This window comes from Primulina tabacum, chromosome 9, assembly GCF_025594145.1.
Source record: "Primulina tabacum isolate GXHZ01 chromosome 9, ASM2559414v2, whole genome shotgun sequence".
NCBI classification, from domain to species: Eukaryota; Viridiplantae; Streptophyta; class Magnoliopsida; order Lamiales; family Gesneriaceae; genus Primulina; species Primulina tabacum.
The window spans coordinates 27,945,819-28,089,997 of record NC_134558.1 but is presented as its reverse complement, the minus strand read 5'-3'; the positions used below and the strand labels follow the sequence as shown (position 1 = coordinate 28,089,997).

The 144,179-nt window shown below is 36.1% G+C and overlaps 8 protein-coding genes and 1 long non-coding RNA gene across 15 annotated transcripts; 3 read left to right on the top strand and 6 right to left on the bottom strand.

Moving 5' to 3' along the window:
• Positions 1-4,111: 4,111 nt before the first annotated feature.
• Positions 4,112-11,555, bottom strand: LOC142555098 (CBS domain-containing protein CBSX3, mitochondrial-like). The gene is made up of 6 exons (XM_075665768.1): positions 11,465-11,555; positions 6,612-6,873; positions 6,382-6,463; positions 4,736-4,809; positions 4,547-4,607; positions 4,112-4,465 (listed from the first exon to the last, which is right to left on the bottom strand). The coding sequence occupies exons 2-6, from the start codon at positions 6,870-6,872 to the stop codon at positions 4,323-4,325; spliced, it is 621 nt and encodes a 206-aa protein (XP_075521883.1). The 5' UTR covers position 6,873; positions 11,465-11,555; the 3' UTR covers positions 4,112-4,322.
• Positions 11,556-26,258: 14,703 nt separating this feature from the next.
• LOC142555097 (oligoribonuclease) lies at positions 26,259-33,633 on the bottom strand. Its single transcript, XM_075665767.1, has 8 exons — positions 33,508-33,633; positions 33,145-33,273; positions 30,058-30,134; positions 29,830-29,911; positions 28,185-28,240; positions 27,706-27,792; positions 26,900-26,990; positions 26,259-26,640 (listed from the first exon to the last, which is right to left on the bottom strand). The coding sequence occupies exons 1-8, from the start codon at positions 33,590-33,592 to the stop codon at positions 26,522-26,524; spliced, it is 726 nt and encodes a 241-aa protein (XP_075521882.1). The 5' UTR covers positions 33,593-33,633; the 3' UTR covers positions 26,259-26,521.
• A 13,951-nt stretch (positions 33,634-47,584) lies between these two features.
• LOC142555096 (shewanella-like protein phosphatase 1) lies at positions 47,585-56,586 on the top strand. The gene is given in 10 exon segments (XM_075665766.1): positions 47,585-47,929; positions 48,768-48,868; positions 49,021-49,134; positions 49,386-49,595; positions 50,738-50,873; positions 54,759-54,934; positions 55,046-55,134; positions 55,803-55,872; positions 56,005-56,056; positions 56,059-56,586. Coding segments are annotated over 10 exon segments (1,194 nt in total). The 5' UTR covers positions 47,585-47,715; the 3' UTR covers positions 56,091-56,586.
• Positions 56,587-57,534: 948 nt separating this feature from the next.
• On the top strand, positions 57,535-60,911 carry LOC142555094 (cation/H(+) antiporter 24-like). The gene is made up of 3 exons (XM_075665765.1): positions 57,535-57,937; positions 58,259-59,263; positions 59,364-60,911. Exons 1-3 carry the CDS (start codon positions 57,710-57,712, stop codon positions 60,516-60,518), a joined length of 2,388 nt encoding a protein of 795 aa, XP_075521880.1. The 5' UTR covers positions 57,535-57,709; the 3' UTR covers positions 60,519-60,911.
• Positions 60,912-61,082: 171 nt separating this feature from the next.
• On the bottom strand, positions 61,083-97,674 carry LOC142555093 (pentatricopeptide repeat-containing protein At1g25360). 4 transcript variants are annotated; one of them, XM_075665763.1, is made up of 3 exons: positions 94,601-97,674; positions 94,359-94,488; positions 93,169-93,597 (listed from the first exon to the last, which is right to left on the bottom strand). In XM_075665763.1, exon 1 carries the CDS (start codon positions 97,428-97,430, stop codon positions 94,995-94,997), a length of 2,436 nt encoding a protein of 811 aa, XP_075521878.1. In that variant the 5' UTR covers positions 97,431-97,674; the 3' UTR covers positions 93,169-93,597; positions 94,359-94,488; positions 94,601-94,994. The 4 variants fall into 4 exon arrangements, with proteins under 4 accessions (XP_075521877.1, XP_075521878.1, XP_075521879.1 ...); XM_075665764.1 differs by having other exon boundaries at positions 94,359-97,156; positions 97,250-97,674; XM_075665762.1 differs by lacking the exon at positions 93,169-93,597 and adding an exon at positions 61,083-61,104 and having other exon boundaries at positions 94,359-97,674.
• LOC142504627 (uncharacterized) lies at positions 66,156-66,571 on the bottom strand. Its single transcript, XR_012804266.1, has 3 exons — positions 66,459-66,571; positions 66,288-66,375; positions 66,156-66,186 (listed from the first exon to the last, which is right to left on the bottom strand). It is a non-coding gene; the product is annotated as an uncharacterized LOC142504627 (long non-coding RNA).
• Positions 86,966-90,886, top strand: LOC142555092 (eukaryotic translation initiation factor 2 subunit beta). 2 transcript variants are annotated; one of them, XM_075665759.1, is made up of 5 exons: positions 86,966-87,120; positions 88,380-88,582; positions 88,752-88,894; positions 89,197-89,282; positions 90,533-90,886. In XM_075665759.1, the coding sequence occupies exons 2-5, from the start codon at positions 88,452-88,454 to the stop codon at positions 90,608-90,610; spliced, it is 438 nt and encodes a 145-aa protein (XP_075521874.1). In that variant the 5' UTR covers positions 86,966-87,120; positions 88,380-88,451; the 3' UTR covers positions 90,611-90,886. The 2 variants fall into 2 exon arrangements, with proteins under 2 accessions (XP_075521874.1, XP_075521875.1); XM_075665760.1 differs by having other exon boundaries at positions 87,021-87,120; positions 88,380-88,525.
• A 10,863-nt stretch (positions 97,675-108,537) lies between the features above and the next one.
• Positions 108,538-111,406, bottom strand: LOC142555091 (cation/H(+) antiporter 15-like). Its single transcript, XM_075665758.1, is given in 4 exon segments — positions 108,538-109,788; positions 109,932-110,864; positions 110,866-110,937; positions 111,037-111,406. Coding segments are annotated over 4 exon segments (2,379 nt in total). The 5' UTR covers positions 111,238-111,406; the 3' UTR covers positions 108,538-108,615.
• A 538-nt stretch (positions 111,407-111,944) lies between these two features.
• Positions 111,945-117,320, bottom strand: LOC142555090 (RNA-directed DNA methylation 4). Of its 3 annotated transcripts, none has more exons than XM_075665756.1 (10): positions 117,091-117,320; positions 116,909-116,992; positions 115,868-115,959; positions 115,563-115,634; positions 114,316-114,357; positions 113,589-113,728; positions 113,384-113,502; positions 113,053-113,128; positions 112,888-112,961; positions 111,945-112,759 (listed from the first exon to the last, which is right to left on the bottom strand). In XM_075665756.1, exons 1-10 carry the CDS (start codon positions 117,191-117,193, stop codon positions 112,479-112,481), a joined length of 1,083 nt encoding a protein of 360 aa, XP_075521871.1. In that variant the 5' UTR covers positions 117,194-117,320; the 3' UTR covers positions 111,945-112,478. The 3 variants fall into 3 exon arrangements, with proteins under 3 accessions (XP_075521871.1, XP_075521870.1, XP_075521869.1); XM_075665755.1 differs by having other exon boundaries at positions 113,053-113,137; positions 115,868-115,956; positions 117,091-117,319; XM_075665754.1 differs by having other exon boundaries at positions 113,053-113,137; positions 117,091-117,318.
• Positions 117,321-144,179: the final 26,859 nt, after the last annotated feature.

The window sequence follows — 144,179 nt, the reverse complement described above, 5'->3', positions numbered from 1 at the left end:
TCTGGCCAATTAAATAGAATATTTGTTGGTTAATCTAAAACCGGAAGGCGATAGATTAATATTTGCTTCACACATCAATCAACACATGGTTAAATTGACTAGAAATAGTATTCGATTTTAGTGTGCGACTTTAGGTTGAAAAACTGAAATTTCACAGCAATCTAATGCGGTTGAATCTAATTAAATTCAGTTAGAAATAATTGGACTGTTAGATTTAATTAGGTTTATTAATTCGAGGAATCGTTTAATAAATAATTTTGGGAATTCCGTCGTGAATTAAATAATTAATTTATTGAATATGAATTTGACACGTAGATTATAAATTGTCTCGGTACCGTTGTGCGCCTTAGTCGTTTTTAAATAATTTGAATTTTCGTCTAAATTAATAGTTTGGATTAGTTTTGCTTTAGTTAATTTATTTAAATCGTGTTATTTAGTTTTAATTAATTTATCTCCCATTATTTGAATTTTATTAGCTTGAATTAGGAAAAATAATTCATATTCTAGTAATTAAACATCGATCTCTGTGGGTACGATACCTGGACTCATCTCCAAATACTATTACTTGACCTAGTCCGCTTATTAGATTTATTCCCAACCGAAATCGTCGGTCAGTCATCTGTCTCGAATAAAGTGTGAGGAGATGAAGAAGAAGCGGCTTGAGTTAATCAGGAAGTATTAGTTGTGGCTCTGAAGAAGCAGTCTGAATTACAAGTTATCCACCAGTTAGTTTTTTAGGAGAAAAATCATCATCCACGTGTTATTTTTTCATCGGCTTGAGTGATGATTGGAAAAGTGAGAACTTCTGCTTCTGGCTATAGCCCATCCATTTTCTCCAATGGTTCGGGCTCCAGTTGAACCCGTTCAAAGTCAAACCGAGACAAAGATTTTATCACATCATTCACAGACGTGAATGGAATTTCTAGTAGATTCTAGATATGAGATGGAGTAGGGGATGCATAGGCTGATCCGCCAACTTGTATATTTTAGAGGAGTGGGTCCGCGGATGGATTGTCTGAATACCCAAACAATTGTTAAAACGTTGGGATATTGACATTTGGCTGGTTTGGTTGGGAACAACTTAAGTGGTGGCAAATGGTTCCGTAGAGGGACTATCAACAGCATGAGTTGATGAAACTCTGGCTGGAGTTTCCACTATAGTTATCTCAACCTCTTGACTTTTTGGCATTGCGTCTTGAGTGCTCACCTCTTGTATTGACGCCTCACTGTCCAGCTTACCACTAGTGAAAGTTTCTACACTGTCAAAACCTACCAAAGGATCATCATCCTCTTTCACTGGAAACTCATATTCCCGTCTTTTCATTTTTACAACCATAGAGATTGACACTGCATCCATCTCCATGTAAGTTCCAGGAAATTTAAACTGCGTAACCTGAATGCATGCAATCTAGGGTTTTATTTTAAAATACGTGTTTAATGATTTTTTATTCATTTAATGCATAATTATTCCATGGTTAGAGTTTATTTCATTATTACTTTAAAGTTTCATGCAAAGGTTTGAGCAAAAACGTATGGAACGATTTTTGAAAGTTTTTAGATCTCAAAAACCGAATCTGATGTCATTTCGAATCCTGCGAATTTTTGATCGGTTTTCTGAAAAAACTTTCAACATATAAAACGCAGTAATTTTCGATATCTTCGATCTGACAATAAATTCGTAATTTTCGAAAAAGAAATGAGTGAGTTATGATCATTTTCGTATGACTGCTCAAACTTTGTAAAAAATGTGTTTTTTTTTTGAAGATTTTCGAGCACAACCGAGTGAATATGCTAATTGTCTTGTGACCAAATATGAACGGGTTTGGAAGCCGCTGAACATGGTCGGGGACCTCTCCACCCCGGTAAAGCATGACCGTGTTTAGATCAGGATTGGAAAGCAGTAAAGTATGACCAGGGACCAATCCACCCGGTAAAGCATGACTGGGGGATCTCATGTATGTGGTAGTGGACATCCCTGCCAACCCAGTACTGTGGTTTAGTCTGATCAGACGCATTTATGTATGAGTCACTTGCTTTGAAACATATCTCTACGCAAAATGATGATGTTTATGTATGCTCAAGTATGTATGATGCAAGTATGTTTATGAAACAATGGCACGTCTAAGTTTATGTATGTACGTTCAAGTTTAAGTATGTATGATCTACTTTAAAAAAAGCATGTGGTTTTATTATGTTTGTAGATTGAAGCTATAAATAGATTAATTGAACAAGCTCTATGTTAGACAGTTACACTTTTTGATTATCAAATAAAACAGATTTTCTCAGTAAATATCTTTCCGAGAGCCAAACTGAAATAGTCACCACATACTGATAAATCATTATCTGATCATTTTGAGAGTCAAATTTGTGTCTAGAATTTCTCTGAGAAATTTGAGTAATTGAGAGTGAGAAGTCTTACTGCTCAAAATATCTAGATTGAAGTTTTTACTTACAGTTTCAGTTAGACATTATTAAGTCTACTAAATTGGGTGATTTCAAATTACTTGTAATTACTAAAATCTTTTAGTGCAAACATTCCGCAAGAAGTATGGGTGACATGGGAATTTTGGAATATCCAAACATCCAAAAACAACCTTGTGTTTATTTACTTTTCAGTCACCTTCCTTATTGGCCTTCTTGATAAATTATTTGTTCAACCAGTTTCAGTAAGCCTACTTCCACACAAGTTCACGCTGATTGACTTACTGAGAACCCAACTGACAAGAACAAATTTTTCAATGTTCCTAACCCAACCGAAAAAACTTGAGATAAATTTAATCACCCCTTTCTAAATTTATTTTTGATGCTAACAAATAGTTTTTTTATTTATTTATGTAACTCATATCTAAATGAGAGCAAAATTATTGTAGCTACATGTGCTTCAGCTAACATACTGTGCGAGTCTTAAAACACACCCACCAAGAAACCCGAGAAAAAAAATATCCAGCAGCTCCAATACATCTAAGTCAGTGAGTAGATCGGATGCGACCGCATAAGCTAGACGAATAAAGGATGAAATTTGGTAGAGAACTCGTTCAGGTGTAACCTTAATTTGTTTATGCTTGAATTCATTTACCATAAAAACCTAAGTATGATGAAAGGCGTGAATTCATGGAAGTTGAAAAGAGATGCTTATTGTGTCTCTCTTTCTCCACGCACTCAAAACACGTATATATTTTTTGTATTTGGGGAGGTTATCCTCCTAAACACTAGAACAGTTAGAGCCACGTGATTAGATCACGAAAGGTAAATCTTCTAAACATAATAGGTATAGATATACGCAATAAAGTCCGGTTTTGATTGTCAAAACTAAAAATTCTTTAAAAATTTTAAATATTTGTTGTATCTTGATTGCAAGAAAATCATACAACATTATCTCAAAAATCGGAGCAAAGAAAGACCAATAGCGACTTGCAATAAGTCCCATAAAAATATGTGATCGAATGTTTCTGAGCTCGGGCAACATTAGATAGGAGCCAATTGTGCCAAAACCTCCGTATGAAGAACGACATGGATGTAGAAATCCGGGGGACAGCCCGAGTTTGCCCCTCGTAATTTGGCGTTGTTATTCGTGGGCTTCAATTCATTGACTCATCATGCCCTTCCCAGTGAAAATTACTAGTTCCGTCCTTGAAGGATATCTAGGCATGTGTAAACATTTTCTTTATCAAAATGTTTATAAGTAGTATGACTTACAATTTTCCAAAAAATCATTTTCTTAATATAAATTGATACATGTGTTCAAATAGAGGAAATATAAAATAAAAAGAAAAATTATAGTTATATATTTTTTTAAAAAAAAAAAACATTAGCAACTAAAAACGTAACCAATCAAAGCATAGAAGCCAACACCGTAGTGGTGTTCGATCTGATGCTAAAACAAAAACCCCACCCCATTGTTATATCAAAAAACAACTATAGATACATTAAATCAAATCTACCAACTACCCGCAAGCAAGAGGTTCTCATATTACTCTCATTATAATTCTTTTCCCTGAAAAACCTTGCCCAACCCATCTAGGAACCCTCTTGAACCCAAATACGAATCGGAGTTTGAAGAAGGGGAGGGTTCTTGGATTATTTTCAATTTCGGAACGCTAGAGCATTATAATTCTTTTCCCTGAAAACCCTTCTCAAATTAAAGCATTCCAGGTCCAAAAGACCCAAGCTGGACAACAAACACACAAAGTCAAGTAGCTTTCGAGTACTTTATTCTTGCTGATCTTATTAACAGACTTCATCTCTAATCATCCTAGAGATGGGACGCATCATGATATATTTACAAGACTCGAAATTTAACATCGACCACTTATCATCATCATCTAGTAACCACCTTTTATAAATTCATTCAAGCGATTCAATTCATCACGATGCTCGCCCACCACAGCACGAACCACATCTCCAATCGACACCATACCAATCATTCCACTCTCATTAACCACTGGAATGTGCCTGATCCGATTATCTGCCAATCAAGAATACCAAAAGGTGATGAAACACTTTACATACTTAATAAATTTTCACGTGAAAAAAATCAAGTTTTTACTGGTCATGAGTTCCATTGCCTTCAGGACTTTGGTATCTGGTGTTACCGTAATAAGCTTGTTCTGAAAAAGGCACGTTAAAAGGTTATGGAATTTACAAAATTCACATTCAAATGACAATCGATCATGCCCATGAGCCCATATGATCACATGAAAATTGAATGAAAGTATGAAACTCATTACAGATATACCTCTTCAGTCATGATGTCTCCAACCTTAGTTGTTTTGGATGATCTTCCCTGTACAATCATTTTCCTCAGATAATCTGGTCCGAGGGTAACAAACATCAACAAATGGGACACGGAGATAACAGCAAATCGCAAATCACAACAATGGAAAAGGTTAGAAAAAATAGCTTATGATAACCAGATTCAAATTCTTCGTATGCAATCAACTTTTCAGTAAACTAGTTTAATCCAGTGGAAGAGGTGGTGAAATGTGGGTAAAAATTAAAAATGGCCTTAAGGTTCTGTTTGAGAGCAAAAGTGTCTATTTTTTGTCTATGTTTCTGGTTTTTTTCTTATCGCACAACTGTTTCTTTTGTTTCTTGATGAAAGAAAATAGGTGTCTACTTAAAAATAAAAAATATTTTGTTCGGAAACAAAAAAAAAGTGCTCGTTTACCTTTTAGAGTCATGCTCAAAAAACAGTTTTTATTATTGAAATTATTACAAGGACATGATCAAGCAGCGATTGTTTTTTAATTATTTTATTTTGAAATTAAAGATAATTTATAATATATTCATTAATTCATGGATTTTAGTTTACAGAATAAAGTTTATATTAGTAAAATGTACACACGAGGTTAGAAAAACAACCATTGATCTAAAAATCGGCCTAGACGACCGCCGAGGATTAGTCAGGCAGCTAACCACAGTTCTAAAAATCAGGCTACGCGGCCGCCGAGGATTAGTCAGCCAGCCTAGGCGGTTAGGGCTTTTATTTTTATTTTTATTTTTGTTTTTTCGGTTTTTTTTAAAGTGTTTTTGTCTTTTAATTTGAATTTAAAATTCAATTAAAAAAAGGAAAGGTAATTTTTTTATAGCTCCAAAACCAAAGACCAACAAAAAATGTGATTTGTTGGCTTGTCTCAACTCATCAAACTTCATCTGCGAGTGAGAAAACTTCACAAGCATGATTTTGCACGTGAAGAAGAGGAGAATCGCAATGATGATATTGAATTAATTTAAACAATGATTTAATATCCTAAAAAAATCATCTTATTTTTTTATTAGTTATATTCTCCACACATATATCAAACAATGATGTAATTTCCAAAAATAAAAATAAAATAAAATTTAAATATATTAATATATAATGTTACTAAATATTACAAAAATTAATTTAAAAAACCGTCTAGGCGACTAGGCGCTAGGGGGTATGTAGCCACCCGCATACCGCCTATCTTTTTCGAACACTGAAAATAACAAATTAAATAATATATATGAATATATAAATTGATAGTGTGTGCAAAGCAATTTATTATTTATAGATTATATGAGTACAATTAACAGATAGAAATTGCCTATTTACTGACCAATATACATCTGGCAACCTGGAAATGATAGTGCTCAATATTCGCAAGATAGGAGAAAAATCAATGACCAATCAATCTGAACCTGGTAATACATATATAAATACATACATAAAAATACACATATGTACTTGTGTGTGTCCACATATATACTCATGCTAAACGAGCATACACACTTAGGTCGAAGATATGGTTACAGATATCAAAAGCAGGTAAATTTTAAAACGACTATCATTTTTGTGTGAGTTAATTCAAGTCAAAAGTGGGAGGCATCAGAAATCAGTTTAGAAGGAAGTGCATCTACCTCTTTCTGTGACAATTCCAGCAATTGACTTATGCTCCCCAGATTTGACAACCAATAAAGCTCCTACATTGTGTTGTGTCATCTGCAATGCATGTGATTCAGGGTGTCTCACATCAAATTATGGCCACTGAGGCAAAGGAAGTACTTAAAATCAAAGTGATAAGTGTATAAAGATATATGATGTCTATTGACCATGAACAAACATAGAATTAAAGAGCAAAAATGCATACAGACTTCACGGCATCATAAACAGTGTCATCTGTCTTGCACCAAAGCCAGGACCCATTTGCGTTTTCCCCTTTAGCAGTCAGAATATCAGAAATTGTGGTGCTTTCAAAACCATGCTCTTCTATGCGGGCAGCAGATGTTGATTCATGGCGTGCAAGCATATGAGGCTGCATAGACGAAGCCACCAAACACGTGTGTCGCCGAGAAACAGCCTTGAGAATGCTTTCGTCGAAGAACATTGCTCGAAGAGCACGAAGCATCATCCTAACAAAAAAGAGATGACAAGTTCGACAAATATATTAAAGAAACAAGCTCATCAATTTAATATTACAGCAAAGGAGAGAAAATGCACAGATCACATGCCCGTCCGAGTATGTCCCAAGGGTTTTTAGTTGGTGTGATATGGAGTGACTGATATAAGTCCCAAGGTCCTCGATTACCCTCCCCCATGTATTTCCTAGATATGTTTAAAAAAAGGAAAAAACTGGAGAGATCTTGGAGGCTGTGTAAGAATGACACCATGGCGACATTGCCATAGAGCAACCAGGCAGATGCGGCAGTGTACAAAATCAGAGCTACACGAAATATGAACAAGGAGTCAAACATTTAAAAAAAGGTGTTGGTTGTGCTGCATGAGACGGTGGTGGACCCTCTAATGGCTTCGTATTTGCTCGTGGTGGGCGTGGTGGAGCAAATCCTTTGTAAGGGCTTAGGAGGATGGAGAAGCAACGATTTTTTCTCACAGCATTTATTCTTGAGGAAATTTCAGAAAAAATAATATCATTATGGAAATTGACATGGGCTCAGAACTAGTGGACCAGCAAATTAGAGATTGGGCCAACAAGGGAATTATTGAGATGGCCCAAGTCCAGGAGCAACTCACAAGAGAATCCAGCCAAAATATCGATACACGTGTGGAAGAGAAGAGGGAGGAATCATCAGCAATGTCGAACAGAAAGCACAACAAACCTACATGGATGAGCGATTACATCACTTGAAGGGAGGGGAATACTTGTTAGTCACAATACTGAGTTGTAATCATCTTTTGGTTGTTATTTTTACTGTTAATTGGGGTCTGATGAACAAGGCATAATAAGGCATAGTAGAATAAACCAAAGGGGTATTCAGAAATCTTTTATTGAGAGCAATTGTATTAGGGGTTTGGCTCAGACTCAAAGTGTGCTAATTTCTATCAATGGCGCTCTCATTGATCTCTCCTTTCCGACAACCACACAATGAGGAATGAAGGCATTGCCGAGGCTGTGCGTCTCTTGGAATCCAATGTCAAGGCGCACTTGGAAACCCAGCTCGTTACTTACACCAAGATGCTCGAGCAATGCATGGCTACCATGGATTTTCGCTTTTGGCAAATGTCGCATAAGCTTCAAGAAGTCTCAGGTGATAAGGGCGAATTTTCGACAATTGACGGGTTTTGTCAGAAGCAACTGGGTGATGGAGTAGTGGATTTCCCTTCTTCTCTCAAGGGATTTAAATTTGATGTTCCAAAATTCATTGGTGAAGATGTGCATAACCGGGCCTATAAGATCGAGAAGTTCTTTTCCCTCTATCTGTTCTCCCAAAGGTTTGTTTACAGGTGGGTGCATCTCATTTTGACGGGATGCCATTGAGTGGTATCAGTGTATGGATCGTACACTGGTTCCTTGAAGGATTGATTTCAGTTTCTGGTCTTTCTGAAGGACCGCTTTGGATCATCGATCTACGATGGTCAGTTGGGACGCATTGCCAAGTTACTGCAAACAAGCAGTGTTCCTTGCTTCTGACTTTGAAGAATTAATGAATCACATTGTAGGGGTCTCGGAACCAATGTTCCTGAATTTATTTATATGGGGACTTAAAGCTGAGATCCAAAGAGAACTATTCATTAGTCCTCCTCACTCTCTTTCAGAAGCAATGATCAAGGCTCAGCTCTTTGAGGAAAGTAATGAGGATTTACGAGTTGTGGTCTATAAGGATTTGAATCGGCCCGAGCCTTATGGCACTCCTGTCTCATAAGCCTGCAACAACACCTACCACGATCATACCAGCACCAATAGCAGTTTACCCGCCCTTCAAATCACTAGCACCACCACCGACACAACCTCAAAAGGCCCTGTTCCGCAAACTATTTCCTGCAGAATGGCAAGACAACGTGCAAAGAGTTTATGTTTTAGCTGCAATGCGAGGTACAATATCAATCACCGATGCAAGAATCTGATTATGATTTTACTGTATGATGATGCTGAGGATCTTGGTGACTCAATTGATTCTACGGTTGTGGCTCAACGAGTTACGGAACCGGAGGAAGAGCTCGAGGTTATTTTTCATACTCTTACCAACTCGTTGAATCACCGTACTTTTCGCATCACGGATACACATCATAATGTTCCTGTTGAGATTTTGATTGAAACGGGAGCAACAACAATTTTATACAAAAGGGGTTGATCAACAAATTGGATACACTTGCATAGCCAAGCAATTCCGTGCGCACATGGGCAATGGACAAAAATTATGGTGCAACAAGCTTTGTCCTCAGGTTCCATTGATACTACAAGGCCAACAATTTTGCATTGATTTGTTGGTTTTACCCATTTGGGGATTGGATGTTGTATTGAGCATGCAGTGGTTACGGATGTTGGGACCTTGTCTTCATGATCACGAGGTTCTCACTATGGAATTCTCTTGGAAAGAGCAACGTACTTGTTTACACGGTAATAAACTTGCTGCTCCCCAGTCCATCTCCTATCATCAAATGTGCATGTGGCTTGGCACTTCTCATGTTACAGACTGTTATACTTTGGTGGGTCAGTCTACAATCACTCCTTCTCAAGCTGTTGTAGACTAGTGGGCATCCCTATTGAGGGACAGCAGCTTCTGCACCAATTTCTTATGGTTTTCGAGGAAACAAAAGTCATTCCTCCTCACCGTTCGGTGGATCACCACATTCACTTATTACCTGACACTTCTCCCATCAATGCCCATCCTTATCGGTATCCGTATTTCAGAAGGATACAATGGAGAGCCTTGACAAGAAACTCCTAACACAGGGGTACGTTCACCCCAGTACAAGCCCGTACTTATCCTCAGTTTTATTGGTCAAAAAGAATGATGACACCTGGAGATTGTGTTGATTATATGGCTCTTAATGCCATTACGGTGAAGGGCAGATTTCTTATCCCAATGATTGATGAATTACATGATGTGTTGGGGGCTGTGAGGGTAGGACCAGAAGCTTATAAACTCCAACTTTTCTTTCCCCCCCGGACCCATAGCCGCATTCACCCAACATTCCATGTATAACAGCTCCGACTGTTAAAAGGTGAAGCACCTCTGCAGGCTGAACAATTACCTGAATTCAAGATAAAAAAATCAACCACTTAAAGTTCCACTTGCTATTTTGGGTACTAGAGTCGTTAGTATGGCAAGCTGTCCTGTTAAACAAGTATTAGTTCAATGGTCCCAAACTTACCCAGAAGATGCTACCTGGGAAAACTTTGATGAACTCTGTTACATACTTACATCTATTCTGAGCTTGACCTTGAGGACAAGGTCATTTTTGTAGGCGAGAGGAGTGATAACATTATGGAAATTGACATGGGCTCTGAACTAGTGGACCAGCAAATTAGAGATTGGGCCAACAAGGGAATTATTGAGATGGCCCAAGTTCAGGAGCAATTCACAAGAGAGTCCAGCCAAAATATCAATACACACGTTGAAGAGAAGAGGGAGGAAACATCAACAATGTCGCTTTTTTGTGCGATTATGTCACTTGGAGGGGAATAATTGTTAGTCGCGACACTGAGTTGTAATCATGTTTTGTTTGTTATTTTAACTGTTAATTGGGGAACAAGGCATATATAAACCATAGTAGAATGAACCAAAGGGGCATTTAGAAATCTTTTATTGAGAGCAATTGTATTAAAAGTTTGGCACAGACTGAAGTGTGCTAGTTTCTATAAAAAAAACTTCAATGACAGCTCAAATTTCCTCACAAAACCAGAAAATGAGCATCTTTTACAAGTATTGTTAAGATTGAAACTTGAACCTAACTTAACTTAAAAGCTAGCTCAAGGGAAAGTTTATCCAAGTCCATATATACAAATCTCAATTACTTAATCCAACCAATAAGGGACATATAACAGACGCCTCTCACGTTCAGAAATGAACTAAAGCGTAAAGTTTACAAAATATTATCGGGTGACACATAGCTAGTCCAACACATAACAATGAGTCGGGCCTGGATCGAAACTTTTCTCTGATACCATGTTAAAAATTGAGATTTAGATCTAACTCACCTCAAAATTCTCAAAATTAAAGGAAGATTGTTCAAGTCTATGTATATAACTCTCACTCAAAATTAACCCAAAGGTGAAGAGAATTATCCAATTCCGTATATACACTCTCATGGACTTAATCTAATTATATGATGTTAGACATCTTACAAGTACATAACAGATTTAGACCCTCAACAAATAGTGTGAGGTACAAAATCGACACAAAATCACATAATCCAAGCCAGCAGAAAGATTCACTTCCCACAAATTGTTCATAGAAAACAAAAGAAAAAGAAAGTGTCTTCCCAAAATCACGCGTCATTCTTCATTACCAGCAAAGAATCAAAACAGCACAATCTGCCAAACAACGTACAACTCATTTTTGTGGGACAAAATAAAATTGCGTTTTCGTCATCAATCAATTCTACCCAAAAACATCACATTTTTATTAATACTCAAACAAGAACAAAGAATCACAAATCTGCAGCGCCATTGTCGTACTAAAAATGACAAATTGCTATAACTTTATCGATCCCTCACACGCACGAAGCATTCATGAATTGAAGAAGGAGATCGCAGCTTACTTGATCTCAGATATTTCTGGAAGTTAGTTCTGAGCAGAAGAGGAATGATGGAAAGCACTAAAACTTAGGTTTTCTACTATGAATATATATAAACTTTTTAAAATTAATATAATATCTTATTTATTTATTAATTATAAATATATGAATTATTATTTTTATTTCATGTTGCATTCTAAGCATAAAATTATTTTATTTTTCCGAATAAAAATATTAAAATTTGTAATGTGACGATTAAATAATTTGATTTTCATTTCGTGAATACTCTAAAACTAATAATTTGGAATAGTTTTCTGGTTATAGAAAGCATCCAAGGGATAGATATAAAAATTTTAAATTTTTATAATATGATTGAAAACTAAAATGATATATTTTTTAAAAAATAAAAGATTCTTCCGTACAATACTACATTTTTAAAAATAAATTATTTATTTGTAGGACCAACTGTTTACCACATTATCAAAATATATAGCTAGTGGTAATGGTGTGATCCAAATATTTTAAATTATATAGCAGCTCAAACGTTACTGTTGTGCCTAAAAAATTGTTAAAAAAGCCCAACAAAAAAACTCAACAGATGAAGCCCAATGTAGTTGCAGTTGGCCCAGCAGAAGAACCTTGCTGCCAGTTACGGCCAATACCCAAGGTGGAAGATCGTGGAAGATCGTGGGGTGATCGTGGAGAGGAGATACCGATGTGCGGAATGTGACAAAAGGGAGGGAAGGGAATCAGAGAAAGCTCTCGAAAAATTCACAAAAAATCGATAGCAAACTCTCTGCAGAATTTCTCTCATTTGTCTGTTATTTACTTCTATTTCCAGCAATCTTTTTCTATAGATTTTAGCAATGTCCATCCAATTCTTATGTGAAAGCTTTGTTCGAATTTATAACGACATAATAAATATTGATGTTGCTTATGAATTTCTCCTTTAATTTCATTATATTCCTCATTTCACGTTCTTATTTTTGGAGCTATTTCGAGGGAATTAGAACAAACGATCGAATCGAGATTCGCAACGCCTGATTAGAAGTCAGATTATTTCACAAATTCGGCACGAACACGTGCCTGGCACGCCCGCAAATTTCGTGATAAACAAGTTGGCACGCCCAATGGGATCAAATGCCTCCAAAGCTTACTGAGAAGAATGAAGGAATTCCTCCATCACAGGGGAAAGATCATCGTTCACAGGAGGAAGAGACCGATGTTGATGGAAGATCAGTGGAACGACTGGTACACAAGTTCGAAGAAGAGGCTGTGAAGGAAAGAATTTCATTTTCTGGTGGTGAGGGACTTCCAGCAACTATTATGTTGTCCATGGAGAAAAATATCCGTGAGGATCTCAACGAATGACCAAAGTTTTTATTGTTGTTATGATGGAAGTTATGGCAGAAATAAGGAAATGGAGGAAGTCTTTGAAGGAAGAGAATAAGTCACCAAAAGATGATAAACCTAAGGAAACTGGAACTAAATTGTCTGAAGACCAACGCCAGGGATCGGGGAATCCTCAAGCAGGTGAAAATCACCGCTTGGAGGAATCACTGACTCTCGAGTTTGTTGGGGAAGGAAGGTATACTCCTCCACACAAGAGGGAATATGAGTTGGATCCTAAACGGCAAAGTTACAGTAACGGTAAACAAGTAGCAGGGAATATGTTCGATGTCACTTCTCCTAGCAAGCATCCAGAGATGTATGGTGATGGGGGAATGCATGGGTGTTCAGTTCCAGGTTCGGGGAATAACTCTCGGGGGGCAAATTATTCCCCGCACCCGTCGCAAAAAACTCCGGTCTTGGACTTCGAGACTGTACATGATGTTATTCAAGAGTTGTATGGCCCAAGAGTGAGGCCAATCAACCGACCGGAGTTTCACAAGCCATACCCCGATGTTGTTGATCGTGACAACCCTTATCCAAGAAGATACCACATTCCAGACTTCACATTATACACCGGGGAAGATGGTCAATCTAGCGTGGAACATGTGGCCAGGTTTACAATTCAGTGTGGGGAGTTAGCAAATTTGGAGAACTTTTCCAATTACAAGCTACGTTTGTTCCCTAATTCCTTGACCAGCACTGCTTTCACGTGGTATGCAACGCTACCTCAGAACTCTATTATGACTTGGCATGATATGGAACGTCAGTTCTATACACAATTCTTCAGAACAATGCCGGAGATCAGTATAGCGGAATTGCCAAGGGTGGTCCAAAAACCCGGGGAATCTGCTAATGATTTTATTTGTAAATTCAAGAAGGTGAGAAGCAGATGCCGAGTTTTCCTCCCCGAGTCAGAATATGTGAAGATGGCACAACGAGGGCTCGATTTTGAGCTTAGAAAGAAATTCCAAGAGATGGAATTCCGTGATTTTTATGAACTTGCTGCCAAAGTTTCAGAGTATGAGGAATTGTTACGCGAGGAGAGTCATAATAGAAAGTCTACAGTGGGCTCTTATTTCCAGGAAATGGAGGAAGTTGCATTGGCAGAAGTAGCAAATTCCGGATCGCGTATTGTCCCTTTCTTGAAACGCAAAAGTAAAGAACTTTCCAAGAAAAACATCCCTACAGTGCAAACGCCCTATACTTTTGATGCATCAAAGACGGAGGAAATTTTCGATCACCTAGTGAAGGAAAAATTTATAACATTCCCCTCAGATCACAAGCTACCCACTAGGGAGGAGTTGAAAGGAAGATATCACTGTAACTATCACAATTCATTCAACCAAAATACTAATGCTTGTTGGGCCTTCAAGAATGTCTTGCAGGAAAGAATCAACAAGGGGATACTGAAATTTCCTGAGAAAAAGGAATCAATGATAGTGGATGAAGATCCTTTTTCCCCGATAGCCAATGTGAACATGAGCAGTACCGATTTGCGTTTCTTAATCAATGAGAGGAGAATGAATGGAGGTGAGGACATGTCCATTAGGACAGGATTTACTATAAGGAAGTGTTGGGTGCCTCAGGAAAATGATATTTGAGGTTAAGGGGAAGAAAACAGAAATTTTTCATGAAAAAGACAGCTATTACAGTGGGAGTGGTGTGCATTATGGTGAGAAGACTATGAGGTATGATAGGGAATCTATGGCCAAAAGGCCAGAGACCCAGTACCTCAGAAGGAACTCGTCTCCTGGGTTGGTGACTAGCGAGAGAAGAAGTTACCCGCAGTTATCCAAGAAGATAATACAGAGGCCAGCACCTCAAAAATATGAAAGAAAACCCCGTTTTGTTGTTCCTCCCAGAGCAATCCCCAACGGCGTATGGAAACGACTAGAGCATCCAAAGTTCCCAAAACCGCTTTCTCGGACCAAAAAACGACGTTTGTTGAGAGAAAAAGCTGCTGATCGCAGATCTAAGATGGGGGAATCACTCAGAGAGAAGAAAAGATTTGGGAGGAAAGGCTACTGAAGGTAGTGAGGAAGAAGAGTTACAAATGGAGGATTTAATCTTAGCTCCGGCTCAGATGAAAGATCGACAACCGGAGACAGATGTTTTATAAAGATGGAATAGATGAGAAGTATTGTACAAAGTAGGCTGGATAGCCACTTTGGCTAATTTTGAGATATTGACTCGTAGAAAGTTTCTGTAATATGCGAGGAGGCTTTTAAGCCATTCCCTGCTGAACTTGTTTGCAAATAGTGATGGAGCATCTGTGAATAAATAAAAAAAAAATTGCTCATGGAATCCTTTGCAGCTGATGTGTTTTTAAGAGAATAATGTGTTGTCTTGATAGCCGAATTGATGACGTGTAGAGTACGTTTATTACATATTTCGATACTTTGATGGTGTTTGAAAAGTATGGGTGATAATGAGCAATGGTGATAACATGTTGTGATAATATTGAAGAAAACAGGCTACTTAGCCGTTGTTCTTAATTTATTTTACAGAAATCAGGGCAGAGTTTCCCCTGTAAACGTGACATTCCAGAGATACAAATACATGAAAACAAATCCCAAGCAGCATGTATAAGATAAACAACATGTTTCCAACAACAAAGTTTGGCTTTCAAGCCATTTTCCCAACTCTACACATCATAAAAAAAACACTTGCCAAACAATGGCAAACAAGTGCAAAACGTACACCTACTGTCCCTAGCCTACGTATTTTATTTCCTCTCAATGTATTTGACACTCCGTACATGTATGTTCAGCCGCTGGCAGAGATATTCATCAAAGCTTGGTAATTTTCTGTTGAATTGTCCAGCAGCACTACCATGAGGATTTTTCATCTCCATTGATCTTTAAATTACTTTCTTGCATCGGCCTATGAGATTCTCAAATATTCGATTTCTCCAACCATGTTTCCTGAAAAATAAATGAGAACCACATGAGAAATAATGGAGTGTTGATCAACAAAACTATGCTTTGTGTGCTCTATATATTGTCATATATGTGGCACTTGTCACTTCTTTATGAGATGAAATGAATGTTGCCATTTTTGAGTTTATGGGTTGTCAAGATTCCGAAAAATGGGATCTCATCCTCAGTGAATTTGGTATAGCATCACAATTCCTTATGCTGGTTCATTTCTTTTAAGCACATGGAAGATTATATAAGTTGCACAAGCTATAGACTAAGCTTTGAATATGCACACCAAGGGAGTCGCTCTGTTGAGGTGCAAGCCGTGAGTGTTACAAGGTGTTGCTCATCAAAAACTTATTCAGGTATATTCACAAACACTTTGAGTGCAGCATGAAATGTGGCAAATTCTACAATGTTTTTGTGATGGAGGATTGAAAAAATGGTGAAATATACTTACCTTGAGAAGATGTGGTTTGATGTAAAGGAGATTGATGATGACGATTATGACGATTTTCAGAAACTTGGATGACATCACAAAGTCGATGGAGCGGCAATTTCTTCGGGAAAATCATTGGGCACCGATAGAGGTTTGGGGGAAATTGAGAAATAAAAAGATAAAAAAAGGTTTAAGGAAGGTGAGAGGAATTAGGGGGTTCGGGGAATGCACAGTTGGATTTAACTTGATGGAAAAAAACATGTGTCTCGGTCAATTCTTCTTCAAGTCCGTAGAACCATGTGTCTCGGAAAAAAAACATGTGTCTCGGTCAATTTTTCTTCTTCGAGCAATCATCATAAATTCAGTAATTATTGGTATTTTCATTGAAAATGTGTTAAGATGACTTATTCATGTCATCTAATTTTTGAAAAATACAGTTTCACACTCATCACAGAATTATAAAAAAGTACTTATTTTGACAGACAAAATACCTATTTTGGGGTTCCAAATATTTGATTTGGCTATTTAAATACTTCATATGTGTAAAAAATAGTTGAGTTTCAAGTAATATTAAGTGACTTTTGACTGTATCATTTGTGAAATTAAATTTTGGTACCTAAATTGGTACAAATAGTATCTAATTAGAGTTTACAAAAACATGATTTTACTCCCTGAATACTTATATCCAATTATTTGGGGATACCAAAATATAGTTTGAATTTAATATTGAGTGGCACTGGTGATCACATTCGTGAAGTAAAAATGTGATACCTAAATTAATACAAATAAGACATAATTTGAGTTCACAAATACTTGATTTTGTCCTTTAAATACTCAAATTCGATTATTTGAGAATGTCAAAATATATATTTTGAAGTTAATATTGGGTGGCCTTTGATGATGAGATTTATGAATTAAAAATATGGAACATAAATTGGTACAAATAGTACCTAAATTTGATCTCACATATACTTGATTTTACCCTTCTAAGACTCAATTTTGATTATTTTAGTATATAGAAAAATATAGTTTCTAGTAATATTGAGTTAATTTTGATGTGTCGTTTACGAAGTTAAAATGTGATACATAAATTGATATAAAAAAATATTTAATTCGAGTCTACTAATACTTGATTTTACTCTCTAGATACTAAAATTCAATTAATTCTTTTGTCAAAATATATATTTTGAAGTAATATTGAGTGGAATTTTATTATGATATTCGTGAATTAAAAATGTGATACCTAAATTAATACAAATAATACATAATTCGAGTCCAGAAATACTTGATTTAATACATTAAAAACTCAAATTTGATTATTTGATGATGTCAAAAATATAGTTTGAAGTTAATATTTTATATGATATCATTCGTGAAGTAAAAATGTGATACCTGAACTGATACAAGGAAAATCTATTTCGAGTTACAAATAGTTGATTTTACCCCCTAAATACTCGTATCTGATTATTTTGAGATCTCATAATATATAGTTTGAAATTAATATTGAGTAACATTTGATAATGACATTCGTGAAATAAAAATGTGATACCTGATTTAATAATAATAGTACCTAATTCGACTTCATGGATATTATCGAGTGGCCTTTGGTAATGACACCAACAAAAGCTATTAACTTCAAACTATATTATTTTTACATTCGTGAAATAAAAATGTGATATCTAACAATATGACATATTATTTATTTGATAATGACATCAGTGAATTATAAATGTGATACCTAAAAATATGACATTAAAAATGTTTAATTTGACATCCCCAAATAATCGGATATGAGTATTTATGAGGTAAAATGAACTATTTGTAACTCGAATTAGGTTTTCCTTGTATCGATTTATGTATCACATTTTTACTTCACGAATGACACTATAGAAAACATCAACTTCAAACTATATTTTTTGACATCATCAAATAATCAAATTTGAATTTTTAAAGTGTTAAATCGAGTATTTTTGGACTCGAATTAGATATTATTTGTATTAATTTAGGTATCATATTTTTACTTCACGAATATCATCATATGCCACTTAATATTACCTTCAAACTATATATTTTGACAAACAAATTAATTGAATTTTAGTATCTAGGGAGTGAAATCAAGTATTTATAGACTCAAATTAGATAATATTTGTACCAATTTAGATATCACACTTTAACTTCACAAATGACACATCAAAAGTCACTTAATATTACTTGAAATTATATTTTTTTATATCTCAAAATAATCAAAATTGAGTCTTAAAAGAGTAAAATTAAGTATATGTTGGATCGAATTAGGTACTATTTGTACCAATTTAGGTACCCCATTTTTAATTCACAAATATCATCATCAAATATCACTCAATATTAACTTCAAATTATATATTTTGAAATCCTCAAATAATCGAATTTGGGTATTTAAAGGGTAAAATCAAGTATTTGTGGACTTGAATTATGTCTTATTTGTATCAATTTATGTATCACATTTTTACTGCACGAATGTCATCATCAGTGTCACTCAATATTAACTTCAATCTATATTTTGACATCCTCAAATAATTGGTTATGAGTATTAGGGAGCAAAATCATGTATTTGTAGAGTCTAATTAGTTATTCTTTCTACCAATTTAGGTATCACATTTTAACTTCACAAGTGACACCATCAAAAGTCATTTAATATTACTTGAAACCCAAGTATTTTCTTACACATTTGAAGTATTTAAATAGCTAAATAAAAGATTCGGAACCCAAAAATAGGTACTTTACCAGTCAAAATAAATACTTTTTATAATTCCATGATGAGTGAGAAACTGTGTTTTTTCTTAAATTAGATGGCATGACAAGTCATCTTAATGCATTTTCAATTAAAAGACCAAAAATTACTGAATTTATGGTGATAGCTCGAAGATTCAGTATTTTTTTACACATTTCGAGTATTCAAATAGCCAAATCAAGTATCTGGAACTTCAAAATAGGTACTTTGTAAGTTAAAATAAATACTTAATCTTATTTCATTATAAGTAATGAATTATGTTTTTTTAAATAAAATGACATGAATAAGTCATCCTAATGCATTTTTCATGAAAAGACCAACAATGACTAAATTTTGGTGAAAATATAGTATTTTTTATATATATTTTTGGAGTATTTAAAGAGCTAAATCAAGTATCTGAAACCCCATTTGGAGTATTTTCTTATATATTTTTTCATAATGATGTTTATATGTTAGAGACCTGAAAAAATGTGCTATAATTGGTCCATTATCACGTATATTATTTTTTTGTTTGTGCTTGTTCTTCAACCATCGTGCAATTTGGCTGCATCCTTGTATTATCTTATCTTCCTCTTCTGAAGGTTTTGTTTGTCATACATTGATGTTTAAACTACTTGAAGTGCATTCGACAAACTACTCCGTGTTGGTTCCACGTTCGGCAACTTAAGATAATGATATGAAAATAAAGTATAAAATTGGACACCAAGATTTACGTGGAAAACCCTTAAAAATTATTAAGGTAAAAACCACGGGCAAGATGAAAATGATTTTACTATAATATTTTATAGTGTAAAACTGCTAACTGTGTTTCCAAATAGAACACAACTCATAATACAGGAGAACAAACTTCTCACAAATATCATAGAACTAAGCACTCAAATGCTATAAAATGAGAGAGAACTCGATGAAGGGATGAAGGAAATGACCGATTGGTGCATCTATTTATAGCATAGCTCAATGGTATGAAACCGCATTTTTCTTCGTCAATTTTGCCAACCGCATTTTTTCACTGCAAAGGATGACTAGACTTTTCCCTCATAATTAATGTGACTTTTCCTACCTTTGCCGACATTTCTCTCACTTGGAGATTTGATTGAGAATCAAACACATCTTCACATATCCTTTCAATTTTGTCATTCTCTGCTGCTTACGTTTCCGTTAGACCTCTTGAGGATTTACATCACTCAAACTTTTCAATGTTCACTGGCTTGGTCAGAATATCAGCTATGTTATCATTTGTATTGATTTTCTGCATACAACACTTTTTTCTTCTAATATTCTCGAACAAAGTGAAATTGAACTCCAATGTGTTTAGTCCTGTAATGCAAAACTGGATTTCTTGCGTTTTGTAAGGCAGTTTGACTATCACAAAACAAAGGAACATTATCTTGCTTGTGCCCGATCTCCTCAATAACCTTTTAATCCATATTGCTTCCTTGCAAGCTTGAGTAGCTGCCATGTATTCTGAATCCGTTGTAAATAATGCCACAACTGTTTGCAATTTTGAAACACAGCTTATTGCTCCCTCTGCAAGTGTAAACACATAACCAGCAATAGATTTTCTCTTATCGGGATCACCTGCATAATCTGAATCGACATAGCCCCTGAGTGTAAAATCTGATCCTCCATAACATAATGCATCATTTGAGGTACCTTGAATGTATCTAAGGATCCTCTTAACAGTGCTCCAATGCTCTCGTCCAGGATTCACCATATACCGATTAACTGCTCCAACTGCTTGAGCAATGTCTGGTCTTGTACAGATCATGGCGAACATCAAACTTCCCACTGCTGATGTGTTTCACTGCTATGACACATCTCGGAGGATAACTTGAAGTTAACAGGAAGAGGATTCGATATTGGCTTACTATCTTGCATGTTGAAGCGTTGCAAGACTTTATTCAAATAATTTTTATGGGAAAGCCAAATTTTTCTATTACTTCTATCTCGGTGAACTTGCATCCCTAGAATCTTGTTTGCTGGTTCCATGTCCTTCATATCAAATTCCTTAGCAAAATGTACCTTAAATCCTTGGACCTGATCTTTGTTGGGGGCCTGCTACCAACATGTCATCCACATACAACAGCAAAATGATATAATCATCACCAGATCTCTTGAAATATGTACAAGGGTCTGCACTCAGTCTGTTGTATCCAAGACTCATGATATAGGAATCAAATCTCTTTTACCAATATCTTGCCGCCTGTTTCAGACCGTACATAGATCTTTTCAACCTGCAAACCAAATTCTCTTTGCATTTTTCTGCAAAACCTTCTGGCTGGAGCATATATTTCTTCTTCAAGGTCTCCGTGAAGAAATGCCGTTTTAACATCTAGTTGTTCTAGATGTAGGTCAAACACAGCACACAATGCCAACACTACTCTAGCTGTTGTAAGCCGAATTACAGGAGAAAATATCTCATTGAAGTCAATCCCTTCTTTCTGAGCATATCCTTTTACCACCAATCTAGCACGATACCGCTCTACTTGGTTATTATCATCACGTTGGATCTTATAGACCCATCTGTTACCAATGGCTTTCCCACTCATGGTAGTGTAACAAGATCTCAGGTTTTATTCTTGTCTAATGCCTCCAATTCTTGTTGCATTGTATCATCTACAAGGATACTTCCGAGCTTTGAGTAGCCTCATGGAAACTCGATGGCTCACCATCCTATGATAAAAGACAATATGCAATATTGCTTTCAGTGACATAATCTGCAAGCTAACCCGGTGGTCTTCTGTCTCGAGTTGACTGCCTCACGTTTGAAACCTCAGACTCAACATGTTCTTGTTCTTCTTATTCTGGTATTGCTTCCAAGAAATTTGACCTTAACCTGTCTTATTTTCCACCTGAAATATAGTAGTTTCTGAATTCAGCGTATCTTTGTCTCTCTTTACTTTATTTTCCTCAAAGATAACATATCTGCTGATGACAAGCTTGTGAACAGTAGGATCCCACAAGCGAAGCCCCTTTAATTCATCAGCATAACCCAAGAAGATACATTTTCTAGATTTTGAATCCTACTTCGATCTTTCTTGCTCACTGTACAGAACGTACACAGTACTTCCAAATGTATGCAAATGAGAATAATCTGTCGGATTCTCGGTCCACATCTCCATTGAAGTCTTCAGATCAATAGACATTGAAGGAGAACGATTGATAATATAACAAGCGGTTTTGACTGCTTCCGCCCAAAATGACTTGTCTAGACCCGTAGTCCTCAACATAGCTCTTATTATGTCCAACAAGATTCTGTTCATCCTCTCCGCCACCCCATTCTTTTGAGGTGTGCAAGCCGTCGTGAACTGTTTTTTGATGCAATCATGTTGGAAAAATGCATCAAATTCATCACTTGTATATTCTCCTCCATTGTTAGTCCTCAAACACTTGGTTTCTTTTCAAAATCAAGTTCAAACCGCGCTTTGAAATATTTGAAGATCTGGAAAACATCTGATTTCTTCTTAATTGGATACACCCAACATCTTCTAGAGAAATCATCAATGAACGAGAAAAATTATCTCACTCCTCCTAGGGATACAACCGGGGTTTACCAAACATCCGAATGAATCAGCTCAAATATGCTTTTGTTTTTGGCAGTAGAAGTGTCATTTAATCTGTGTTGTTTACTGGTAACACAATGTTCACAAAAAGGTAATGACACTTTTATAAGTCCCAGCGATTCCAAGGCATTATCATTTCCCATGAATATAGATTCTCCTGAGGCTCGTTCAAAATGATCAAACAATTCTCTCCGAGACGTTATGTGTCACGTCACTCTTGAATCCATAATCCAAGTGTCACAAAATTTGTGCATGCCTTATACAACTGTTGTCGCTTCGCTGAATAATATTTCACCACTGCCTGAAGTACTAGCCACATTTCATTGAAAACTCTTCTCGATACTCGTACACTCTTTCTTGAAGTGTCCTTTTACCGCCACATTTAAAACAGTAAATATTTTTCTTTTTACTTCTTGACTTTGATCTACCTCGTCTTTGTCTCTTACTAGAGTCATAGTCCATAAATCTTCCTCTTATAATCAGTAAAGCCTCTGCCTGCTTCGAAGTTACCAACCTATCTTTCTTATTCTTGCGCGGGCTTTCTTCTTCGAGAATCGCATTTAAGACATCGTCGAATTATAGAGAGCCCATAAGAATATTGTTGGTTAGGTTGATAATAAGATGATCATATGAATCTGGTAAACTTTGAAGTAGAAGCTCCGTACGTTCATTTTCCTATATTTTATTCCCCGTAGAAATGAGTTGGGCAAATAGAGTATTTAATGTGTTGATATGGTCGGTCATCGATGAGGATTCTGCTATCCGACGAGTATAAAGCCTTCTCTTTAGGAAATATTGTTGTGTAGTGACTTCACATCGTATATCTTTGTCAGAGTATCCTAGATAAATTTTGATGTTTTTATCTCAAAGATACTTGACAGTACTTCGTCTGCTATAACCAAGTGTAAATTGGCAACAACATTATCATTCATCTCCTTCCACTTTCCACCGCCAATCATTTCCACCGATCTATCTCCAATAGCCGCCAAAAAATTCTCTTTTCTTAGAACTGCTTGTATCTTTATTTTTCACAGCATAAAATTGTTTCCATTTAACTTTGTTATCTCATACTTGCTCACCATTATGTTTGCAACAATTTAGTAGACTAGACAAAATAATCCCACCTTAATAAAAAATCTTTAAAAAACTTTTCTAATTTGGAAGAGATCAGTCTAGGCTGCAACCACATATCATACTCATATTTTTAAGAAATTTTAAACCAAAACTTTGATATCACTTGTTGGTCTCACGTGCGACAACTTGAGACAATAATATGAAAATAAAGTATAAAACTGGACACCGATATTTATGTGGAAAATCCCCTAAAAATTATTAAGATATAAACCACGGGCAAAATGAAAAGAATTTAAATATAATATTTTATGATGTACAACTGCTCACTGTGTTTTCAAAGAAAACACACCCTCTCTTAATACAAGAGAACAAACACATCACAAATATTATAGAACTAAGCACTCAAAACTCGATGAAGGGATGAAGGGAATGATCAATTGGTGCATCTATTTATAGCACACTCAATGGTGTGAAACCGCGTTTTTCTTCGTCAATTTTGCCAACCATGTTTTCTGCTTCAAATGATGACTTGACTTTTCCTTCATAATTAATGTGACTTTTCCTACCTTTGCCGATACTCCGGATATCATCCTCTCAAGGAAGAACCATCAATTTTTTTCTCAGATGTGAAATGTTCATGATTTCCCCCTTTCGCACATTGTTATTTTGTTTGCAATACTTGAAGTGCATTCGACAACTGCTTGTTGGTAAACTATTGCATTTTGGTAAACTATTAATTCCCTTCCTCCTTTTTCTATTGGGATTAGTTCTCTCTACAATAGAAGGTATCTTTTACTCTTAAGCATGTTGTTGGAAAGTATATTTGATAAAAAAATGTTCAAGATAGTCTCGAGTTAGTATTGTTTTATATAGTCTCCTGAATGAAGAATCCTGGCCACAACTGTGAAGGACTAGAATCTGGTGGCCGTTACTCGTATCTGTTGGACACCAAAAATTTTCCTCTTTAATCTCAACTTTGGCCATATATTTCTTGGAAGGATATTGGCTGAAAGCCATTAGCTTATAGATCTTTCATTTGGCTCTGAACTACATTTGTCATTTATTACCTATTCTTCTGGAGGCTCATTTTTATATGAAGGAGCAATTCTCCACATTGACATTACATTAATCGAAGTTCTGAAACTGTTATTCCGCATTATCTTAGTATAATTATCCGAGACACCGATTCTGAAGCTCTCCTTTTCCCTTTCCCTTTTCCCCCCACATGCGAGCATGCAATAAATTATTTTATCCCTTTACTTCATCAGGTGCTTTGATAACTATCACTGCCTTTAGTTACGAGGCTTATGATGCAATAAAGAGCCACCATCATAGGCTTATGAGGCTATGCTTTTCCCTTTCTCCCACAATGACATTTCAATTGTTTTTTGCACTGGTTGGATTCATGTGGTTACATTACATCTTAAGCTAAAACACCCGTCGTAGTGCTGTTTTTTTTAGTGTGGCTCTGGGAGATCAGTTGCTCAAATTAAAGCTGGTTTTGTTGCTTGTGTTGGCCGTTGGAAATCTGGAACTTGATGACATTGGTTATTCTTTATTTCACAGCTTTAAAGTTTCTGTTTCATACCTAAGATCCCTTTACTTGTTTTGGCAGTTAAAATGAGCTTTTGGAATCTATTGCTTTTGTATTGTGGTGGTTTCTTTGCCTATGGGATTGTCACATTCTGATGATGCATAGAACTGACAGTAATAAATTTTAGTTTGTTTGTGAAGTAATGATAATAAAGATGAAATTGAGACGCCAAATGCTGAAGGAAAAAACCAATTGAAACTGATTACGAAGACCCGTTTCACAATGTAATAATAAACGTAAATTTGAAATTAAAATTTTGTACAAAATTATTTTTATATTATAATTGTAATAGTAAGATGTAAATCTTGTAAAACATAAAATATATTTCTAGAAATTATAGTAAACATGCTTCACAAACGTTCCACATTCCACCATTGATTTTTTTGGGCATCCACCAGATGAGATCGCCAAAGTTCATCATTCAGGGTTTCGCAGAGTTTATCAAAAACTAGTTGTGCACTACTATGAGCCTTTAAAATCAAGAAGGGACAAGAACAGTGTTAGGGAAGAGCTATGGGGGAGGTAACATGGGAGGACACAGCAGCTATGGCTTCTCGATTCCACGGGATCAGCCTTGAGGACAAAGCCGCTCTTGTAGGGGGGTGGTGTTGATACGAGCTTACCAAAAGTGTGACAACCCATCATAAAATGTGTGTTCTGGAAAAGGGCAGACGACATGAGTGTTCTGACCGGCGAGGTCGAGGATTAAATATTACTTAGGGGAGAATTAGTTAGGATATTCTGTTGACAAAATTTATCTCCCACATCTGTACAGAAGTAACGTTGTTTTATCTGAATTTTCTTGATTCATTCTGCTCCAGACTACGATTTATTTCCGAGAATTTAGGTGGTTGCATCAGATTTTGATAACCAGTTTCCCTCCCTAGCATTAGCTCCTCACACCTACATCACTCGATTGACAATTAAATTCGAAAATCGTCTTACTTAATTTAATCCATAAATTTATTTTTCAATCAATCGCATAACAGAACCAATTGAAATTATATGAAACAGTTTAGTCTATCAACCAATTCAACGCATTTAGGGCATGCAATCATTGGACAAGTATAAAAATGGTCAAGAGGCACAACACAAGCTAAGGCCATTTTACTAGAGAAACTGTTGCATAGTTCTTCTCATGGCTATGCTTGATGTTTCCAACACAACCAAAACAAGAGAGTATTATTCATTCTCATCAAACCTCGTCTCATCAACCATCATCACCACCATACTATATGTCGAAACCGCATCTTTTTACATGGATCCGGCAGCGGCAGCAACTTGGCTTAGTCACTAAAACAGCTCCGTGAAGCCAATTTTTTTTCACCGCATCATTTATTAGACTTGTGTTTGAATATGTGATCCTTGTAGAACTTGAGTTCTGCTATGCTTTCTTTTATGTCATCCATGGCTCGGTGTTTGTTTTCCTTTTGTGGAGCCCTTCTGTTATCTGGTAAAACCAAATATTTGATTACTAAGATATCACCAACTCGGTAACGTAAATCTTGGTAAGAAGATTACTATAATTGTAAGGACAAATGAGAAATGAACGCTCTTTTAACGAAAATTTGATCAATAATACCCAAAAGGGAAGAGAGGTTGGTTAATTATGTATGTCTTATACTGAAGATACAAAAAGAGGGTAAAATGTAGGGAGAAAAAAACAGAATTGCAGCATGAATTGAATAGCTAACTAGCAAATTTGTCACCTCGTGGGTACCAACGGACACACAGCGCCTTGACACTGCTGACATCCACAAGGATGTGAGAAAAAAGGCCAGCCAAATTTGGCATGTATTTCTGTGACAAGAAAATTTAATAACATGAACGCCAGAATTCTTCAAGCAAGGCAAACAGAGTGAGAAACCAAGTAGAAATTATCAATCGCGTATTTAATTCAATGATTCAATCCATGTCCAGATATTCTAACTCAACCAAGTCCTCTCCCTTGCAGTTCAAGAATAGAGTTTCAATTATTATAGAAACATCTGCAGCTCACTAAGGTGTTGCATTCCCCTAGAATTCCATTTTTATGGATAATATTCTCAAAATTGAATTTAGGTAATTAAAGATCTTATTTTTTTATTCTATGAATGTGACTCCGTGTTTTCTATTCTTTATAAATACGTTTTTTCTTCATCTGCTAAATAGTAGCATTCTCTCTCTCCTCTTCAAGTCCTTTCATTTTGAAATAACCAGGTAATAAAAAATTTAATGATTCACAAGCTCTAGGGGCATGCCAAAACTCATAATAGCAGCATTATCTGTCTGTCCTCTTCAAGTCCTTTCATTTTGAAATAACCAGGTAATAAAAATTTAATAATTCACAAGCTCTAGGGGCATGCCAAAACTCATATATTAAAAAATTATACACAATACTTTCATGCAAGAAATTCCTAAAATAAAATATCTTTCCACTGAGATTTCCATGCCTTTCAAATATAGAAGATCACAATGATTTTCATGCAAATAATTCCTAAAACAAATTTATGTCTTTCCAATGAGATTTCCTTACCTTCAAAAATATAAGATCCGTATAGATTGAATTTCCAGCAATAAGAGGTGTATATGTGCCCACGTGTCTCTTCACAAACTCCATAACCTACATGGATGCAAGAGAACATACAACTGAGAAATTCTCCGAATATTTAAATTAAGTCAAGCTCAGAACACTCATTGTGCACCAACGTTAACCTTTCCCAGTCTGTTAATGATCAACAAAATGTAGTTGGATAGCAATAGTCATATAACTCATTAAATTAGAGTAATAATTTATACAAATAACTCCCATCAACATCTCATGGAAACCTTCTGCATCAAACCTATTTGGGTTGTCCAGGGACATTCATTGATAAGAGACGAAAAGAAAGACTAAAATCCACATGAGAGAAATGCACCAGGGAATCATAAGGCAATGCCTTCTTAAACATTAAGCAATTAAGATATATTTTCGTAATGCCGTTGACTTGAAGCTTTTTACAGGAATAACGGTACCTGCTTTTCAGCATCTTGTTCAGTAATTGAACTCTGAAGAACCTTCTCCGTCAAGCCTAAGCACCATGAAACTTTAAATAAGTTTTTGGATGTAAAAAGAAACTCAAACCAATTTCATTTTCTGATTGTAATAAAAAGTTTTTGCTTAGAGTGTGAGATTATCTTAATCTCTTGTATATCACATCAATGCCCAAGAAAATAACCAGGTAAATTCTTCCACTCTTACAGGCAATGAGGTTATCACTCTCTAAAACAAATTTATCTCCAGCCTTTGAGAATAACCTCCAATGATACCAATTCAAGTGGACGGTTCCAATCAGTATCACAAATTCAAATGGGCAGGCGGAGGTGGTTACATCATGGTCCAGGCCCTACCACAACTAAAGATACCTATGCTGCCTAGCGTGCCAAAAATTGCAAAGCGATGGTGTGATTTATTACCGATCCAAAACTGTGAACCATCAAGGAAGTATGCGACTAAGAAAGCACATCTTACTGTTTTGAAATTCATTTGAAAATGTGTCACAAGAATGAACAAGTCAATCACATCACAATTCCAAGACTAAATTGTGGCAAGAGATGGACTCATTCTATGATAGAAGGGAAATCATCCAGATGATGCCATGAAATTCACCATATGATTAAAATGCAACAGAGCACAGAGATTTTATTCTGAATAAGCTTTATTTTAACATTGATTAATTGTAAAACTTGCTTTCGAATTAGTGCCCTTTAAAAGGCTAAACAAGCTTAATTTCCGTTCAGATTCTGATAAGTTAGCGTCCAAGCATAAGACATGTACTTATTATTTTCAGTTTTTTATAAATATATTCCTCCAAATTTTGAGTGCTTCTTGCCATAAGAAAAATTTCTCTAGCTTTTTATCCTTGGCGATAAATTTCTGAACTTATCAATGGAATGACAGTGGCACTCATAACAGGATATCTGACGGCATTCATACCGGAGACCATTTATTTTGTCTTGGACTCTTGGACATAGACGATGTGTTGAGGTACACTTCAAAACGTCTAAGATCCTGAGTCGTTAAGCCAATTGGTAGAGGTACAGTTACTAATCTTGTTTTTCATTATGTTTTGACTTTTGAGCCATATTCTTTTATTCAATTGAGGCGGCATTTATTATTATTAGTATTCATGTAGGTGAAGTCATCTCAGATTTGTGGAGTGTGTACTCTGATGAGATGCAATTCACAATACTTTGATTGTGAAATCATTAGATCCTTCAAAGTTAATAATTGTTTTTAAACTTTTCTGGGTTACGAAACCTGTTTACATGTGATCTTGTGAACTGTGGCACGACATTTCCAGATGTTCAAAGCCTAACTAGTGTTGCATCATATCTTGTATATCATCGTTCAAGCAAACTCAATAAAGAGAATTATTTTCTTCCGCTCTCTTGATTCTTTTTCTTTAAGGCTGAGTTTGGATTGATAAAGGTATTTTGAATAAATTGATTTCAAAATCAATGAATTGGAAATGACAACTCCTACACAAAATTTCAAGGGCATCGAAATATGAACTGAAAATGTATTAAACTTGAAACATCAAGTTCAAATTTTAAAATTTTAACTTGTTTCCAATCATGCATTATGAATGTGGATAATACATTTTAAATTAATACATACCACTTGCTGAATGATGTTGTTGGCACCATTCTCCCATTTTATCCAGACACTCCTTTGTTTGATGAATAACCAAATCAGGACCCTATTGGAAGAAAAGAATGAGATACTAGTTATACAAGTTGACAAAAATAGCCATATCATAAGAGAGAAAATCTGGACTATTAGTGGAACAACAAAAATGAGTTTCAAATGCAATAATATAATAGAGTAAATGGATAGCAACCTTACCTCGATCGACTTAGTTAAATTTCCATCAGTTATCACACAAGCAATTTCCAGAATTCTGTCATCTTCGATATTCAAACCTACATAAACCGAAAAGACCAGGGATTGTACAGTCATTATGGAATATATTTCTGTAACACTTCAAAAGCAGTTGTGTCACATGCCCATTCCCAGTTAGATATGAACTCATACAAGTGCATTATGAAAATGATTCCTTCACCATTTGTTATTCCTTTTCATTTTTTCAAAAGAATAAATAAGAAAAGAGACAAAGATAGAAAGTAACAGAAAATATCAAATAGTGATTTAGGCTCAACAAATTCATCTATAGCACATGACGAATAACTTTCATTGAATAATTTTCATTCAGTGCCATGAGGTCAAAAAGGTTTTTAATTGTTAACACCAAATCTAAAAACCATGCGTTAATTTCATATGTATATCACTTGTATTATTGCTATACTCAACCGCGGCTTTTTCTCTTCAATTTTTTAATTTTAACAATTGGAAATGCTCCATTATTTTAATGTTTCAATTAAAATATATCGGAGTGATTATTGCTATAGTCGACCGTGGCTTTTTCTCTTCAATTTTTAAATTTTGACAGCTGGAAATGATCTATCATTTCAATGTTTCAATTGAAATATATTTGGGTGATCCATTTTTGTCTATAAAAGAAATTATTGTCCCATGAGCCAATAATGCTTTAGCAAAGCTGCTTCATTTCTTTTTTATCAAAGACTGATTGTAATCTTAAGTTCGGTCCAAGAACCTTATTTTTCGACACATTGGCCAACATCAATTTGGAATAGGGATGTAGAATCCTACGTTGTTTTAGAATAAAATCCTATTTGATGAAATTAGATTTCACTTAAAATCTATCAAAAATCAAGGCTTTCTCTACTCTATATAATTCTTATCTAAACTGAAGTTCTTTCCCACTTGACTACGAAAGACACATTCTATAAGTCTTATGCATGCGTATGTATGTGAGTTGCTTATCAAACTGTTTTTAGCCTTAAACATTTGTCTTAATCCTTCAAACTTTGGGCTGTTTCCTGAGCTCAGACAGTCCAGTTATGATTCATTTCAATTTGGAGTCTTGACTATCCTTAAACTATATTCTCATTTTCAAACCACCTTTCTGATTTCCCAAATTCTTTCAATATGAGTTGATTGAACTCCTAACTTCTCAATACCTCAAAATTTTTTAACGTATTCTCTGATGAATCAATACTCAGTTACCTAGCTTAGGCCATATTTAGGAAATTTCCAGCACGATATGATTCATAAGCTCCAAGTGTTATAAGATCTCTCAAACAAAAATCTTGTAATTATTCACACACTAAAAGTGAGAGAGTAATAAAATCTCAAAATATCAAGACGGATAACCTTGATTTTTTTTAAAGTGCATCTTTCTATTTTAATTTTGAATTTGATCACATCTTTTCTTAGAAAGAACCAAAAACTATGATATCTCCTATAAGCTATATTGCATTTTATAAATTTTTTTAAGAGCTATAAGCTTTGCCAAACACCCAATATCCCAGAAAAGGATAGGCTTGGGCTCCTGAATAAAACTACCGTGCATAAAACCATATTTCTGCTTACGGATTAGGTTAGACTCCTCATACGGGCAGTTGTTTCAAGCATCAGGCACCGGCAAAGGCCACAAAGAAATAAATTTAGAGCTTTACATAGACATACCTGACCAAGCAAACTGGTACAGGGAACCTAGCTCCTAATTCAAATGAATGACAACACTTTGACGGGATGCCAGCCTGGGGAATGAGGCGACCGAAAATATAATCACTACCAACGAAAATACCAGGTAGCAGCTAGACCCATAGTTATTTAGGGCACAAGGCACACTAAATCACTAGGGTACTCTGGAGCCTCAGGCGCAAGGCGAAGCGCACACTTTATTCGAAATAAAGCGCATTTGGCATAAACTTCAAAATTCAATATATATAAGTGATTTATAATATAAAACTACAATATTATAAAAATTAAATATTTTTCACAAAGATAGCAAACATTATAAATAAAAATTCATTAATAGATAATGTAACGTAAATCAGAACCAGAAAAAAACTTCAAATATCTAAACCATCAAATTCCTCTGCATCCTCCTCAATTATATCATCATCATAATCATCTTCCAAAACAATGGTGAGTCATTAGTGTAGAAGAAATTAGAGTAAAAAATTGCATAAAAGATTACGGTATCATCAAATTCTTCTCCATCTTCCTCAACTATATCATCATCATTATAGGGGGAAGATGACAGTAAAAGTTTGCATAGAGGGCTTCTGAACTTTCTAATAAAAAAGTCCTGAACAAATGAGTGACCACATGGTTCTTTTATCATTAAATAGTCATGAGCTTTGCTAATTGGGCTTCAAAATTGGTTGAGCTCAAGTTAATTTTTATTTACTTACAAAGTATCAGTCTACTTCTTTCAAGCACACGTTTTTGCGTCTCTCGGATGCCTTGCGCCTAAGCAAAGGCGCACGCTTTAAGCGTGCTTGTTTCAAGTGTTGCGCCAAGATAACAACCCAAGCGCAATGGGTGCGCCTGTCTAGGCCTGTAGCCCAGGCTCAGCCAGGCGCCCACTTTTAATAACTATGGCTAGACCATGTGCAGTATATCATTACGTTGGGACCAGAAACAACCGTAGAAACTCTCACTCTGATGTACACATTTTTCTACAAGGTTTAATACAAAATACGGATGCAAGGTTATTCAAACCTTGCCTCACTATTTTGACAATACTAATATAAAATAATGACCACACAAATAATCGCTTCTCTTTCCACTAGAACACCAAGGCAGACAAAAAGGAAAAGCCAACAGAAGTACATGTTCATCTGAAATGATAAGGGTCTAGAAAATCTTGAACGTGGGGGAGGCTTGTACAAACAATGGAAGATGACAGTATTTGACAAAAATCAATTCCAATATATGGAAGAAAACACCTAACTTGATCAAGAAACTTCAGTTGAGACCCAGGACATATAATTCTGGTAACAACAAGGTTGATGTATCCATGTCACGAGTGAAAAAGTAATTCAGCAACAAGAAGCTTACCAGTCATTTCCAAGTCAATCCACACAAGAGGCATCTTATACTCCACAGGAGTGGACTCTAAGGTTTGTTGATCTCCATTTGCATTCAAGCTTTCATCTCTTAAACTACTATTTTCCACTTTACCACTGTCTGCATCAAAAGTTCTTTTGTGACAGTTCAATTGACCATGGTAATGCAGCATAAAGTAAAACTTTCAATTTTAATGACAGGAAAAACAGTTGGTGAAGAATTTCATTAGCTTCAAAACTCTTGAAACCCCAACATTCCTCTATTCGGAAACAGGAATGATCAAGAAACCTAGAGGTAGAAGAATTAAAAAGAAAAAGAAAAACGAATAGTACAAGCCTCTCCTTTTACGATTACCATCAGCAGCAGCAATTTTTAAATGGTCCCCAGGATCATCTACATCCAGCTCCAGCAATGAGAAATTATTCGCGAGCTGATTCATTTCTCCTGATAGCTGATGCTAACTAATGGCTCATCAAGTTCCTGAACTCATTAATACAGATGATCAGCAACCATTGCCCTCTTCTATGAGGTACTGAACACTAGTGATGGACAGCATGAAATCATTTTCTCCTTGTTTAACTTAATTTCGGAAGTAAGCTCTCACTAAATCCCAATGGAAAAACCATCTCATTGTCTACAAAATACATGAAATACCGACGCATGGTCCTATAATCTATATTTTGGCAAAGAACCGAACAGTTGAAAAAGTGAAGAGTGGATCCAGGTGGAATAGAAGTTGATGAAGCTTACCTGCTCGAGGATCCACTTCGGAGGCGCGGCGGAACGAGAGGGCGGAGCAGAGAAGACGGAGAATGGCGACGGCCAAACCCTCTGATTGAAAAGATCAGTCACGTTGGCAGTGGAGATGGCCCATATATGATATATATATATACCTTTTCGTCAAATATTTGTTTTGTTTTTTTAAAAAAATTATATATATTATATTAAAAATTATATATATTATATTATATAAATTAAATATATCATCTGAGACTTGGGATCAGAATGAGGAATCTGATACGTGGCTTTGTTTTACCAAACTTTTCCTTAGTGGCTTTCGCACACATGGAGGTTATTGGTTTCCAGCCTATATACCATATTCAACTCTTATTGAGCTAAGAAAATGAAAAATTTAAATCTCAGAATAATAATGAATATAAGATTCATATTTGGAACTATTACAAAACATAATAGGATTTATAAAAGATATACCAAAGAAATTAAACAACAGAGGATTTTACCGAGGTCCACCTCAGAATCATAAATTCATAAAAATCACCCATGAACGCCTTAAACGCCATCTCTCGACTAAGCAGGCTAAAGGGCTACAACATGAATTTATTTTTCCTGGTTAAACTCGAACCTTGTGTTTACCATTTCCTGGTTCATCTTTTTACCTTATGTTCTAACCAAAGACTCTTATATTACATTAAATTCCAAAAATTTAAATAGATCTTTTATTATCTCAATCTGATCTCAAGAACAAATAAATATAGATCATGTCATAGTAAGGTAATAATTTAGCACGAATGCTTTAGCCTGTCATTCAGGCTCAACTAATGAAATATAAAAATTTAAAACAGTAAATAAAAACAGAAAATAAAAATAGTAAGAACTTACAAATTTGTTACCAGAACTTCAAACTTTTATTGATATAATTCAGAAGGGTTTTTACAAGAGAGAAATGAGAGGGGAGCAAACTCAACCGTGTCCTCCTAAAGACACAGAATGAACCTATAAATAGAAGAGCCGGACATGAAACCCCGGATTCCATCTAAAATAAAAACAGTACAATACTTTATTAAAGTAAATAATACAATGCATTATTAATGCAAATAGTAGTCAAAAAGTCTACAGTGATATGATATTCCACCCGATATGCTATGATGTGATATCCCACCAACTGCACCAGCTGCAAATTCTTTTTCTGACGATTTTAATCATCTTTAATATTGTCTTTTAAAGAATTTTTCAAATTCTCAAAAATGTCATCTATCTGAGAAAATTGAGGAATATCATCCTCAGGGTCTTGAGCATCCCGCATCTTCATAAGATGAATAAATTGATTTTCACTAGATTCGGACGCCATAGATTTATCTGATTTTGAATCAGCACCTCCAATATTCTGGAAAAGATCTTTTTTCATTTTTTCAATATAGATCTCGATCATTTTTTCTTTTGAATATATTTCAGAATATTTCTGAGTAAGAATCTTGAAAGGACTCATAGAGGCTTTTTCCTTTTCTTGTTGATTATTAATTTCTTTCTGATATAAAGAAATTTTTTCTTCCATTTGATGAAGAGTTTCATAACCATATGGTTTTCCAGTTTCTGGATCATCTCTTAATAATTTGTCCCAAAATTTTGTGGAACTAACCCTCCATATGCAAGGGATGCCTTCATCAGTGTAACCGAATTCTGGCTGCCATCTCCAGATCCATGGAATTCCAAATTCCATGAAAAATAGACATAGAGTCTTTCCATCATTCCAATGTTCAGAAAATGAATTTTTAATACTTGGAGAAATATTTAACCAAGTATTCATGGGTTTTATAAAAATCTCTGGCAAAATCTTTGCGGATGGACCAAATATCTTCCACCATATTAAAAACCAATTTGGAACTGGATAATGAAAAACATTTTCACAAATTTTTAAAAACCAAGTATGTTTTCTTTTTTCATTTTCATAAAACAAGGTTTTATTAAAACTTTCAATATAATCCCAAAAATTGAATTTAAAACTCATTTTATGATTTTCAGAATAAAATTCTTTTTCAACTAATGGAGATATATCCCATTCTTCAATAGATATGATCTTCTTGATGATAAACTTTGAAAAGTTATAACTTCCTTTCTGCTGAGTATTACTGAAAAAGTGAGTTATGTCAACACTTTTTGTAGATATCAGAAGATTTTCATAAAATCCTCTTTGCTTATAAGAACCATATACATATGATGTATTGTTTAAATATCTTTCCATTATAGTCCATGGAGTTTTTTCCCATTGGGTATCTCTTTCTTCTATAAGAAGAATCAATTCTCGATGTTTTGTCTCTGTATATAGAGCTGAATCATTATCATCCTCTTTGATAATATTAGCATATGATGCTGAAGATTGAGAATCTGTATTACTTCTCTGCTTTTGTTTCAAGAATTCTTGAAATTCATTGTATAACTCATTATTTTGCTCAGTATTACTGGCTGATGAACTGGATAAGTTCTGGGCTATAAGCCTCTGTTTACCATGCTGTGCAATGATATTAGGGGGTTTTCCCCTACCACCTCGCCCTCTATAAGAGGACTCTCCTCTTCCTCCTCGGGAATACATATCTGTAGATAAAAACATTAGGATAAATATTCTCGAGTTAAGAAATCTGGTAAATGATTATCTTCACCTTTTTTATAAATTATTTCAAAATCAAAAGGAGCTAAATGAGCCTGCCATCTTGCAAACATTTGTTTAGAAACATCACGTTTAAAATCTTTATTAAACATAAATTTTGCAGATTTACAGTCAGTTTTTATAATAAACTTTTGATTATATAAATCATCTTGAAATTTCAATATACATCTGACAATAGCTAAAATTTCTTTTGCTACTGTGGAGTAATTTTTCTGGGCATTATTCCATTTCCCAGAATAAAATCTAATAAGATAATCTTGTTTATTTTGAGGATCTTTCTGTTTTAAGATTCCTCCAAAACCTATATCTGAGGCATCAGTTTCAACTATTTTATCCCATTGGGGATTAGCAAGCATAAGACAAGGAAGATTTTTAACTTTTTCCTTAATATTTTTAACAGCTATTGTATGTCTTTCAGACCAAGGTAAAGGATTTTTCTTTAACCTATCATATAAGATAGAAGAATCTGTAGTAAGATTTTTAATATAGGGAGAAATATAATTTAAACTTCCTAAAAATCTCTGTAACTGAGTTTTATTAGTTATAATATCAGGAAATTTTGAACCAAATTCTATACTTCTCTGTATAGGAATTATTTTTCCTTTCTCAATCATATGACCGATAAATCTAATATTGGTTTGAAATAAAATCATTTTAGATTTTGAGATAACAAGTCCATTTTGAATAACAATATTTTTAAACATATTTAAATGTTTAAAATGTATTTCAATATCATTAGAAAATACTAAGATATCATCAATATAAACAATTATAAAATTGCTGTAATTATAAAAAATATCATTCATAATTTGTTGAAATTCAGAAGGGGCATTTTTAAGGCCAAATGGCATTACTGTCCATTCATAATGTCCTATTGGAACATTAAAAGCAGTTTTATATCTATCAGATTCTTTTACCTGAATCTGCCGAAATCCTGATTTTAAATCAAATTTTGAAAATATGATAGCATTTACAAGTCTATCTAATAAATCTTTTTTATTAGGAATAGGATGTATAATCCATTTTAAAACCTTATTAAGAGGTTTATAATTTATGACTAATCTTGGAACACCTCTTTCCTGTTCAGAATGTTTATTAACATAAAAAGCAGTACATGACCAAGGAGATTGAGAAGGCTTTATCAAACCTTTTTCTAATAAAGAATGAATTTCATTCTTACATAATTCTAAATATTCAGAATTCATTTGACAAGGACGAGCCTTGGTAGGAATATTTTTTTCATCAAAATTCTCTTCATATGGAAGAGATATAATATGCTTCTTTCTATTCCAAAAAGCATTAGGAAGATCATTACATATTTCTAATGAAAACTTATTATAAATAAGTTTAATTTTTTCCTGTAATTTAGGATTTTGTAATTTATCATCTATAGTTAATATATTAACATCTTCTTTTAAAGAATTAATCTGAAAAGTTTTCCTATCAATATTTTCTTGTAATTCATTAAGAATTCTATGAATAGGTTTAGTTATGAACTTAAAGGAAATAGGATTACCTTGAAAAGTTCCTATAATACCTGTTTCATCAACATAAGTTAAAGGATAAATTTGATAAATAAAAGGAAGACCAAGTATAAGTTGGCTAGAAATATCTTTTGCTAATAAAAAACTGGTTTGAATACAGTTTTTATCTTTGCAAATATACAATTTTGGTAATTTATAATTTATTTCTAATGGTTCTCCTCCTGCATGAGAGAGAGAATGAGTAGTTTTATGAAAATATTTCGTAGGAATTAATCCTTCCTGTATAACATTTAAGTCTGCACCACTATCAATCATAGCAATGAAATTCTTTTTATAAGAATTTTCAATTAATAAAGTTATATTGGTATACCATTTTTGGGATATAATCATGCTTAAAACAGATAAATGTTTTTTATCTGGATCAGGAAAAGAAATATCTTGTAGATTATCAAAACTATCAGAATTATTAACTGAATTATTATTATTAGTTTCAATGATTGAAACACGATAATTTAAACTATTATTATTGTGTTGTAAAATCTTTACTTGTTCTTTAAGATTTTCTATTTCTTTAACTAAATCCTGTATAGTAACTGGATTCTGTTTACTATATTTCTGTTGAAGAAGATTTTTAACTTCTTTCATAGAGTAAGCTTGTTCTTGTTTAACAAGAATATTATTATTATTATTGCTAGTTGAAGCAGTATTTTCCATTTGATCAATAATTGTGGATTTTAAAACTGGATCCTTAATCATTTTAAGAAATTCTAAAATATTATTGTTAGTTAACACATTAATATTTAAATCATTGAATTGAGACATTAGTTTATAAAATTCATCATTTTTATCTTCTATATGATTTAAACAAGATTTTCCTTGTATACAATTATTACATTCATTTAAATCATCAGAAATATCTGATTCACTATCTATTATTTCTTCTGAAATATAAGATTCTGAAGAATTCTCAGTTTCACTGTCAGAATTATTATTTGAATCCATTATTATTTTAAATAATGTTTCTTTTAGATTATCATCTATATCTAAATTATTAATTTTATTTTTAGCCCAACATTGATTAGCATAATGTCCTGACTTTTTACATTTTCTACAAATTATTAATTTATTTTTGTATTTTTCTTCTTTCCGTAAATCACGGCTTTCTTTTCTTTTCTTCTTTTTATCTCTTTGTCTATCAGACAAATGTCTTTTCTTTCTATAAAATTTTTCATCTTTTTCTTTAATTTTCTTCTTACCTTTATTAGGTAAGTCCATACCAAATTGATCACAAAATTTACCTAATTGTTTTTTCTCAAGTAAATTCTGTCTTTTAATTTGATTATTTAATTTTAATTCATTACAGAGAGCTAAACCCTCTTTAATGCAAGTATTAATTAAATTTCCATAAGTATAATTATCATATGGAATATTAATCTCATCTTTTCTTAATACTTTTCTAATTCTTTCGGCAAATAGAAAAGGTAAACCATCTATAAATTTAGCTTTCCAGAAACTATTATTACAATCTGGTATCTCATATATACGAGATAAAAAGGTATCTTTATACCATCTAAAATCAGTAAGTGTTTTACATTTTAGATTACTTAATAAAGTACGAATCTTTTCACTATCATCAGTGAATTTACCAGTAAAATGTTCAATCATAGTCATTATTAATGAATATACAACATTTTCTGATTGAATATTATTCTCTATCTTTATAGAATTAATAATATCTTCTTTTTGGAATTGATTTAAATAATTATCCCACCAACCTTTAAGTTGACCAGTAAAACCTGATATAATCATCTTAGCGATGTTTTTATCAGTATTGCCAGAAGTTTTACACACAATACTATACATAAGCATTCTGTGAGCAGTATTATAAATTTGTTTATCACTAAAACCATCAATATTCCATTCATAAATACTTTTCCCATTATAACTATTAGCAAATATATATTCTTGTTCTTCAATAAGAACGTCCATGGGAGTAGGTCTATTATAATAATATTTATTTTGGTTAGGTCTATCTGCCCATTTAATTTTATTAATTTCTTCTTTAGAATGATTCTCATTATTATCTAACTCTTTATTAAGAGTATTTAAATTAAGATTTCTAAATTTTTCTTCTAGTAATTTTTCTATATCAGAAACAGAAGATTTAAATTTAAAATCTTTTATATCTGGAGGGGATTGAATAGAAGAAGTAGCAATAGAAACAATATTAGTTTCTTCTTCTTTTGTTTGAATATGAACATCTGGTTTACTTTGATTAATGGTCAGAATTATTTTATCAATACGATCCTTAAGGAAAACTATTCTTCTCCTATTATCGTAAGATACAAATTTGTATAATTCTGTTTTTCAATTATCTGATTAATATGTTTAACAGTTATTTGTAACATATCATTTTTAAATAATTTAGAAAAAGCAGTAAAATTTAAAATTTTATTATTCTTTTCTATAATAAAAGATTGTTGAGGAGGATAAACAGATTTTTGAATCTGTCCAGAAGAAAGTTTATAATTTCTTTCAAGAATAGAAATATAATCTATAATAAATGTTTTAAAAAACCAAGGAACAAAATGAATTAATTTATTCTGGTTTTCACAATATGTATAAAATTTCGAAACAATATACTCAAATTCTTCTTCAGAAAAACTTTTAAAATACCAATTTCTGAAAGATTCCCATTTGGGTAAATAAAATTCTGCATTGATCCTTGCTCTAGCAAGAGATCCTTTAGTAAAATCAATTTTAGATTTACTATCCATTAAATACTAAAATCCATTTCTGAAACGGTATCAGTTTCTCTAACTTTTTGAAAGTTACTTTTATGCACAATATTATTCTGATTAATAATTAATTCATCTACTGTATCTTGTACAGGAGACTCAACATCTTCTCTTCTCTGAGAAGTAGAAGCTTTAGAAGTTTGAGGAATATCCACTAAATAATCTAAAGGCGAAATAAAAGAATGACTGGATCTTGATCTAGTATAGATAGAAGATGACAATAATCTTCTTTGTTCATTATTAAACTGTATTTGAACAGATCCTTCATTATTTTGTATAACCTGTTGTAAATCTCTATTTATTATAGGATTTCTAGGAACAGCTTGTTCAATTATCCAGCTTTCTGGAAATTCAATTTCTTCCCATTTTATAGATCTACGGGTTGTAATATTAGATCTATTAAAATTAGTTTCTATAAGAATAGTTTCATTTAATTTTTTATCTATTCTTTTACACATAGGATTCAGTGTAAATAATGGTTTATAATAAATACGATAACAGATACATATAACTTCTGTACCAGGAGTATAATTATAACCATGAGTTTTCACATTTAATGTTAAAGAATCTAATATATTAATATCAGACAAAGATAAAGATAAATTTGGATAAACATCAAAATATACTGGACCATGAGCCAGACTAGATTGAATTATTCCCATAAGGGATTGTTTCCAATTCAAATTTCTACCATCTCTTAAAGCTGCTATGAAGCTTTCTGGTAGTCCTTCTAATGTTAAAGGTCTAAAAGCTATTTGAATTAAACCTATATGCATGAATCTGTAATTTTTCCTATAAGGTAAAATATCTTTATTGTTTAACAATCTAATAACCATCTCATTATCATGAAGAGGTACTGAAGATTCTGTAGTTTTAACTACTTGTTTAAAACCAATTTTTTCAAAAGTTCCTAACTTATATATCATTTTAGAATCTATCTTAGGAATAGTCCATTTATTCTATAAATCTAAATTCTCAGGTAAATCATATTCTTCATTTAAACTGTTTTGAACAGTTTCTTTAAAATCGAAAATATTCATTTGAATAAAAGTGCTAAATTATTATACAGACTATTTCCATGGCTCTGATACCATAACTCATGAAGTTGGAAATAAAATTATATATAAATCTTGGCTAAACAAAATCGAGTAATTTAAATTTTATATACTCCACGAGATGCCTGTTATATATAGTCAACGCGTGCATAAGATTATTAATAAATATTATTTTTATTCATATTTAACGTATTTTTAGTTCGACGATATTTGATTTATTTATGCTATTTTATAAATTCCACGAGCATAAGATTGTTTTTCCATTTAGTTATTAATTTTTGATTTATTTAAATGAGGAAGTTTTAAAGAGAGTTGGTTAAAGTTGTGAAATGCGTAAAGAAAGATATTTTGTACTTTTAAAAAATATCACGACTTAATAGATCTAAAATAACACAAAAATAAGACACAGAGAGAATTGTGATCTCCATAAATTCGAACCGACTGAGATCCAAGCCAATTAATCAAAATGACGGACCCATATCAAATACACTTAGGAACAAGGAAGAAGGCCTAATAACCTTTGCAAGGTCTGACTTATTTATCTCTTTGCTCGAGAATATTTTTTCTAAGTAAAGTCTAGACATATGAGAACACTGTTATTAAATAGCCGAGCATAGATGACCCGGATAGATATTTGAATGAAGATGAATAAAGTCTTATTTGTATAAAACTCTTGAACAAATCTTTCATTATAAAGAAATAATCCCAACTATTTGAATTTATGAGATAAGAAAAAGATCAACAAAATTTAATATTCAGGGTAACTTACCATACTAGAAACCTTTTCCATACTAGAGTTCTTGCCATGTTAGAATTCTTGTCGTACAATGTACCTATTTTTGATTATGTAAATATCAGGTACTCTACGAAATTTGATTCATTCACTCATTATTTACACGTAAACTATTATATCTACACTCTTAAGTTTGCTCTCAGACTGACTTAAGAATCAAATGGGCTACACCAGAAACACTTTCGGTGCTCTCTAATGTTGCTCGTCCGCGTAGGATCCAGCTCGGCTACAGTTAGCTCGGTCATATTCATGTCGGTTACCTCCCGACTCAAACGTCTCTGCTCGGATAACATTAAAACTATAAGGAGCGTTGAAGAATTGGCTCACCGAACCGATCCCAATGTACATGAAATTTTTGGTGTCATCAATTGAAGTCGTCTGTGGAAACTTGAATAAAAAAGAGACAAGATGATGAGAGGTAGAGGCAGACAAGTTGAGGTCGTTGCCCAAATCGAGAAAGTGAAAATGAAGTATTAATCAAACTTAGATTGGTGAAAATAATGTTCCACCACCTCCTCCGGTTTAGATCACTCAGTTGATTAATACCACTATAGAGTGAGAGTTGGAACAAAGACAAGCCAACAACCTTCCCCTAGGCCAGAACAATGCCACGGAGGAAATGAGAAGACCTCGGGAAAAAAGTGCAACAACTACGAGAAGCTCGGGGAGGACCCCCTCCACCTCCACCCCTAGATGTCCCTTTTTAGTGGAAGTACTAGCAATCGTGCTCCCTCCACACATTCGATTTTCTAGCATCGAGGAATACAATGGGAAAGGAGATCCCGACAACAATGGTTCAATCTAATTGAGCTCGGAAGCATTAGAACATTCCAAGACTTTAGTAGGATTTTCTCACACAGACAGATTCACTAGTAGCAAAAGGCAACCACTGACTATGTTGAATGTATTCAGCATGAAGCAAGAATAATATGAGAGTCTATGGGAATATTTCAAGGGATTCAATACAAAAGTGATGGAAATTCCCTCTGCTATGCCAGACTTACTGTTCAACACATTCATCCAATGTTTGAGGCTAGCGGACCTCTTCAATTCACTGGTGAAAAAACCTTCTGTTGACTTCCAAAGCTCACTAAACAAGTGAAAAAATACATCAATATGAACGAAGTACAAACAGATTGGGTGGAAGAGCCCAAGAAATCCCCTCGGTCATAGAGGGAGGCCCGACAAAAAATCTTCATAGCTCGGCCTACACTTGCCAAACCGACTGCCTTGCTCGAACAATTTGTTGCATATACTTCCATTAAAAATGAGCAAGTACTGGGCTCTAGAAATTTGTGAACAGAGGCACCTCATTCAAAGATCAAGAGGAAGCGATAAGGTTCCACGATCACCACCCTCCGACAAATATAGTGATTCCCACAATTATTATGGTCATAACAGTGATAAATGCAAGCATTTGGCAAAGGAAATTTAGCTATTAATTCAAAGGGATTCAGGAATGAAAGCCATATTGTCCCGCATCGTCGAAGATAATCGACAGCCCAAGAGAGCCACGGAAGAAAGAAAACGTCGTGGTTGGAGAAAGACGCCAGAATTCTCGAGGCAAAGACCGCAAGGCTTGCTCAAAACAATCCTAGGGTGCCTTCTCGTGCCCCATCTCCACCTCCACCTCCACCTCGAGGAGTTATAAACATGATTTCTGGAGGACTACTGATGAGGAATCGAACCGAGCAAGGAAGACTAGCATCCGAATGATGAATAACTTGGAGATTGAGGAGAGAAATGTTTGGACTAAGCTAGTGGCAGCATTCGAACATGAATATATGAGAAGGGTATCCGACCACCATGACGATGCTTTAGTTATCTGAGATATTGTTATGAAATAACTCGGATATTTGTGGATTTGAACACCTCTGTAAATCTGTTATTCAAAGAATCCATGAATCTAACGGACCTGGGTGATTATAAAATAGAGCTGGTGGTGGCTGCTCTGTTCGGATTCACAAGGTACGCTGTTGAACCCGTTGGAATGATATACTTTCCCCTCTCTATGGGCGAATGACATGAAAGGAAGATTCGAATAATCAATTTTATCATAGTCGAATCCCTTTCTGCATACAACGTTATATTAGGTCGCCCCGTCATGGCCACTTTTATGGTTGTAGCCTCGGCTCTAGACCAAAAAATTAAGTTTCCAATGGAAAAAATTATCGGGAAAGTTAAGGGAGATCGGAGAATAGCTTGAAAATGATATTTGGAAGAAGTTCGAGTGGAACAAAAGTTGGCAAGGAGCGAGCACTCGAGTCAACAAAAGCCATGAGGATACGATCACTAAATCTAATTGAGAAGGTTGTCCAATTCGGATAGCCAAAAACCTTAGTCGAGCCCTTGAAAGGTCGTCTACTTGAATGATTGCATAAAAACAAAGATATCTTCGCATGGTCGAACTCTGATCTCATTAGGGTCCGATCGGAAACTGTGGAACATCACTTATATGTCATGGTCAATGCTCGACCTGTAATACAAAAGAAAAGACATTTCGGGCCGGAAACAAATTATCACGCCCGAGCCTGGGCCCGCGCCTGTGTGACTGTACAATGGGCCCATATATCAATCACTTTAGATTCGTCATCGCTTTACAAAAATGATAACCCTAAGTTGCTATAGAAGTTCATTGTTGCTCATTATAAACTCATTTTAAATATTAAATTTTTACCATGTAGGATAAGAGGTATCACAATCACTCCTCCTTCAGAACGCGACGTCCTCGTCGCGGCCTGACCCCTCGATCCACCAGCGTCGAGAATCTAGAGGTGGCTCCTACTGGTTCAAGAGATGACTCCCGTCATCTAGCACTTTGCCCCTCAGGTTCAAGAAGTGGCTCTTATGCACGTAGCATTTTGCCTCGCATAACACTTATTTCCTGGTGTTCCTTGCCGATAACAGTCTCTGATAACATTCTGTCACGTCCCGAGCCCAGGCCCCCCGCCTGCATGACTGCAAAATGGGCCCCTATAGCAACTGCTTTAGATTTGTCATCGTTTTACGAAAATGATTAACCTAAGTTGCTATAGAAGTCTATTGAAGCCTATTATAAATTCATTTTAAATCTTTAATTTTTACCATATGGGACAAGAGTTATCATAAAAGATGTCTTCATACAACAGCAGGTGGAAGAAATATTAAAGGCCAACCACATAAAAGGAGGTACAATTCCCGAGTTGGCAATCAAATGTTGTACTTGTGCCTAAGTCTTCAGGAAAATGGAGAATATGCGTGGATTTCCAAGATCTTAGTCGAGCCTATTTGAAAGATTGTTACCCCTTACCTCGAATCGATCTACTGATCCATTCACTACGCATGAACTGGTGTGTTTTTGGATGCTTATCAAGGGTATAATCAAATCCATTTAGCTGAGCAGGATAGAACTAAAGTAAGTTTCATTACGTCAGATGGAATTTTTTGTTATGTTGTCACCCCTTCGGGCTAAAAAATGTTGGGGCCACATTTTAAAGGTTAACGGAAAAAGTCACCAGGATCAGATCGACTGCAATGTGGATGAAATTCTAGTCAATGCAAGATTAGCAGAGGAGCTCATCACTGATTCGAAAGAAACTTTCTCTACTCTTCGAAATTACCGACTGAAGTTGAATTCAAACGAATCCACTTTTGGTGTGCAAACAGAAAAATTATTGGACTACATGATTACTCGAAGGGGTATTGAAGCTAATTCGGTTGTGCTGGATATCCAAATACAACGAGATCAATTTCGAAGTATTCTTAAATTATCAAATAAATGTTATATGGAGAAGGTTCTCAATTTAGAATGTCCACATAATTATACTTGAACATAGTTATCGTACCACCATATTGCTTTAATATATAGTAACAGATAAAGTGGATTTGCAGGTATTTAAAAGTTTGGATAGACCTATGAAAATTTGTTGATGACTGATTTGGTGGGTTAGTCATCCCACGAACCAATTTGGTCGGTTTGGGCGTCGTGCTTATTTAAAAGACTACTAGGACTATATGCGTAAAGTGCATGTGAAAATTAATTAATTAATTAGCTAAAAATAATTTATTTACAATTAAGAATTGGATAGATGATTTTCTCAATCTTAAGTTTTATGTGAGTTAAGATATACATGAAATTAATTATAAATTACTTAAAAATGAAGTAAGAGGACACATCAGCCTACCAAAAATAGTTACTATAATAGGCACATTATAAATTAACGCGTCCCAAATTTTAAAAGATACTTTTATATAAGAAGAAATTATATCCATGTGATATACTGTACACTTTAAATGTTGCCCTATTTATTGCCCCAAGATTGATGCCCTTCAATAATAATACTTAGATATTTAATCCAAATCAATTAATCTAATCTTTACAAATAAAAAATCCATAAAATCTATAGTTACCAAAACAAATAGTTTTATAAAAGTATGAGCACACAACTCATGTATCGGGACAATGATATTAAGAAAGACAAAAACTTGTGTGAAACGGTCTCACGGGTCATATTTTGTGAGACATACCACTTATTTGGGTCATCCATGAAAAAATATTATTTTTTATGCTAAGAGTATTACTTTTTATTGTGAATATCGAAAGTTGACCCGTCTCACAGATAAAAATTCGTGAGACCGTCTCATAAGAGACTTACTCATTAAGAAAATGACAATAGTTAAATCTTATTATCGTTGTTATTAACAGTTACATAAACTTGTTGCGCGTTTAACATATATCTTGATATTATGTATTGAATTTATGTAACAAATCTTTTAAAATATGGGAGTTGATTATGATACTTTTATAATTATGAAATATCTGTATATTATTATTAATTAAAAATAATAATATTATTAATTAAAAATAATAATAAAAGCTAAAATACTAAAGTTGAGGATAAGGCCAAATATAGCATTAATTGAAGGGAAGAAAGAGCGATGCAAAATACGTGGTGGGAAACATTTCCTTGGACACTCACTCCCATGGCTACGGACATGTATACGTGATTCTTGCTTTCAAAATTTGTGTCAAATTTCATCGTTTTAATTAATGGGTTCTCTCTCCTTTTGCTACCCATCTCTACTCCAAACAATCTTGAATTCGAGGCAGCGCAAAATCTCAGCCGCCATATACTGTTGTACTTCCACAACTTCGACTCCGTACAGCGAAAACAGAGTCGAAGGGAACGATCGGTTAAAGCCCATTGTGGTGAATGGGGACCCGCCAACTTTCGTGTCTGCTCCTGGCCGCCGGATTGTAGCCGGTAATCGTTTTGGCTCGAGCAGTTTACATGGAGTAGCATTTGATATAGTTCATAATTTTTTTTTTTTTTTGTGGTTCAAGTTAAAACTTTTTTTGATCAGTTATAGTTGTACTGTGATTTTTGTATGAATTATGAGAGAAGTTGAGATAGCTTTTAAGGTGGATGAAGTTGGATGCAGGAGAGTCTGGTGCTTTAATGTATTAGATTTTTTATGCTTTGTTTATAGATAAAACAATATATTTGAAACAAATTTTCAAGGTGGTGGTTGAGTTAGAAGCACGGGAATTCAGCTCTGTAAACTTGGAGAATGTTGACATGATTATTGTCTTTTCACTGGTAAATTTAGTTGTCATTTGGATGGAAAGGGAATAATACGTTGCAAAATATGGTATTGCTGCATACAAATACTGAGGGAATTGTGAGATTTATACCTGCAGATGTGTCCTTTCGAAGAGTTACCAGCACGAAATTTGATGTTTTTGTTGATTTGAGCACTATTGTTCTTTGATACTTTCTATTTAATATCATTTATAGAATGAAAAAGAAGTCATTGAGGTTTTGTAAAGCTATCAAATCAAGAAAACTCATTCATAAGTTCTTTGGACATTTGATTTTGCTGTGACATTGTTTTTATTTTTATTTGAAAAAACAAAATTGCCATGTTTGTGGCATCATATTGTTATGGGTTGTGTTCACTCTATAAAATTTATCTTGATCATTAAAATTAGGGCAAATATATCATTTAATTGATGAGGATTAACAAAATTCAAATGCTCATCAGTTCAAAAACAGATTTTCAAGTGGTGCAACTAACTTATTGTTGTGTATTCATTGCTAGTTGGGGATTTGCATGGTGATCTTGACAAAGCTAGATATGCTCTTGAGATGGCTGGTATCTTAAGTTCTGATGGCCATGATTTGTGGGTTGGTGGGCATACGGTATTCAATTAGCTCACTATTTTGTGGATTTATATGATTCATTCGAAGGAACATCAAAGTTATAATTCTCACTTAGCAATATATATGACAAAATTAACTAGTTTTCTGAGACTTTATGTACTTTATCTCTGGACATTTGTATTCATGACCAGGTATTAGTTCAACTTGGTGATATACTTGATAGAGGTGGGGATGAAATTGCAATTTTATCCCTATTAAGGTCGTTGGATATTCAGGCAAAAGCTAATGGAGGTGCAGTATTCCAGGTTCAATGTTGTGCTCATTTGTGTCACACTTAAATCTAGTATCATAAAGTGTAACAACCATCTGTTAGATATCAATATTTGAATGTTCTAAGGTGTCAGAAATATTTCAAAATTCAACCTTGCGATATCTCCTCTTCGTGCTTTGATCTGATAATAATCTCGTCTCTCTAATCAATAAAAGCTAGATTTCTGCTTTCTTGATGTTTTAAAGATGAAGTGAATTATGGTACACTTTCATATCATGTTTGTAGGTTAAGGGAAATCATGAAACCATGAATGTAGATGGGGACTTTAGATACGTCGATTCAGAAGGCTTTGATGAGTGTGCTGACTTCCTTGAGTACTTGGAAATTTGCGATCATAAGTGGGAAGAAGCATTTGTTGGATGGGTTGGTGAATCTAAAAGATGGAAAGAACAGCGTATGATGTCTAAGAGTTGGGGTCCATGGAATTTAGTGAAGGTATGTTGACCTATAACTTTCTAGTTTTTTTCAGCATAGAGTGTTCTAGATCGATGCCAAACAATCTGACTGCTTTGTAGGATGTTTTTAGAATTGTAGGTTAAACTTTTGCTGAAGTCCACCTATATTTCTAGATTGTGGTGTTAAATAAAATTCAAGTATCTGATTAAATTGCTAAAACATGGTTCTTTGTTTTATTATACAAATGGAAACCATTGAGCTCTTAAATTCTGACCGCAGTGAACTCAATTTGCTTCTGTAGTTCATGTGATGAAATTTCCTCGTCCATATATTACCCTCACCTAACCTATTTGAAAGTGCCTTTTACATGAAGGTATGCTGAGCAACAACTTAAATTCATTTTCGGTAATGAGGTTACATTTTTTTTTTGCTTAAACTTCACTGTATATAAGATGGACAGATCTTAGCAAATAAGATGAATAAAAGCTACAGAAGAGCAGCACTGTTTAACAAATAAGATGGATGGATCTTGATGGAATCATCCATGTTTTGAATGTCATCGTCAGTTCACTTGATTGTGCAATAAAATGTAAATGTCACCTAACTAGTATGCGGGTTCAACGTTGGAGGCAGCATTAACTGTTACAATTGAAAGTTATATGTGGACAACATCTGTTATGCTTGCATTCTGTGTTTATAAAGTTTCGAGTGGATGAATTTCTCCAATTTCAAGAGTTCGATATTTGGTGCATTTGAATTCATTTTGATAAATTGTTTCAATGAGTATTAACACCGACCTGTTCTTGTTACCCTTGTTTTCACATCTTCCTAATTCATTTAACCATTAACTGGAAGAATTAAAATCTAGTTTTTACAGAGGACGATTCTTCAAACATGTGTAGCTGTAGAATAAATTTGAGCCAGAATTTAGTCAAATCATATTGCTATAGTTTCTCAAATAATCTTCTGTGTGATAAATACGTTATTTGCTTAAACTAATCAAATCAACTATTGATATCTAATTACCGTGCACAATGACATGGGATATGCCAGACTTTTGAACTGGAAAATAGTTATGCTTTTCTTGTGTCTATCAATGACAAACAAAGTTTTCTATATTGTTTTGAGCCTCCAAATCTATCTGGTTCCTTTTTAATTTATTCATCCAATTATTAGGACAGCGACAAAAGGGAGTCATTGCAAGATCAATTCTCCTGAGACCTGGGGGTCCTTTGGCATCTGAACTGGCACGCCATGCAGTTGTCATCAAAGTTGACGACTGGCTTTTTTGTCATGGTGGCCTTCTTCCTCATCATGGTATTTTTCCTTTGAACTTTTTCTATTTGAACCTTGATCATATAAAATTAATATGGTGGAATTTTCATTTACCTGCCTTGAGTTAATGCCTCGATTCACCTTTCTCTGCACATCATGAGATTGGTATGCTAAAAAAGGGATGGATATTGAAACGTCCCTTACCTCACTCTTATTTTAGTTAAATAATATTAGGATTTTTTTTTCAATATCTTCATAAAGACCGAACCTATACCAAAACATAAATCCATATTTAAAAAAAAATCAGAATTTGCGATAAAAATCCATAAATCGACAATTATAAAAAGATACCTAATCATACGAAATCCAACATCTAAACTTTTAAAAACAACATAAATCTCTCTTTAAAATAATCTTCAAAATCTTAATTAATACTTTGATTATCATAATATTGCGGAAAATGCAAGTTCTTCGAGAGTGTACTGCCATGCCCGATCCACTCAAGCGTCCGAGCCTCCCTCAACATCATCCTCACTTGCGACCATTGAAACCTAGTGTGTCTAACGACTCAGCACGTCCAAACCATACGTAACTAGTAATACATATACATGCACATGCATTTAAAACAATTTTTTTAATAAAATAAGCTGATATAAAAACTCGTAAACATATAAACATTTTCGTAAATCATTTAAGCACATAATATCGTAAGACATTTCCTCCTCATAAATCATTTTAATGAAGTTTGATCCTTGAAAGTGACTATCTTTTATCCTTTATCCTCTGTTCGATTGATCAATCTGTAAACCATGGTACCTGACGGCGGGACGTCGGCAATTCTCGTCACTGTGCCGTGGCCTAAAATCTATGTTGCATGGATACGGTTACGAGTATCGTATCGAATACGATACAGATACGGCGACACGTCAAATTTTGAAAATATTAGACACGATACGGCTAGGATACGACAATCATTAAAATATATATAAATATTATATATATTTATATTTATATAAATTTAGTATTGAAAAGTAAAAATTATAGAAATGGAATGAAAGAGACGGACAAATTTATTTATGGATTTAAAAGCCCATCCAAATTTATTTTAAATTATTTTTCTTTAGTCCCTAGAAATTTTAATTTTTTTAATTAACCCCTAAAACTTTTAAATATTGCAATTTTGTCCCAAACGTATCCGAAAAACGTATCCATGCCGTATCCATGACGTGTCCTGGCCGTGTCCAAAACGTATCCGGCTGGTCAACCCTAAACAAAGTCAACGATACGGATTTTGTGGTATCCGACACGCGTATCCGCGTGTCGTATCCGTATCCGTGTCGTATCCGTATCCGATATTTCAAAAATTTTTTTTTAAGGTATCCGTGCTACATAGCCTAAAATAAAGTAAGTTCACCACTCTTTCTTAAGACGGATCCCCCACCAATCCTCTGAGTCACAGTCAATTCACATCATTCAAAACATTTTTCCTTTTTATTTATAACATATCATATCATTCAAAAATCGTAAATAAGCATTTTCGGGAAAATCGCTCAACTGTAGCATTTATCGTAAAAATATCATAAATTCACCATGATCATTTTAAAAATCATTTAACATCTATTATGACTCCTCAGGACACTACCAGGACATTCAAACTACCCGGGACGTACAATGACCATTTTACCCCTGGACCCCAAACTTCTCGTTTTTGACTTTTTCCTATGTTTCTTGACTCGAGCCTATCCCAAACCATCATATAACCTTATTTTTGACTTCTACTAATTGTCTTAAATGTAAACTCACGTCCTTCGATTTATTCAACTTAATCGTGAAACTGTAATCCTATTTATAGCTCGAATTGACTGGAAGCTTAATAACTTTTTCCCAACTTCGAACCACGATTACTAGACCCTAGTCCACCCTCATAAGCCACGGTCCAGCTCACACATGACCACCGTCAAGCCTCTTCCCTCAGCCGTGGCAAAACTGCACGTTTTCCCCATGACTTGCGTCGCGGCCCAACTTTACCTCGAGCCACTTTCTACCAGCCCCTAGCTAGACCGACTCCATCCCCTTAGACACCCTCTTAGGACCCTACTGGACCGCTTACGCACCTGCTCCTGCGCACAGCCAACCATGCGCGGTCTTTCTCCTTTCTTTCCCCAAAACCGTGCGCCCTAGGCCCCAACCAAGCCGTCAACGCTTCCCTATCTTCCTACCCTTGTTTTCGGCCACACTAGGACTCTCTAGGACCATGGCTCGACCCAACACAAGGCCTTGATCACTGCTGGACAGCCCGCACGCAGCCTGCCCTCACAAGTGCCAAAACCGAACCCTTACATGCAATAAACCTTAACGAGGCTCGGCACTTTCCCCTCTCATTCCAGCCCTTTTTAACCTACATGGGACTCCATTTAGGACTTCTAAACATCATCTCCCTTCCCCTTAATGGCAGCGAGTCTCTAGGAATCATAACGCGACTCAAACGAGCATTAAAAACTTCAAAACTTTAAAATAAATAATTCAAAACGTTAATAAAACTTGATCATCATGTTTTTCATTCAAAATATCATAAACATGTATAATATGGTTTGAATGATGCAAAAGAAAGGTTTAGAACGTGTCTTTGCGTTAAAAACGCTAGAAATACGAATGCCGATGACGAATGGAGGACGATTTCTACCTTTTTTTCTCGACAAAAGCCCACCTTGGGATGCAAGAGAGTCGGGTGATCGTTGTTGGAAGGAAGAATAAGGAAGAAAATCGAAGAACGAAGGAGAAAAAAATCGAAACTTCCCCCTTGAAATTCCCTTAAAATCGGCCGCTGTTCTCCTCTTTGAATTCACATGAATTGTGTGTGTGTGTGTTTCGGTGTGTGCGTGTAGGTGTGTTTAGGCATGTGTGTGTGTTTAGGGTTTAGGGTAGTTATTTAAAAAAACTAAAAGACTTCTTAGTTACATAATTAATGCGCTTAATCAACCCTAGTTTTAAATTAATAAATTAGACCCATTAAGATTAATAAAATCACTAGGTCTCAATTTAAATTTTTTTTAAAAAAATACCTTTTTCAAAAATCCTTTATAAATTACATAAATTTCTTATTTCCACTAATTAATTTAAATTTGACCTTAAAAATGCTAAAATTCTTAAATTATTTAAAGTAAATATTTTCTTAACAAAAAATAAAAATTTAGCTTTTAAATCTTTAACACTTTAATCGTCTTCAGTCCTCCGTCTCTGGCCAACCACCGATATTTGTCCGAAAGTCTTTAAATTATGCAATCGGACAAAATTACACAATTAATCATTTAATCACTCAAAATATATCATTCATGCATCTAAAATCATTTAATTAAATTAATTTAGCAAATTAAAATTTTCATGCATGCGGTTTAGTAACTGGATTTTTGGACATTACAGATATAAACTTTGTTCAATTCAAGAAAGGTAGTTATGATATTTCCATTGGTGGTTTGTGATAGAAATACAAAGTTTGATGGTTTGGGTTGAAAGTAGAAAGCTATTATTTGGACAATCTTCCATGAACTTGAGCTTATGGGAAAATTCATCTTTAATATGTCATGAAAACAGAAATTGTAAGTTTGAATCTTACAAACATGTCCCTCATCATATTGAATTAAGGTGAATGATATGGTTATTTTTGGGTCTTTATTGCCCAATACCTGACAGCATATGCTTGTATGCCTTGGATAAAAATTTTAGGCATATATTCCCCATTTTCTTTTTGGCATGTAGATGCGTATTAAAATATAAAGAATTGATTGGTACTTCCAATCAACTCGAACTTTAGAAGAAATGGTTAGTTTGATAGTTTCTTATAGTTCGTGCAATTTGGACTCATGTACATTATGGGAGTAAATATCATCTGAAATAATAATTCCTACTGTTACCTATCTTCTGCTATAGTTGAATATGGCATTGAACGAATGAATAGAGAAGTATCATACTGGATGAAAGGTGTTTGCTCGAGTGATGGTTATCCACAGCTCCCATTCATTGCCACCAGAGGCTATGACAGTGTAGTCTGGAGTCGATTGTACTCAAGGGACACATCATATCTTGATGAATATCAGATTAATCAGGTAGCCTGTTAACGACATTATTTGTTTGCCACTTTAGTTTGAAGCAGGTTCTATATAGTTATTTTTTCAACCATTGTAACCATCAGAGGCCTGAGTTTTACTTCTCATCAGATCCAATCCATTCTTCGAGAGTCACTTCAAGCAGCAGGCGCCAAAGCAATGGTGGTAGGTCACACTCCGCAAGCTACAGGAATAAATAGGTACATAAACTTGCAACGTAGTTTGGAAATATAACTTTCTAGTCATTGGGTGCAATAATTATAATCATCTCAGCGATTTCTCGCTAAAACTTCTCTTAAATGGATGATAAAACTGTTGAACAAAAAATCGAAACCAGATAATATATAAGGGTGAAATTCAAAATATTAATTAAGTTTATAGCATTTTCGGTCCACCATTGATGTAATGTTTGAAAGCTGTAATATCATACAAGCTCAAACTTTGCCACAAAGTATTTTGCTATTGCATTTGGCGATAACTCTAGGTGGTACTGTTTGAGCTCACTCCCATTGGGCCACTATGCAACTATAACAAACATCTTGTCACTCACTGTTTCTTTCCTTTTAGGCACATCTAAGAATGATCAAGAAGCTAAAGAGATTTGAAGATGAAAGATGTAAAGAAATGAACTATTGACACTATTATTGCTATTCTGAATTCTTACTGATGAAAGCCAAATGCATGCATTTTTAACATACTCGTTGAATGAGAGTCCAGTCCATTGCTAGTGGAAACCTAAGCTGTGAATGAATCTCATTCTTGGATTTCTCCTCATCATAGATCCTATATCAATGCAAGCTTATTTTGTTCTAGGATTAAGGGAAACAGATGTTTTTGTTAATCTGAATGAGTTTTGCTTGTCGTGCAGTGAATTTAACGGAAGTGTGTGGCGCATTGACGTAGGAATGTCTAGTGGAGTTCTTGATTCAAGGCCGGAGGTAGAGCAATGCTTTATCACTACAATTTTCTAGCTGTTGGCCCCTTAATATGCTACACTGAGGATATCTTGTATTTTTGTCCATTCATCGAGAAAAATCTAATAATCCATCTCACGTCATTTATTTTACCAGGTTCTGGAAATAAGAGAAGGTCATGCAAGGCCCATAAGGAGCAAAAGGGACAATACAGTGAGCTTCAAGTAGTTGATTTCATTTAGAAAAAACACAACGAAATCAAGCAAATCAAATTCAAAGTTGTCACCTGTTGAGGAATCCAGGATTCGTTAAATATATTTTAGTAGCGAAATTACATTTCTAGAAATATAACACCTTAAATTTGAAAACGAAATTTCCTGTCAATCCAACACCAACTTATATTGGCCCCTCTTATCCTAAATATCAACCTTAAATTGTTTTTAGCACATTTGTTACAACAATTCTAACTTGTGACATTCAAATAGGAACACAAGAAAGAAGGCTTTTGTATGTTATCAAAACATCTGGAGTTCATGTAAAGCACGATTACGGTATGAACTGACATGGATTCTGTGATGTACAATGTATAGAGATGATTTCAGTAGAATTTGAAATATTGAATTGCTGGTATTGTAAGAAGTTGTTCCTCTTGTGACTCAGACTGTTGAAATCTTTGTAAGAGTATTGATTATACATTTCTTCTGTGCATGAGGTGGTTTTGTACGCCTACAGATCTAGAGGAAGGTGAGCTTAAGCAATCCCTTCATTTAATAAAAATTGATATTGATAAATAATCTTCTATATATACAAAAAGAAAAATCCAGATAACAGATTATACCAAGTAATGTACGGATTTTTTTTGAGAAATAACTTTGGTCAAGTTTTGATTTTGAAAAATAACATTCCTCAATTGTATACTGATGTGTTCATTTTAATGTTCTAAATAAATAATATCAAATATTTTATGAAATATTCAAATATTTTATGAAATATACTATTTATATCACTAGAAAAAATTGAGCATATACTTGAGCTACCAAATGATATATTAAACAATATTCTTAAAAATCTCAATACAAACATGAATCTATTTTTCATTAATTATGAGCGATGATAATTGTTAAATTTTTTTTTAAAATATATCTTTTTAAATGTTCTCCACCAATAACGAGATATAATCTTTAATATATTATTTGCTTATCAAATAATGTACTACTTTAATTTAATTTTTTAAACACTCCTTTTTAGCTTAATCACACATAAATCTAACTATATAAGCATACTACACTATTCCAAATTTTACTCAATTGGATGAGAATTGAATCAAAAGAAAAAAATAATTATTTAATCATTAGTAAAAATTTTATATTTATTAAAATAAATGACGGGTCAATTCAATCCAACCTAACATATACTAACTCGTATCCCAAACGAGCTAATCCGTTTTGACCCATCTTCAAATGAGTTGTTAAAATCGTAACTCAACCTGTCCTGGACGGTATTTACTTAAGCGGAAATTAACATCTCTAAAATTAATGTTTTTTTTTAAAATTTTTTTCTTCCAAAAGTTTTCACATTTACGTGCTAGGTGCTTGTGTACTTTCCATGTTATAATAAGCCGATATGATCTATTTAAATTCGTACAAGATAATGTCAGCAACCAATACACACAAACACACACTCCATATATTTTAAACCAACTCTAAAATATGAAACGACTATTGCGCTTGTCCAACACTTTCACATCTATTCATAACTTGAGCAATATGCATTCATGGCTGCCTTCTTTGAAGGCATAATGTTTCTTCTGCAAATGACTTTTGCATCAAAACGACAAACCTTGATCTGATCTTCTCAAGAAATGGTGAAAGTCGCCTTTGTCGAACCCCCGGCGCTGATCCACAAAGGTCTTGTTATATGTCGGGAGAAACGTAAGAATCATCCTTTTGGTATCTTTTATGGGGAAAATCCATTGGATTACTCCTTCCCTCTTTTGCTGTTAGAGGTTTCAAGCTTCATTATCATTTCTCGGCTTATTTCTTTTCTCCTCAAGCCCTTAAAGCAACCTAAGATTGTTGCCAAGATTCTTGTAAGTACTTATCTGCCTCTATTGTCCAAGATATCATCTTTCTGTTGGTGTTCTCTGAAAATCAAAACTAATACACAATTTTTTCGGTTTGCTTTCAATTCACATAAACTAGTGTTTATTTGCTCATGATGTCTGCATGTATGATAAATGTTAATATAAATCTAATGTCATGTGCAATAAGTTTTTTACTTTGCTTGTTGGGCACCCTACTCAACAATATGAAGAAAATGGGCTTATTTTGTTGAAAAAGCATAACGAGAAATATTTTATTTATTCCATCTTTCTTTGAATTTATAAGATATATATTGGGTTCTGATATAGGGTGGCATTGTTCTTGGACCATCATTGCTAAGCCGAAGCGAGAAGTTTCACGCTTACATGTTTCCCGATACTGCAGACTTTGTGCTTCAAAATATTGGAGTAATAGGATTCATGTACTTTCTGTTTTTATCTGGTGTGAAAATGGATGTTACACAGATAAAGAGACTAAGCAAAAAACACTGGTATATTGCAGTGATCGGAGTGGTCGTACCTTTATCTTGTAGTGCAACTATAGCAGTTCTTGAAATAAAATCTTTCAACAAAGAAATGGCAAAAGGGTCATCCATTTGGGGGATCACTGCCTCTCTGGCCATGACGTCGTTTCCTGTTTTATATCCTATTGTTCGAGAGCTCAATCTCCTTGGCTCGGAGATCGGGAGGATGGCCTTATCAACTGCAATTATAAGTGATGTAATAGGCATGAATGGTGTACTTATATTTGAGGCGTCAAAGCAAGCTGAGTACAGGGCTATTTCGGCTCTATGGTACATGATTTCGTTGATAGTGGTTGCTGCATCAGTCATTTGGGGTTTTAGGCAAGCTATGATATGGATTATTCGAACTACACCTGAAGGGCAGCAAGTGGATCAATTTTATATAGTTTTGATCTTATTAGGTGTAATGATTGCAGGATTCATCACTGATATGTTCGGTTTAGCAATAGCAAATGGGCCATTCTGGCTTGGTTTGGCCATACCGGATGGGCCACCATTGGGAGCCACTGTTGTGGAGAAGAGTGAAACAATAGTAATTGAGCTTCTGATGCCTTTTTCATTCATGTATGTTGGAATGATCACAGACGTGTTCACTTTGAGTGGCCAATGGTCTCATTTGAAACCGATTTTTTTGATGATTTTGGCCGGATACATAATCAAAACGGTCTCTACTCTCATCGCATCTCGTTTTTTTGACATGACGATCAGAGACAGTCTCACCCTTAGCCTGATATCGAGTCTCAGGGGTGAAATGGAACTTCTCTTGTTCCTACACTGGATGAGTTTTAAGGTAAGGATCTAGTTTTCGGATTCCCTTTTCTCTTGACAACTTGTTATAAGTGTGAGTATGAGTGTGTGTGTGTATGTAACTGATTTTTCCTTGAATGCAGATGATAGATCAGTCAGAGTTTACAATTATGGTGTTATTAACCTTATCTGTGACTGCTATATTAACCCCTTTAATCAGCATACTCTATGACCCAACAAAGCCTTATATGGTGAATACCAGAAGAAATATTCAACACACTTCCCCCAATACAGAACTTCATGTTGTGGTTTGTATTCACAGTGGGGAAAGTCTGCCTGGACTAGTGAAAGTTCTTGAAGTTTCAAACCCAAATGTCAGCAGTCCGCTCTCGGTCTACGCCTTGTGCCTAGTTGAGCTCGTTGGCCGTTCCCACCCTATGTTTATCGATCACGAAAATACTGAACATATTGCTTCTTCTGCTCATTACAATTCTATTCATAATGCTTTGAAGATTTCCCAACAGGCTAGAGGAAATGAACACATAAAAATACATTCTTACACGATGATTGCCCCAATAAGATGTATGTACCAAGATATTTGTGGCCTAGCTCTGTCCAAGAAAGCTTGTTTAATCATACTGCCACTCCACAGACAGGCCCTACATGATGTTGATGGGACGATGAGGAAACATTCCCAATCCATGAACTGTAATGTCTTGACACACGCGCCATGCTCGGTTGGTATCCTCCTAGATAAGGGTCCATACGAGAACATAGTAAATGGTGTTTTCATGAGCCTGCATCGGTTAATCGTTCTTTTCTTGGGAGGAGCAGATGCTAGAGAGGCCTTGACTTATGCAGATCGCATGGCTACAAATCAGGAAACATTCCTCACTGTTATTCGGTTTCTTTCGCATGAAAATATGGGAGACAACGACATGGAGAAAAAGCTTGATGATGGATTGGTGACATGGTTTTGGGTGAAGAACGAAGGGAATAGCCGTGTGATTTATCGAGAGGTTGTTGTGAAGAATGGTGAAGAAACCATCGCTGCTATTCAGGCATTGAATAAGGATATATTCGATCTTTGGATCGTGGGGAGGAAGCACGGGGTGAACCCCGTTATTTTACAAGGTTTTTCGAGTTGGAGTGAGAGCAATGAGCTTGGAGTAATAGGAGAGTATGTTGCATCAGAAGATTTTGGTAGCACAGCTTCTGTATTAGTGATACAGCAACAGATTTTGAGGGAGGAAGAGTACTCCTCAAGTAGTTTACTAGGAAGATTATGCATACGGTAGAAACTAGAAACTGAGCCAATTGTAGAGCATTGTGTCATAAATGACTTCAGAGAAGAAAAAGAACAAGAATGTCTTTCAATATCCATCCAAGAAAATACAGATGACATTATAAGTTGTGGCAACCATCGAACCATACTCTGCTTCTGCAGACGATGTCGAGTTTGTGTTTCGTTTTTACACCTTATTCTGTATTTTGGTTCGGGTTGTGGAAGTGACAGATTATATTATGGATTTTAAATTGTTTGTTGGAATTTTTAGGCATAATGAATGGTAATAATGCAACGAAGTGGAAGGAAAACTCGAAACAATAGCACGAGGGACAAACCCGAGCTACGAGTGCGCATAGGAGCTGCTGGAAATTTCCAGGCAGCATGGTCTGCGCTAGGGCGCTGCCTGTAAATTCCAGTCAGCGTGATCCCCGTTGGGGCGGTTATGTGCCCGACGCACTTCCTGGAGTTTTCCAGGCAAACATCGCCTGGCGTGCAGTTTCATGAACAATTGTATTCATATCTCGAGTTTTCAGACACAATTTAAATCAAATGTCTCCTGGTCTAAAATACACCCCCGTATAAGGAAATATCATGCCCTGCAGAAAACCAACATTAAATAGAGAATATCAAACAACTTTAAATACAGTTTTCAGACGTGAATCAAGCACTTGCATGCATATTGTTTTCTTCTTTTTTTCTATACAAAAAAGAGTTTACGACCTTTCTGGTTATTGAACTTGTGAGTCATTTTGTTGTTATCACAAGTGAAAGTTGTTGTATGTTGAGATAATATTGTCATATACAAAAAAGCACCAAGAGCGAGACAATATCTTTTTAAAGATATAGTGTTCAACACTAGCCTTAACTTTGATATTTTCATTGTCATCTTCTGATTTTTCCGTCCGCAGTAATCAATCGTATAACATTGTTATATAAAGATATTTTATATTTAAGAAGCCAAACCATATAATTTGCCATTTTTGAAACTATTATCAAGTGAAACTGTAATTTTAGTCTTGTATATTTGTTTATCTGCGATTTTGATCTTTTACGTTGTCAAATTTCAATCTTGTTCTATTATCTATGTTATTTTTGCAATTTGGTCTTTTTTGAATTGACACCTATGCAACACGCTTGTGTGGCTTCGAAATGGTGCTAATGTGTGGGGTTTTTTTTAAAAAACAATATTAATTAAAATATAACAAATCTGAAAACTTTTTAAAAGTATAACAATCCGTTGAAATTTTTCACGGATTCAACATCGGTCACCGATTCTTATAATCCGTGACTTCCGCCTATTTAAACTGCCCCGAGCCTTTCGAACACATACACCGAGCTTTCCTTTCGAACATTTCGATATTTCTTCTGATTCATTACCGAAAATCCATCTTCCGCATTTCTTCTGATTCATTTGCGCACAACGATTCGTGGCTTTATTTGTTCAGAATTCCAGAGAATTGCGCCGAGTATCAATAATTCAGAATTTGATTTTGGAGAATTGTGCTTAGTATCAGAATTTGGGAGAATTGTGCCGAGTCTCAGTGGAATCCTTATTTTTTCTTTCAATATTTTTTTTTATAATATGTTTGATAATGTTTGTAATTTAGTGCATATATTAAACATCGTTCATTGTTTCAATTACAAATTCTGTACAACTACATTTGAAAAGGTAATTTCAATAATTTCTTATATTTTAATTGTATTAATTATATTGTGTTAATGTAATTATAATTTTGTTCGGTTGCATTGTACTATTAAGTATAATTTTGTTATATTTTTTATTTTGAATATTAATCACAATATAAAATTACTAATAGGAATAATAATAAGAAAGTAATAATAAATATAAATTGTTGATTGTTAAAAAAATTTCAAAGTTTATATTTTAAATGTAATTATATTATTTAAATATGAGAATAGGTTAATATTAAGGGCTTTTTCACTGTTTAGTGTATTTTAGGCTGGCGACGCTTTGATATTTGGAAAAAAAAAAGGTTATTAATGAAAAAAATTTGTTTACATGTGAATCTGCAACCTACTGGCTGGCCTTGTACACATGTAATTTTTCGTAGACGAACAATAGTAGCGTGTCTGTTTATCTTGTTAGAATAAAGAACTTGACTTTGACTCATGTATTTTTTAGTATTTATGTTTTTTTTACTAGTTTACTCGTTAGTTACCACTATTTCCTTTGTTTTGGGTTTTGCTATATTTAAAAAAAAACTTGACGTCTCGGTCAGTGTAATGAAGAAACGTACACACACACACACACACACATATATATTTAAAATTACAAAATTTAAAAATTAATAATTTTGAACGCATTATTATATTATATAGTTTTGTAATAGAAAAATTTAAGCAAAAATAAAATTGAATTGATGTATTATGTGTACTAAATTGACATAATTTTTTTTTTAAAAAAGACAATGCAAAGTCACGCCTGCCATTTACCTTTTTTTAAAAAAAAAATAATAATAATACAAATAACTCGCTATAATTATTTCAAAGTTGCATGCCTAGATAATACATGTATTAAATAATAATAATAATAATATTTATTTTATGATATATTTTGAATTGTTGAACCTGTGTATTGATACTCTTAATTGTGTATTGATACTCTTAATTGTAAAAATTGTTAATATAAGAAATTAATATATGTAAAAATTATAATTACACAGGTTTAAAATTTTAATTTTTTAATATAAGTCATAAAAAAATTATAAAAACAAACATTGGTATTATTAAATGTAACTTTTAATTAAATTGATTTGACAATATAAATTTTAATAATAATAATAATAATTTTGTTAGTGATTCTTTAAAATTAATCCAATATAAAATATATATTTTAATATATGTGTAAGAAACTCATAATTAAATTTTTTTATGATTGTATACATAGTCTTTGTTATCGGTGCATACATGGATACTGTGAGGGTCTTACTCTACGTAGGTGGCTAAGTCATTGTTGAAGATGGTATGGTTGAATATAGTTTCTCCGCGACCAGGCCCATTAAAATCCCTCGGTCTACTACATTTTTCCAACTGGTGAATTATGTGCATCGCAAACTGGAGATCAACCCATCAAAATTCTGCATCAAATTGTCAACGAAATATTGTTATAGCTCGTTGTCTCATTACATTGAAGAGCATGTCTATATCACAAATGATGATGGTCTACAATTTATGTTTGAGTTGCCGACACTGGATTGCATGTACTTGTATGTTGATTCATCGCCAGTGTTACAGAGCATAAGTCATTACAATTTTGATGCAGTCATGCCGGTAATAACGCAAGGTTTCAGAACAGTAGGTTTTAATGAAGCGGAACCTTCTATGTATCACGTCGATGAACAGTCAACTCAGACATATTCTGGGATCGACACTGGTCCTTGGGATCACCATATCACGACTCAAACTGAAGAAGACTATGCATGGGGGATGAATAGAACACGAGAATTGGATTTCACTTTAGAGGGTTGGGATCATCATATCACGGTTCCATTAGGAGTTGATGTTGCATGGGGTTCTAGTAGAACACGCCAATTGGATTTAAATTCATGGGGTGATGAAGAAAATACCACAAATGTTAGATATTTTGATAGTTCTACTGTGGATGCAAATATTTCCGCCCCAATTACAGAACACATGCCTGAGCAAGATGATTTATTTGGGGACAGTTCGCATCATGTCATGAATAGCGATGATGATTTGTATGCTACATCAAGTGACGGAAAAGATGATCATTACGTTGACAATGAAATGAAGGGACATCGGCGCATGTGTTAATGTCTGGAGCAATATTGACAAAGAACATTCCTATTGCACCAGAGCAACATTTACGTGAAATTCCCCAATTTTTCAATGAAGTCTATGACGAACAAATTCTAGATTCGTTTGGTATTCCTTCTGCATCATGAACAAAATTTTACAATCTGAAAAGCCAAAGCTCGGTGTAAAAATGGTTTTTAAGACCAAAAAAGATTTAATAGCTTCAGTGAAGGATTTTTCTGTTCGGGTTTTGAGACGTGAATATATTGTTGTCCAAAGTTCTCCGACAATTTGGAAGGTCAAATGCAAGAACTGGTCCGAAGGTGGCAATTGTGGATAGGGACTTCGAGCATCGTTGAAAAAAAGTTTAGACTACTTCATAATCACAAAATATGGTGATGATCACACATGCATGTCTACCCAAGTCGGTATAGATCACCACAACCTTGACGTAAACATGATAGCCAGTACACTTTTGGGAATCGTGCGTTGTGATCCTGCATACGAGATCAAATATGTGGGAGAAAGTATTAAAGGAAAATATGGGTATGATATATCGTATGCTAAGGCATGGGAGAGTTTGAAACGCGCGGTGGAGGTAATCTATGGCACATGGGAAAGCTCTGTAACTTTGCTTCCTAAATATATGGGAGCTTTGTCGAAGTAAAATCCAGGAACTATTGTAGAATGGAAGCATCTTCGACCGTATGACCATCCACATAAAATTTTGAACTTTGTATTTTGGGCTTTCAAACCATGTATAGATGGTTTTCGAAATTGTCGCAACATAATCAGAATAGACTGTACCCATATGTATACCAAATATAAGCACAAATTACTCATAGCAGTAACTTTGGATGCCAATAACCAGGTTTTACCGCTAGCATTTGTGTTCGTTGATGAAGAAAATTATGAGTCTTGGCATTGGTTCCTCATTAATGTTGCACGACATGTTACCAGAGGGTGTAGTGATGTGTGCCTTGTATCTGATAGACATGCGGGTATAACAAGTGCAGTGCAATATCTCTCTGACTTCAAGCCTCCTCGTGGTGTTCATCGTTTTTGTTTGAAGCATGTTTGATCTAATTTCGACAGTAAGTTCAAAAACATTCATTTGAAAGACTTATGTTGGGAAGCAAGGATACAACACCAAGTAGCAAAATTTAATGCGACAATGGAGACAATTAGAACAAATAATGCAGCAGCTTTCACGTATTTGTCAAACATTCCAAAAGAAAAATGGTCATTGGCTCATGATGGTGGATGGAGACGAGGGATAATGACGACGAACATGTCTGAGTGTATTAATGGTGTATTGAAAGAGGTTCGACGTCTTCCAATAACTGCAATAGTGGAGCTGATCTTACAGCGATGCGTGCACTAGATTTGTCAAACCTATATTTAATACAATAAATTAAATTTACGTACATATGTAGATAAATTGAACATGTCTTATGATAAATTGTCGATAGTTTGCATCAACAGGATGGTAGCCCATGATGTTTGAAGGTATCACTGGCGGCGAGAGAAATATTTGTGAAATGCGATGATACGAACTAACATAGTCCACTGTGATACCGGGTGTACCAGGTATGCCATAATCCCCACCAATCACAAAATTATATCTGTCATTCCACATTTCTACAAAATCTTTGTGATACGTCGCCCAATCACAGTTGTTCCGGCCTTGTCTCATCAATTTATGGAAATTATCGAAGTTAGTAGCAGGTGGCGGGATACCCTGATGCATTCCAAATTGTCGAAAACACCGCTTTGGTCTATACATCTCAACCATATGAAAATTGATCAATGCACATGCCAACCGACATAGATGAATTCTATTTCCATCAAGAATTCTAGCAACCTCCAAGTAACTCCATATCATAAACTGTCCATAGAAACTGTAGCAAATAAAATAAAAAAAAGATTATCAAGTTGATAATATAACATTCAGACTGAATAAAAAAAATTCAAATTTTAAACAACTAATTTATGTATCTACATGCCCTTCTACCATCATGTCAAGCATATCTCTCATTATACGGACCAAATGATGGGCTGTGTGAGTCCAAGAGAATCCACGTCTCCATCTGAAATTTATAAAATTACACAATACAGTCATTAAAAGTACATAACAAAATAATAATAAAAGTTAATTAATTCTGATTAATACCGTGCACCGTATGGTGGGAATGGTAGACCCTGAAGCACATCTGCAGCATGCTCTTCTGAAATAGATAATTGTTGCGCTTTATCAGGAAAAAAAAGAGTAATTCTAGACCATACTCAAATCTGCAATAACATACAACAGAAATTGCCAAATCATAAGAAAAATAAAGTACAACAAATATAATGATCGTAGAAGTGTAAAAATAGATGTAAGATCTGAACAGGCCCACACAAATCAACCTTTAATCACATTGATCTGTTGCACAGCTCTCTGTAAAGATATGCCATCACAACAGAACCCTAGGTAAACATATTCACCATTTCTATGTTCTCAAGAAACTGCAAATACATAAGTTTCACAGTAGCACCTTCTGAGTCCGAAAACATACAGCCGCCAATGATCATTAATGCAATACAACGGGAATATTGTGTCACATCCTCTTCAGTGCTTTGATCATTAATCATATTATTTAGGCAATGGTCTAGCAAAGCGGTCAGATAAAGATGTGCACCTTTAATCTCAGAAGATGTAGGCGTAAAACCCAACCAAGTTGCGCAGCGCTGTTGTAAAGTATGTTTGTTATACGCGGTATCTACACCAGTGATAGGCATGCCATCAATATTCAACCCCCAAATAAGGGCAACGTCCTGTAGGGTGATTGTTTCCTCGCCGACTGTAAAGTGAAATGTGTGTATCTCACGACGCCATCTCTCAACGATGACTGTAAGAAAATGATTATCATAATTTTTAATAAGATCAAACTGAATGACACCATAGAAACCCATGCTTGCTAGACATAGGCGGACACGGAGGTGAATCCTTGCATTAAGCAATCTCCAAAGACATTTGTCAGACCGACGTGGAAGAATTAGTGCATCCATGTTTTCAGCGTTGATATTATTTGATATTTGTTTACCCTTCAAATACAACACATTATCCGTATTTTCAGCCATCTTGCAAACAAAAAATCATTATTTAACAAATATTATATTTTTTATCAACAACATGTAACTACATATTTATATTAAACGAAATTTATTTGTAATTTTCGGCTGTAAAAAATAAAACGTATATGCTGATGATGAATTGGTAAATGTGATAAATGTGATTATATTTTTTAAAAATAAATAATAATTCATAATACATAAATAAACTAATTACTGTAAATGATTATATTGTCTTTACTAAATAATAGTAACATATAATATTTTTTTAGTATGATAATATTATATGATAATAATCTTTAAAAAATTTATTTAATGAATAATAAATAATTACTAAAACAAATTTAATTTTGTTATTATTATTACATTTAAGCTAATATTATTATTATTATTTTTCAATAATAAAAATTTTATTTATTATATTGTAGTAAAAAAAATTCAAAAAATTATAAATTTCATTTAAGTATTACAAGTGAAAATCAATATACCCAACCAAGTATTAATTAAATTTTAATTGTATAAATTAATGATACATGTGCAGATAATAAATGTTGAGTACTTTTTGCTAGAAAAATATATAAAAAATAATTGCTACAAATTGTATTTTTCATATGCAATGTATATTATTTGTTACGAGCGATTAATAAAAAATTTTGACTTTCATTTATATAAATTATCAATCGATAAATTTTATAACATAAATTTGACACGACAGCGTATCATGTACAAAGATTGTACAAGAAGACATTAAAACGTGCTTAAATTTTTTACTATCTTTAAAAAAAAAATTGGAGGTTTCAAATACCTTTACTAAATAATAGTAACATATAATATTTTTTACTGAAAAAATATTATATAAAAATAATATTAAAGAATATTATTCAACTAATAATAAGTGTTTAATAAAACAATTTTAATTTTGTTATTATTATTACATTAAAGTAATTTTAATAATATAAATTGTTGCAATAAGTAAATTCAGTCAATAAACGAACAATAATAAATATAATGAACAAAAATAATAACGTTACCTCTTAAGATTTGCTCGTATGAAATAAATGATTAATCAACGAAAATATAATAACCTGTCAATGTTAAACATTCTTACAAAAAAAAAAACAACATAAAACAATATTAATTCAACAATAATAAAATAAAATAATACTTGACAAGTCTCGATAACAAAAAAATTATAAGCATAACAAATCGACTAGAAGTATTACCAACAAACGGAAATATTGATGTTGCACAAATATAAAAATACCAAAGACGGAAGAATATGTCACCGATGACCCAATAAATTGAAATGCCGAGGACAACTAACAAATCGCCGAATGAAATTACCGAATGGAATGATCGGCAAGAATGGGAAGGTGCAAATAAATCGCCGAATGAAAATACCGAATGGAAAATGGGAGGGTGCAAATAAATAGAGGGGAGGAAGTCACGGATGGGGGTCACAGATTAAGAATCCGTGACCTCCTGCCACGGATTCTGAACCCGTGACAGGCTGTCATGGATTCAATGAGTCTGTGAATTTCTTATTTTATTTTTTTAAATTTTTTTTTTAAAATAATTCTGAATCCGGTGCAGTGAATAACGGAATATACTAGTTTTATAAACGTTTTCAATTTCTAACATTTTTATAATGATTTTATTAATTTATAATATTTTTTTAAAAAAGCCCTAATGTGTGCAGTTATAGTTTCGATGAAAAATTTTTAAAATTGTCAAAAATTGAAAAATATGAGATTAAAAGTTAAATTTGATAACACTAATATCAAAATTCTAAGAAACAAATATACAAGACAAAAACTATAATTTTAACTTTTCTCTTATTATTATAAAGAAAACATTCACACTTATATAGTATTATTTATGACAAAAACTTGTGTGAGACGGTCTCATGGGTCGTATTTATTGAGACATATATCTTATTTGGGTCATCCATGAAAAAATATTACTTTTTATGTTAAGAGTATTACTTTTTATGTTGAATATCGATAGGATTGACCCGTCTTACAGATAAAGATTCGTGAAACCGTCTCACAAGAGACCTACTCATTATTTATTACTTCACAAAATGACATTATTTATCAAACAAAAATAACTTTATTATCATGTCAATCGAATCAATAAAACACACACACACACACACACACACACATATATATATATATATATATATAATATATATATATATAATATATATATATATTACATATTTAGCTGGATTAGTTTAACATAAAATTAACATATTCAGTTTATTGTGTTTTATTTATCAAAATCTTAAAATAAGATGATAGTAAGTGTGACAAATATTTGGATTATTTAAAAATACAATAAATTTATAAATGTATTTTTTTAGTATAAAAATGATTGAATATCGATTACCTATATAAAAGAGTCGATGTTTGAGAATTGTGAATTATTTTTTTAAGTATTTTATTTATTAATGGATTTTAATCAATTATTAATGAGTAGTTCTCTTGTGAGACGGTCTCGCGAATCTTTGTCTGTGAGACGGATCAACCCTACCGATATTCACAATAAAAAGTAATATTCTTAGCATAAAAAGTAATATATTTTTCATGGATGACCTAAATAAGAGATCCGACTCACAAAATACGACCCGTGAGACCGTCTCACACAAGTTTTTACCATTATTAATATTAATTCAAGAATATATAATCTATTTATTTCTATTACCTATGTATTCAATAATGTGTGTGTGTGTATATATATATATTGTCTTTTTTCATTAATTAATGGACTTTAATTATAGTCTGTTACCTACTTTTTCTCTATGATCTTGCATCTCCTAAGTTGTTTTGTTTTATTTCCTTGAGAAAAAGTGTTTGTATGCTTTACCTTTGTAGGCACATGTTGGAAATTTTAATAAATTTAGAGGTTGAATAAAAAATTATGTCTCATTAATGTGGGAATGTCTTTTGGCTCTCCACATTTTTGAGTTAATTGAAGAGTTTTGGCTGTTCATATTTTTGAGTTAATGGGAAGATTAATTGAGTTAATTAATCTTGCATGACTCTTGGTGTGTATTTTGAGGATTATAAATAATATGTTCATTTCCTCATTTCAAACACATGAAAATTTTATATCTTTCAAGCACTCTCTTGCATTACATATTGTTATGTTTCCATTTGGCCTCCGTTAAATCTCGGTGATAAAGTAAATGTACGTTTTCAGTTCGCCGTAGTAGTGTCTCGTGCTAATTCACTGCTGTTTGTTCCGTTGTATCCTGAGAAACAGACGTCCGCTGAAACCTCGAAGCACATACCGGAGAAGGTGAATCTGTTTTAAAGAAACTGTACACGCTACATGCCTCGATTTGGTTTTGCTTTCTTTTACACAATAGTCATACTGTAAACATCACACTTGTTTCGGTTATTGCTTTATCTCTACAAGTTCGTTTCTACGCTACTGTTATTAGCATTTTTTCTAACAAACTTAAAACAGATTACTCACTACGTGGTTTGTTTCAGATATGGCTACTAAAACCAGCGTGCAAAGGGAAACTGGTTATGTTGTCCCTACTGTGGCTCAAGTAGTCCCTCATGTTACCCCACGTGCTGCTGCGGTTGCTGTCCCAGCCAGTCACGGTGAAAAGCCTGAAAAGTTCACTGATGTGGACTTCAAAAGGTGGCAGCAGAAAATGATGTTCTACTTGATGATGCTGAACCTGGCCAGATTCCTGTCTGAGGATGCTCCTAAACTCGAGGAGGGTGAGGGAGATGTTGAATCTGTTAGTGCTGTGGAGGCTTGGAAGCATTCTGGTTTCTTATGTCAAAACTATGTACTAAACGGATTGGCCGATTCGCTCTACAACGTGTTTTCCGAAAAGAAAACGGCTAAAGAGCTGTGGGAATCCCTTGACAGAATGAACAAAGCTGAGGATGCCGGGGCTAAGAAGTTTCTTGTTGGCCGCTTTCTGGACTTTAAAATGGTAGATTCAAAGCCGGTTATCAGCCAAGTTCAAGAGCTCCAAGTGATTCTTCACGAGATTCACAGTGAGAGGATGACTTTGGGCGAATCATTCCAATTGATCGCTATTGTTAAAAAGCTACCACCAGCTTGGAAGGATTTCAAAAATTATTTGAAGCACAAGCGCAAGGAGATGAATGTTGAAGAGCTAATTGTTCGGCTTTGCATCAAGGAAGACAACAAGAGTTCGGAAAGACGATTGTTTTCTCCTGTTGCCGCTAAGGCAAATGTAGTCGAGCATGGTCAAAGCTCGAAAAAGAAAAATTTCTTCTCCTCAAACAAAAGGTTGAACATGGGACCCAAGTGAGACATTTCGAAGAAAAAGTTCTCTGGAAAATGCTATAACTGTGATGTCATGGGTCACAAGGCATCTGAATGTAAGAAGTCAAAGAGAAACCGAGAGGTGAATGTGGTAGAGAACATTTCTCAGGAGGTTTCGAACATGAAACTCTGTGCTGTAATATCAGAAGTTAATTTGGTGGGTTCGAACCCAAGGGAGTGGTGGATCGACACTGGTGCCACTCGCCATGTTTGTTCGGACAAGGAGATGTTTGCTACTCTTGAGGAATCTAAGAATGGTGAAAAACTATTCATGGGAAATTCCGCTACTTCTGAAATCAAGGGTCAAGGGAAAGTTGTTCTAAAAATTACATCTGGAAAAAAACTGACTCTGAACAATGTGTTGTATGTATCGGACATCCGCAAGAACTTGGTGTCCAGGTCGCTTTTTAACAAGCATGGTTTCCGCATTGTCTTTGAGTCAGATAAGGTTGTTTTGTCGAAAAGTGGAATGTTTGTTGGCAAATGTTATGTTTGTAATAGGTTATTCAAACTCAACGTAATGTCTATTAAGCCTGTGATGAATAAAGTTAATACTTTTGCTTACTTGCTTGAGTCTTCTTGTTTGTGGCATGATTGATTTGGACACGTTAATTATGACACAATTCATAGACTAATTAACATGAAAAGCATTCCTGCATTCCAAATTGATAAACAACACAAATGTAAGAATTGTGTTGAGGCAAAACTAACGAGATCATATTTTCGAACAATTGAAAGAAATAGTGAACCACTTGATCTAATTCACAGTGATATATGTGATTTAAAAGCTGTACAAACTCATGGTGGAAATAAATACTTCATTACTTTTGTTGACGATAGCACAAAATATTGTTATGTGTATCTTCTTAAAAATAAGGATGAAGCTATTGACAAATTTGTCCAATATAAGAGTGAAGTTGAAAACCAACTTAGTAAGAAAATTAAGGTGCTAAGAAGTGATCGTGGAGGTGAATATGAATCACCATTTGCTGAGTTTTGTTCTCAATACGGTATCAAACATGAAAGAACTGCACCTTATTCTCCTCAGCAAAATGGCATTGCAGAGAGAAAGAATCGTACATTGAAAGAAATGATGAATGCGTTGTTATTAAGTTCTGGTTTACCACAGAACATGTGGGGGGAAGCTGTTCTAACAGCAAATTACCTTTTAAATAAGGTGCCCCGAACGAAGGAAGATAAAAGTCCATACGAGTTATGGAAAGGTAGAAGTCCTTCCTACCAATACTTGCGAGTGTGGGGATGTCTTGCCAAGGTTACAGTACCCACTCCAAAGAAAGTAAAGATAGGACCAAAAACTGTTGATTGCATTTTCATTGGATATACTCAAAACAGTAGCGCATATCGTTTTCTTGTACATGAATCTCAAATACCTGATATTCACAAGAATACGATAATGGAATCAAGAAATGCTTCGTTCTTTGAACACATGTTTCCATGCAAATCTAAGGAAGAACCAAGTTCATCCAAAAGATTATATGAGACAATTGAAAAGGGACAAGAGCTTGATCAAGATATTGAACCTAGACGTAGTAAGAGAGCTAGGACTGAGAAATCCTTTGGTCCGGATTTCATCACTTTCATGATGGAAAGTGAACCTCAAACTTCAAGGAAGAAATCAGTTCATCCGAGGGACCACTATGGAAAGAGGTTATCAATTCCGAAATGGAATCCATTTTACAAAACCATACGTGGGAATTAGTAAATCTTCCTCCGGCAAGCAAACCACTAGGCTGTAAATGGGTTTTCAAAAGGAAAATGAAATCAGATGGAACTATAGATAAGTATAAAGCCAGATTGTTAATTAAAGGTTACCATCAACGTGAAGGGCTTGATTACTTTGACACATATTCTCCTATATCGAGAATAACCTCTATTCGTGTGATACTTGCGATTGCCGCCTTGCGAAATCTTGAAGTACACCAAATGGATGTAAAGACAGCTTTTTTAAATGGAGATTTAGAAGAGGAAATTTACATGGAAAAACCTGAAGGTTTTCTGCGACTGGGCAAGAAAACAAGGTTTATAAACTGGTGAAGTCTCTGTATGGCTTAAAACAAGAGCCAAAGCAATGACACGAAAAATTTGATAAAACCATGACAGAAAGTGGATTTAAATTCAGTGAATGTGACAAATGTGTATACATAAAAACCACTGAAAATGAATATGTCATTTTGTGTTTTTACGTAGATGACTTACTTATCATTGATAGTAATGATAAGATGATCAAATCCACCAAGAAGTTATTGAACTCAAGATTTGACATGAAAGATTTATGCTTAGCCGATGTAATAATTGGAATTAAAATTCATAGAACATCAGAAAGGCTAGTTCTAAGTCAGTCACATTATGTTGACAAAATACTTGAGAAATTGAATAAGGATGACTCTGCATTGGCCAGAACCCCAATAGATATCAGTCAGCATCTATCAAAGAATCGAGGTGAGAATATGTCTCAATTAGAATATTCTCGAGTCATTGGAAGTCTGATGTACTTAATGAGTTGTACAAGACCAGAATAGCTTATGCAGTGAGCAAATTGAGTAGATTCACGAGTAATCCAGGAGTTGAACACTGGAAAGCAATTATCAGATTGCTAAGATTCTTAAGGTACACTCGTGATCATAGGCTGCACTATACCAGATATCCTGCTGTTGTTGAAGGATACAACGATGAAAATTTGATATATGATATGAAAGACTCAAAATCTACAAGTGGATTTGTATTCACTTTAGGAGGTGCTGCAATTGCATGGAAATCTTCTAAACAAACTGTAATAGCCAGGTCCACAATGAAATCTGAGTTTATAGCTCTTGATAAGTGTGCTGAAGAGGCTGAATGGCTGCGTCACTTATTAGAAGATGTTCCAGGATGGGAAAAACCAGTGCCGGCTATATGCATGCATTGTGATAGTCAATCTGCGATTGGAAGAGCACAAAATAATATGTATAATGGTAAGTCTAGGCATATACGTCGTAGACATAATACCATTAGACAACTACTCTCAACTGGAGTTATCTCTGTTGACTATGTAAAGTCAAAGGATAATATAGCGGATCCGCTGACCAAAGGATTAAACAGAGAGTTAGTTGCAAAATCGTCAAGGAGAATGGGGCTCAAGCCTATAGTATAAATTGGTGCGAAGGAAAACCAACCTACGCTGACTGGAGATCCCAAGAATTAAGTTCAATGGGACAACCTAATCGCATTGATTTGGTATATCACTGTGGGGGTTATCCATAGCCCATTCCTATTATGAAACAATGAATGTTGAGGATAAACTTACGGCTTTTAATGATTCTGATAAGAAGCAATATAGAATCACTTATGCGAGAGAGAAGTGGGGCCGCTTCGAAGGAATTGTAGGGCTCAATTCTAGACCCTCTTGCAGAACCAGGCATGTATTAATGGCCAAAACGAACACAATCATGAGAACTGAATATTATCAGGGAGAGTATTTTGTGAAGTATATCTTAATTTACATAAACGGCAGAACAGTTCAAGGGCTTCATGTCTACTGGTCAGCTAGTAAAGCAAATATATTTCATGAGGGAAGGTTCAAAGGGTAACAACTACCTATCCTATGCAGGATTCAACTGTAGAACTTTGTCACCAAGATTTGTATCAATTTTCATTCATGTGGGGGATTGTTGGAAATTTTAATAAAATTTAGAGGTTGAATAAAAAATTATGTCTCATTAATATGGGAGTGTCTTTTGGCTCTCCACATTCTTGAGTTAATTGAAGAGTTTTGGCTCTTCATATTCTTGAGTTAATGAGAAGATTAATTGAGTTAATTAATCTTGCTTGACTCTTGGTGTGTATTTTGAGGATTATAAATAGTGTGTTCATTTTCTCATTTCAAACACATGAAAATTTTATCTCTTTCAAGTACTCTCTTGCATTACATATTGTTATTTTTCCATTTGGCCTCCGTTAAATCTTGGTGATAAAGTAAAGGTACGTTTTCAGTTCCCCGTATTAGTGTCTCGTGCTAAGTCACTGCTGGTTGTTTTTGTTTGTATCCTGGGAAACAGACGTCCGCCGAAACCTCGAAACACATACCGGAGAGGGCGAATCTGTTTTTGTTGGAAACAAAATTATGGCGTTTGACAAATTGCCAACTGATTATGCGAACCAACTGAATCTAGTAAACTGAACTCAGCAACTGAATATATTAAACTGATCTACGCAACTGAAACGCAACTCAGTTATTCTCCTCACCAGTTTATTGCCCAGCAGCTGATTAATTCAGCTGAACGCGTCATTAACAACCGACAAATAGTACCACTACAGTCTGCAACTATTAGTGGAACGCCACATTTCAGAGGTCACAGAGTACTGTTGTCAGAAGAATAACGATGTGGCATATCAACGGGTATAATATTCAAACAGCACTTAATGTTATCGTTGAAATGGAAGCTTATAAATAGTTGAAGAGAGCAGCTGAGAAACCAACGAACCTACAACGAATTTCCAAGCTTGATGTTACGCTGAAAATTCTTTTATTGCACTCAAATATCGAAAGCTCTCACTCACTTGATATATCAGTAGCATTCAGGCTATATATTTGAGCTTAATAACACTTTGTAATATCTGCAAACTCTTTAAGTTGTGCTAAGTTCAGTCAAGGACTGTAAAAGCGTTTGTAGCTAAGAGTTTCAGTTTTGGCATTGATAAGTCCAAACTGAAGTGGGTCAGTACAAGTCTTGTATTTGATCAAAGTCTTTTAGTAGATATCCTATCTTCATGATAGAAGGGGTGACGTAGGAGTTATTCAAGTCTCCGAACATCCAGAAACAATTGTGTTCTTTTACTTCAGTTATTATATTTCAGTTAGATATTCTATCTTTCAGTCAGTTCATATTCCGCAACTGTTTTTCTTCAGTTTAACTGATTGTCATTGACCGACGTGATACCTAGAGTCAGTTTGTAACCAAACTGAATCCAAATCTCGAAGAGAATTTAAAATTCGTGAAGTGTTTATTCAACCCCCTCTTCTAAACATTTTTCATCCTTCCAACCAATCCTTTCAAGTGGTATCAGAGCAGTTGTATTTCGTCTCAGAATATCTTACTCAAACTGTTCAGTATGTCTTCTTTTAACAAGATTCCAATGTTTTCCAGAGAGGACTTTGATGACTGGAAAATAAGAATGCAGGCTCACTTAGCTGCACAAGATGATGATATGTGGTACGTTATAACTGACGGACCCATGAAGATTTTGAAAGCCAACACAGCTGTTGCCATCACCAATGGGGCACCGCATCGTATAGAAAAGCCCATAGAAGAATGGACGACAGAGGATAAAAGAAAAGCCAATTTGGATAATGTGGCAAATGACATATTATACAAGACGCTGGATAAAGTAACCTTCAGCAAAATCAAAATGTGCAAGACAGCCAAAGAGATTTGGGAGAAGCTAATCCAGCTTTGCGAAGGGAACGAACAAACAAAAGAAAACAAACTTTCTGTTGCTATTCAGAAGTTTGACAATATCAAAATGAGAGTTGGTGAAACGATGCATGAATATGATGAAAGAACCAGCTGCATCATCAATGAATTAAATGCACTTGGAAAAGTGTACACAAACAAAGAAGTTGCATTGAAGGTAATCAGAGGTCTTCCCAAGGAGTGGGATGTGAAGACCATGGCAATGAGGGAATCCAAGGATCTGAACAAAGTTGAGCTTCATGATCTATTTGCTGATTTTAAAGCTTACGAGTTTGAGCTGCAAACTCGAGAAGGAGAATCTTCTACTCCAGCAGCCACGACTGCCTTAGCTGCTATTAGAACAGAGTCAACTGGCTCAGTTGAAAAAGCTGCTGATCAACTTAGCAATGATGCCATGTCATTGTTCATTAAAAAGTTCGGAAGATTTATGAGGAAAAATCAGGGAAATTTTCAGAATAAATATCAAAGAAGCAATTCCAAGGAAGAATCAAACGTTTGCTACAACTGTGGCAAACCAGGTCACTTTATTGCTGACTGTACCAAACCAAAGAAAGACAGTCAAGGCTCAATTGAAAGAGAAAGAAAACATATGAGCACAAAAAGAGATCTAAGGATGATAAGAAGTTCTCTAGGAAGAAGCATGAAGTGCTCTTGGCAGAAGAGGGCAAATCAAAATGGGCAGAAACTGACAGCGAGGGGTTAGAACCAGAAACTTCCTGCAGTTCTAGTGACAATGAAAAGGAGGTGAAATGCTTGATGGCTGGTGATATAGAACTGGGGTCCAGCAGCCAACAGGTATTTGAATTTAGCTCAACTGATTTTACCAGAGAAGAACTTATTTTAACTTTGCATGATATGGTTAGTGAGTATCATAAGCTTGCCTTATCATTTGAAAAGGCTAGAGTAAAGCAAACTGATCCTATAGACAATAAGACTAAAACTGATGAATAAGTTGATATGTTGAGTCTGAAAAAGGAGATTGCCGAACTCAATACTGAAAGAAGCAATGATCAATTAATGATTCAAAAGTTAATGCTTGAAAAATCAAAGCAAACTGAGCTTATTCAGGCTTTGAACAAATCATCTGTTGCATTGACTCATATACAGAACTCACAGAAATCAGTTACTGATAAAACTGGTTTAGAGTTCAGTAACCAAGATGAAATGTCTCCCAAAGATACTCGACCAAAACTGATTATGGGCAAAGGAAAATATATTCACTTTGTCAAATCAGTTATGGAACAAGAACAACCGGAACTAAGTAAACTGGTTGAACAGCCAACTGAAAGTATGAACAAGGGCAAAAGATGTGGTATTGGTTATGGCCCAAAAGAGGTAACTGATTCACACAGTCAGTCACCAAAAAGCTTTAGCAAAAATTATTCAAATGGCTACTCCAATTACTATAACAGGAAGCCAGTTCAGAAAAGATACTGGCTGAACAATCAGTTGAAAAAGGGCAAATCACATGTTGTATCTTCTGCACACCATACACCAAGCACACACAGATCGGGAAAGACCATCTGGAATACAGCAACTGGACGGTCAGTTAGACTGATCCAAGTCTGGATTCCTAAAGGACTAATCAATTTCGGACCCAAATAGAAAAGGGTACCAGAATCTTATCTTGTGTGTGATTGCAGATAACAGGTATAAGCATTGAATCAATATGGTATTTGGATAGCGGATGCTCACGACACATGACAGGAGAGTCAAACTTGTTATCTCAACTGGTTAAGTACACTGGACCAAACATCAGTTTTGGAGATAATTCCAAAGGTAAAACTGTGGGTAAGGGTAAGCTTATCCATGGTAACTTTGTCATTAATGATGTTTTATTAGTTGAGAATCTCAAGTATAGTCTGATTAGCATCAGTCAATTATGCGATAATGGATTCTCAGTTCAGTTTGACAAACATTCTTGTTCAGTCAAATGCTCAAATAATGAGATCATCCTAACTGGCAAACGGTGTGGAAATACATACAAAGTTAGTTGGAATGATCAACCTTATGCACAGTATGTTTAGTTGCTTCAAAATTTTCTCAAAACTGGTTGTGGCATAAGAGATTAAACCACCTGAATTTCAAATCTATTGCATATCTGAGTAACCACGATCTTGTCACTGGTTTGCCCAAAATGGATTTTATCAAAGACAAAATTTGTCCAGCATGTCAGTTTGGTAAACAAGTAAAATCTTCTTTTAAAAACAAGGGCCGTAAATCCTCCTCCCGATGCTTAGAGCTGTTGCACATGGATCTATTTGGTCCAATACCGGTCATGAGCTTACGGGGAAATGAAATACACCTTGGTAGTTGTAGACGATTTTTCAAGATTTACTTGGGTTATTTTTCTCAAGACAAAAGACCAAACTGCTGCACAACTGATCAACCTTTTCAAAAAATTATTAAATGAAAAATCAGTTGGTATTGATAAAATCAGATCCGATCGAGGAACTGAATTCATCAATCAAATTCTTTCAAATTTTTTAGAAAATACTGGAATTAAGCATGAGCTCTCAGCAGCTAGAACTCCTCAGCAAAATGGTGTAGCTGAAAGGAGAAATCGGACCCTTAAAGAAGCTGCTAGAACAATGCTTGCTGATTCGGGTATTTCTCAAAGATTTTGGGCAGAGGCAGTAAACACTACGTGTTATACTCAGAACAGATCAATGATTAATAAGAATCATATGAAAACACCTTATGAGATCTGACATGGAAGAAAAAGTGTGGTTTCTTATTTCAAAATATTCGGCTGCAGATGGTTCATTCTTGACAATGGCAAAAATTATTTAAAAACTTTTGATGCAAAATCTGCAGAGGGAATATTTCTTGGATATTCTTCAGTGAGCAAAGCCTATAGAGTTTTTAATAAAAATTCTCTGAATGTTGAAGAATCTATCCATGTTGTTTTTGAAGAAACTGTACTAACTGATAAGCCAACTGATCCAGTTGAGCTAGTGGATAGATTTACAGATATCAGTTTGGAGGATGATGATGAAGAAGACAATCATATCAATCAAAACAACCTCCAAACACCTGAACCAGAAGTATTAGATCAACCAGCTGAACCAGAAGCTGTTCCTAACTATCAGTTGATAGAGCAAACAAATGATATTCAGTTACCAACTGAAATCACTCCAACTGAAACTGAAAACATTCAGTTGCCCACAGAAGCAGTTGCTGAATCAGAAGCAATAAACGCTGAACTCAGATGGAAGAAATCACATTCTCCAGAATTGGTGATAGGTAATCCATCTGATCTAGTGAGAACAAGAAATCAGATGCTCAATCTATTTATTCACTCGGCTTTTGTATCACAACTGGAACCAAAGAAAGTTGATGAAGCTCTTGCTGATCCAAATTGGATAAATGCAATGCAAGAAGAGCTAAATCAGTTTATCCATAACAATGTCTGGAACCTAGTTCCAAGACCAGTTTCAAAAATTGTTATAAGTACAAAATGGGTTTTCAGGAACAAACTGAACGAAGATGGTTCAGTTGTGCGCAACAAAGCAAGGCTAGTAGCACAAGGTTATAGGCAAGAAGAAGGAATTGACTACGATGAGACATATGCACCAGTTGCAAGACTGGAGGCAATCAGAATTTTCCTTGCCTATGCTTTATTCAAAAACTTCAAAGTCTACCAGATGGACGTAAAGAGTGCATTTCTAAATGGCCAATTGCAGGAAGAAGTCTACGTTGAACAACCTCCAGGTTTTGTCAATCATCACCTTCCTGATCATGTCTACCATTTGAACAAAGCCTTATATGGTCTTAAGCAAGCTCCACGAGCTTGGTATGACACTCTTTCAAAATTTCTAATTGATCACGATTTTTCTGTTGGTTCAGTTGACAAGACTTTGTTCAAATTCTCCAAGAATGATCATATTCCACTCGTTCAAATTTATGTTGATGACATCATCTTTGGGTCAACTAACCCCAAATTATGCGAGAAATTTGCTAAGTTGATGCAGGAGAAATTTGAAATGAACATGATGGGTGAACTGACATTCTTTCTTGGATTACAATTGAAGCAACTGGAGTCGGGTACTTTCATTAGTCAAACTAAATACACAAAGGAATTACTGAAGAAGTTTGGCATGGAATCGTGTTCAGCTGCAAATACTCCCATGAGTTCATCAGTAAAACTGGACACAGATCAAGGGGGAATATCAGTTGAGACGACGCTTTACAGAGGTTTAATGGGTTCATTATTGTACCTAACTGCAAGTCGTCCAGATATTGTATTTGCTGTTTGCATGTGTGCTAGATTTCAGGCAAATCCTATGCAATCACATTTCACAGCTGCCAAGCGTATTCTAAAATATCTAAAAGGCACACAAAATGTTGGGTTATGGTATTCTAAGGATTCATCTTTCAATTTAGTTGGATATTCAGATGCAGATTATGCAGGATGTAAGCTTGATCGTAAAAGTACAAGTGGATCATGTCAGTTTCTAGGAGACAGAATGATCTCTTATTTCAGCAAGAAGCAAACATCCATAGCAACTTCCACAACTGAGGCAAAATACCTTGCTGCTGGAAGCTGCTGTGCTCAACTGCTCTGGGTTCAGCAACAACTGAGAGATTATGGAATTGACGCAAAAGAATCACCCATATTTTGTGACAATACAAGCACGATTGCTATTACCTACAACCCAGTTCTTCACTCCAGGACCAAGCACATAGATGTCAGGCATCACTTCATCAGAGATCATGCCTTGAAGAAGGACACCAGACTGGAATATGTTTCAACTGATTAGCAAGCAGCTGATATCTTCACCAAACCATTGGCTGAGACTAAGTTTTCTCATTTTCACAATATACTTGGCTTAATTGATTTATCTTAATTTTTATCAGTTAATCTTTATCAGTAATCTTGCTTATGAGTTATTTGTCAGCTGATAAAATTGAAAACAAATACAGGAAAATAAAGACAGAGATAAACTGGAATGACATTTTATTCATCTGAATAAATCATCATGGATTACAGTGTTCAATTCTTCCTGAACAAAAGCTCTCCACTTGCTCATCCATTGAGATAAATCTCCAGTGGAAGTCTTATGAAAGCTGTCAGATTCAGCCATAAGCTCTAGGATTCTCTTCTCCTTATAGAGCATCAGCTGATAATCTCTGTCATACTCGAATATATTCACCGTGTGTGCCACGTGCAGGCGCTTTCGGTATTTCTCCAGTTTCTCCACCAGGACGAGAGTGGTAGCCATCTCATTCTCCCAAAGTAACTGAAGTTCTAGTAAATCCTCCCAGTAGCGAAGGATTTGATGGAAGACTTCTTCTTCTATTGTCCCATTCCTTTTCTCTAGTGCAGCTCGCATAAATTCTTCAGCCATATCCGGAGCTTTTGAACCACTTGCATCTGCCATTTTAGCTGTTGAATTTCTTTTTGCTGATATATTTGCAACTAACTGTTCTACTCTTATTTATAGACCAGGACAAGGAAGATGAAAGGACAATGTCATTACAGCAGACGCTTACACTACTAAGCATCAGGATAATTTTAATTAATATTGCTTATAATTTTTATATGCATCTATTAAGGGGGAATATTGGTTTTAAGAGGTTAGCTGAGAAGACAAATGTTAGTCAACTCTCAACTGAAAGGACTCAGTCTTACAACTGATCGTTCAGTTGGGTTTTCTTAATCTCAGCAATGGCAAATCAAATTCCGGCACATTTATTGAACGCTATGGCTATCAATTTTGAGTCATCCCTATCAATCGGAGAAGCCGATGTGAAAAATGTTTTTCTGAAGCTTGAATCAGCAGGGTTAAAAACTTTCTTAGGGCAATTCTCTCAAGAAATCTATCCAAAAGAACTTCAAGATTTCTACTCAAATGGATTTATCAACTCTGAAGGTAACATCATCTCCACTGTCAACAATCAACTGTTGACCATTTCTGAGGATTCTCTTGGAGAATTATTTTTGCTGCCTTCTGATGGGTTGGCACAACTTGCTGATGTCAAAGCATCTGATATCGAAGAAATGCAAACCTTACTTTCTGCTGATGGACGAAAAATCAAAGTTTCCGATCCAAAGAAGGAGCTGAAGCATGAGGTTCAGTTACTTGCCGACATTGTAGCCAAGGGGCTATTGGCAAAGGTAGAATCCTTTGCTGCTTTAACCTTGGAAAAATTTCAAGCCATTACTGTCATCATGGCTGGACGGAGACTCAACTGGAAGCACCTTCTTTTCAACATCTTGAAGAATATGTTCTCTTCCACCAAGCAGTCCAAAGGTTTTGCAATTCAACTGAGCTATTTGATGAAAGTCAAAGGGTTAGTAACTGATGATTCAGAGAGATGATCTAAATTCAAAGTGTTCAATGCCAAGAATATCTTGCCTCCAAAAACTAAGTTGGATATCAATCCTGAAAATTTTGTTAAGATCAAAACAGAGATTGGGACGCAGCAGGCTGTTCCCAAATCAGTTAAGATTGCCCAGGCTCTACCACAGAAAAAGACTTCAAAGCGCAAAATGCTTATCAGTGATTCTGATGTAGAGAAGATCCCGTCTCCTCCAATTGCCAAGAAACCACAGACATTGAAAACCAAACCTACTGCTACACTTGAAGTCATACCAACCGATAAGTTGATGAAATCAGGAGCTCAACAGCCAATCCAGGCTGTTCCATTGAAGGCAATTCCAACTGAGTCCTCAACTGAGGATCAGTTACCCTTGTTCACCATTCCGCCAAATAGTATAATCACTAAATCTTGTGATAAAACCAGACTTGCTGGAGTAAAAGCTCCACTTATTAGTATTTCTCCTTACTCCCCTTTACCATTTGCCAGACCAATAGGGGTTGTGCTCAGAGAAAAGATTGATGCAACTACGTCTGGATTAACCATTCCTCATATTTTGACTGACTCCAAGGGCAAAGGTAAAATACAAGAAGAGCCCAGACCTTCGAATGCCATTCAAACTCACATTGATCTAATTTGGCAAGAGGTCAATAAATTTGCTGAAGAAAAGCTCCAAGTTTTTGAAGAATGGGTAAATTTCAGAGTCTATGTTTTTGCCAAGGACCTCAACAAAAAGTCTAAGCTGAAAAGATTTATTGCTCTAGAAAGAGCAGTGCTGAAGTTTGTCAAAGCTTCTTCAATTTATCAAGCTTTGCAGAGGAAGAAGTATTTCTTTGATCTTTCAAGAGAAAAGAAACTGAAGCAGATTGTTACTGAGCTTCGGGAAAATTTCAATCCCACAAGTCCAATTGCATTCAATGATAAAGCAGTTTATGCTCAACTGGAGACAGATTTAATTGGACTACAAGCAGAAATTAAACAGTGGGAAATGGATCAAGAACTTATCATACCAGAATTTTCTCAAGAAATTGTGACTGAAGATCTAGCTGAACAATCAGCTGGAAAGTCTGACAAGGACAATACTGCTATCCTTTCTCAGAAAGCAGATGTCTCCTCATCTTCAATTGCTCCATCTTCATTTGTGTCACCTTCTCCTATTGATGATCCCAAGATGTATTCTGAAGCTGATTTGACACTAGCTCATATTGATGAAATCATTCAATCATTGATTCAAGAAACTTCCACCAATGAACCCTTGTCAGTTGATCACTCCGCTGATCAAGCAGTTGAAGAGAATCCCATTTTAACTAACGAGCCAGTTGAAACTGTCATTTCTGAACCAACTGTTCAAGAAATAATGTCTGTTCAATCACCAGATCAGCACATTACTGAGAATCTGGAGGATCTATTGACTACTTCTGAAAATCCTCTAACTGTTGTGTCAGCTCGAATCTCAGATGATCATCAGGCAGAAGCATCAATTCATGACCCTCTAGTTGAAGACCCTGCAAACTCTCACATTCAGCAGGAAAGCTCAAATGCTAATCAACTTCAGTCTTCACCTCCTCTGGTCCAAGCGGAAGTAACTGAAACATATATTCCAGCATCGACTATTGCTGCAACAATGATATCTGAAAGAACCATGGTGGTTTTTGATCGACTCTCTCAGGAAACTGGAGCGTCGGATCAGCCAAATCCTCACTTTGCCAAAGATCTCGATTTTGCTCTTGAAGAGATTAAGGACATTCATTATAATATACATAGAGTGATTAATGATTTGTACAAAATTCAGCATACTCAACTAGCACATTCTCTGAAGCTAGAACATGCTGAAGAATTCAACTCAGAGAAACTGAAAGCAATTCAACAAGCCTTAATCTCTCTTTCTCAGTCAGTGGACGCAATTCAAAAGAACAAAGGTTTGGCTCAGAGTCTCTCCATCACTCAAGACGTTATCAGCAAACGAGTTGAAAATCTGGAGATGCTTGAAACAAGCAAAATAGACTTGTTGCAAACCACAATGCTCTCTACCGTCTCTAACATATCCTCTTCTGTCAATCTCTTATCAATCGATGTTCGGAAATTATCTCTTCAGATGTGTTTATTTGACAAAAAGAGGGAAGATATTAAAGAGCTGCTAGATCATCAAAAGAAGAGCAGTCTTTCAGTCATTGTCTGTTACTCAATTCTAAACTTTTATGTTATCTACGATGAGTTCAGTTGTTCAGTTATTTTGTGCTTAGTTTTGTCAAACACCTTAAAGGGGGAAATTGTTGGAAACAAAATTATGGCGTTTGACAAATTGCCAACTGATTATGCGAACCAACTGAATCTAGTAAACTGAACTCAGCAACTGAATATAGTAAACTGATCTACGCAACTGAAACGCAACTCAATTATTCTCCTCACCAGTTTATTGCCCAGCAGCTGATTAATTCAGCTGAACGCGTCATTAACTACCGACAAATAGTACCACTACAGCCTGCAACTATTAGTGGAACGCCACATTTCAGAGGTCACAGAGTACTGTTGTCAGAAGAATAACGACGTGGCATATCAACGAATATAATATTCAAACAGCAGTTAATGTTACCGTTGAAATGGAAGCTTATAAATAGTTCAAGAGAGCAGCTGAGAAACCAACGAACCTACAACGAATTTCCAAGCTTGCTGTTACGCAGCAAAATTCTTTTATTGCATTCAAATATCGAAAGCTCTCACTCACTTGATATATCAGTAGCATTCAGGCTATACATTTGAGCTTAATAGCACTTTGTAATATCTGCAAACTCTTTAAGTCGTGCTAAGTTCAGTCAAGGACTATAAAAGCGTTTGTAGCTAAGAGTTTCAGGTTTTGGCATTGATAAGTCCAAACTGAAGTGGGTCAGTACAAGTCTTGTATTTGATCAAAGTCTTTTAGAGGATATCCTATCTTTGTGATAGAAGGGGTGACGTAGGAGTTATTCAAGTCTCCAAACATCCAGAAACAATTGTGTTCTTTTACTTCAGTTATTATATTTCAGTTAGATATTCTATCTTTCAGTCAGTTAATATTCCGCAACTGTTTTTCTTCAGTTTAACTGATTGTCATTTACCGACGTGATACCTAGAGTCAGTTTGTAACCAAACTGAATCCAAATCTCGAAGAGAATTTAAAATTCGTGAAGTGTTTATTCAACCCCCCTTGTAAACACTTTTCATCCTTCCAACCGATCCTTTTAGTTTTAAGGAAACTGTACACGTTACAGGCCTCGGTTTGGTTTTGCTTTCTTTTACACAATAGTCATACTGTAAACATCACACTTGTTTCGGTTATTGCTTTATCTCTACAAGTTCGTTTCTACTCTACCGTTATTAGCATTTTTTCTAACAGCACATACTGATCTGAATGATGAAAAAGAGAATGTAGGAGATGATTTGGAAGGTAAGAGGCATTTGGATCTTCCATTTACTTGATGCTCCGTCAGATTTTTGACTCTTTATCTTTCCGGGCTACTGTCTACTTTTTTTAGATACCATTGAATTGAAGAGGAAGAAGGAGAAGGAATTATCCTGCAACATTATCCATGGGAAGGAAGCGATCGTGATTATGAATATGAAGAGGTATTGCTTTTGAACTGCCTTGAGCAATATAAAACGTTTTCCTTGAGGTTCTTTATTTTGCATTCGTGATATTTTTTATTCTCATTTATTGTGATTTATGTAGCAGGTTTGTAGCGTTTTCTTGTAAGAACTGGTGAGGGGAAAAAGGATGAATATTATATTTAGGGGCCTTATTAGGATTCCTAAATTATAAGTACATTTTCTTTCATATTGAAGTCCATGTAATATGCTTTAGAAGTCATAGTTTCACGAATCACGATATACATATGACTGTCAAGGCATAGGTTCTTGTTTGGTTTCTTAATGTTGTTTTACATTTTGATGATTTATCCTTTTGTGTCATTTATGTTATAAAGGTGAGTGAGTTTAAATTGTGCGAGTCTTTGTTTTGCAATAGTCTATACAAGGGGCACATGCAGATATCGATGCACTTTCATTAGAGTTGCTAGAAATATTTTCGTAACGTTTTCTAGGAGATAACTGGATCATTTGTAAATTTGTTAAAACGACATGCATGTTTTGAAAAACAAAGTGAAATAAGTGAAGATTATGTATTTCAGGGAGGACAATTATTTGAGAAGTAGGTTAACCTTAAAGCTTCATGCTCCTGGTTTTGAGGAATGATGTTGGTTATGCCATTGATTTTTATTTTCTTGGTTCCTTATCGAACTTCCGTTGAAATGAAATAAATTTAGCAGTTTCTTTTGTCATCCTCGTATTTTGGTTGAGAAATGTGACCATAAATTTAGCAGACAAAATAAAGGGCAGGAAAAGCAGACTTACTTTGAAAGTTGATTACACGGCTTCTCCGTGTATTTTCTCATGATCGAATTTCAAGTTTCACCCTAATGGTGGTTGATTAGAAGTAATCCAAGCACTTTTTCAAATACAAGGTAATATTCTTTGATAGTTTGAATGTTTGTTAGCCTAATATACACAAATGTAGAGCTTTCGTCTCATGGGATGTTTGGCAGCCTGCCTTCTAATGCTAGCATATGAACGTTAAGAGTATATAAGATTTGATGCTCATATATGTAGTTAAGTTGGTTCTTGTTTGTCGTAATATGTAATGATTTTAGAATGATGTTTATACATTAAACAGAAGACAAATTTAGTATAATTGGTCCATTATTACGTATATTAATATTTTGTTAATGCTTGTTCTTCAACTATCAATGTAGTTTATGGCCGCGTCCTTGTGTTATCTTCATTTCGTCCAAAAGGTTTTGTTTAGAGACACTGATCTTTACAATGTGCAGCTTCTCAGCCGAGTTTTCAACATCCTTCGTGAAAATAATCCCGAGCTTGCTGGTGACCGTCGGAGGACAGTCATGAGGCCTCCTCAAGTTCTCCGTGAAGGCACAAAGAAAACAGTTTTTGTCAATTTCATGGATCTCTGCAAAACTTACATAATTACATCTGTTGGCAAAATCTATTTGATAGTTGACTTAATTAGTTTGTGGTGACTTTTATTTTCTTTTCAGATGTGTTTTTATTTTCTATGCGAGTTACTTCCTCCATCTTCTGGTGCATTCAAAAATAAAGAAATTTTTATGATTGGCCGTTGGTCACACAATAGTGGCACTGCAATATTTTGGAATATCACTTCCTTTTGGTTTCCATTTTAATAGGATGCGCAGACAACCAGAGCATGTGATGACTTTCTTACTGGCTGAAATGGGAACTAGTGGATCACTTGATGGACAACAAAGATTGGTAGTTAAGGGGAGGTTTGCACCCAAGAATTTTGAGGGAATCCTCCGCCGATATATTAGTAAGTTTTATATCTGATGTCTAATTTAGTATTAAAAAAATAGTCGAAAACAAATTAACTTGCAATTAGATGCTTAATGGTTAATTCTAGGATTGAAGCATGTTTCCAACATTTTCTAGCTTTTAGGTTTGTTTTGCCTGTTGGTATGTGATTACTCAAAAACTGCTCTCAATCTGATGGCGTTTACAGCAGACAACTTAGCATTGAATATTACTTGTTATTAAATTATTGATTGATTATTCATTTACAGAAGCAAATGATTTTCTTGTCTTAGATTATTTTTGTTTTTCTATTTCGTGCAGACGAATATGTCATATGCAATGGCTGCAAAAGTCCCGATACCATCCTTTCAAAGAAAAACCGTCTATTTTTCCTAAGATGTGAAAAGGTGACAATTCTCCCTTTTTGCATGTTTTTATTCTGCCTGAAAAACTTGAAGTGAATCAATAAACTGACATCATTGTAGTAAATAATTGCATTTTGGTAAACTGTTAATTCCCTTCTCCGTTTTCTACTGGGAAAAAATTCTCTCTTTCATAGCATGTATCTTTTACTCTTAAGCATATTATTGGAAAGTATGTCGATAAAAGATGTTCAAGATAGTCTTAAGTTTGTGTTGTTTTATTGTCCTGATGAAGAATCCTTGCCTTCACTATGAAGGAGGAGGATTCTGGTGGCCGTTATTGACATCTGTTAGACAACAAAAATTCTCCTCTTTAATCTCAACTTTGGCGACGTATTTCTTGGGAAGGATATCAGCTGAAAGCCATTGGCATATAGATATTTAATTTGGTTCTGAACCACATTAGTCATTTATTGCCTATTCTTCAGGAAGCTCATTATTTTACGCAAGGAGAAATTTCCCACATTCAAATTACATTGATCATCAAAGTTCTGGAACTGCTGCATACCCTTATCGTAGGTTAACTATCTGAGACACCAATTCTGAAGCTCTCGTTTTTTCCCTTTCTCCGGCGTGCATGCATGCAATAAATCATTTCTCCTTTAAATGTAGTTTGTCTAATTGCAATCCAATATTATTAGATCCAGTGACCCTGTACTCTATCACACGCTTTGATAACTACTACTGCCTTCAGTTATGAGGCTAATGACGTGTGATGGGTAATGAGGCTCAGATTAAGTATAAAAGCCCAAGCCCACAATTATTATTAATTATAAAAGCCCAAACCCACTGTACACTCTCCAAAAAAAAAAATCTATAAATAGGAGAGTATTCTCATTATTTAGAAGGTGGAAGACTTTTGGATACGAAAACCTTTTAGCTCTCAATTACTTATTGAGCGTCGGAGTATCCACCCCGACGCCTCTGACGTTTCGTTTCTGACGCAGGTGATAGCCCACAAAAATTCTCTCCACCAGCTACTTGGACTCGTTTACGAACCAGCAGAGTAGTTTGGATAATCATCATTTTTAGCTACATCAGTGTGATAAAGATTCACCATCATAGTTCCTCAGATGTAAAGTTATTTAATTTGGTCGAAAGAGAATGATATGATTTTTTTTGCTCGTTCTGAGGAGATATTAGTCGAGCAAGCAATTGTTTTTTGCACTTGTTGGATTCATGTGCTTATATTACATCTTAAGCTAAAACTCCCTTTGTTGTGTTGTTCTTTTCAGTGTGGCTCTGGGAGATCAGTTGCTCCAATTAAAGCTGGTTTTGTTGCTCGTGTTGGCAGTAGGAAAGCTGGAACTTGATGACACTGTTTCTTTATTTCGTGTTTTAATTTGAAGTTTCTGTTTCATACCTATTCTCCCTTTTCTAGATTGATTGATGATATACGATCTATATTCTGTGCACTCACTTTTCATGAGGAGCTTGGATGTTTTAGCGGAAATTCTGGCAAAGTTGAGTTTTTGGAATTTATTGCTTGTATTGTGGTGGTATCTTAGCCTATGATTGTCAAATCATGGCGAGGCGTAGAATGGATACTTATAAATTTTAAATTGTTTGTACAGTAATTATAATAAAGACGAAATTCAGACACCAAGGGGATGTATTCAATGTAGAAGATTTATTGACTTTTGTAGATTTTAAAAGTCCAGTTGTATTCATATAAGACTTTTACATACTCTATAGAAGTCTAGTTGTATTCAAAATAGATTTTCATAGAGTTTTAAAAAGTCAAGTGATATTCAACGTTGACTTTTAAAAATTCTATAAAAATTTATAGGTATTCAAATTTTCAATAGACTTTTACATACAAATATTAAAGTCTAAGTTACAATTATAAATTGTCAAAAATTGTATTTGGTTCAATCAAAAATTTTGATAGATTTTTAAAACTTCGAAATCATACACAAGCTATTTATTTATTTCTCTGTCATTTCACATCACCTCTCTTGTTGTCTTCTCTCCTCTCGTCTATCTCTATCACTCTTTCAAATTTTCGAAGTATATCTCTATATATATTTTCATCTTTTCTTTTCAAATTTTTCATGTTTTGGTTGATTGTTCATTTAATAATTTTTTATTTTAATATTATAGAAAATTTTGAATTCTAGAATGGATTTTATGATTTTTAATTTATGATTGAATAGCCATGATTTTTTTTAAAATTCTTTTTATTATTTTCAATTAATATGTAAGTTATGATATTTTTATACAAAATTATATCCACACAGTGTTAAATAATATTCTTTTCATATATATTATCAATTCAAAAACAAGGTTACACATTAATCAATTGATGTATTTTAAAAAATTTACAAACATGCATACAAACTCATATATACACATATAAAGATTAAATTATTTAACTTTAAATAAGTAAATTTAATTATTAATATAAATATTGAAAACTATTTCAAACTAAATATGTTATATATGTCAATTAATTATCGGTTCAAAGAAATTAATAAAAAATAATATGTTATAATTAAGTACAAAATTTATAAAATTCTATATATAAAAAATTTCACAAAAGTCTATAAAAATCTTGCAAAAAAGTCTACATGAATCTTCATAAACCTGTGAAATTGTGTAAAAGTCAATAAAAATCTATACAAGTCTATCATTTGAAAAAATAATTAAAAATCTTCAAAACTCTGAATTAAATACGCCTAACTAAACGAGAAGGAAAATGCTCCTTAAAACTGAATTCGATGAACCTTTTCACAATGTAATAATAAGTGCAAATTTGAAATGAAAATTATTTTTACAATATAGTCCTAGTAAGAAAAATTTTATTTTTACAATATAATCAAAGTAGAAGTAAATCTTTAGTGTCTGAAAAAAAATATGTGAATCATTTAGAACACAATATATTTCACTAAAATTTATATATCTTTTATCTAATATTCTATCTATATAAAATCATGAATAAAATTTTGAATTGTGTACATACATTTATGTCCTTGTTATTTCTAAATTGTCGAAATTGAGCATTGATTCTTGGTCTTCCATCTTTTGGTTTTCCTCATTTTAATTATTAATATTAATTGCTTATTTTATTTTTATTTTCATTAATTGATTCTTTATCCGATGTATTTATATAAGATAATTAGTAGATAAAGCATGAATAAAATTTTGAATTGTGTACTTACATTCATGTCCTTGTTATTTCTAATTTGCCGAAATTGCCCATTGATTCTTTGTAAACTAAATTATTATGACAAAACCATATAAAATAAGAAACGTAATATATAACTTATATTTACCATAAAGAGCAACTCTGAATGAACATATACAAGATATGTTTGTGTCATAATTAAAATTAAAAACAATATATTATTTAATTTGAAATTATAAAAGTTGTCGTTAATTTTTCAATTTTTAAATTTTAATTTGTATTTAAAAAACCAAAAAAAATCGAAAAAATGACATGATCCAACTCGAATAAGATAATAGAGAACAAAATGAAATCTAATATTAAGATGATGAAGATATATCTTTGGAAAAATGAGATGCAAATTATTGATAAAAAAAAAAATCACTGACGCCCAAAAAATTAATATGGAAAGATCGTTTCATCCATAAGAAAATAATAGATAAAAAATAAAAATATATCAAGTTATTAGGATAAGTAAAAGATAATTTAAAATAAGTTCATGTTTAAAAATATATTCTATATGTCTGATATAATAAAATTTAGAGCAAGTCTGTTGTAAAATGGTTTTACGGATTTTTTTTATGATAAAGGTCAACCCTACTCATATTTACAATAAAAAGTAATATTTTTTACATGAAAAATACGAGTGACTCAAATAGAAGATCCGCCTCACGAAATTGACCGGTGAAATCGTATCATAAAATTTAATGCGTCAACGCACATATAAAAATATACTTGTCATATTAACGTCGAAACTAAATAAGTAAACAGACTTAAAAAAACACTCCACATTCCATATTTATTTCTTCTTGGGGAAGTATAAACTTGTCTTTGATAAAAGAGTAAAACCGTGATGATGTGCTTCGACTCATTGGTGTGGGATGGACGATCCACAAGGAGGAGAGCCCTTCTGCCAGCTAGCTCGATGAGATGGACGACATAGAAGCAAATCGGTGGGCTATGATTTGGGTAGGGGACGTGTTCCTTCTTCCACGGTCGAATCCATGGCTACAGTCCTCTCAAATTCCCTTTCGGTGAAATGGGGTTTGAAGTGCACCAAGCTTGTTGACCGGTTTTCATTCATGCCCTCCCACAAGGCATCAAGTTTGAGTTTGGTAGAGATTGTTTTCTTCTCTGTTAAAATCAACTAAGATTTTAGTAGGAGGGGCGACGTCATATATTTTGGGAACCAAAATTTATATGTTGAAGGAAAATTAGATAAGAACAGAAGTGAATGCACGCATGCAGTGAAGAAAATACTAGAGCTTTCAAAACAGTCACGAGAGGAACAAATTTGGACAAGTATGCCATAGGTTTGTTACTATCTCTTAGTATGTTTGGTTTGTTACAATCTCTTAGTACGAAGAGATGAAAGATGCAAGTCAAAAAACCTTTTAAGAGGACGAGATACATAAATTGCAAATCAATCCAAAATTTAAATCACAACATACAAGACAAAATCATAATAAAGACTAATCAATCAGAATAATACAATTTTAAATTCAAATGATATACTTTTCGACAATCTAGTTGCTTCAAGCTAGGATAAATATGAAGCACAAGCATCCATTCATACTTGCCCGGGAATGAACTCTTACTGTTGCTAGATAAATTTGTTTCAGTAATAATTGCCTAAAGCTTTCCACATTCACCAACTGACAATGCAGTCATTCGACACAATACCATTTAGTATACAAGGCCTAACAACATTCTGAAATATCCAAAAGCTATAACGAAACAAATCAATGTAAAATCCTGACATGATTAGGATTATCCTGAGTAAATAAAAATAAATACAAATAGTTTCAAAATAATTAAGCTCAGGGCTCATTCACGACATAATTTGGGGAAAGCAAGCTAAGAAAATCAAGTTGAGGCTCAAAGGCGAAGCTTACCTCCCGAGTAAGAAATGTCCACTTGGATTTGGTTAGCAACTGCACGGAGTTAACTGGAATATCCTTTTCGATGACTTCTAATGCCAGTGGTTGTCCATATGTAGACTTTCTGGAGTCAACATACATTTCCCTACATCAGATGTATGCATTGAACATCATGGTTTTGGCGTATGGTGGATGTTACATAAATTATTTCAGGTAGTTAATAATATCAATCGATAAAATAAATTCGTGAGAACCACCTCCATCGCTAATCCAAGACTAATTTGAGGATGTAATACATAAAGCGAAATAGTTCAACTTTCTCAAATGAACTCAAATATGTTTTCTCATGTCAAAAGTTTTAACTAGCAAGAAGAAAAAATCGCAGCGCAGGTCATTCAGCCGATAAAACAATAACTCCCTCCCCATCCCCTCCTTTATCCTCTCACTGGGATTAACTTTCTCAATGGGATTAACTTCAAGGGTTGTAACTACAAATGACTTGCACATATTTGTAGCTTTAATTTGAGAAGTAAACTCCATGAGATGATATATGTTTACAACATTGAGGGTATTATACGAAGGAACCAAAAATCATCTCCTCATTCACATATCCCAAATCCTTGAATCAGTCACAGCATGACACCATTATGTTCACCAATAATCACCACAAGAACAATCACCATCCTCAAAATGATGAAACCTCTTCCGATCTCTCACAATGATCTTTCTAGTTTCTACTTTGGACATGAACTTGAATGCAGTGTGACAATCTCCACAAATACGGAGGTTTTTGAAGACTCTAATGGTCGCCGCACGAGGAAGTTTCAGTATTCCAAAAACAACCGCAAGCTTCTCACTATGAGTAGACAATGCATATTCCTTCTGTTCAGACTCCATATCATGCAACACGTATTTCGTGTCAGGGGCATATCCCAATTTCCTTAGCTTCACTACTAACTCCTTCAGATAACTGTATACCGCTTGGACCTCAGGGTGTACAGTGTCATCGACTAAGAATACATGGACCTTGTTCTCAACCTCGAGCCAACTACAACCTGGCTCTTTCTTCACCCCTCGATCCCTCATGAATTTTCGAACTTTTGCCACTTCATCCCATTTCCCAGCAGTTGCAAACATGTTAGCCAAAAGTATATAGGTGCCATCATGTTGTGGGATCTTCTCAAAGAGTTGTTCAGCAGCATGAACGCCCAACTCTATGTTACCATGAAGTCGGCTGCCAGCTAGTAAAGCTTCCCAAACTGGGGCTGCAGGCTCAAATGGCATGGACTGGACCACATCTTTGGCTTTTGACAATTCTCCTGCTCGACACAGTAGATCAATTAATCGAGCATAATGATCTTCACCAGGAGTAATTGCATAAACTTTCTGCATTACGTCAAAATTGTGTTGTCCTTCTTCAACTAAACCTGCATGACTACAAGCAGTGAGTACTGTAAGAAAGGTTATCCGATCGGGTAATATGTTTTCTTCCAACATTTCGTTGAAAAGTTCCAGAGCTTGGACACCATGCCCATGTTGTCCAAGGGCTGCTATCATGGCATTCCAAGAAACAGAATCAAGAAAAGGCATGGTAAGGAAGACTTTATGGGCAGCATCTAGGGCGCCACATCTTGAATACATGGTTATTAAAGCATTCCCAGCAGACAGGCTAGAGTCAAAACCAAGCCGGACTAGCTGACCATGGAGCTGACGTCCTTGCTCTAAAGCTGCAAGTATAGCACAAGATATAACAGCTCCTGAAAATGCATAGTCACACGGCTCGAGTCCATGTGACTTCATTTGATTAAAAAGCTTCAAAGCTTCCTCACTTGACCCATTTTGTGCTAATCCAGATATCATAACAGTCCAGGATAACAGATTTTTCTCACGCATCTGATTGAAAATGGAACTTGCCTCGACAATTTGCCCTGCGCTCACATAGGCTGATAAAATCGCATTCCATGAAACAAGGTCTTTGATGCAAGCTGCGTCAAAAACATGTCGTGCTTGGTAAATTTTCCCACATTTCCAATATAAGGTTATCAGAGCATTGCTTACAGATGCCAAAAAATGCCCAGGGGATTTTGTCTCTGTCCGTAGGATGTAAGCATGAACCTCTTTACCATGAAGAAACAACCCAGCATCAGCACAAGCACTAAGAATATTGGTGTAGGTAAAATCATCAAAGTTAATCCCTAAAGAATGCATCTTTCTGAACATTTCAAACACTTGAAACACCAATCCTTTCTCCACGTACCCAGAAATCATAGCATTCCATGCCACCACCAACTTTTCATCCATGCCATCAAAAACTTTACGGGCAGAATCAAGATCCTCATTCTTAACATACCCTGTTATGATCGTTGTCCATGTAAGTTCATCCTTCTCATGCATCCCATCAAGTAACTTTCTTGCTGAGGCCATTAATGACGTGGAGGAAGTCACAGGCGAGGAGGCACACTTGACATAAGCGGCTATTAGGGCATTTACCACAGAAGTAAATAACCCAGTACCAGACTTGACCACAGCACAATGTAGCTGATGGCAATGCTCTTCTCTATCAGCTATGAGTGCCAACGCTGCCAGTACACTCGTATAAGTATAATTATCAGGTATAAAACTATTCTCTCTCATTTCATTAAATACTCGAATGGCAGCAAAGCCATCGTCATTGTGAGAATAACAAGTGATCATCGCATTATAACAAATAGTATCTCTAATTCTTAATGGGGTTTCATTAAATACCTCTCTGGCCGACCTAGGCTCCCGAGACGCAGAATATGCAGCAATCAAAGTAGTTCTTGCAACAACATCTGGTTGAGGTATTTTATCGAACAATTTCTTTGCATAGTTCAAATTAGAACATTTACAGTATATATCGATCAAACGGTTGAGGATATGTTTACGCGGAACAAACCCAGAAGTTATCATGTGAGCGTGGACAGTGGGGGCGAGAGAATAGGAGGCAGTTCCATGTTGGCAGCATAGATGAAGGCTGGCTGCATAGTTGTTGGCCACGGCGCCAAGGTCCGTTGTTTGACGGAGGTTCTGAGAAAGGTTGAAACATACTGCAGTGCTACTTTTCATAGAAATGGGATGGGAATTAAGGTATCAGAAATCCTCAACTCAGACACCCCATTCTTTCGCCATCAATTTCCAACAAAAACCCAGTTGTGTACAACAAAAAATAGAATGGATTATTCTTTTCTTTGAAATATCTTTTCCATCTCATTTATTCAGTGGAAATTCTTGAGATTTCCTTTCCGTCCCCTTAAATTCGAAGAGAGGTTGTTCGGTTCAGTGAAGTGAAGTGATGTGATCCGCGTAAATCGGGTGAGCGAAAGTCGGAGCGATCTATTGGATGATGATATAAGGTTTAAAGAAAATGAGTAAAGAAAAGATATATTTTGTGAGAAAAATATATCTCTGTAATTTTAGACTTTTACCGTGAGCTGCAAATAATGAAATGAATTCGTGAATGAGCACCGGAGGAGTATCCGACGTATCCACTCCGATGGTTAAATCAGCAAGTGAGGAAGAAAGGTGAAATGGCTTGTATATATGTGAATATACGTGAGTGCTTGAGAATTCAAAGTTCCAGAATCTTTAAATGATATTAATACCTGCTATTTATAGGAGAAAATCTCATGATTACCTTGTTTTCAGTGCCTACCTGCTAAGTAGGGTAAGGTGGCCGCTCATACCCTACTTCTGATAACTTCTCTGACACGCCAAACTCATGTTGTTCTGATAGATAAGATAGCCCATATCGACACACTCGAGTGTGGTGCGTTTCTCGAGGCATCTCGGGTAGATAGTTCCCGGGAGTTTATACGAGAGCCCGGGCTCTTGATTACCCGCGGAAAGAATATCCCGGGTATCACCATGCCCGGCTGCTGAGGAAATTACTCTGCATATTGACTCTGATTTGGGCTATTCATTTAATATTCTGGGTCATCCATAACCCGGGCTCTTATCGGGGTATCACCACCCATCCCTCAAATAGTCGGGCTAGAGTCTTACTCGTTGTCCCGATCAGTTACGTTTGAGCTTAAATAGAAAGATAATTCATCTCGATTATAAAAGCATCAGGAGCTTCAAATATCCCAAAGATAAGATGAGATACCGGGAGCTTCAGTATCCCGGACTTTGAATCAGATGACAGGGCCTCATGTCTCGCGGACTTTGAATATTTTGCCGGAGCCTCACGTCTCCCGGAATTTGAATATTTTTTGTCTTTTAGTCTTCTCGGGCAGTGGAGATGATGTTATGATGACGTATGCCCTAAAATTCCAACGGTCGGAAACGTTTCGTATTCTGAGTTAATGATGAGTCTGACGCTTCGATATCCGCGCCTGTCTTTTCATATGCCTGCACAATTTTCAAGATGCCTCCTCATCGTCCGATTCGACTTTAGATCAACGGTTAAGAATAATTCTCTCAATCTATATATAACAACACACCCCTTCATTTGTCACTTTCTGATTTTTCAAATTCTCTCCAGATTTCTCGCTTTCTTCGACGTGCAGCGCTCCTCCACTCCGATGATCTCCCTACTCTCAAGCCTTCGTCTCCCATCGATGCATGTAAGTCCCTTCTTTCTTTTCCAAATGTCTAATTCCACTTCCTCTACGTCTGGTGCGAATGCGCGAGGCTCGCCTAGTGATGAGTCCATCGCGCTGCGCCCATCTCCTTCCCCTTCTCTTCCCCCAAAACACTCCTTCGCCCAGTCTTCTAGAAAACCCAAAATCCAAACCTCCATCCTCAAAACCATCATCTTCTGACCTCTGCCGAGCTCTGAAAAAGGGCAAGGGTAAGGGCAAAGCCCAGGCTTCTTCCCCACCCCCCAACCTGAGACTCCAGGAGTTCCTTGGTTTGCTTCAATGAGCAGCACCTTACGCTCAGGAGCGGACGAGGAGCTCAAGACTCTCGGCTCCAATCTTCTTCTTTTCCTATCATAATCCCCGGTCCTTCTAACAGGGCAGACATCCCTCCTCCTGGCTATATCAGCTTCTTCTGAGACCAAGTCAGAAATGGTCTCTTGTTTCCCATCCCCTCCTTTTACATCGAGGTCGTCAAGTTTTTTGGTGTACATATTAACCAACTTCACCCCAATTCTTTTCGCATCACGGCCTCGGCCTACGTTCTTTTTAAGATAAACAATCTCCTTATCAACCCCCTCGTTCTACACTACTTTTTTGTTTGCCGGTTGGGAGACAATGCCTTCTCCATGTCTGCCCGACGTAACTCCCGATTCCTTGATGATATCCCTTCTTCCCAGAAGGGGTGGAAAGGACAATTCTTTTTCATCCAACTCCCGGTCCCCCTTCTTTTTCTGACCGAGTTTCTTCCTTCCCTTTCCCTACAACCCGCCCTTCCCAAGGCTTATAAATTTGAGGATTCCTTCCTCAGAAGCCAAACCCCCGTGGAGGGTCGTAAATATTCTTCCTCCATCCTTATATCATATGAAAATTTGATTGCCTATGGATTGAGTGCCCGGGCTGAAGACCGAATTGACCGAGTGATAGATGAAGTTGCTGGCTCGGGCGCTCAACCCAGTAGCTCTCTCTTCCTTAAATTCCTCCTTTATTTCTTGTCTCATTATTTTGTAATCAATAGCTAACCATCTTTCTTTCTTTTTGTGTAAATACTTCATAGATGCAAGAGGCATTTGCCAGGAAATGGGCAGCCGAGAAAGCGGCCAAGGAGAAGAAAATGGCAGCTCGTCAGGCAGCTGCCGAGAAGAAAAGATTGGCTGAGGAGGAGATGGTCCGGCAGGCTGAATCTATCCGGGCAAATACCGAGCAAGAACGGAAGACGTCCCAGGCGAGCTCCCAAGATTCTGAAGACCATGTTCCTCTCATCCAGAGGAAGCGAAAGGCTGTCACAAGCCCCGAGGTGATTCTGGTTGAGAGTAACCGGGAAGGGGATCATGGCTCCTCCTAAGCAAATCAGTCATCCCCTCCTCCCCGCCAACAGCCTACCCAACAGCCCCTCCTTGCTGAACAGCCCACCCAAGCTAATATTTTTGCGGAGGGAGCTACTCCAACAGGGCTTAGGCTTTTCAAACAGCTCCTCATTCCTGACGAGGAGACACATTTGAGGGGCTCTCGTCCCACCCCCAAGCTCTTTGAAGGCTCCAACAAGATTCTGGCCGTAAGTTCCTTTGATTATTTCTTTTTCCACTTTTTTTTTACTAACTCCTTTTGAACAGGTGTTCAAATGATGATCTCGATTTTCGAGGAGGTAGCTGTGACAGCTATCACAAAGAATAATCAAGCCCGAGATCTACAAGAAGTTCATGAGCAGCTTCAAGGAGAGCTGTCTCGAGTTAAATCTGCCTACGAGGAAGAAGTGGCCGGCCTCTGCGCTGCTTTGGAATCGACTCGAGCAGATCTGGAGAAGGCTCGAGATAATATCATTGAAGGCCTTAACTACGAAGAGGCTATGCAAGGGACAATATATGTCTTGGAATCGATGAGTAATTCTTTATCCGAGCAGGTAGAGTTACAGCAGTCCTAGGGCAGAAAGAGCCGAGAGTTCCCTGGCTGCGGCTAAACGAAATAAGGAGCAACTGCAGGTCTCCTTCCTCCTCTCTCCCGAATTCAAGGCGGCCATAGAAGATCGGGCACATCCCCTTTTCAAGACCGGCTTTGAAAAATGTCGGGAACAATTTGAAGAGGCTGGGCTCCTACCTAAGGATATAGAAAATTTCTCGAACTTCGGATGAGCCATCGCATCCCTCTCCAAGGATGGAGAAGAGGAGAAAGAGGACCCTGAAGAGGAAGAGCATCCAGGGTCCGAGCACATAAATTTAGACTAGACTTGTAATTTCCTTCTTTTGTAATCTCTAACCTCCGGGCTTTTTATTAATGAAATATAATTTTTCCATTTACTCATTTTTTTTCCATAAATAAACAAACATTGTAGAACTAACCGGCTTCTGATAAGTCAACTGTGAATGAAAACTCGAAAATTTTTGAAGTGTTGGAAAATAACCGAAAACATTAAATAAGCAGCGGGATATTGGGTCCTGGACTGAATAAAACCCATGTACTCAGTAACATGATCGAGGTGCAGAACCTCTAAGTCGGGGCACAAAGCCCTAGCTTTTTTTTATAATCAGTGCGGAACCTTGGGTCGGGGATCATGTCCCGGGACTTGGGAATGGTCGACGTGCAGTGCCCCGAGCCAGGGTGTAGAGCCCTGAGCTTATTAATAGCCAAGGTATGGAGCCTTGGGCCGGGGATCATATCCCGAGACTTGGGAATGGTTGAGATGTGGTGCCCCGAGCCAGGTTGTAGAGCCCTGGGCTTATAAACAACCAAGGTACGGAGCCTTGGGCCGGGGATCATGTCCCGGGACTTGGGAATGGTCAAGGTGTGGTGCCCCGAGCCAGGGTGTAGAGCACTGGGCTTATAAATAACCAAGGTACGGAGTCTTGGGCCGAGGAATCATGTCCCGAAACTTGGGAATGGTCGAGGTGTGGTGCCCCGAGCTAGGTTGTAGAGCCCTAGGCTTATAAATAACCAATGTATGGAGCCTTGGGCCGAGGATCATGTCTCGGCACTTGGGAATGGTCGAGGTGTGGTGCCTCGAGCCAGGGTGTAGAGCCATATGCTTATAAATAACTAAGGTACGGAGCCTTGGAATGGTTGAGGTGTGGTGCCGTGAGCCAGGGTGTAGAGCCCTAGGCTTATGAATAACCAAGGTACGGAGCCTTGGGCCGGGCATCATGTCCCAGGACTTGAGAATGATCGAGGTGTGGTGCCCCGAGCTAAGGTGTAGAGCCTTGGGCTTATTAATTAACCAGGGCTTTGTACCTCCCGGGTTTAGATAATTCACATTCATGCACTTTTCTGAGAATAACAAAACTTCCATTATATTTTCAAACAAATAATTATATCTTTCAAGAAAAATACTTCTTTAAATGAAATACATTCCAGGGTCTTTTGAGAGAGCGTCCTTGGGCATCTTCTAAATAATAAACTCTCGAGCTAACCTTCCAGGTTATTTTAAAAGGCCCTTCCCACCAAGCTTCCATTTTCCAACATCTCCAGCTAGATTAACTTTATTCATGACCAGATCTCCTACTTGAAAGTCTCAGATTCGGACTCTCTTGTTATATGATTTCATAACCCGGCCTCGGTAAGCTTCCATTCGAATCAGAGCCTGCTCTCTCTTTTATTCCACCAAATCTAATTCCATTGCTCGGCTTTGAGTATTATCATCCGGGTAAGATTCTACCCGGGCAGCAGATTGTCCGATTTCAACCAAGAGAACTACTTCAGAACCATACACCAGATTAAAAGGAGTCTCTTGAGTGGGTGCCCGGGGAGTAGTTCTGTACGCCTAGAGAACACTAGGTAATTATTTCACCCAGTCTTTTCTTTGCCCTGTAGCCTAGTTTTCAAGGCTTGCACAATAATTCTGTTCACAACCTCTTTTTGACCATTGGCTTGAGAATAAGCAACAAAAGTGAAAGACTGAGTGGATTTCATTTCTTAGCACCAAACTGTGATATCATTTCCCTGAAATTGCCTCACATTGTCTGAGATTAGTCTCCTTGGGAATCCAAACCGGCATACAATATTCTTCCACAGAAATTTCAAAATTTCTTGCTCAGTAATTCTTGCCAGGAGATCGGTCTCTACCCATTTTGAAAAATAATCCACAGCCACCAACAAAAATTTCCTCTGAGCTCGGGCAACTGGAAATGGACCAACAATGTCCATGCCCCATTGATCGAAGGGGCAAGATGCCCAGATAGGCTTCATGAGGATGGCCGGACTGTGTTGAAAATTTGAATGATGTTGACAACTCTCACAAGCCCGGACCACTCGGGCAGAGTCTTGACTAATAGTAGGTCACCAAAATCCGACAAGCATGGATTTTCGGGCCAATGATGTTCCTCCGAGATGCTCTCCGCAATATCCTTCGTGAATATCTCGGAGGACATAATTCATATTTCTCATAGATAAGTACTTTAGTAGAGGTCTCTGAAATGATCTCCTGTACAAGATATTATTTAAGAGAACAAACCTGTGAGCTTGTCACTTGATCTTTTGAGATTAATCTTTATCTTCAGGCAATTAATTGTGTACAATGAATTTTATCAGGGGTGTCATCCACGAATCCTCGGGTGCCAGCAGCGTTTCTTCTTCAGTGGAGAGGATTAGTCGGGAAACATGCAGTACATCTCGGGTATTGACTTTTGATAAGGAGGCGTCCATCTTTGCCAAAGCATCTGTTTCCCCATTCTCGTCCCGGATTATCTGCTCAATACTCCAATCCACAAAAACTTCTACTTGGGCTTGAATGAGCTTGAGATATTTAAGCATCCTATCATCCTTAGCCTCATAAACGTCCTTTATCTGCTGAGGAGGACTATTGGTTAGCACAATAATTTGATGTGAGAAAATAAGGTCGCAGTTTCCGGGTAATCATAACGAGAGCGAGAGCTATCTTCTCCACTTCACTGTACCGGAGCTCGGGGCCTCTAAGAGCATGACTGACATAATAAACATGCCTCTGTAATAGACATGCCTCTGAGCAGAGCCTTCTTTTTTTATCAGTACTGAGCTGACAACATACTCTGTAGTGGATGGATAAACAAATAATTTCTCCCTGGGCTTTGGCTTCACTAAGACAGGCAGCTCGGCCAGATGTCTTTTAAGGTCTTGGAAGGCCTGCTCACACTTATCATCCCACCCGAAATTCTGGGCCTTTCTAAGAACCTGAAAAAATGGATAACTCTGATGCGCTGATCGGGATATGAACTGGGAAAGAGAAGCAATACTCTCAGTCAGCTTTTGAACTTCTCGGACAGATCGAGGAGATGACATATCCAATACAGACTTGACTTTTTCTTGATTTACCTGAATCCCCCGGTCAGTAACCACAAAACCCAAAAATTTACCACTCTTCACGCCAAAGTTACATTTGGCCGGGTTAAGATACTCCTCTAAATCAGAAACGAATCCAGTAACCTCCTTGGGCTTACCCAAGATAACATCCACATACACTTCTACATTCCTGCCCAACTGCTCTTTTCAAAGAATTTGTTCATGAGACGTTGATAGGTGGCTCCATCGTTCTTCAACCCGAAAGGCATGACCACATAATAGAATGTGCCTCCCGAGGTGATGAAGCTGTCTTTGTCTTGATCGCTCTCAGCCAGGGAAATTTGATGATACCCCTAGTAAGCATCCATGAAACTCAGCAGTTCATAGCCAGAGGTGGAATCCACCAATTGGTCAATTCTGGGCAGTGGATAATGATCTTTGGGGCAAGCTTTATTGAGATCCCTGAAGTCCACACACATCCTCCAATTCCCGGTAGATTTTGGCACCAACACCACATTCGAGAGCCAAGTAGGAAATTGTATTTCCCGAATGTGGCCGGCTTTCAACAAATCTTTAACATGTACATCAATCACTTTGTCCTTATCAGGACCAAAGTGTCTCTTCTTTTGCTTCACAGTTTGAGATCCCGGGAGAATGTTCAAGTGATGCTCCGCTATCAGGGGTGAGATCCATATCAACTTCTGCTGGGACCAGGCAAAAACATTAATATTAGTTTTTAAACATTTTATCAAATTAACACGGGTGGATAAGTCAAGGTCTTGGGCCACCCGGATTTCCTTGCCTGGCCCAATCTCCACCATCTCCTGCTCTTTCTCTGCCACAAACTACACATCTCCCTTCTCCACGACCCTCTCCATCTCCCCACAACTCTGAACTTTCTTTCTTTCCTTCCTTGCCCATTTCTGGTCCACCCGGACCGCTTCTACATAACACTTCCGGGAAGAAGGCTGGTCTCCTCGGACTTCACCTACTCGGTTTCCCACTAAAAATTTAATCTTTTGATGATAGGTGGATGCTACGGCCCTTAGCTCGTTCATTGCTGGTAGCCCCAAAATGATGTTATATAATGACGGGGCATCCACCACAGTGAAAGTGGTCATTACTGTCTTCTTCAGCTCCCCGGTGCCCAAAGATAAAGGTAGGACAATCTTCCCTTCCGGAAAGACAACATGGCCAGCAAAGCCAAAAAGTGATGTGTCCACTGCTTCCAAATGATATCCTTGCAAATCCATATGTACAAGGGCCTCCTTGAAAATAACATTTACAGAGCTTCCTGAGTCCACAAAGACCCTCATAATATCATAATTTGATACCCTGGCTTAAATTACCAGGGCATCGTTGTGGGGAAGATTGACACCCTTCAAATCTTCCGGGCCGAAACTAATCACTGCCTCATTCCTCCTCACCCCTTCCACCTCCATACAGTCCCTTCTGCTCCTTGACTTACGAGCTCGATTAGAATCACCGTCAGTAGATCCTCCGGATATCATTTTAATTACCCCCATGCTAGGGGGCGAAGACTTTTTCCTCTTGGGCTCTGCACTCTCATCCCCCTCGGGACATCTCTTGAATCCTCCCTGGCACTGGGACCAGGCTGCCGAGCTGCCTAAGGTGGCAACCTCGGCCTCTTGCTGGGTTGATTATGTCCCTGGACAAAGGGCAGAACATAATCTATTTTGAGCGTTTTGCAATCCTCCGTGTTGTGATAACACACTTTGTGAAGGGTGCAAAACCATTTCTTCTCAGGCCTGGTAAACTGTTGAGATGGAGGCAAGTCCCTGCAACACTCTTGGACCTCCCGGTCCCGAATAATTTTCAAGGGCACATGATGATAAAAAATTCTCGGGTTACTCCTTCTCGGCCCCCTCTCCTCGGGCTTAGATACCCGATCTCCTCTCTCTCCTTACCGACTCCCTCTTCTGCTTCTGTGCCTCCTCCATATTCATATACTTTTCTGCCCGGGCCAGCAAATCTTCAAAATCCACGGGCGTCTTCTATGTCAGTGATCGAAAAAATTCACCCTCCCTCAACCCCTGGGTGAATGCAGCTGTTTTGGTCTCAGGGGCGCAAGAGAGGACATCCAAAGCCACTCTATTAAATCTCTGATTATAAGCCCCCAAAATCTCCTCCGGTCTTTTTTTAACCTCAAAAAGACTGAATGCAATCTTTTTGTACTTCTTACTACTACTAAAATGGTGTAAAAACACTTTCTGAAAGTCCTCAATAGAATGGATACTTTGAGGAGCCAGTCCCTCAAACCACCTCTGCGCCGAGTCAACCAGAGTGGTCAAAAACACTTTGCACTTAATTCGGTCAGCATAACAGTGCAACATGGTCATATTCTCGAACCTGGTCAGATGCTGCATTGACATCATAATCTTTAACTTTGGTAGACTTAAAGTTTCCGAGAAGAAGTTCCCAGACAATAGCTTCAGAAAACGGGCAACCTTTAATGACTACCCGGGAATGACTTTTGCCCTCCATTTGTCCCTCCAACTCCTTCATCTTCTGTTTCAACTCTTGCAACTCCTTTACCACAGTCAGGGACTTAAACCCAGCACTTGATTCTCTCTCCTCCATCCTCGCCTCCTCCTTCCTTGCCTCCTGTTCTCTCTCATGTTTTCCTCCTGCATGCGTAGCTTGATGAGAAGCATATATGTGGGCTACAGCTTTTTCCACCGCCTCGGATATAATCCGAACCAATCCTCCGGGATAAAGTGATAAGGGTGGTCCTGTGGGTGGAAGACCACCTTGTCCAGAGACAAGTGCATCGTCTCCACGAGCCCAGGAAGTATCTATTTGTTCTTCTAGTAGGAGCTATATCAACGTCTTAGACTCAATTTTTCTCACAGACGGCGCCAATGATGTGATCCGGGTAAATTGGGTGAGCCAAAGTCGGGGCGATCCACCGGATGATGATATAAAGTTTAAGAAAAATGAGTAAGAAAATGATATATCTTGTGAGAAAAATATATCTCTCTAACTTTGGGCTTCTACCGTGACTTGCAAACAATGAAATGAACTCGTGAATGGGCGTCGGAGGAGTGTCCGGCGTATCCACTCCAATGCTTAAGTCAGCAGGTGAAGAAGAAAGGTGAAATGGCTTGTATATGTGTGAATATACGTGAGTGTTTGAGAATTCAAAGTTCCAGAATCTGTAAATGAGATTAATATCCTGCTATTTATATGAGAAAATCCCATGATTACCTTGTTTTCAGTGCCTACCTGCTAAGTAGGGTAAGGTGGCCTCCCATACCCTACTTCTGATAACTTCTCTGACACGTCAAACCTATGTTATTCTGACAGATAAGATAGCCCATATCGACACACTAGAGTGTGGTGCGTTTCTCAAGGCAGCCCGAGTAAATAGTTCTCGGGAGCTTATATGAGAGCACAGGCTTTTGATTACTCGGGAAGAATATCCCCGACATCACCATGCCCGGCTGTTGAGGAAAGTACTCTGCATATTGACTCTGATTTGGGCTATTCATTTAATATTCCGGGTCATCCATAACCCGGGCTCTTATCGGGGTACCACCATGAAGAATAAGAATGGAGTGTGGAGCGACGCGGGAAGATGAATGAATAATTTCTTCGTCTAAATACTCTACGTCGTCTATATGCAAAGGTATTTTCAATTTCCAAACATGGTTTAAAATTTAAAAGTCAAAAAAATCAATTTAAATATTTTATTGATTTTTTTTCAATTAGAAATTAATTTATTTTGATGTTTTTTTTTGTCAGAAATACAAAAATTAGATGTTTTTGAAATTTTAAATTCAAAACCTACACCAGAGTTTTGTTTTCATGCACGTGCAAATACAACAGCTGCATGTTGAGATGTTGCATCATAAACTCTAAGAACATATATATTTATTCATGAATGAATATTTCATTGACAATGTAATAATGAGCTTCAATAAATCGATATTTGACTTTTATTCAAAACTTGAACTAAACTCCAATAAAGTAATACATCTTAATATTCGAATTGGTCTCAAATATGAAATTATATATTCGACCGATATGTTACCCAAAATAACAAACATCACTACCAAAATAAGAGTACTTGATAATATCTATTTCAAAGAAGAATATAGAATGTGTGATCAAATTTTTAGAAAGACGAAATTTTTGGAAACAATATAAGAGCAATATTTTTTTTTATTAAAAAAAGTGATTTATTAAAATACCCCAAGGATTCAAGTATTGAGGTTTAATTTGTTTCTAATTCATTAGTGCTCAACTTTTCATGGCAAGAGTTATAGAAATTGCAAGAAATAAACACATTATATCCTAGATATGAGGTTTCTTGAAGTCATAAAATGCAGAAATAAACCTTTAAATTTCATTAAAAACACAATACTTTTAGTAAATACCAATTTGTACAAGAATATAATCTCTGTCTAGCGAAGAGGCCATACTCTGCCAAAGCTATTCCAACGTGTATTCTCAAATGATGCAAATGAATCTTGCGAGTCATTCATTTGCTGCATCACTAAAACTGATACCTGGCTGTCTGATTCTAACGATACAAACAAACCCCCAATGGATCCCAACTCGGGAAACTCATTCCAATCATCCAATCCAACCAAAAGTCTTGAATCCTTGTCGTGCCATCTCCCGACTAGGATCAGGTCGAAACAACTTTCCATGCTTCTGATAACACCAGTAAGGCCCACACTATCCTTCACCGAAATTTCTTGATATTCACAATAGTTATTCTTGGTGCAGTCGTCTCTGTAAGCATTTATCATATCCAAATCTCGCCGCATTTCCATAGAATACGTTCCCTCCAAGTCATGATCCAAGAATCGGACCACATTCAGGCGTATGTTAGGATGCTTAGCCATTCGGCATCCGTATGCCAATGCTTCCCGATCATCCTCTCCACCGAGAAAGATAACACCGACTCGGCACACTTCCCTGCGAGAAAGCATGGATCCAGTACAGGCCATTGCACCATGGTCGATCAAGATACCAACTGTGCAAGGCGAGTTCCTGCTGATATTGGTGTTCACTGCCCTTATAGCGTTGGATTCTGCTTCCGGTATGTGGATCACTGGATGCTTATGAAACAAGACGATGACCAAAGAAACCTTCTTCTCCGCTGCTAAGGAACAGACATCATCATGCATTGATGCATGAGGCGAGATGGAAGTAAAAGGGTAAACTGTGGTGTTGCCTCGGTGCTCGTGCTCGAAAAATCTTAGAGCGTTGACGATATGCTCTGATTCATTGGTGTGGGATGGAATCCCGTTTCTTGGATGATGATCCACGAGTAGAGGAGCGCTTCTGCCGCCTAGCTCGATGAGGTGGACGACGTAGAAGCAAATCGGTGCGCTGGGATTCGGGTAGGAGGCTTCAAAGAGATTGATCAGAGAAGGAGTATGCTCCTGATAGTGAATACAAGCAAGAATTCTCAGCTCTGATGTAGGCTTTATGTGCTGTATGGTCATGCGCTCTTGAGTAGTGTATCTCTTTAAGGGCTTGTATGAGAATTTGACAATGGGAGCAAGTATTCCTGTGAAGACAAGTATTGATATAACCATGACGCTATATATTTGTGTATCTATCAGCTGCAACCAAAAAAAATTAAATATAGACATATATATATATATGTCACCATATATTGATGATCCACTAAAACTGGGAAATTTTTAACAGTATCTCAACGAACTCAAGAAAATGAACAAAATAGAGAACAGAAAAAGCAAATCACCTCAGTCGATAGTGCTCTTCCCAAGATCAATACCTCTATGATCCCTTGGTTGCATAATATGAGACCAAGATAGAGTGCATCATTGATGGACATCTTACAATATAAAGAAGGCACCATCACACCAGCCACTTTCCAAATCAATGAACAAAAAGCCAAGAATTGTATGACAACAAAGTTCCTCATTGAAATCGCAGAGAAATCAATCCTTGAACCAGTCACCACAAAGTAAATAGGCAACATAATATAGGACACAAACAGTTCAAGCCTATTCAATAAAGCGGATCCCAAAGGTGGCCCATCTGGTACAACAACGCCTAAGATTATTGGCCCGAACAAGAAATGTTGCCCCATAATCTCACCAAAAAGTGCAGATGCCAGTACAAAGATGAAGATCACGCAGGCATGGCTTTCTTTAAGTGATCTCGGGTTGTTTGTACGACGAATGATCCAAAGAATCGTGGGCCGGAAGATGAAGAAAGCGAAGAACAGCATGGCTCCAAAAAATAACAGCATTAAAAGGAATGTTTTCGCCTTCTTGATATGTAAACTTTGTTTCCCTGTCAAGACCATTACGGCCCATAACCAGCTACAGATGCCACTCATCATGGATGAGGATATGGCCAGCCGGCCTAGTTCCGAGTTCATGAGCTTTAGATCGGCTAGCAGGCATATGATTACATGGGAAGAACTCAAGGCCTGAAACGAGGTAATCCATTGAATCGATCTGTGGAGGGTCGGTTCTAGTGGTACGGTATGTGTTAAGATTTGGCCAATTACGAAGTTGAAGAGAAGTGGAACGGAGAAGGCAGATATGCCTATTGCTACTGCTTTTTTCCCACATTTCCGGATGAGATTTAAATCGGTTTTTACACCGATGATGAATAGGAACAACATTACACCGAAAAAAGCGAACGTGTCGACAGTATAGAAGCTTAGAAATCGGAAAAAATCGGTCTCTGAACTCCGGCTCACCTCCAAGAAATGAGGGTCCCAATATTATTCCTGCCTTGATCATATAAGAACAACAAAATTAGCTAAAAGTTATCCAAGTTTTGAATTTTTTTTCCTTTTTATTCAAAGACGGAATTGGTTGCAGCTAGCTTACAAGTACTTGGGATATGAAAGCACTTTGGCCAAGGGGTGTCAAAAAATGCTGCATGATGGCTGTCACAAGAGCCGAAAGGGAGAGCTGCGACAGGAGCACCGGAGTGTCGAATAAAAACGGGCTGTCGCCGAAAAACATCCCTCTATATCTCTGGTTGTGCCGAACCGCACACATGGTATTGTCCATTTGAGCAGCATTCATTCTTGCCTTGAATGATCCTTTTTTTCTTTTTCTCTTTTTATTTTAAAGCTCGAATCGATGTGTTCAGAAAATAAAGTGAAGAGGGAAGAAACTAAGATTGCATGTATTGGATGAGGGAGGAAAATGATGAGAAGCGGAGAGGACGTTGCTCAATTGCTGTATTTTCAGCCGCATGTTACCGTAAAACAGTTAAGTTAGTTAATCACAAACATGACGTCACTGTGACTCATTAGGCTGCGTTTGGATTGGATAACCGCATTGGATGATTTGGAATAATAGATTATTTTTTAAACATCTAGCTTCAAATAATGAATTTCAAAAAACAAGTATAATGAATTTCAATTGAAAGTGGCTAGTTTTTGTTTTATTTTTATTACAAGTTGCTATTTAAATGTGTGTACACGTATATATGGTTCGTATATTGGAGAGAGAAATTATTTATCTCAATTTGCACAAACGATGTTCTTCTGGATTCTTAGATTTTTCGAACTTTCAATCAATATGAAAGATATTATATATGCTATTTCTCATATCTTGCTTCCAAGATACAAAGAATTATCACGTTAATTTTATGACAATCTTAAAGAATTTCATAATATTTAAATCACAAAACATTAAGTGCAACTAACATACCAAATATTATAGAGTAGATCTCTTGTGAGACGATCTCACGAATCTTTATCTGTGAGACGGGTCAACCCTACCGATAATCATAATAAAAAATAATACTTTTAACATAAAAAATAATACTTTTTCATGGATGACCCAAATAAGATATCTGTCTCACAAAATATCACCCGTTAGACCGCTTCTCACAAGTTTTTGTTAATATTCTATAGCTAGTTTATTGTTCAATGAAAACGCCCTTGACAGAATGCCAAGAGACACAATCGCTCGCCAAGCTAAAAGGACCTATTTCGTGCTTTCCTTTTATCAGGCTTGCATCTCCACGAGTGGATAGTAGATTTTAAGGCAACATAACAAGAGATGGGTGAACATGGTTGGACAACTTCGACGTTCTTCAATGACACAAGATTGCAACATATAATCATGAGCTCTGGAAGTATACTCAAGCCAATGAATGTAGTAGATAATATACCTACAATTTCCGAAACGTGGAGCTCTCTACCCTTTTTCCCCGAGGGGACAGTCTTGGTTTTGAATTCAGTTTCAAGTGCAAAAATGTTTGATTAAGTACTCAAATTTCAGACTGCAAGGCATCAGGCAGAGCCAATAGCGAGCTACCTCCATTCATAGCCAGAATTGTTGTCAACATCTCCTTCGCTGTACATCTCATCTTCAGGTAACTGATCTGCATCGTCTGACCAGTAATCAGGCCCAGAATTCTCATCCTCGTTTGATGCTTGACTTTCACTCTCCAGACTCTGTGACCGACTCCCAGAAGTTCTGCTCTCATCTTCTGATTCCTCATCAGAAGACCTGCTTGTCACTTCATCATCACCATCATCATCCTCCTCGGATGCCTCTTCGTCTGGGTAATCATTCAAGGGATTGTTTTCCGCTGACATTAACAATAAAAAGCATCTTCATTGGTGTGCATGGATGTGAATGGGCACGTAAATGCTTTTCAAATATGCTATATCAGATATGTTATATATGGGTGTGTGAGAAAAGAGAGAGAGATGATACCATTAGAATCATCAGTTTCATAATCTGAATTATCTGGACCATCATAATAGTCATCGTCGTCGTCAACTTGAACCCTAAACCAGAACAATTTATGCTATACAAAGTAAAATCCCAAAAGCAGATGCTAAATCAAGGACACCATCAAATAGACAAATAAAGACTCACAAAGGGTATTGAATTGTAGAATCAGCGTACACATTGCCATCATTCGTAACAGCGTATAAATCATATACATAATCATCTGAAGATCCTGCAAAATACAGTTCATGGACACAAACCTCAAGAGATGAAAACCATATGATTGCAGATGCCCCTATAACATGCCAAGCACCACAAAGGATCCTTCATAACTCTTAATAATGAATCTAAATCAACATCTCATTATGTTCGATAGTATTTAGTGATGAAGCACCACCCACCATCAACAGGGTCGAGCATGATTTATAAACCAGACACCTCATACAACGTAAAAAAAGGAAAAATGATGGTTGTAGACCTTGTCTGGACACGTGATCATGAATATCAGTTTCTATCTCTGAGGCAGCAGCCGGCAAGACTTCTCTAAGTAGAGGTAAATATTCAGCCATCATCTCATGGTTCCCCAAATTTGTATCCCTAATTTGAAGCTTAAGGATCTCAGCATCAACACTTGGCCTAACTTCATGCAGTTCACAAACAATACGACATGAAAAAGGACTTACATCTGTTTCACCTCCATCTCCTGCTCATTAACATCAATCTTGACAATATCATAAAGGCGGCACATTTCATTTTCCTGGGAATCTTGCTTTCCTTTTCTACTTCTCCATATTTGTTCATAACGTGCATTTCTTGATAAAACCTGAAGGTGTGAAAAATATAGGATAAAATAACCTCTTGCAAAAATTACCTTTATTTAGTCACTAGCAATTGCATTTTAAACACATCATTGAGAAAAATGATTTCAAGACTGGATGATTATCGGCCATATCAATGCCAAAACATTTAATTAGCCTTTAAATAGAGTGGTTTAAAATGGCAAAATTAAGTCGTCTTTGATAAAAGGAAACTTACCATACTTCATAAAACAAAGCAAGAATCATTACAAACAGAAGAATTGGAATGAGTGAGACACACAAGCATAAAATTAAAAAGCAGCCTAGTGAGAAAAAAAGAAAAGAAAGAGAACAACTTTAGTAGTTCATCTCACCAGTTTAATTTTTTTTTTTAAAGGAATCTAAAGTACTCTAATTTCATAAACAAGGGATGGAATTTTGTTCCCCTGGTTGCTTTTACATATCTACGTTAGTTCCTTTTTATTAGATAATAAGTTGGTAACCAGTTTTAAAACATAGAAAATCTTTTAAAAATCACACATGTGAACCAACAACAGATATTAAAATTTTATGCTAAGAGCAGATAAGATGGTAACAAACTAATGTAATTTACCTCTTGACTTCTCTTTGCTTTGACCAGTAACTCATCTTGTTTCTGAAAAATTATACAGCAACTGATAAGGTTAAAGGCCGTCATGGGCCTACAACAAGACGGAAAGTTCAAGCCCAATGAATTATTCTACTATCATATTTATTTAGAAATATGGTTTGTTGTTATCTTATCTTCTTTTGAATAAAAGGATCATTCTATAGATAGGTTGATATTTTATTTATGTTAGGATTTGAGTTTATCTTTAGTAGTTAATATGTAAATTTATCTTGATCTTTTAGTAGTTGATATAGGGAAGGATTCATTGCATGGAAATTAATGGTTGAACATAAATTTTCTTAAAAGCCTAGTGCTAAAAGATCGTGAGTTTCTCTTTAACGAGCCTCAAACTATCTACGAGATCGTGAGGTTCTCTCCCAAAACGAGCCTCAATTTTCATCATAATTCCATCAACCCCCTATTGTGATCCACAACTTGGGATCATAGAGGCCAATATTCTATAAAATGGTAGGCCGGCAGCCACCCACCACCTAACGCCTAGGTGCTTAAGCGGCCGCCTAGGCATTTTTCTTTTATCTAATTTTTCTTGTTTATCTTCGCATCTCTCTAATAATAACCCTGTATTGGTAATTGGATTCAAACTCAAAATCAATTACATATTCTTCCAATTTAAAAAATACAAATTGTTTGAAAAATGTCAAAAAAATTATATATATTATATTAGGGAGCTTCTAAAAATCGGGACGGTGAACGATCGCCCAGTGCACAAATTAAGTTATGCAAATATCACAATCAAAAGCCAAAATACAAGCTTTTCCTGGAGGTCAGAGAAGCCACTAGTCTTCTAGGTCATGACAAAAACCAAGTACAAGATATCTAAAAAATTTAACTAAAAAGAATTAGAGTGCAAGAAACCTAGAACTCATTGTTGTTCAATGACAGTAAAAAATATTGGCCATTGAGATTCATGGTCATACGGTGAATATCACGTTAAGAGTTCTACTGGGCATTGGCACACCCTAAGTAGGTGTAGCATGTTGATGAAAGAATAAGGTATGAAAATACGTGTTGCATAAAAACTAATTTAATATGATTAATCAAAGTCTATAACATTTTTTTCACTAGGTAAACCAAATACACCTTTATTTGCGAAAATATATAAAAATATACTTGCCAGATACAATTTGACAATGTGCAAGGTCAAAGTAAAATTGATTTTGTGCACATGAGACACGAGAGAGAGAGCTCACATTAACAGTCTTTATCTTGCGCCTCCTCTCTTCATTCTCTCCTCCATGTTCCCATGCATCAGATGAATTAGGCTGTCAAAAAATAGGTAGATAAGACAGCTCATGAGTCATGATAACAATCACTCAAAAAAACATGATATCATTATGCAACCAGTATGATTACCACATGATATCATTGTCTGAATTGTGGGGAAAAAACATGAACATGAAAAAGGATGACGACAATTTTTTTTGACAAATCTTAACACCAACAAACTGATCACATGTTGATAGTACTCCAACATATTATTTTGTTTAACACTGACCACAAAAGATCGCAGCACATCAATGGTGTTTTCCGAGCTAGTTACAGTCTCTACATGGTGAACAAGAATCTTCGTGGTCTTTAATTCATCTACTGTATCACATCAGCCACATGCATCAAAGAAGGCAGTCATGTTCATTAGATGATAAGATTAAATGAAAATAAAGCATCATCAGCCACAACAAAATATGTCTACAATCATGAATAACATGAAGAACTATCCAAACAATGAAATGTAGTCGAAGAATCTTCGTAAAAGAACTAAAATAATGAAAAATCAAATTGGAGAGAAAACAAATCCCAAAGTAACCACCCTCCGCAAGAACAAGACAGGTATTACTTCCCAATGTATTGATCACAATGGCATAAGAGGATCCATATAGCCGACCACACTTACTAATATAAAAACATTGTTATGTGGGTCATAAAAATTGAACATGTGTCCTTTCTTCCGTGTTTGACTTTCCTATCCAATTATTCGATTATTTTCAAAATGTCTAACTTGTTTTTGTTTCCTCAACCTCATAAATATGCCGCATGCCAAGGATATATATGATTGTTGCATCACGATAAGGACTACATTCAACAAGTTGACCACCTATACAAACACAATCACCATATTGCGGCCTCACAAATAAATGGAATTGGTTAATTCTGATTTCACCACACTAGGCAGTTGGCTCCAAGTTTATTAGAAATGTTAAAAGATAAATTAATATAACATTAGCAAATTACAAAAAGTCCTGCCACGCATGTCTTCTTCATTTGCCGCTTATTTGCTTGTTTACTTCTACTTGGAGTTGGAAAAAGAGATTTCAGTCGAGCAAAATTTGTCCATCCTCTCCTATCTTTTTGTGCTTAGCCCAAAATATGGTCATCAACAGTCAATCATCAAAATGATAATGAAAACGAAGAAACATAACAAACATAAAGAAAATTGCCACAACCTTTAACGCGTAATAAAATCAAACATAATCACTCGGGGCACAAAAATACTTTAAAGAAAACGCAAATACATTCCAAAACTAGAAGCAAATTTTACCTCTAGTCGAAGAAGATTCGGATATCGATAGTTTTTCAAAGTCCAGCAACGCTCGCTTTAAAGGCCTCTCATTGATTTCCAGCCCTGTAAGGAGGGGAAAAAAAGATAGTAAATCACAAGACCCCAAGCTTCGAATTTAAAAACCCATTTGAGCAACGCAAAAGAACAAACCAATCACTCACAAAAAGCATCGACTCGGTGCTGAAAAGCTTTTCGTTTAACCCTAACGATGACAGGCTTGTCGTTCTTCAGAGCAAGTGAAGAGCTTTCCGCCACCGCAGCCATTCTCGGTGGAATCAATCGATTTCAGGGATTGGGACTACGGTTTAATCCTTGGCTTCTTTTTTTTATTCAGTCGGCCACAGATTTACCTAATTTAAAACATAAAGAACAAGTAAAAAAAATATTTTTGGATCCAAAAAAATGTAAGTAAGAAAATACTTTTTTGAGAGATAGCAAATGATATAATATAATAATGAGATCCTAATCTCAAAATAAAAGGAAGGGGATATGGCGAAATCGGTAGACGCTACGGACTTAATTGGATTGAGCCTTGGTATGAAAACCTACTAAGTGAAGGCTTTCAAATTCAGAGAAACATCCCAAAAATTTCACAAACAAGAAGACAACAATATAGAGATGGCAACGGGTCCGAGTTGGGGCGAGTTTGACCAAATCTGAGTCCCGCACCCGGCTTCCTTTAGAATTGTCCCGCCACGCGAACCCAGCAGATCCAATTTAGATTGGATTTGTTGGGCCGCGCTAGATATATAATTTTATATTATTCAATTAAAAAAATTAAAATTAACAAATTATTAAATTTATATGTCCAAATTTATATTAATAATAATCATGACAAAAAAATATTATCACAAGTTAAAATATATCGATTTGTGTTCAATTGATAACAAAAAAATTTTAATAATATATTAAAATATTAAATATATAATAATAAAATAAAATAATTTCAATCCAAAAATGTTATAAACTAAAATTATAGATAATGTATTATTAGTTCTTTAGTCTAAAAAATATATTTATATCATTAATAATATATATATACATATATATTTTATATTTTAGATTAGATATATGAGCATATTTTGGTTGGGCGAGTCTGACAAAACTCGAGATCCATCTCGGACCTGCTTGTATATCTGCTAGGCCAGGTCTAAACCAGTCACCCTCTGGGTGAGTTTTGTAATGTCTCGAAAATTTGAAGGTCAACGTGAACCACATACGTGCAAATTATTAAATTTCTTTTGTATTTTATTAAATTGTTTTAAGATATTAAATGCATGGTTATTTCATTAATTTGTGTTTTAATTCATGATTTATTTAAAGTTTCACGCATTAGAGTTTTAAGTTCCATTTCGCGCTCGATCGAAGAACGGAGACTGGGGATATCCAAAAAATAATTTTTATGGAATGATTAATTTTAATTAATTAATATGGAGTGTTTTTCGAAAATGGACATTGGTGGGTATTTTTACTCGTCGTGCCGTATTTTTTAATCGGTATGCGAATTTTAGCAAGTCGGTGGACCTTTTGAGGGCTCGAGCAATAATTTTAAAAACGTATATGAACGAAATATTTTTCGTGAGTGTGTCTGAGCTTATTTGGTTTGTTTTATTTTTAATTGGACTTAAAATCCTATTAAACCTTTTAAGAACTCATTTAGAGCCCATTAGTACATGGATTATTATCTAAATACTACACTAATCCATCCTAAACCTAACCCTACACACTAGCAGCCGTCTCGCTCTCCCAACCTTTTTCGTCCCAAAACCAGCAGCAACTTTGCTGCACATTTCGATCACCAGTAGAATTTCTTTAATTTACTTCGCATATTCTATGAAGTCATAGGTAGATAATTGTCGAAGTAGACACACGTGAAGTAATATAGTACCATTTTATTTCGCATTATCACCGAAGTCGTATCCAAGAAATTAGCGAAGTCGTTGGCCGGTTCAGTGAGAAAAAACATGTTCAAAATTAGACCGATGCCAAGCCCGTCGCTAATTAGCGACGATCTTTGAAAAATATATCGTCGCTAATTAAGCCGTCTTTAATTAGCGACGGTACAACCTAAATAATTAGCGACGACATTAATTAAAACGGTAGCTAATTAGCGACGGTTTAGCTAAAATCGTCGCTAGTTTTATTATTTTTGTAAAAAAAATTATTTTATAATTTTATAAAAAAATATTTAGTTTTTTAATTATTCGTAAATATTTTTAAATTATCTTCTTAACCCAACTAAATATCACATTTTTAAATATATAAATAATCTATAAAACTATTTAACTTTGTGATAAAATAAACGAAAAAAAAAATTCATGATCATAAATAAAAAATAGAAGCTAAAAAATTTACCGTAAAACGAAATTAAAATCACGCTGAAGAGAAAAAATGGACCGAAGTTGTGAAGTGGTGTTTGTGATAAAATAAACGAAAAAAAATAAATTCATGATCATAAATTAAAAATAGAAGCTAAAAATTTACCATAAAACGAAACTAAAATCGCGCCGAAGAGAAAAAATGGATCGAAGATTTATAGGCAATTTGCGACGGTTTAAGATAAAACCGTCGCAAGTAGCGACTGTTTTAAGCAAACCGTCGCTAAGTAGCGACATCTTATAAAAACCTGTCGCCGATTAGTTTAGCGACGGTTACGGAAACCGTCGCTAATTAGCGCGGCTTTCTACAATTTTGCCAATTTTTAAATTAGCATTTTGTGAAAATTGTCGCAAATATTTGAGACGATTTTTTAAAAACCGTCACAAAGATATTTTATTACTTTCAATTTACTTTTAATGACAAAATAGTAGATTTAAAAAACTTTATTTGTTTGTATTATAATGAAGTAATTAATAGAGAACGACTTCACAATTATTGAGTTGTGGTGAAGTAAATTATTTCTTTGACTTCGACACAATTTTAATATGAATAATTATTTTGTATTTTATTACTTCATTATTTAATTTAGTGTTGAAATAAATAATCATATTTTATTGCAACACAATTCTAATTTAATGAAGTAATTGTTGATAACTATCACACTAATTTAATAAATTAGTTCACAGTAAAAACATAATTTTCATTTTATCAAAATAATTTAATTAATATACAATAATACCTCTATGTACACACATATATAACTTTAAATACATTCATTTGATTAATAAATTATTCATCTAAAAATAATGAAAATCCACTAATCCACAAATATATATATACTACGAATCCACAAGTATGTATCCGCAAATTTAGATTTTTTTCAATGAGGATCTCGATGGAATTAAGTGATAATTTAAGGGAGATTAATTAAAATTATGGTTCATTTTTTTTTTACTCCATTAAATATAAATTTCAAAATTTTTTTAGTTTTTACTTAATCAAAACTACTCTGTCGAAATAAAATATTATAAAAATTAGAAGTGAAGCTCGTGTTTTTTAAATTGTGAAATAAAAAATAATTTTTTATTTCGCCGATGTTATGACCGAAGTTGATTGGTATATACTACTTCATAATTAACAATCGCCGAATTAACTAGTGGCGAAGTAAAAACCAAAAATTCTACTAGTGGATCCTCCAAAGTTCTTGCATCAAGGCTTTTCCCCGCTCCTCCGGCACTTCCCGACACTCGTTTCTTTGACCTTCTTGCGTAAAATACATCAAAGCACGCATGTATATAGAGCTTCAGTTTTATGCAAGAATTGACACGAATGTGCATTCCTTTTGTTAAAAACTCACGTGTTCTTGTATATGTGCAAGGGGCTGCCTTTTTTTTGTGTTTCTAAGGGCTATACACGATGGTGAGAGGGTGTCAGTAGGCTGTAGTCGATGGTTTAGGTTAAGTCAAGGGTCGATCGTTTTTTTTGTTGAAGTTTGTCGCAAAACCCGTCACCCTTGGTTATTTTGAATTCTGCGACTTATATGTTTGTTTTCTGAAAATGTGTTCAACATATGATTTGTAGAACTCTGTGTTATCTTCGATTCGATAGCAAATTCATAATGTTCTGATTAGAAACGAGGGAAATATGATTTTTATCGTAAAGCCTTGCAAGCTGTGAAATTTCTGTCACTAAAACCCGTCACCCTCGGGTATTTTGAATTCTGCGGACTTATAGGTTGGTTTTCTGGAAATGTGTTCAACATATGATTTGTATCACTCTGTGTTATCTTCGATTTGATATCAAATTCGTAATTTTCTGATAAGAAACAAGGGAGATATGATTTTTATCGTAAAATCGCTCAAGCTGTGAAAATTGTGTGCATAAGCTAGATATTTCCGGCAAACTTGGGGCTTGTTTCGTGGGTCATAAGTGGTCTGAAAGCGTAGTTTAGAGGCTGGTCATGTAGGTTTAAGTCACGGATTAAGTTGGGAAAAACTCTGTTGAAATTCGGGTTGATTCGGGATAAAACCGAGACCCCGGTCCAAGTTTTAAAACGAATCGTTTAAGTTTTGAATCGGGCTCGAGTTTACATTTAAGAAATACTTTTAGATATGTTTTGGGATGTTTTAAGGAAATTGGTAAACTTCGGGTCGAAATTTAGAGGTCCAGGGGTAAAATGGTTATTTTGGGTTTCCAGGGGTAAAATGGTCATTTTGGGTTTCCAGGACAAAATGGTCATTTTGCACACGAGTCGAGTTTTTAGTCTTGGCAGCACCCCGAGCACAAATTTATCATGCTTTTAAATGTCTATGCATCATGGCTATGATTTTTATGAATTTATGAAATATACGTTGCATGCTTGATTTAAAAAAAAATTTACGCATGTACATGATTTTGATAAATGATGAAAATGATGATGTTTTGAAGGATGAGAATTAGTTGTGACTGTCGAAGTATATGTAAATGCTTAAAACATATATGTAAATGATGATGATGAGGTCTAGGCACAGTGGATGGGTAACACTATCATTGATGTTCGACAGCCGTCGGGTACCACAGGTTCTATGTATGATGGATACATCGTAAATGATGAATGATGTACGACAATCACAACTAATGAACTAATTCACCAAAGGAAATGATGTAAATGATGAATGATGATAATGATGAACGATGAATGATGATAATGATGAGCTGTTTTGACATGTAATGATTTCATATTGCACGTATGCATTTACGCTTTTAAAATGCATGAAAGGTATTTTGATTACATTATATTTTCACTGTTGTGTGATATGTATATGTACTTGTCATTTCTGGTACAGGTGTGTTGAGTCTTTAGACTCACTAAACGTGTGTGATGCAGGTGAGCATGTTTTTGAGGGGACATGAGGTGCTGAACTCTAAGTTGGCAGGACTAGATGTGCGTGCACGACCCGAGGACCACATTTCTTCCGCACATGATGTTTTTATGAGTTTGAGAGAGCATGAGCATTTTTATATATTGGTTTTTTTTTTTACGCTATTGATTTTGAGGATTTTTACTAGTTTATGTTTATGCATATTTTGTTAGATGGGCTTGACCATTTTAAACTGTTCTATTTTTACTGTCAAATATTTACGATTATTTTTAAATGATATATTTTTCAGTAGAGTTGTATGCATGCAAAATATTTAAGTGCATATTTCGAAAATGTGAGCTTTTAAAAAAAATAAAAAAATATTTCCGCATTTTAAATAAGAGGATGTTTCAGGTTTAATATGGATCCTGGTTTAGGCTTGACCAACTGTCATCCCTACAACAATATATATTCGAAAATAGAGTCAAATCCAACAACACACCTACAACTAAGAGTGTAAGCGAGTCAAACTACTTGTGAGCAGCTCGGCCAAAGCTCGACTCGAGCTTGATTTCATTCAGTCGAATCGAATTCGAGTAGCTCGACTCTTCACTTGAGTCGAGCTCCAGGTTCATATGTTTCTATTTGAATAACTCACGAGCTACTTGATATATATATAAAGATATATAACTAAGGGTAGTTTTTCAATGAAATATAATATTTTCAAACTCTAGAATAAAATAACCTAACAAAAAAAGAATAAGTGACCAGCCGCACAACATCCTTCGTTCCCAAAGGGCCATCCTCTCTGATTTCATCTCTTCCTTGTCGGATTCCGCCTTCAACCGAAGGGCATCATGCCACCTTACAATTCCAAGAGCCCATCCTCACTGTTGCTCTATTTGGGTGAGCAAATCCTCAACGAGAAACAGATCGTCCAACTAGATTCAAAGAGTGACCAGAAGAACACCATTAACATCGTCGTGTTGACGGCTTCTGATGTCACCGTCGCTGAGTTCTGCTTGAACAAGTGAGGAACTGATTGAGTTCTGCTCGCCAAGCTGCTCGATAATACCTGTTGGAATTTTTCAAGTTCGCAATCTTGATTTTGATGCTAACAAAACTTGTTAATTGTGTTACTAATGATCTACCTCAAGTGTACAGCATCTAGGATCACTCACGAGATGTTTACATCGCAAACTGAAGACCCAACTGATCGCACAAAATGAATCAGTCTAACTGATTACGTCAATTGAGCAGTCCAACTGATTGTCCAGTTGATAGGTGATTCAGCAGGAGAACCTCAGAAGCTTGGTCAGCCGAAGGAGTGTTCAACTGATGAAGAAACCCAGCTGATCAGTCCAACTAAACAAGAGTGAAATCAGTTCAACTAGTGAATTGATTTAACCAGCCCAATTGAAAGATCAGTTCAACTGACTAGTTCGAAGCCTCAGTCAGAATCTTTCAGTTATGGATGAAGACAAACTCTCTCAAGTGGAATCCAGTTGTACGTGAAGCTACAAAGCCATTATCCATTCAAAGGACAATAATGGACGTTGCCTCAGAGCATTAAAGACAAAACGTTTCAGAAGGACAGTCGAAAAGTCGAGACACAAATTCCAAGAAACGAATTCAAGATGCAACAGATACAATCAATGAGTCTCACTGTACGATTAGGTTTCCTGCCTATATAAAGAGAAGATCAGTGAAGAATCAACAACAAGAATAATAACACAAGAAGATGAATAAGAAGTGAAAAAGATTTTAAGCATATACGAGAGAAAAGAAAGGGCACGCTAATTGAACATCAGCTTTCAAAAGCAATCAGCCCAGAGGGAACTCTTAATAGTTATATCAGTTTATATTAGAAGCTTATCTCCCTCAGTGTGTGAGAACATCCTTGTTCAGTTCTCAAACACAAACACTCTCATTCACTCAAATACAGTCTTGCACAAAGGCGTTAAACTTGTGTATGTAGTCTTTCTCACATAGACATTAAAGAAGTGTTGACTGGAAGGTGCTGCCTTCAGTCTAGTATAGGAGTTCAGTTTAGGCAGTAGTGTAAGTCCTAGCTGAGCGGGTTTGTACAAAGATTTGTATAAATCAAAGTCTTCTAGTGGATCCTACCCGAGGCGGTAGAATGGGTGACGTAGGATCAGTTGAAGTCTTCAAACATCCATAAACATATCTTGTGTATTTAACTGTCTAACTATGTTTTCAAACTGTTTGGATCAGTTAGAGCATCCGTCAGTTCATTTGTCACCATAACTGAACTGATGAATGCAAAAAATAATATGTCCCTTTTCGGTTATTCAGTTTACATAAGATAAAATGCTTTCTAATATAACAGTCTTCTTCACGAAGGATTACTTCGAGTTTCTTCGGCTTGGTTTTTAACCAAACTCGATTAATTCATCGGTGTTAATATTCTTAGAACACGAGCTATTGCAGCTCATTGGAGAATATTTTGTTTGAAGCATCCCAAAGATGCCCAACAAACGATCCTTCAATACCGTAAGGGAATGAGTAAAATTTTACTATATTATAACATGTACAAGTATAGTTTCACAGAGATTGATATATACAAATTTACCTAAAGCACAATTATTTAGTTAACTTAAATGATAAGAGAATAATTAATAAACTAAACTCAAATTCAAATAAAAAGATGAAACAAAGACAATATAAATAGTTTAAATAATAAATAAACTATTGTTAGGGTTTTGGTTCACCTGCCCCTTAATTATCTCTAATGATTGAACATTGATTTTCTAATCACGTGCTTTTAACGGAATGCCCTAGTCTATCAATATATTATTCAAGTTATATTGAACTAATTCAATAATATGCAATAACCAAGTATGATTTTATCATTTAACAATAACAATCACAATGACATTAACAAATTGTAAAAACTTCTATCTTTCGATTTTTTGTCTATGGTTATTAACATGTACCCAACCTCATGTGTATATGCAAGTTGTAGATTCATGGATTATGTTACTCTATCATGATGTAAAATCTTCCCACAATTTCAATTATAACATATAAAATCACTTTGAAGTTAATCATACTCCAAAGATATAATAAACTGATAACATAATCAAGAATGCTAAAAAATAAATTTAATCTTCAAAAAGAAATAATGTCAAACATGTTATGGGTAAGATCATCTAAATCCTAAGAAATTAAATAAAATAAAGTAAAAAAGACAAAAAGTCTTCTATGTGGTTCTTGCTCTTTCTTGAGTTCTCCACGTCCAAGTCCTCCTCGAACAACTGATTATCATGGCGGCTCTCCCCTTCTGAAATCTAGGTTTTCTCCCTCTTAAATTCGCCAAGATTCCAGCATTTTGTTATTTCCTAAGCAACACAACAATTTATGTTTTACCTCTAAAAATTAACCTTCTTGAGCTCCAATTCCGCCTCGATAGAGTGAGAGCATTAGCATATCGAGTGGCGTTGCCACCCAATATCGCATGAGTTCACAATGTCTTCCACGTATCGATGCTCCGCAAGTACATGTCGAATCCTTCACATGTACTAAATTTTGAGCCACTGCAGCTTACACTAAACATGTCTTGTGAGGAGAGGCCTACTCAAATTTTGAGCAGACAGAAGAGAAGGCTGAGTAATAAGGTGATAAATATGGTCAAAGTCAAGTGGCTTAACCACTCGGAGGAAGAAGCCACTTGGGAGACATAGGCTTATATAAGGAGCAGCTACCCGAAGTTGTTCAGTGAGTCTTAATTTTGATAACAAAATTTTATTTAAGGGAGAGAGGATTTATAACGCCCGAAAATTAGTTCAGGTAAACCACATGCATGAAAATTATTTAAATTTCTTGTTTATTTTATTCAATTAATTTTAAATGCTTAAATGATATATTTTATATGATTAAATGTTTAAATTGCATGATTTCATGAAATCAAGGATTTTGCCTGGATATTCGATATTAGGCCGGTGAGAGGAGACCGTGGACGACCAAAATGAAAATAATTTCGATAAAAGTTTTTAAGGCTCGATAACATGACTACTACATAGGATTAAAATTCTCTTAAAATGCTGGATTCAAGATTATTTCACGAGTCGAGCCTTATTTTGTCCGAGAAGCCGGTTTTAGTCAAACGAAGGACTTTTAAGGACCCGAAAGTTATTATTTTTAAAAACAATTTTTGTAAACTTTATTTATATTTAATTGGGCATAATTTACTTAGGATTGAGGGGGCTAATTATTCCTAAATTTAAAACCTTAATAGCTCTAACATCTAACACACAAATTCGAAAACTATAAAAGCAAACCTAGGTTATAAAACTCCTACCAGCAGCCAAAAAACACACACATCACACATTGAAATTTTCGAAAAACTGGAGAGCAAAAATCCAAGGTGGTTCGTCGTCCATTCGTTCTTCTTCGTAACCCGCGCCAACGATCAAATATTCGAGTGTTTTTAACGCAAAACATGCTTCTAAACTTTCTTTCTACACAATTCAAATCATAATATGTGTGTTTTATGTTTTGAAGCATGAAAATTATTTAGATCAAAGTATGCAACGTTTAAGGGTTTATTTTAAATGTTTTGATGTTTCTATGCACGTATGAGTCATGTTATATGATCTAAGGGACACAATACCTATATAAGACATTAAGGTATTGGAAAATGAGTCGTTTAAAAATGAAATAAGGATGGAACCGAGCATGGCTAAGGAGGACTCGAACATAGGGTTTTCAAGAGTATTCCATGGGTTCCTTGGGATGACTAGGGGGCTGTTGAGACAGGGGTTCGACCAAGCTGGTCAAAACCTTATGTAGGCTGCATCCTAGTGCTAGGAAGATGTATGGTCTAAAATACGATAACGTAATCCAACTGCATGCAAATCTAGAAAAATGAAAAATGCCTAATTAAATCATTTTAATTGCACCAAATAAATGTGGTAGGCATTTTTACATGTTTAAAATTTGGTTTCTCTATTAGAATGCATAAAACCGTGTTTTAAGAGTTATTCGAGACGCGACCAAGGAAACAGAGACGGGGGACTGTAAGGAAAAATATTTTTTTGAAATGATTATTTTTAATTATTGATATATGGTATTTTTAAAAGGTAATTTTCGAAAATGATATCTTTGGATGTTTTTACATGCCGAGTCATATTTTAAATCGGTAATCGATTTTTGACGAAAACAAGGAATTTTTTCGAGGCTCGGTTTCAAAAAAGCATTCTTAAACGAGATATTTTTCCTACATTCTAATGGACCTTTTATACTAAGGTTATTGGGCACAATTTTCAACCCTATTATTTATATCAAAACTTGATTTTTCTCAAGCCCTAAAATGCACTAAACACCAAAAGAAACCAAGGGTTTCTCCCTAGCATCCACACACGAATACACACCATACACCTCCTAGCAATTCACGTCAGGTTTTGAAGGTTAGAACGCAACAAAGCTTCCTCGTGTCTCCGACAATGTTCCTTCGCGTCTAGAATTGAATATTCGTGCGTGAATCACACAAAGGCACACTTTATTCCTTCTTTTCTCATCGTTCATACTACATTATATGTAAATATGTGTTCTTGCATGAAAAATATATTAAGCATCATGGTATTTTCATTTTTATGATATATACATGGAAAAATTGATATTTTTGCATGATTCTTGATGGTTCTTGTTAAAGGGAAGGGGCTGCCAGGTTAGGAATGGTAGGGGCTCGATTTACAATGGGTTAAGGACTCTTACATGCATGGTTAAGGGCTGATAAGGGAGGATGAAGGGGCTGTGCGATTTTTGGGTTTAAGGGAACTAGGGTTTCGATTTTGGTTCTTGAAGGGTACAGGCGCGTGCGAGGGATTGAGCAGCATCCAAGCGACCTAGGAGAGTTGTGGGGGTTGAGGGCTGCTCATGCACGGCTCTTTAGGGTTGATTCAGTAGGGTCCTAAGGGGTCTTTCTTGGTCTTATAAAGGCTGGTCAGAGTCTGGTCATGATGGTTAAGGGCTAGGATCGAAGGAACTCGTGGATGGTTAGAGCTAGGGTTTGTTCGAATAATTGCAGAAAAATTCCAGAGGTTCTAGGAGTTTTCGTGGGTTCTAAACGGTTTGATTTGAGTTGAAAAAGGGTTGGTTAGGTGTTAATAAGCTATGGTGAAAGTTTGGTTAAAATTCGGGTTGATCGGGTTAAAACCGGGACTTCGGTTCAAGTTTTAAAACAAATTACGGAAGTTAGTGACGACGCTCGAGTTTATGTCTAACAAATATTTATGGGTGTATTTTAAAGTGTTATGGTAAGTTTTGATGGATTCAGGTCGAAGTTTTAAGGTCCATGGGTAAAATTGGAAAACTAGGGTTTTCAGACGCAAAATAGTCATTTTACACCTGAAAAATGTTAGGAGCCTTGGCAGCGTCCTGAATGCTGTAATTAATGATAAAATGCTTATTTTGAAAGGTTATGGAACTTTATGATGGAAAAATGATAAATGTTAAAAGACATGTTGCCTGCTTGGTTTTTTAAAGAAAATGATATTTATGAATCTATTTTATTAAAGTGATGGAAATGATGAAAATATTTTGAATCAAATGATTTAATTGTAATGGTAAGGAAATTGGGATTCGTGAGGGACTAAGCCCCAGTGGAACCCGTTTATGGGACAAAGTCCCGTTGGAACCCAACACCGAATTTCCATAGGCCAAGGCCCAGTAACGGAAAAGTGATTGTTGGTGTCTCCGCCAACTATAGGCCAAGGCACAGAACAAAAAAGTAGTTAGTATTGCCTCGCCGCCTGGTACTATGGTTACAGCTAAGTTGATCAATCGACCGAAGGATGAAAGGATGGTCACAATTAAAGAACGAATTTTACCCCAAAAGGAAATGTATATGTATATGTATATGATGAAAGAAAAAGTTTAAGTTTATGCATGCTCATGTTAAAGCTATTTTATTAAATATATTTTTCACTGTTCCATGTTGATATATATGTATTACTTGTTACTATGGTTAAGGCCCGCTGAGTCAATAGACTCACTAGGTGTGAAAGATGCATGTGAGGATTTTACGGTTGAGATAGGAGGGTTGGATGATTGAACTGGCTGGACTGATGGTGCACTAACCCGAGGACCTTTGCTAGTTTTTCCGCACAGTTATGCTTTTACAATACTTTAAAGATTTTCATGGCTTTTGGAAGTAAAGAGCGTTTTGAGAGGATTTATGACGTTTATGCTAGTTTTAGGTTTGATTTGACGTTTACGATTTTATGATTTTTACTGCAGTTGTATGTTTTGAGTAAAATAGACGGTGAGTTATTTTAATGGTGCAAAAATTATATATATATATATATATATAATATAAGAGTTTTTTTTGAAAAAAACAATTCTAGTATATTTTAAAGAAAAACGAGTTAGAGACGTTTCAGAAGAGTCCTAGGAATGCTAGACTCGGTGATGGATGGAGGGGAAGCAGTCGCGGCCGTGGCATGGTTGAGGGTGCGCGGCTCGGCTACGATAGAACAAGGGGTGTACAAGCTATAAACTTGAACCAGGGGGCTCGATAGGGTCCTAGACAGGGGCTAGAGGGTCAGCTCAGGGATGGATAGGCGCTAGTGGTCCAGTGGTACAAGGGAAGGGAAAACCGCGAGTCTTTAGGGAGGAAACGAGAAAAGAGGTGTGGCTCGGGTGCAACAGATGGATGTGGTCGGGTTAGGCTTGCCAGGGTGAGTACAGGGTGGTCCAGGAGGGTAGGATGGTGGTCTGGTCCAAGGTGGCTCGAGGGTGGCTCGAGAGTTTGGGTGCGATGGCTTGTCCAGAGAAAAACGATTCGATCGTGGCTTAGGAAAGAAATAGGATTCAAACCATGGGTCTAGGTGGGCTGGTCCATGGTTCACGAGGGTGAGAAAGGGTCGAGGAAGTGATGTCTATAATTTGGGAAGAAAATATTAAGTTTGAAATTAATTCGGGTTTAAAACGCTTCACGGTTTTGTTATTAAGTCATTAAATCGAAAGGCTAGGGTTTATGTCTAAGAAAAATATTAGAAGTCAAATTTAAGCTTATATGATGGTACGGGATAGGTTCGAGTCAAGAAAAGTAAGAAAAAGTAAAAATTGGGAAGTTCGCGATCCAGGGGTAAAATGGTCGTTTTACGTCCCGGGTAGTTCGAAAGGTCTGACAGTGTCCCAAAAAATCATAATACATGTTAAATGATATTTTAAAATGTATATGATAAAAATGTGATATTTTATGATATATGCAAAGGTTGTACGATTTTTTTCTGAAAAAATATTATTTTACGACTTTTGGAAGAAATCGATATTTTATAAATAAAATGAAATGAAAAAATATTTTGAAAGATGTGAATTTAATGTGACACAGAGGATATAATGGGGATATCGTGAGGGAAAAGACCCCAGAAGGAGCCCGTTTACGGGAGAAGACATCAAAGAGTGCCCAACGATCGTATTTCCATATTTTGCCACGGCCCAGTGACGAGAGTTGCTGACGCTCTGCCCTCAGGTACTTGGTGTAAATAGACTGATCATTCGGCTAGATGATGAATGATAAATAATAAATGATAGTCACTTTCAAGGATCAAACTTCACCCAAAATGATATATGATGAGAGAACGATTTATGATGTTATGTGAAAAAATGATATATGCTTACGAGTTTTTACGTTAGTTTATTTTATTAAAATATATATTTAAAACTGCATATGCATGTATATGTATTATTTGCTACATATGGTTAGAACGTTCTGAGTCATTAGACTACTAGGTTTGAATGGTCACGAGTGAGAATGATTTTGAGGGAGCCGATGACGCTTGAGTGGATCGGGTCCGACAGTAAACTCCCGAGAGACTTTTATTTTTCCGCATTAGCTTAAGATTTAAGATTTTAAAATAAATATTTATGTTTATTTTGAAGTTTAGTCGTTGAATTATTTTAAAAATGACGTACGATTTTGTGGTTGACGATTTATGGATTTTTATGCGTTTGAGGTTTTAAAATTATTAGTTTTTACGTTGGATGGTTTTGAAGTTAGAAGAAAACATTTATTAAAAAAATTCCCTAGTATTTATTTAAATTTTAAAGTTAAAATTAAGGAACGTCTATTTGTAGCTTAAACTCCTAGAAATTCCCAAAAAATACAATCTATCTAGAAACAAGCTTCTGACAGTTTACAACTACCAACTCAGATTAAGTGTAGAAATATTGAGTGAGTAAAGCTATGTTGCACAAAGTGATTCTTAAATGATTTGATATAACTGATAAGTGCAAGAATTGCACTTAATTTATACGTTAATCCATTTGATCTATGTTGGTTTAGAATAGAATTACGCATGTTTTTGTTGTTTTTGTGTCGTGCAGGGGATAAACAACTAGTTGATGGTTTAGAGCAATCAGAGATGTTTTTGAGCGTGAAACTGCGATAGACGAGAGCCGCAGCGCCACAACAAGCGCCACATCGCTCATTTGTGCGAAAGACGAGCGCCTAGGCGCTGCCCAAGAAGCGCCGCAGGCACCTCATTGCCGAAGAATAAGCGCCTAGGCGCTGCCCACACAGTGCCGCGGCGTCTCAAGGCCGAAAGACAAGCGCTTAGGCACTAAGGAACAAGCGCCGCGGCGCTAACATTCAAAATTGACACTCAGCGCCGCGGCGCCAATGGCGGCGAGACAAGATCAAATGGGCTTCGACTCACAGCCCAGACGCAGGATATAAGAAGAAATCGAGGGTTCTGAAGAGGGAAGCTGTTTTTTGGAGAGGAAAACACACAGGAGACTGACACGAACACGAGACGAAGATCCAGAGTACGAAGAACAATCACAAATACAAAGAACGACGGATCTGGGGATGGAGACGACACTTCGGATTTGTCATCTATTCTTTCGTTTTTATTTTTTCATGTATTTCGATGTCTAAATCTTTGAACATGTGTTGTTTTTATTTAGATTTCGTCACGAATTAATTTTCTAGTCTAGATAATGACGTAGCTTTGTTGATACGATAATTTGACTCGGTTCTTTATATGGTTGAATTCCTACTTGTTTAATTGTGTTTCTTTGTATTGTTTTGATTGCAACTTACTGGCCATAAATTGTGTGTTATTTGATTAATTCTACAACTCGGGAGAGGGACTAGGATTATAGATAATTAGAGACGCATCGTTGAATGTTTATATCGTTCGGAAGTCATATAACTTTAGCGAGACTCCGGCAAGAACTTTGCGTGCATTTATCATATAAATCTAGATTCTTATTAGGAATGTTTGAATCGATGTTTGAATGATACAACTTATTCGTCACTTGGAAAAGGAGGAATAAAATAATCGAGTGTTCTTGGTCATTAAATAATTGAAATTCATTAATATAAATGCAATCGGGAATGATTATCATGGAAATTTAGTGAAATCATTCATCTAGATACTTTCTCTCGGTGATATTTCTCCATTCAGTGTTTAGATTAAATATTTATTTGCATTTGAGTTGTTTTTAACAAACCAAACCTCTTTTGATTTTTCTAAAGAAAATCGAAATTATTCTAATTACAAGCACTGATATACGTTTATATACACACTCCTCGTGGGATCGACACGTGTAATCAAAAATACATTTTACTATAACTTGACGTCGTGCGCTTGCGAGCAATCAAGAAAACACGCAACAATAACTATGTAGCATGTGCGAAAAACTAAAGATGACTTGAAGAAGATGTTGAAAGCTTCACAATACTTGTCGATTTAGCAATTTCATTAGTCCAAACATTCGGGTTCCTTGGTCTCTTTATTGGTGTTGGTTCTACTGTTAATAATTTTAAACTGTACACACAATTGTACTGTGTATCCGACATTTATGCAGAGAATGTCACGAGTCCATGTCATCTTTCCCATTATAGTATTGAAAAAAATAAAATATCTTGGACACTAAATATATATGAAAACCAATGGCTCTTTTATTCTGCTACAGAGAGAGTAACTATGTTCTTTCTGAATATTCCAAAAAAGACTCGGAGAAATTCGGTTGTTCACTGCAAATAATGTCTTTAGATCGGTTGACACCCAACTTGGTTGGACCGTTTCAATTTATTCAATATTATCGACTCAATATGCACTGGTTCCATAATAATCAGTCTGACTTGTAAATGGATCCGGATATATTAAGTTAGAAATATATCTTAAATATATATCTCTCCAATTTGATATTCTTTTCAGATTAATTCAATTTTGCTATCACCAAAACTTAAGTCCAATTTTGTCTTTAACAATTTCTTTTTCTTTTTGTCCAAAAGACAATAATATGTCATCCATTTAATTTAAGAACAGTCAATCAAACATCCAAAAGAAGTTACAACAACAAACTAATTCCTATAAGATTGTTGTGAAGAATAACTTGGTCCACAACTACCACTATGACCACTTCCACTTCATCCAGAACTGTCACCATGACCTTGACCGCCATTGATTGGCTTTTTAGGCGGGGCAGGATGAGTCTTTCCCATTTTTGGCATCATCAGGGCCTTTTTTGCAAAAATTCCATAAAATCGTGAAGTTGTATACCAAAATTAGTCTGTAATGTATCGATCTGGGTAGACTAGCTCAGCTTTGGCTTTGTCAATGTTGCAAGTTATATTAGCAGTGGGGAGAAACTGAGCGGTTCTTAGCAATTCAAACTTAGCATCATTTTTTGTACAGCAGAAACAACATATGCAAGTTGTGAAAACATCTGATTCTAGAAGTTTTCAAAGATACTGATACCCCTATAAGAGCCCGAGTCATAGATGACCCGGAATATTAAATAAATATCCCAAATGAGGGTCAATTTACAGGAAGAGTTCGTCAGAAGTTGGGCAGGTGAATGCCCGGGTCATCTTCTCCCCGGGCTACCAGAAGCCCGGGCTCTCATACAAGCTCCCAGATGATTTCTACCCGGGCTACCTTGAAAATAGCATTTCACTCAAGTGCACCAGTATGGGTTACCTTATGCTTGACAATCATTACTGTCAGACCTACAGGGTTTGGCGTGTCAGAGATGTTATCAGAGGAAAGGTATGAGCAGCCACTTATCCTAATTAGCATGTGGGTACTAAAAACAAGGTAATCATAGGATTTCTTCCTATAAATAGCAGGTATCTTTTACATAAGAGGGAGAGGCATTTTTCATTGATTCTAAGCTTTTGAGCATTCACGTATATTCACTAACATATACAGTTTTTCTTCTTCTTCATCCTTCACCTGCTGACTTAATCATCAGAGTAGCCATGCCGGACACCCCTCCGGTGCCCATTCATGAGTTCATTTCCCTGTTTGCAGGTTACAGTTGAAGCCATATTACATAGATATATCTCCTTGCTCATCTTTTCAAACAAAACTCTTATTAGATCCGTAGATTGCCCCAACCTAGCTCACCCAATTCACTCAGATCGCATCATTGCTGTCATCTGTGGGAACTTGAGCTCAAGATGAAGACGTGGCTCCTACAAGAAGGACAAATCAAGATACTTCTCGGGCTCGTGGAAATAATCCACTTATCTCTGGTCAAGATGGTCCTCCACTCACAGGACCTCCACCTATTATTACTTTGTTACCTGAGGAGTTGTTCAGGATTACATCCGACACCGTGGAGAAGGCCATAGCAAGAAATGCCTCTTATCATCACTCTACTCTTCCTGAAGGGGAGCAGGAGCGAGATCGGGAGAAAAGAGGAGGAGGTGAGAATGGAGTAGAGGGAGTCTAGTGCTGGTTCTAAGTCTCCTACTGTGGCCGAGGAGTTGGAAGAATTGAGGCATAATATGAGGATTTTGGAGGGCAAATGGAGAGTCGGAATAATTCTTGGGTAATCACTAAAGGATGCCTTTTTGTTAATGCCATTGTTCGGGAACCTTTGCTTGGGCATTTCAAATCTGCAAAGATCAAGGATTGTGATGGCAGTGTTGATCCTGAGGAGCATTTGGCCCAGTTTGAGAATATAGCCATGCTGCACTGTTACGGAGATCGAATCAAATACAAAGTGTTTTTAACTAATCTGGTGGACTTGGCCCAGAGGTGGTTTGAAGGATTTTCCCCTCAGAGCATACAATCCTTTGAAGATTTTCAAAAGGTGTTTTTACACCACTTCAGCAGTAGTAAGAAGTATAAAATTACTGCTTTCTGTATTTTGAAGTAAAGCAGAGCCCTGAAGAAAGTTTGAGAACTTACATCCAAAGGTTCCATCGAGTTGCTTTGGATGTTCCCTCTTGTGCTCCCGAAACTAAAACTACTACATTCACTCAGGGGCTACGGGAGGGATAATTTTTTCGATCATTGACCAAGAAGGCGCACTGGGATTTTGAAGATCTTTTAGCTCGGGAAGAAAAATACATCAATATGGGGAGGTCCAGAAGCAGAAGAGGGAGGCTTTGAGAAGAGAGAAAGTTGACCGGGTGGCCAGACCCGAGGAAAGAAGGCAAAAGAGGGGCAACCCCTGACATTTTTCTCATCACTTGCCTTTAAAAATTGCCCGGGACCGAGAAGTTCAAGAGTACAGTGCAGAAAGATCGCAAGATCTGAATCGCACTCCACAGCCTGCTAGGCCTGAGAAGAAGGGATAATGTACCCTTCATAAAGTGGGTTTTCATAACACAAAAGATTTCCGGATGCTGAAGAGAGATTATGTCCCGCCTGCTGTATCGGGATATAATCCACCAAATAAGAGGCCGAGATTGCCACCCTGGACAACTCGGCAGCCAGGATCCAGTGCCTGGGAGAACTCGAGAGGTGCCCCTAGTGGGAGGAGAAATCAGGAGCCCGAGAGGAAGAAATCCTCGCCCCCTGCCTTGGGGGTAATAAAAATGATCTCTGGAGGTTCTATCGATGGTGATTCCAATCGGGCTAGGAAATCGAGGAGTAGAAGAGATTGTATGGAGGTTGAGGGAGGGCGGAGTTCTGAGGTGGTTATCAGTTTTGGCCCAAATGATATCAAGGGTGTCAGTCTTCCTCATAATGACGCCCTTGAAATCCAAGCTTGGGTGGTCAATTATGACATCATGAGGGTTTTTGTTGATTCGGGTAGTTCTGTAAAAGTTATTTTCAAGGAAGCCCTGATACAAATGGATCTACAAGGGTAATAATTGGAGACGGTAGAAACTGCCTTTTTTGGCCTTGCTGGTCACGCTGTCTATCGGGAAAGAGAGATTATCTTGCCCTTGACTCTGGGCACTCGGGAATTAAAGAAGATTGTCATGACCACTTTCACTGTTGTGGATGCGCCATCATCATATAATATTATTCTGGGGCGACCAGACATGAATGAGCTGAAGGCCGTAGCATCCACATATCATCAAAAGATCAAATTTCTAGTGGGAAATCAAGTAGGAGAATTTTGGGGAGATCAACCCTCTTCCCGGAAGTGTTATATAGAAGCAGTCCGGGTGGATCAGAAGATGTCAAGAAGGGAGGAGAAGAGGGTAAGTGGTTGTGAGGGGAAAGAGAGAATAGCCGGGAAAGGGGAGGTGCATTTTGTGGTGGAGGAAAAGCAAGATGTGGTGGAGTTGGGCCAGGCAAAGAGATGCGGATGGCTCGAGATCTTGACTTACTTACCTTGGTCAACTTATTAGACTGTTTGAAAGCTAACATTAATGTTTTTGCTTGCTCTCAACAGGAATTGACTGGGATCTCACCCCTGATAGCTGAGCACAATCTGAACATTATCCCGGGATCTCAACCCATTGAGCAAAAGAAGAAACATTTTGGTCCTGAAAAGGACAAAGTAATTGATGTACAAGTTCGAGAATTGTTGCAGGCCGGTCACATTCGAGAAATACAATTTCCTACCTGGCTCTCGAATGTGGTGTTGGTTCCTAAGGCTGCTGGGAAGTGGATGATGTGTGTGGATTTTAGAGTCTCAACAAGGCTTGCCCTAAAGATCATTATCCCTTGCCTCGAATTGATCAATTGGTGGATTCTACCTCCGGGTATGAACTTCTTAGTTTCATGGATGCTTATCAGGGGTACCATCAAATTCTCCTGGCCAAAAGTGATCAGGATAAGGCCAGTTTCATTACCTCGAGAGGCACATTTTGTTATGTAGTCATATCTTTTGGGTTAAAGAATGATGGGGCTACATATCAGCGTCTGATGAATTGGGTATTTGAAAAGCAGTTGGGGAGGAATGTGGAGGTGTATATTGATGATTTATTGGGTAAGTATCGAGAGATTTCTCGCTTTATTTCTTATTTGGAAGAAACTTTTGTCATTCTCATGCGTTATGGGATTAAACTCAATCCATCCAAATGCATATTTGGCGTAAATAATGGTAAATATTTGGGTTTTATGGTTACTGACCGACGCATTGAGGTGAATCCTGAGAAGGTCAAGTCAGTGCTAGACATGCCATCTCCTCGATCTGTCCGAGAAGTGAAAAAGCTAACCGAGGGAATCGCTTCACTTTCCCGGTTCATATCTCGATCTGCACATCGGAGCTATCCATTCTTTCAGATCCTAAGGAAGGTACAACAGTTTGGATGGAGTGAGGAGTGTGAGCAGGCCTTTAAAGATAAAGGGTGTTTATAAGGCTAAGAATGACAAAATGCTTAAATATCTAAAGCTCATTAAAGCCCAAGAAGAACTTTTTGTGGATTGGAGTATTGAGTAGATCCCCCGGGATGAGAATGGGAAAGCAGATGCCCTCGCTAAAATGGTCGCTTCCTTATCAGAATTAAATATTCGAGAAGTACTGCATATTACTAGGTTGATTCTTTCTATTGAGGAGGAAGTTTTGCCAACTCAAGAGGATTCCTGGATGACACCTCTAGTAAAATTCATTGCTCATAATGAATTACCTAAAGATCAAGCTCAGGCTCAAAAGATCAAGAAACAAGCTCCCAGGTTTGATCTTTTAAATAAAATTTTATATAGGAGATCATAACAGGGACCATTGTTAAAATGATTATCTATGGGAGAGGTGGAGTATGTCCTCCGAGAAATACATGAAGGGTTCTATGAGGAGCATCTCGAAGGGACAGCATTGGCCCGAAAAACAATGCTTTCCGGATTCTGTGGCCGAGTATTAGCCAAGATTCTTCTCGAGTTGTCCGGGCTTGTGAAGGATTTCAAAATCACTCCAATTTTCAAAACAACCCAACCACTCTCATGAAACTTATTTGGGTATCTTGTCCCTTTGATCAACAAGGCATGGATATTGTGGGACCTTTCCTAGTTGCTCAAGCTCAAAAAAAATTCTTCTTGGTTGAAGTGGATTATTTCTCTAAGTGGGTTGAGGCTAACCTCTAGCTAGAATAACTGAGAATGAGGTATTGAAGTTTCTATGGAAGAACATTGTATACCGGTTTGGAGTTCCAGGAGATTAATTTCAGACAATGGAAGGCAGTTTCAAGGAAAAGAGATCACGTCCTGGTGCCAAGAAATGAAGATCACTCAGTCTTTTACCTCTGTTGCTTACCCTCAAGCAAATGATCAGACAGAGGTCATAAACAGAATTATTGTGCAAGTCTTGAAACTAGGCGGCAGGGCAAAGGAAAAGACTAGGTGGAGGAGCTGCCCAGTGTGCTCTGAGCCTACAGGACTACTCCCCGAGCACCTACTCAAGAAACTTCTTTCAACTTGGTATATGATTCTGAAGCAGTTCTTCCTGTTTTTATTGGGAAACCTTATGCCCTGGTAGAATCTTACCCGGGTGACAATGATCAGAGCCGAACGATGGAATTGTATCTTTTAGAGGAGAAGAGAGAGTGAGCTATGATTTGAATGGAAGTTTATCTAGGCCGGATTATGAAATCATAAAAAAAGCGAGTCCGAATCCGAGACTTTCAAATAGGCTATATGGTGATGAAAAAAGTCAATCCAGCTGAAGATGTTGGTAAATTGGAAGCTCGGTGGGAAGGACCTTTTAAAATAATCCGAAAAATCAGCTCGGGAGCTTTTTATCTGGAGGATTCTCAAGGACCTATCTCAAACGACCCTGGAATATATTTCATTCGAAAAAATATTACTCTTAAAGATGTAATATTATTTGAAGATATAATGAAGTTTTTTTCTTCTCAGAAAGTGCATTAAAAGGAATATTTAAGCCCGGGAGGTACGATGCCCAGGTTATATTCCAAGTCCCGGGATCTGCTCCCTAGCCCTGGGCTCCGTACCTTGGTTATTTATTAAGCCCAGGGCTCTGTACCCTGGCTCGGGGCTTCGCACCTCGACCACTCCAAGTCCCGGAATCTGCTCCCTGGCCCATGGCTCCATACCTTGGTTATTTATTAAGCTCAGGGCTCCGCACCTCGACCACTCTAAAGCCAGGGATCCCCATCTTGACTCGGGCTCTACATCCCGATTATTTTCCAACACTTAAAAAAATTCTGAGATTCAACATTCACAAACAATTTATAAATGAGAAGAATCTAATTATTTCTAAAGTCGGGTATACTGCAAGCATTATTTATGAAAGCACAATTAAAGGAAAATATTGTATTTATTGATAAAAAGCCCGAAGGCCATATTACAAGCAAGAAAATTGAAAGAAGATAAAAAATTTACAAGCCAATTCCAAATCTATTGGACTTGACCCCGACTGCTCTTCTTTTTGGGAATCCTCCTTCTTCTCTTCTGCATCCTTGGGAAGGGACGCTATGTTCCTCCCAAAATCAGGAAAATCTTCCCTATCCTCCAGAATGAGCTCGGCTTATTCAAATATCTCCCGATATTTGTCGAAACCGATCTTGAAGAGAGGATAGGCCCGATCTTCAACGACCTTCTTGAATTTCGAAGATTGGATGAATGAGGCATACCACTTGTCCTTATTATATTCAGCAGCAGCCAGGGTACTCTCAGCAGCCTCCGCCCGGGATTGTTGTATCTCTACCTGCTCGGATATAGAATGATTCCTCGACTCCAAGGCAGAGATAGTCCCCCACAGAGCTTCTTCCCAGACGAGGCCCTCATTAACATCATCTCTAGCCTTTGCTAGATCTGCTTGAGCCGCTGAGAGCTGCTGTTTGGCCTTTTCTAGGGCAGCTTGAAGCCCGGCAGCCGCTTCATCATGAATTGATCGAACCCAGGACAATTCCCCTTGTAATTGCTCATGAAGATCCTTGAATGCCCAGGATCGATTATATGCAATTGTGGCAACCGAAGCCACCTCTTCAAAGGCCGATATCAACATTTGAACACCCTGTTCAGAAGGAGTTAGTAAAAAAAGGGGAAATCAGAGAGACTTTGATCGAGTAAAACTTGCACTATGGAATCCTTAATAAAAATATGGTTTTGTATGCTCAAAATTTATCGCAAGTGCACGATGTCAAGTAATAGTATAATGTACGTGAGTACGAGTATCGTTCCACTGAAGACTGTATTTGACAATTATTATTTCTAGTTATCAAATCTTTAGTAACGAAATTTGGATGGTTGTTTATTACCATTAACATTAAATAAATATGCAATTAAAAAAATTTAAGACTTAAATAATGAGATTTAATATCTAAAATGCTTGATTTAAAATTCAATAAGAAATGAATTTGTTGGAATTTCAGTTCATCTACCCCTCGTTAATTAACTAATTCGTTCGATAGTAATTGTATGCTTCTGACAGGATTTCCTATTCAATTGAACACACTCTCTCGAGCTATGCCAAACTAATTCTACTCAGTGAAGTAATTAAATGTCTTTAATTATTTATCAAGAGTGAATCGCATGTCGATCTCTGAAATTCCTTTAGTTTTCGCCCTACCGGACTATGACTATCGGCGCGTATCTAATTTCATATATCTATGTAAATTGTAGATCCACGGACTATGCTACTCATTCCTATCACCAGCTATTCTCTCGAACTCACTCGCAATATAAAAAAGTTGTTGAAGTTAGCTACGCTCTAACAACACAATGAAAAACAGTAGCACATTCAAGAACAAAGCGACAATCGAAATATAAATTAATTAAATCAAAGTTTGGGGTAGGATCCCCTTAAATCCCAACAAATATTTAAGTTTAGCTACTAGAATTCATGGTAGAAATAAAGACAACAAAATGTTTAAAGGATTGAAAACTAAATCAGAAATACAAGATTTGACGAAAAACGCAAAGACGATGCCCGGAAATCTTCGAATCTTCAATCCAAGCGCGAATTCCTCTCCAAGGCTTATGGTGGCTGCTGAATAATGATTAAAATCAGGCCCTCAACCCTTCCATATCATCCATATTCAGAATTAAGGAAGAAATCGTCCAAAAAATCTTCCCAAAATTACAAACGCGCCCGGGCGGATGGCTTGCGCAAATCTTGTATTTTAATTTTTCTTTGACGCGCCCGGGCGGATGACTCTAGCAAAAAATTCCTTTCCTCATGCCTTGCAGGCGCCCGGGCGGACATAAATGTGCGCCCGGGCGGATGACTTTCGCATATCATAGCATTTTCTTCGGTTTATTCGCAAATCTCCTGCATTTTTACACACGAGACACATGAGTAACGATAAAACATAATATATGCCAAAATAACACAAAATGCATGCAATGTAAACGATAAATGCAACACAATGAGCTATCACATAATAAGAAAAACACGTAAAGCCCACCTATATCAACCCCCCAATACTAACCTTTTGCTCTCCCTCGAGCAAAATAGGTGAGATGACAAAACGGGACAAGATACAAAGACTCTCGACAGTGAATTCATAGTCATCAACTAGCCTCAGCGAAACTCAACATATTCCCTTGTCGATCAATGTAAAAGCACGACTCTTCGCACTTGCATTGGTCTAGACATTGTTTCAAATAAAACATGAACATGTATGTGTGTGTCGTTAGTCCTATCATCATAAATGACAGAGGGATCCATTTTCAACCATTGTCAGAGAGTTAAATCAGCCTGTTAGTGTAAATCTTACTCTCCTTTATTTCTCTGCACTCAGTAATCACCAGCAGCGCCCCGTTTTCTATTATCACTTTTTTTTGACTGAATTGGAATACAGTAATAAAAGGACTATATTAGAACCTTCCATCTCAGATTCAAATCCATGTGTTTTACATTTTTAGCCAGGAATATGATTTCATTCCTTTATTTGGCTCCCCAGCACCTTACATCTCCAACTTTAGTCAGGAATAGGATTTCATTCCTTTATTCGGCTCCCCCACACCTTACATCTCCAACGTTCTCTTTTTTTTTACGCTGCTGATAGATACCTCGATTCAAGATAATATAGTCAAGTTCAATTTACGCCTTCAAACATCTTCGTTCCCCACTTTAGTTTTAAATTTTGCCCATCTTATCATGCATGCTTCTATTTCTAACATTTGTGCAAAGAGAGTTCAATGTTTTAAATAAAACGTCATGTCTTTACCACAGTAGGTGCTAAAGAAGTGCGAGTAAACGACAGACAGGGCATGTCTCATCACCTCTTAATCATCCTTGGCTAACAAGTACTACTTCGAACACTGTCGGCTGACACACACCAATGCAAAACGACTAAAACTAAATGCCTACAAATAAAACCAACAAAGCACCAAAAATGAACACACAAAACAACACTCATCCACCCACCAATACTAAAGTCGAGCAGTGTCCCCATGCAACAGACGAAAGAAAAATAGACAGATAGTGCAAAACAAAATGGATGCAATATAACCTAAGCATGTAACAGAAACAGAAATAAATAAAATGATCTAAACGAAATGCAAGCAATAAAAGTAAAAAAAAAAACATAAGTGCCTCCCCTCTCAATGATCATCCTTCTCATACTCCTCCGGGGGAATGACGCCAGCTTCAAATTCTGCATCAAGGAGTTTGATAGTTTCTGCTTTACTACCTCTTGCATCTTTGGAATCAATCTTCTCTGAGGTTGCACAAGGGGTGAGTACTTTTCTTCCATTAATATCTTGTGCATACAGATTGATGGATTGATCCCTTTGATATCCGCCACTTTCCATGCAAATGCACTCTTGTGCGCTTTCAAGACTTTCAGCAGTTTGTCCTCCATCACCTCTGTCAAATAAGAAGAAATAATCACAGGAAATTTATTATTCTCACCTAGATAGACGTATTTCAGATGTGGAGGTAATGGCTTGAGCTCCAGAGTTGGTGGCTCCTTTAGGCTTGACTTCTGAGGGATCAAGTCTCTTCGATCCCCCAAGTCCTCTAATCTCATCCTTATTGGCCTCTTCCATGGTTGGTTGGCGTTGAGGTGTGCCACTATTTTGGCTTTCTCTGCATCCAATTCGTCTTCTCTTAATTCAGTAGTGAGAGTGGCTTCCAAAGGGTCCCTAAGAGCATCCTGCACATAGTTAGACACAAGGGAATCAAAAGCATCAATTCTATAACAACTATCAGAATGCAGTGTGTGCTTAAGTGCCTTAAAAACGTTAAAAGTAATCTCCTCTTTTCCCACTCTCAATTCAAACTTCCCTTCCTGCACATCAATTAAAGTCTTGCCAGTTGCAAGGAACGGTCTCCCCAAAATCAAAAGCATCTCCATATCCTCCTCCATGTCGAGTACCACGAAATCTGCAGGAAAAATGAATTTTCCCACTTTCACTTCCACATCCTCAATAACTCCCTGTGAATACTTGACAGATCTGTCTGTTAGCTGTAAAGACATCCTTGTTGGCTTAGGTTCTCCCAATCCAAGTTTCCTAAACACAGACAAAGGCATAAGATTAATACTCGCGCCAAGATCACACAAAGATTTATGAAAAACAACATCACCAATCATGCAAGGAATAGAAAAACTCCCTGGATCCTTAAATTTCGGTGGGATCTTGTTTTGCACCAAAGCAGAGCAATTTTCAGTTAGATTAACTGTCATGTGATCCTCCAATTTTCTCTTGTTTGCTAAGACGTCCTTCAGAAATTTAGCATAGCTTGGCATTTGCATCAGAGCATCAGCAAAAGGAATATTGATGTGCAATTTCTTGAATACTTCTAAGAACTTACCAAATTGCGCATCTAATTTCGCCTTTCTCAATGCTGCAGGAAAATGTGGAGGGATAATGATTTTAGATTGTGCAGTGGGTGCTGGTGTAGAGTTAGAAGACTTACCTTTTGATGACTCAGTCTGTTCATCCAGTATTTGGTTCTTT

Bases quoted from the DNA above. Each gene is read 5' to 3' on its own strand.
- LOC142555094 (XM_075665765.1), top strand. From the start codon at position 57,710: ATGGTGAAAGTCGCCTTTGTCGAACCCCCGGCGCTGATCCACAAAGGT. The intron at 57,938-58,258 runs GTAAGTACTTAT...GTTCTGATATAG, and splicing joins AGATTGTTGCCAAGATTCTT to GGTGGCATTGTTCTTGGACC. The intron at 59,264-59,363 runs GTAAGGATCTAG...CCTTGAATGCAG, and splicing joins TACACTGGATGAGTTTTAAG to ATGATAGATCAGTCAGAGTT.
- LOC142555097 (XM_075665767.1), bottom strand. From the start codon at position 33,592: ATGAATCAGCTCGCGAATAATTTCTCATTGCTGGAGCTGGATGTAGAT. The intron at 27,793-28,184 runs GTACCGTTATTC...GCATCCATGTAG, and splicing joins AACAAGATGCTGAAAAGCAG to GTTATGGAGTTTGTGAAGAG. The intron at 26,641-26,899 runs GTGACAAATTTG...TGGTTTTACCAG, and splicing joins TGTCCGTTGGTACCCACGAG to ATAACAGAAGGGCTCCACAA.
- LOC142555093 (XM_075665762.1), bottom strand. From the start codon at position 97,430: ATGAAAAGTAGCACTGCAGTATGTTTCAACCTTTCTCAGAACCTCCGT.
- LOC142555098 (XM_075665768.1), bottom strand. From the start codon at position 6,872: ATGATGCTTCGTGCTCTTCGAGCAATGTTCTTCGACGAAAGCATTCTC. The intron at 4,608-4,735 runs GTATATCTGTAA...TGCCTTTTTCAG, and splicing joins GAGACATCATGACTGAAGAG to AACAAGCTTATTACGGTAAC. The intron at 4,466-4,546 runs GTAAAAACTTGA...CTTGATTGGCAG, and splicing joins GGCAATGGAACTCATGACCA to ATAATCGGATCAGGCACATT.
- LOC142555092 (XM_075665759.1), top strand. From the start codon at position 88,452: ATGAGGCCTCCTCAAGTTCTCCGTGAAGGCACAAAGAAAACAGTTTTT. The intron at 88,895-89,196 runs GTAAGTTTTATA...TATTTCGTGCAG, and splicing joins AATCCTCCGCCGATATATTA to ACGAATATGTCATATGCAAT. The intron at 89,283-90,532 runs GTGACAATTCTC...TGTTCTTTTCAG, and splicing joins TTTTCCTAAGATGTGAAAAG to TGTGGCTCTGGGAGATCAGT.
- LOC142555090 (XM_075665754.1), bottom strand. From the start codon at position 117,193: ATGGCTGCGGTGGCGGAAAGCTCTTCACTTGCTCTGAAGAACGACAAG. The intron at 115,960-116,908 runs GTAAAATTTGCT...GATGTGATACAG, and splicing joins CGAATCTTCTTCGACTAGAG to TAGATGAATTAAAGACCACG. The intron at 113,138-113,383 runs GTCTACAACCAT...TGTATTTTGCAG, and splicing joins TGATCACGTGTCCAGACAAG to GATCTTCAGATGATTATGTA.